The sequence below is a fragment of the Pistacia vera genome, unplaced genomic scaffold (assembly GCF_008641045.1).
Source record: "Pistacia vera cultivar Batoury unplaced genomic scaffold, PisVer_v2 Contig210, whole genome shotgun sequence".
In the NCBI taxonomy this organism is placed as follows: domain Eukaryota; kingdom Viridiplantae; phylum Streptophyta; class Magnoliopsida; order Sapindales; family Anacardiaceae; genus Pistacia; species Pistacia vera.
In genome coordinates, this window is record NW_022196014.1 from 701,023 (window position 1) to 845,201 (window position 144,179).

The 144,179-nt window shown below is 34.9% G+C and overlaps 5 protein-coding genes, 1 long non-coding RNA gene and 1 pseudogene across 15 annotated transcripts; 2 read left to right on the forward strand and 5 right to left on the reverse strand.

The window, feature by feature from the left end:
* The first annotated feature begins 7,816 nt into the window (after window positions 1–7,816).
* Window positions 7,817–14,881, forward strand: LOC116129299 (putative inactive cadmium/zinc-transporting ATPase HMA3). Of its 2 annotated transcripts, XM_031415045.1 has the most exons (11): window positions 7,817–8,008; window positions 8,132–8,352; window positions 9,978–10,238; window positions 11,223–11,320; window positions 11,552–11,807; window positions 11,905–12,042; window positions 12,374–12,701; window positions 12,783–12,985; window positions 13,074–13,276; window positions 13,365–13,941; window positions 14,011–14,881. In XM_031415045.1, exons 2-11 carry the CDS (start codon window positions 8,148–8,150, stop codon window positions 14,778–14,780), a joined length of 3,039 nt encoding a protein of 1,012 aa, XP_031270905.1. In that variant the 5' UTR covers window positions 7,817–8,008; window positions 8,132–8,147; the 3' UTR covers window positions 14,781–14,881. The 2 variants fall into 2 exon arrangements, with proteins under 2 accessions (XP_031270905.1, XP_031270904.1); XM_031415044.1 differs by having other exon boundaries at window positions 7,824–8,008; window positions 13,365–14,881.
* A 23,345-nt stretch (window positions 14,882–38,226) lies between these two features.
* On the reverse strand, window positions 38,227–43,538 carry LOC116129329 (annotated as a pseudogene).
* An 8,863-nt stretch (window positions 43,539–52,401) lies between these two features.
* LOC116129330 (O-acyltransferase WSD1-like) lies at window positions 52,402–53,606 on the forward strand. Its single transcript, XM_031415075.1, has 2 exons — window positions 52,402–52,626; window positions 53,094–53,606. The coding sequence occupies exons 1-2, from the start codon at window positions 52,402–52,404 to the stop codon at window positions 53,604–53,606; spliced, it is 738 nt and encodes a 245-aa protein (XP_031270935.1).
* Window positions 53,607–72,544: 18,938 nt separating this feature from the next.
* Window positions 72,545–73,027, reverse strand: LOC116129332 (TMV resistance protein N-like). The gene has a single exon (XM_031415076.1). The coding sequence runs from the start codon at window positions 73,025–73,027 to the stop codon at window positions 72,545–72,547; it is 483 nt and encodes a 160-aa protein (XP_031270936.1).
* A 4,163-nt stretch (window positions 73,028–77,190) lies between these two features.
* Window positions 77,191–80,160, reverse strand: LOC116129306. 5 transcript variants are annotated; one of them, XR_004127892.1, is made up of 4 exons: window positions 79,713–79,836; window positions 79,483–79,596; window positions 78,228–78,324; window positions 77,191–77,622 (listed from the first exon to the last, which is right to left on the reverse strand). XR_004127892.1 is itself a non-coding variant. In XM_031415058.1 (4 exons), the coding sequence occupies exons 1-4, from the start codon at window positions 80,061–80,063 to the stop codon at window positions 77,605–77,607; spliced, it is 315 nt and encodes a 104-aa protein (XP_031270918.1). In that variant the 5' UTR covers window positions 80,064–80,160; the 3' UTR covers window positions 77,191–77,604. The 5 variants fall into 5 exon arrangements, 2 of the variants coding, with proteins under 2 accessions (XP_031270918.1, XP_031270917.1); XM_031415058.1 differs by lacking the exon at window positions 78,228–78,324 and adding an exon at window positions 80,006–80,160 and having other exon boundaries at window positions 79,713–79,837; XR_004127890.1 differs by having other exon boundaries at window positions 79,483–79,836.
* Window positions 80,161–81,075: 915 nt separating this feature from the next.
* On the reverse strand, window positions 81,076–87,575 carry LOC116129333 (disease resistance protein RPP4-like). Its single transcript, XM_031415077.1, is given in 6 exon segments — window positions 81,076–81,349; window positions 81,720–82,324; window positions 82,431–83,681; window positions 83,774–84,070; window positions 84,259–85,327; window positions 87,054–87,575. Coding segments are annotated over 6 exon segments (3,978 nt in total). The 5' UTR covers window positions 87,536–87,575.
* A 17,691-nt stretch (window positions 87,576–105,266) lies between these two features.
* On the reverse strand, window positions 105,267–110,878 carry LOC116129341. Of its 5 annotated transcripts, XR_004127899.1 has the most exons (8): window positions 110,766–110,871; window positions 109,042–110,138; window positions 108,747–108,851; window positions 108,545–108,669; window positions 107,531–108,449; window positions 107,323–107,434; window positions 107,006–107,186; window positions 105,267–106,098 (listed from the first exon to the last, which is right to left on the reverse strand). It is a non-coding gene; the product is annotated as an uncharacterized LOC116129341 (long non-coding RNA). The 5 variants fall into 5 exon arrangements; XR_004127898.1 differs by having other exon boundaries at window positions 107,006–107,156; window positions 108,545–108,851; XR_004127895.1 differs by having other exon boundaries at window positions 108,545–108,851.
* Window positions 110,879–144,179: the final 33,301 nt, after the last annotated feature.

Here is a 144,179-nt window from a genome sequence, read left to right on the forward strand (position 1 = left end):
AACCTCTTTTTGCTTTGGTGGGGTATTGAGACCCCGAATGTGCCATGCGACGAACTTAATCATGATTGGTGATAAAGTTGGGTGGGATCCTTCCCTTTTTCGCAAGCCTCTTCTTTTGACTTCTTGTTAGTTCAACCAGCCCTTTCTCTTTCCCATCTTTTTCATCCACTTTCCTCAAGTTCACTAATGGGGCCACACGAGGAGAAATAGATTCCATCTCCCTTACCTCCAAACAATCCATAGCAATAGGGGTCCTAGGTGGTGATGGTTCAATCTGAGGCATAACACTCATAAAAACACTAAGATTCTCGTCCTTAATCACATCTCCCCCATTCTCTAAAATCTCGGCCTACCCATTTGCATCGTTATTTGGGTATGCTACAATTGGTTTCTCTCCTAAGACAATCTCTCTCAAATTCTCCTCTCCTACCTCAAGGTCTTCCTCTCTAGTCTTGGCCTCTTGGCCAAAACCGCAAAATGGTTCACACTCTCCTTTGGGGCACTCACCTCGCTTTCTCATTTTCGTTAGCACTCTCTCATTTCCCTTCTAAGGTAACAAGTTGGTTTTTCCTTAAAGAGACTTGCCTCCATTCTTTAGGTTGAGGGGTAGGATTTTTCTTAATAAACATAAGGCTAGTTTCCTTAGGAGCCATAAGACAATTCCTTTGGATATGCCCAAAGGTCTTGCACCAAGAGCAAGTGATGGGTTTCCAAGTATGCTCCGCCTTAATATAAGCAATCTCACCATTCAACAATTCTAGCTCAAATGAATCCCCAAATTCTGAGGAAGAATCCATTTCCAAGCACACCTTAGCAAATTCTAGCTTATCTCTTAGCTCGGTTATGTTGTCCATGTGAAGGACACTCTAGGAACACTGGCTATATGGCTTAACCCTTTGGAAGTCCAAAACTCAAGAGGGATACCATAAAATTTTTCCCAAATGGGAACCCTAGTCACCCCATTCATGCCTGCACTCAAGTTAGGACTCCATTTCTTCAAGAAAAAAGGGTCGGCCTCCAATGAACCAAGGACCACTTTCCAACACCTCATCTCTAGTAGCCTTATATGCGAACTTAAGAATGTATTCTCCATGCCCATAAGAAACAACCCTAACATCTGCAAACCATTTTCAATTTTTATCCACAAAGTTTTTAACCTAGAAGTAAGACATCTTCTTACCAAGGAAAAAACCCACAAAACAGTTGCTCCATTTATCTACTCCTAAGCCGAAACTTTACTAAGAGGAGATACTCTAATATTAGACCCAGCTTTAGTCTCAACTTAGGCTTAATATACTCTAGGGATGCACTAGCTCTCTTGGAATAAAGAAGGCTTTTCCATTCTCTCCTCTTCTCTTCATTCACGGCGTTAAGGACAGTGCTTCCAAGCATCCCATTTAAGCTACTTCCTTTTAAGGGAATAAAGGAACCAACCGCCATACTATCCATACCATTGGGAGTCTTCATATTAACCTCAATCTTGTCAATCTCATATTCCATTACCAACTTATTCTTTTTTACACCAATTCCCTTCAAAGGATTGATGCCTCCATCAACATCTCTTTCTACATCATTCTTATGTTTTTCCAATGAAGAATCCTCTTCCACAACTTTTTTGACTTCCTCATAAATGGCATCCCGAGCCACCCAAATGTACTCCCCCATTTCATACAATGAGCTGTTACCATTCACACTTGATCCTCTTTGATTTTCGGCTACCTTTTCCAAGACAAAATTCTTCTTATTAGCACCTTCAACCTTGACCAATTCATCCTTAGAAACACTCCTTAGACATAACTTAAGCAATAAGGAAGGGGCAGGAAAGAAATAGGATTAGATTCAATTACCAAAGTCCCCATAGAGTAAAACACTAGCAAGAATAGAGTAGAAAAAAGGAAGCAACGGTCACCATTAAAATTTTTTTCTTTCCTTTTTCCTCTCTCCTGGTGTAATGGATCCCAAGTGACGTGGCACACATGGCAAGTGATAAGGGTGATGTGGCAATGAGGTGGAGCAAGAAGTCAAGTGGAATATAAGGTGATGTGGCAGATAAGGATAAAGGAAAGTGTAATCCCAAAGAGCAATGAGGGATAGGTGATGTGGAAAGTTGTGACAACAAGATAAAGGAGCAATCCCCCAAGCCAATAGGAGAGTGCCTGATAGAGTGGAATTTATATATTTTTTATTTCTTCCATATTATGTTTTTTTGTTATGTTTTATGCCTAGTTGAGTTGATTAGAGTTTATTTTATAAGTTTGGCATATTTGGATAGACTTTAGGAAATAATTGAGAAAAGATTAGGAAATTCTAGATTTTTGTTATTCTGACCAGTGCTACGTTTTCCAGGTTTTTCATGGAGTCAGATTTTTCGATTGCAAACGTGTTCTTCAGAAAAAGCAAAGTTGACAAATCAAGCTTTCCAGGAAGGTATTATGGACGAGAATCCCAGTTTTTTTAGGTCTTCATTAGTTGTTGCAAAACCGGACCTGGAATCCTAGTCGCGGAAGGATTTACTGGCTGAGTATTGAATCTTCAAATGGGCCTAACTGGAGCTTCAGATATCGAAAGCGGGTGATTCAAAACCCCAGATTCAACTACACATCTGGGACTAAAATTTTTATGAAGTGACCAAGCCCAAAAAATATGTTTTACATTGCAAGAATCCTGGTGAAAGCTGGAGACGAATTCTGTTTTCCATATCTGATAAGATTTTGACAAATCTAGAAGTCTATCTTTTAGGAAACATCTAGGAAAGATTTTCCGTGATTCCTGGGGTAGAATTAAGAAAAAAAAATGTTATTTATTGAGGAGTGTTAGGTTAACCAAGGGGGAGACGGCAGTGAAGTTTTTTTTTTAAGTTTTTTTTTTTTTTTACTTTCTAGGTTAAGATGTGCGGCTGATCTTTCTTCTCCAGTTCAAGGGGATTTTGAAGCCCAAATTCATGTCATTGGTGTAACTTAACTTCAGTAACACTGTTCTTAATCTCATTTTTATTGGAATTGTTTATGTTATTCTGTTTTGATTGTTTATGATTTTTGTTTGGATGATTTAGTTTTGGCATGCTAAATTGTTTAATCGGAATTTTACCTGTTAGAATTAGGAATTGTGATACGTAATTGTCCTTTTTCTATTCAATGAGTAACATATGATGATAGATGATTATGGACAAGTTTTCAATATGTCATCTTGAATAACATAACCTAAGTTAAATAATCCGATCTTGCATGATTGTTGCTTAGATTGATCTATTTTCCTAATTCTTGAGGCTGCCATTGAATTAAACTTAGAGAGCTTATTCTAGGTTGTTCAAGGGTTGGGATCTACTTGGAGAGCTTATTTCAGTAGTGACAATTAAGGGAAAATTTGGGTAACAGAGCTTGTTGTTTCCTAAGGTCAATAGTTCCATAATAATGAGATAGAATAGTGTTACAGTTAGTTCATGTCCAATGCATGTTTAGGTGGATCTTGAACCAAGAACTGATTGTTTTTAACTTGATATTTCCTACCATTAGAGATTTCTTTGTTTTACTTTAGTTTGCCTTGACTACAACCCCCTTTCATTACTGTGTCATGTTCACTGTTTAGGGTTTTATTTTATTTTTCTGTTGTTTTCATTGTTTTAGAATATAGAAATCAATCAAATCATTCCCTGTGGGATCGACCCTTGCTTACCTTATATACAATTCAGTAGTTAGGTTAGGAATGTTATTAATTTGGAGCATTCGGCACGCTACCAGTGCCACGTGGCAAATAAGGAGGAAATAGAGGAAAATTCAAAAAATTGAGGATGGAGGGAGAGAGAAGTGCCATCAATGGTTATACAATATCTGGTCAACCTACGGCCAACCCAACACTGGCCAACTTCGGCCAGCCCAACTCTTGCCAATTCCAACCAACCCAGCTTTGGCCAATTCTGGCCAACCCAACACCAAAAAGGTCGACACCAAAACCAACCACTACCTTAACTCCATAAACAACAATTCAAAAGCACCCACGCAAAGGAATTCAGCCAAGAGGAAAAAGAAAATGGTGGAGGGAGATGAAAAAGGTCTGCAAAAGTAGGATGGGGAAAAAAGGGATGTGACGGGATGATGGTGGATGGATTGGTGGTGGTAGTTGGTGGGAAAATAAGGTGGTGACGGTTGTTTATGAAGGTTAAGGTGAAAAAGAAGATGTTGATGGAGTGGGAGTTAATGGTGGTAGGAAAAGGTTGTGGAGAATGGTGAAGGTGGAGGTGGATTGTGTTAATGGTGGCGAATTGGTGGAAAAGATGGTGTTTGAGATGGGTTAGGGGTTAGTTAATCCTAGAGAGAAGGTAGATAATTTTCTCTCACTAAATCCTACTAAGTTACAACGATATTAATAATAAACTTATCTTCAAACAAAAATTTATTTGATTAATAAACAATAGAAACAAAATTGGTTAGATGTTTATATGAGTGCAGGCAATTTGCAAAATAAATTATAACAATAGAAAAAAAAAAAAAACAAGTATAAGAAAAAAAATTTAATTTATTTTTGAGTGGGGTCTCCAACCCCCACTAATCACTACATAGGTATGTCTAGCGATGTAAACAAGCCGAGCCAAGCCGAGCTTTAGGTTATTGGAGCTCGACTTGGCTTCTACAGTTTTGAGCTCAAACTCGAGCCTGAGCTTGGCGAGATTGAAACATTGAGTTTGAGCTCGAGCTCAGCATAGAAAAGGTGAGCTTGAGCAGTTTTCGCTTGACTCGCTCTTGCAGACTCTTCTTACTCCACCGCTCGACACATTGAAATAAAGAAACAAAGAAACTTAAACATTATAATAAAAAGTTAGATTTCAACTACAAAAATTAAGGTTTATTACATACAATTTATAGGATACTTTCATTAACTTGGAAGCATCAAGTCCTCAACCAACCAAGCAAAAATCCTTGTTTTACAAATCTCATCAATCATCATATTCCTCACTTCCTTTTCCGTAATTGTCTCCAAACTCGAAGAATCTGAAGTTCTAGTTGGGGAAATGAAAAGGGTAGATGCCACTTCAATCCAAGAATTCAAGCATCTAATCTCCTTCGCCATCGCAACAAGTAAAACAAGCCATGTTGATATCAAGAAAATGAGAGCTTTTTTGGGATTCGCTTAAGAGGTTTTCAATAACTTTTCAAATGTTGTGGTTTGAGACAGAACCAAATGTGGTTTGAGTTTTATAAAGATTGAAGATTACAGAGGAGGAGGAGAAAAAGAAAGAAGGAGAAGTGAGTTGATGCCGCAAGAGAAGAAGTTTGGGTTTCTAATTCAATTTTTCATATTATGGTTACTTGGGTATATTGGGGTGTGTTTGTCATTTTTACAATTTTTAGGATTCAAATACACGTAAATTATTACACCCCCTATTAGTTGCAAAACTATCATTTATACCCTGGAGCTCGCGAGCTGGTTGATCCGAGTATTGGCATGTTAGAACTCGACTCAATATTGTATCAAGCCACTCAAGCTTCAGCTTTTATCGAGCCGAGCCTAAGCCACTCGTGAGCGACTTGTCTCAGCTTACACCCTTAGGTATGTCCATGCATCCAAGCCATTTAACAAAAATATGCTTCACTAAATTCATAATAAAATAAGGTTTAACCAAAATTAAGCTCAGTAACTCAAAAATTATTGGAATGAAACTAATAATGAATATCATAAGTTTCTCACATTATAAAATTTAAATCATTGAACTAACATCACATAACAAGCCTGGAGAAACATCATCACAAATATAGTTCAAATTACAAGAATATCAATCAAGTAAACAAGTCCAACTTCTAGCTTCCAACTTCAACACAATCTATCAAATTACGAAGTGTCAAATAATAAAGTCTTATTATTAATGAAGCCGCATCAATTTTTTTATTTATTTATTTATTTTTTTTAGACTTAGGTGGTGTTTATTTTTCTATCTGAAAGTTGAATGTGTTTGTTAGCTGAATGTGTCTGAATTCATAAGTTTGAAGGATATGTTTGTATTATAAATTATGAGTTGTTTGTTCTTATTAGGGGTGAACAGTTCTAGGTACACTACATTTTTTGAAGGAACGGGAAGCGGAACTGAAACCGCTCTGTTCCTAAGATTTGGAATTAGAATCGAAATTGGAACCGATCGGTTTCAGTTCCTAGAAACCTAAAAAATAGGTTTCAATTCCGGTTCCGGGTACCCAGGTTAATTTTAATTACCCCCTACTTTTAAAAAATTATAAATATACCCCCAATAGTTTACAAAAATTATAATTCAGTCATGATTCCTACCTGGAAACCCAAACCTTGGTTCCAATTCCAGTTTCGGTTGTCGGTTTCGACACTATAGGAACCAGAACCACACCCGAGAATTCTCGGTTCCAATTTTTCAGAATCAGAATCGGACCCTAACCGACAATTTTTCGAAATTCCTGGTTCCAATTTCCCGATACCTGTCGGTTCCGGTTCCACCCTTTACCCATGCTCACCCCTAGTTCTTATGTATAGTAAACTATATATTATCATTGATTAATTTGTTTTTGTATTCAAACAAAAGCCAAATATTTTGGCTTTTTACTACAAAAAAAAAAAAAAAAAAAAACATAAAATATATGTGTGTTTGGTTTATTATTTTAGATAGGATTTTGGGGATAGTATTGGATAGTTGGATAGGGTTATTTTTACGAGGTAAAATTTAAAAATTTACAAAAAAAACCCCTAAGTTTACTAATTTAACTAAATACCCCAATATATAATTTTTTTGTAAAATGACAAAAACACCCCCACCTACCCACAGTGCCAGATTCCTGCCACCATTGCCGAAATCTGGTCTGAATCTGGCGTTACGACTCAGATCAGTCGGATCTAGCCACACGTGCGTTGATCTGGCCGTCAACAGCCCAAAAAGGCCAGATCTAGCCGTCAGTGACGGCCAAAGAGCCAAAGATATGGTCATCGTTGTCGGTCAACGACAGCCAGATCGGTGACTTACTGGCCATTTTCGGTGGTTTGTAGGTCGTTGTGACAGATTCCTGCTACCACCGAGGGTGGTTGCCGGAATCTGGTAACTATGGGTGAGTTGGGGTGTTTTTGTTAATTTTTAAATTTTTTTTCCTGGGGGTATTTAATGAAATTAATAAACTTAAGGGGTCTAAAAATATTTAAAAAATATAATAATATTTCCCAAATAATTAAACAAACAAATATTTTGAGAATAGGATTGAGAATATGGATAGGAATAATAAACCAAACAAGCCCTTAATTTTTTTTAAATTTGTTGCATTTAGACTTAAGAGGAATAAACCATCGGACCCTTAGATAGACTAGTAGAACAAGTATTAATAGTATTACTAGGTGGTTTTTGTGATTATTTGATTGTAAAATCATTGATACATCATATGTATGTGTATATACATAGAGAGTGGCATAAATCAATTTTGATGTGGTTAAATTTGACCAATGAATGTATATATCCTATTCTTATCTAATATTTAAAATAAATCTTAGTCCTTTAATTTCTTACCATATATAGTAAATAAACCTGAAAATGAGAAGAGAAACATGCTATGTATGAAAATGAGGACTTATGCGTATGAGAAGCATTTATGTGGGTTCACATGTGGATTCCAATTACACTCTTTACCTGATTCCCACTATTTTTCTGTCTCATCCTTAACACAAAGTTAAACCCATTATTATTCCCACAACCAAAAATATTACAACTCTCCCTACAATTTCTTTATTTTTTGCTTTCTTATTATATTCTCCACTTTAATTTCCAAAGTGTCTTTTCAATTCTTTCACTTTCAGAGTCCTCAACTCCTTAAATCCCCCCTCCCTCCTTAAATCTCTCAACCCTCTTCTTTCAACTCCACTCTAAAACCTTCGTTCATCCTAAGGTTGTCCACCTTCTCTTCTTCTTTTTCCCTGAGTTTCCTTTTATTTTTCTTCAAAACCTTCCAATTTCTTCCAGTTTTCTGGTTTTAATTTCCTTTCCCTGTTGCAAACTTCGATCTTCATCATCTGGGTATGTGTATTGTTAGGATTACAACGGTGATATCAGAGCATATCGCTTCTGCACCCAATATATATATTGATTAATCAATATATGAAATTAGCATTAACCTCTTGTTTCCTCTAATTTGCACAGATAAATAAAATTAAAAATGAGTGCTCAAGAAAAAGACATGGCGGCCACAAAGTTTCAGAAAAGCTACTTTGATGTTTTAGGTCTTTGTTGTTCATCGGAGGTTCCTCTCATAGAGAACATCCTTAAGTCTCTTGATGGTGTTAAAGATTTTTCAGTCGTCGTCCCAACCAGAACAGTCATTGTCGTCCATGATAATCTCACCATTTCTCAGCTTGAAATCGGTAATTGGGCATTAACTTTTATTTTAAAAGTTTAATTTATCTCTTTCACTTAAATAATGTTATAATCTTCTCTTTTTGCTGCCATTTCACTTTTTTAATTTTATCAACTTTTCCTCGAAAAAATAGGACCCTCATCTTTTTTCTGTTTTGATTTTGTCTACCTTTCGTGGGATCTTATGACGGGAATATTTACGTTAAAAATTTTTATTTCCTTATATATTTGATGAAATTAACTTTTCTTAAAAAAACCATCATTTGATGGTTTAAACGGTCAATTAAGACTCTTAAATATATTATACTTAAAATATTTTGAGTTCGATTTACTTGGATTGTTAATAGAGGTGGTCACTGAAATGATTTATCCGACTATTAACTTTAGAGTCCCGAAAAATTGGACCGGACAGCCTCGATTAACAAAAAAAAAAAAAAAAAAAAACTCTTAAATTGACCCCTTTGCCCTTCTTAGAGTTATAAATTGAAAATTACATTCCTAATCTTAATCACATGAAAGTAATTAATTTAATTTCCTACAAAGTTTTTAAACTTTTCGAAAAACTCAACACAAGAGCCAATAGTGTTTTCCGTTCAGTAGTGAGTGGTGGCCATGGCCCCATGTGATATGGCACTCATTATAATATTATATGCACCACTTTTGACTGAAAACTTGCTTGAATTATTGTTATGATCTTGCACATTTCCAGCTAAACCAATTAATACTAGTCCTAGTAATAGAAAAGAAGATTGCTTTACGGCCAATAATATTTCTTAAATAAGAGACAAAGATTTTATCCACCGTCAAGTTTTGGTTAACTATGTGTAGATCTTACGTTTTAAAATATTAGAACTTACTCCCTTGAGTTTAATAAAACGAGTACATAATTGGTTAACTGAAAGAGCATAAATGATTCAAGCTGATACGTCAGTGTCATTAGGTGGGGGGGGATGTAGGCTGCATCTAGCGGGTTTTGGTGGGGAAGATCAATGAATTGGCAGAGATATATTTTATTCATTATTCAATTGGGATTAGTGGATTTGGTTTTTGAGAATTGAGATTTGTTTGTTTACATGGAATTTCTTTCGGAGATTTTGTTATATATATATATATATATTTGTTTTTGGAACTGAATTCCCTGAAACAATTTGATACACGCAAGTATGGGATCTCTTTTTTATATTGCTGTTTCTGTTTGTTTATATTCGTCACATGCATCATTGATTTTCTCGCATGGTCCTCCACTAATTATTTTTACTCCTTTCCACAGCATCAACATTCATTCTTATTTGTCAAACAAAAAGAAAGACATCAAAAATAATAGTAAAAAATACCACGTATTAATTATTAGATAGGCAGAAGGGGGTTGAATTTTAAAATTTGTAACCAATTTGTTTTGTGTAACAAATTTGCTCTGGATTATATATTTAAATAAGAATAGCAAATGGAACATATTTCGTTCTATAAGATGAGTTTTCAATATATTTAATATCAACATTATTAATGGCCTTTCAAATTGAGTAAAGTGATAGAAAAGTGTCAACTACTTTAATTAATGAAGCTACATATTTTACCCATAACAGCCCTCGTAATTAGATTGATTGTTTGTTTGATAAATTATTTATTGAAACAGTGAAGGCACTGAATCAAGCAAGATTGGAGGCAAATGTGAGAGCATATGGAGGGGAAAATTACCAGAAAAGATGGCCAAGTCCATATGCAGTTGCTTCTGGAATATTGCTTGCTCTATCATTTTTCAAATATTTGTATCATCCATTTCGTTGGTTGGCTCTTGGAGCTGTTGCAGTTGGCATTTGTCCCATTATTCTCAAAGGCTTTGTGGCTCTAAGAAATTTAAGGCTTGGGCATGTCAACATACTTATACTCATTGCAGGTATATATTATTTTTCTTTTCTTATATTCTGGTTTTTAGGAATAATATAATTATAAAATCAATTTTACGAATTAATGTGATACGATATCATTATGTTATCATCAAACCATAGCTTTTTTTTTTTTTTTTTTTTTTTAAATTGTATGCAATCAATCTGTATTCTAGTATTAAATCAAGGGATTATCTGATTGACATAGTAAAAGGTATAAAGAGTTGCTAATTAAAAAAAAAAAAAAAAGGAAGTGTTTGTGCTAATATAAGTTTTCTTTTTATCTCCTCCCCTTTCCTTCCTATGCTTCGTGCGTATTCTTTCCACTCCAGGGTTTGTTGTCGTTTTCCTTTTCCTTTTCCTTTTCCGGAAATACCTTTACAACACCTTATCTTATTGTTCAAAGCTTAATTGGCACTATTGCCTTATCGTGGGCTTCCAAAGCTAGTGACTTTGTTCAAAATTGCTTAGTAATTTCAATCTCCCAAGTCATTTTCAATTTCTTTTTTTGCTCAGTAGAGTCCTCAATGCTGACGCTATATAATCATAAGAAAATGAATTCTCATTGAACTCAGACAGTCATAATCTCATAAAAAGGTTTTTTCAGTTTTGTTTTCTTGTTATTCTTTATCCTTTTTTTCTTTATTATTATCATTGTTAAAATAGCTTTCTTTCTTTGACATAAACGCAACAAAAACCGACCACATAAATGTGAGACCCCTCTTTAAGTTGGTTGAGTGGTTCTCCTTTACAACTCAAAAGGTAGCAAAAGCTTTTCTTCATTTTCAAAATTACCTAATTAATTAATCTTTGCCTTTTGGCTGACCCAGACGCTCAAACCAATTAATTATAATTACCTTCATTTAAACTTTTTTTTTTTTTTTTTTTTTTTAAAATCTATGTTACAAAGAAAACAGTGGATTCAAAATGATCCCAATTATAAGTAAAAATGTTCAATTGGCTTGACTTACAATTCAAGTATTATTTGTGAACAGTGATAGGTACAATTGCTATGAATGATTATACAGAAGCTGGTACAATTATCTTTCTTTTCACCATTGCAGAATGGCTTGAGACTAGGGCAAGCCACAAGGTTTGCTATCACCTGCCCTACTTCTTTCTTTCATTCATATCATTACATTTTAATTTATCCGGGTTTGTGATCCGAAGATAAATTTCAAACATTTAGACACTATTTAAAATTTGTTGTATTTCAATATTTTTAATATTCGAAATATGATTGATATAATATTCATAAACCGTTTTCAAAGTCGAAAAATATGTATCAAACTAAAGTAAACATATGTTTAACAATGTCTCTCAGGCAACTGCTGTAATGTCACAACTGATGAGCATAGCTCCTCAAAGGGCTGTAATAGCCGAAACTGGAGAAGAAGTTGATGCTGGGGAGGTGAAGTTGAACACTGTGCTTGCAGTTAAAGCAGGTGAAATTATACCTATTGATGGAATTGTTATAGATGGCAGCTGTGAAGTCGATGAGAAAACCTTAACGGGGGAGTCATTTCCTGTGGCCAAGCAAAAGGATTCCACTGTTTGGGCTGGCACCATCAATCTAAATGGTACCGCACATTCTAATTAATTAGTTTCTCTTCTAACTAGATACATTAAAATAGACTAAGTTTTCAAAAATATATTAATTGGTTTGTCCCTTTTCAGGTTACATTTGTGTAAAAACTACTGCTGTAGCTGAAGATTGTGTGGTGGCTAAAATGGCAAAACTTGTGGAAGAAGCTCAGAATGGCAAAACTAAAACCCAAAGAATCATTGATAAATGTGCCCAGTATTATACTCCAGGTTTGTCAAATTTTTATTAGAAAAATAAACTTTGTTATAGAAGAATGACTTTTACATATTGATCATAATCAGAAGTTACTCATTTTGCATATTTGCAATTACAAGTTTTCTCGTCATTTTTGGGTATATTTTCAGCAAAACTTTACATATTATCTTTTGTGATTAAACCATGATTTAATAGTCCAAATGGAGAGTAACATTATCCCACTAACATAACATATTTCCATGATTTAGTTACTCATTTTGCACAATTGCACTCACAAGTTTTCTCTTAATTTTTGGTAAATGTACAGCAAAACCTTATAATATTTTTTGGTTACTTATTTTGCAGGTGTTATAATTATATCAGCGTGTCTTGCGGTGATTCCAGCTGCACTAAGAGTTCATAACCGCAGCCACTGGTTTCATTTAGCATTGGTTGTTTTAGTTAGTGCGTGCCCTTGTGCTCTAATCCTCTCAACACCAGTTGCCACTTTCTGTGCACTTACAAAAGCTGCAAGTTCTGGTCTTCTCATCAAAGGAGTAGACTATCTTGAAGTTCTTGCCAAAGTTAAGGTCATGGCCTTTGACAAAACTGGAACCATTACAAGGGGTGAATTTGTGGTCTCTGAATTTCAATCTCCCAGTGAAGAGATAAACTCAAACACCTTGATGTACTGGTAAGGAATTTCACTAACATCAATGAAACTATTCAATGTGCTAATTACAAGTTATTGATACTAAATGCCGAAAATTTCAAGGGTATCAAGCATTGAGAGTAAGTCAAGCCATCCAATGGCAGCCGCATTGATTGATTTCGGAAGGTCTCTTTCTATTGAGCCAAAGCCTGAAAGTGTTGAAGACTATCAGAATTTTCCAGGAGAAGGAATTTATGGGAAGATTGATGGGGAAGAAATTTACATTGGAAACAGAAAAATTGCACTGAGAGCAGGATGTGAAACAGGTTAAAGTTGTTCTGTTCTATGTGATTATAGCAGTTTAGAATTCTAGTTTATGGTTGGTCTAATCATGTAATTTTTTTGGGTATTTAGTGCCATCTGTGGAAGGAGTTAAGAAGGAAGGAAGCACCATTGGATACATATACTCTGGAGCAACCCTTGTTGGAGTTTTTGGTCTCTCAGATACGTGTCGAACAGGGGCTGCTGAAGCAGTCAAGGATTTGAACTCGATGGGAATTAAAACTGCTATGCTTACAGGAGATAATCAAGCATCGGCTATGCATACACAACAACAGGTAAATTAGAATTTAGAGCTATAATTTCATATGCAAAGCAATGGCTTGCTCCATACTAAATTGCATACATTTGTTGTGTTATATGCAGCTAGGAAATTCTCTGGAGGTGGTCCATTCTGAACTTTTACCAGAAGACAAGGCAAAAATCATCACAGAATTTAAGAAAGAAGGGCCAACTGCCATGGTTGGGGATGGTGTAAATGATGCACCTGCATTAGCTACAGCTAACATTGGTATATCTATGGGAATTTCAGGTTCGGCACTAGCAACTGAGACAGGGCATGTGATTCTTATGTCAAATGACATTAGAAAAGTTCCAGCGGCTATCAAACTCGCGAGGAAAGCTCATTGGAAAGTAATACAGAATATTATTTTGTCGATGTCTACCAAGGCTGCTATCCTTGTCTTGGCCATTGCCGGCCACCCACTTGTTTGGGCTGCAGTTCTTGCTGATGTTGGGACATGCCTACTGGTGATCCTTAATAGTATGCTAATATTGAAAGGAACTCATAGACATGGAGGTAAAGGCTGCAAATCTTCATCTCGATCGCATAGTCAGAAACATGGAGGGAGATGTTGTGAAACTTCAGCTACATCGCATGATCACAAACATGGAGGAAAGAATTGCAAATCTTCAGCAGCGCTGCATAGCCGCAAACATGGAGGAAAGTGTTGCCAATCTTCAGAAGAATCACAGAGTACTCATCAACATATGCATAGCCACAAACATGAAGGAAAGTGTTGCCAATCTTCAGAAGAATCACAGAGTACTCATCAACATATGCATAGCCGCAAACATGAAGGAAACTGTTGCCAATCTTCAGAAGAATCACAGAGTACTCATCAACATATGCAAAGCCACAATCATGGAGGAAAGTGTTGCCGATCTTCAGAAGAACCACAGAGTACTCATCAACATAAGCAGCAGCATTGTTGCCGCGGTAACAAATCTCAGAAGGGCTGTGAGCCTAAGCAGAGCTCTTGCTGTTCCAGTAACTCATGTGCGGCTAATCAGAAGCACAATGACTGTGTGGTTAGTGATGCAACACATGAGGCAAAGAAGCACTGTAATTCTGGGAATTGTAGCAAGGATGATCATGATCTCGAGGCGCAAAAGACTCACATTCATGGTTGTTCATCAGTAGAAACTCAAGATAAGTATGTAGAAGATCACTGTCATCATGGACATTGTGACAATGAACCTCATGAAAACAAGCATAGTCATTGCAGCAAAACCGTTGTCACGAACCATGCAGAAAATGACATAGGAAAAGCAATAGAAAGCATCTGTGCTCATCATAGCACAGAAGGGCTTCACAGAAGGGCTTGTTGCAATGTCAGTGATAATGCCCTGGGAACAGTTGCCATGAGTAGTTGCATCAGTTTGGAGAAGAGAGAAATAAGTGCTTGTTGCAAAAACTACTACATGAAGCACTGTTGTACAAAGAATGGACATTTAGGAGCTGGGTTTGGAGGAGGTTTAACTGAAATTGTCACAGAATAGATTTATCTGGCTAACTTTCAATAAACTTATGATCTTAAAAGAAAGATTTTGTAATTGCTAGCAAAATTAATGGAAATGGCTAGTCAGAAGCAATTTTATAAGTTTAATGTGTTAGAACTTAAATGATATCAACTAATGTAAAGTTGTCCATAGACTAATATATTACAAGTTATTATAGTTGAAACATATTGCCTTTGTTGCGTTGTGTGACAACTGTAGTTGTAATTAAGTTTATGAGTAAACGACCTTTTCCCACCCAAGGTTTGCCTTAACTGGACTTTTCCACCCAAAATGTTTCAAAATACATTTTCCCACCCAAAGTTTATATTCGTCAATGACAAAGAATACACTTTCCGATTCGGTGACCAACGGGGAGCAAACTCGGTCCAGGTTGCTAGGTTTTGAAGATGGGTGTCGATGAGTCTTTAGTGGTGGTAGGTTGAATTTGATAATCAAGATTGATCAGAATCTGACTTGAGAGAGGTAGTTGTGCGTTTCACAAATCACTAGATTGCCGCGATTGACAGATCGACAGGAGCAAGGTTTGAATGGGTTTAGTAAGTGATGATCAAGAAAGAGAATGGTGGTGGTGTGGGGTCCAAATATGTCAGAATCGGCCAACGATTGGTTGAATATAAAACTTTGGGTGAAAAAGTATCATTAGGCAAACCTAGGTGGGAAAAAGTCGTTTGGTTGGGGTTATCATTAGCTAGAAAATCACAAATTATTATGAGGTGATCCCAATACAAGAAAGAAGAAGAAGAAGGAGAACAAAAAATGTGTTGTGAATATAGGGATTATTATCAATTAAGAGACATTTATTTTTTAAAAAGATAGAAAAAGATGACAAGTTTTTAAACACACAAAAAAAGGACAAAATTAAGTAGATGTTAAGTTTAACTTCGTATAAAGGACAGTAAATTTATATATATCTGACTTATTACTTTTTTAAAATAAATCAAAATTAATATGAATATAAAAATTGTAAAAAAAAAATCATCAAAATTAAAAAAATAAATTAAAAAAACAAAATTAAAATTACTCTAAAGAATAAAAGAACATAAAAAATTAAAATTAAAAAAGAAAATTAAAAACAAAAGGAAGTTAAAAAAAAAAAAAAAAAAAAATCAAAAGCACATCATCACGATACAACTGGCCATGCTGGGCCAAATCATCATGCGACGATCTTGTCGTTGTGGCCAATCGTGGTCAACAACGTTGATGTCGGTGGCCTCTGCTTTTTTTTTTTTTTTTTTTTTAATGTTGTATTTTTTTAATTTAAAACCCTAAAACTAAATCTATATTAAAAAAAAAAAAGAGGAAGGGCATTTAAGTCTTTTTATTTTTCTGTTAAAACTAACACCAACTGATTGAAAATTATCCCCTTTTTGTTTATTCTGAAACTCGTATCCCTTTGCTGTCTTTTTCAAAATAAATGTTCCCTAACTTGTAATATCTCTAAATAATGTGAACAATAAATCTTCGTTATTGGCTCAAATGACCTCCATTACCCAGTCACCGTTTCTTTAGTCTATTTCCATAACACCTTCATTACCCATTCAGCATATCTTAATTTCATTTGTCCTAACTCCATTACTTTATTTATCAATAACGTATTGAAATCGAACATCCACCAAGAAACGTATACCTTAAAACTCTTAAATCTAAGAAGCCCAAATCTGCACGCGAAGATACAATCCCTAAAAATCCTAGATTTCTTACAATTTCGAATTTTTCTTTTTAAGTTTGAGATAACTTCATAAATATCTTAGTTGAAATTTTGTAAATTTTTTTTTTCTTCTAAAGGGTCCGCTTGAGAGTTTCATGGTGACGGTTATGAAGATAAATCATCATAGTGGTTTAGAGGATAAACCCTCGTAACAGTTTTGAGGGATTTTTAGTAACGGTTTTTAAAACACTCAATTTGCATTTGGAAGTTTATTTTCCCGCAGTTCTGACAGTTTTTTAAAATGATAAATTTACATAAATGCCCATAAAAATTAGGCATGACAATGGGCCGAGGCAGGGCGGGGATCTCATTCACCGTATCCATCCCCACCCTCAAAATCATTCCCCACCCCCGCCCCATCCCTGTTACGGGGATGATAGGAATTCTCCTTCCCCGCCCCAAAGGGGAATGTTGGAAGCTCGTCCCCGCCCTGTTAATTTTATATAAACATAAATTAATTTGAGCATTATCAAACACAATATATAGTTAATTCTCGTCCACATGACAAACACTTAAATTAATTGTTTAAACATAATTAATTATACATAAATATGGGTCAAGGTTTATTCTTGTTCAATTGTTTAGGGTGAGGGAAATTAGGAAAATATGGGTTTATATAGGTAGGATAATTGTGTAATTAGGTGAAATATAGGGGTATTAGTGAAAAACAAATATATATATATTTTTTTAATTTTATATATTATATACGGGGCGGGGCAGGGGAAAGGCATCACCGACCCCATCCCCGAGGACGGGGATTAAAACACCCCCCACCCCCGCCCCTATCCCCCAAAAAACCAGGGCTTCCCCGCCCCATATGGGGCGAAGCAGGACGGGTCCCCAAAATCTCGAGGAACATTGCCATGCCTAATAAAAGTCCTCAACTTCAACTAGTACTTGAGAATTTTATTTTTTCTATTATAAGGTAAGAGTTCTTTATTTGTTTTCTCCTTATTAATATTTTATAACTTCAAATGTGATAAAGTCTCATTATCGTTCTTCACCATTCTTTGCAGCATTTGGAATAACTGAAAAATTGTAGCTCCACTTCTCCAAGAAAGCATCTAGAAACAAGATTTTTATAATTTTTTTTTTTTTTTATAATTGCTTAAAATTATTTTATATTTAATATGGTTGGGGATTCGCAAAACATATTAATAAACGACTACAAAGGTGCAGGTTCATGTGATAAATCATGTTATTAGGAGGGAGTAATCTAGGTAGATGGGGCATAAGACCAGGGATTAATTATTAAGAGAGTACAAAGCATGGAGGAATATTTAATACTTAGTTTCTATCCATTGGAGATTTTTGGATGTAATTGGGATAGTTTTGTAGTGGATAGGGTATCTGTGGAATAAAATTTTAAAACCAACCAAAACACCCTGATTTGGGGAGTCAAAAATATACTACATTGGTTCTGGAGGATTTTTGAGCCAGTTAAAACCAATGCATAAAAAATCTAACAAGTAATGGTTTTAGAATACCTCAAAACCAGTCTAATTAAAAACCCTCCAAAATCACTGGGGAAAAAACTCTCAAGCACACCCTTAGGTTTTTTAGATTGATACACGCTTAGGAGTGTATATAGTGGAGAATTTCAAGCTGAAGGCAATAATGATTTATCTTTTGGTATATTATTCTGATAGGTAAGATTTTATCTATGCTGAAGTTCATTATTTTAAGAAAAAATGTAAATGCATGTATGCCATTTTTGGGAGTTTCATATATTGTCTATCTTTTGGATTTGTTGACATATTGTTTCAATTTTATATTATTCTTTTGGAGTTTTTAACCCATAAATTGATAAATAAGTGGTGATTTTACGTTTTGTCATTTAAGTGTTTGGAAAAATTAGAGAGTTTTTTTTTTTTTTGTTTTTTTGGGTTGTGCAAAAGGATATAGGTTTTTGTAATAGAGTAATTACCTACTTGAGATTTATGCTTATTGTTTTATGATATGAACATTGGTTTGCTTGAAATTTAGGTGAATCAACTTACAACTCAATCTCATAAACTTTTTCTCACAATCCCGACATAGTAATTAACTCGCAATTCGTCACTCGCAATGGGTCCCGCTTGCCCAACAATGGATCCCGCTTGCCCATTTGTGAGTTTGCCAATTACGAATTGTTACGTTGGAGTTGTAAGAGAAAATTTGTAAGAGTAAGTTGTGAGCAAATCTTTATTATACTTGGGTTGTGAGTTTTTATAGTAAATGTGTGTTTCTGTTTTAGCTTTCTTTCTTGACAAGAACTGGATCATGATTTTAGAACTAATTCTTCCTCTAAAGAGTTGAAAAAGGATACCTTGAGAGTTGAGAAACTTTGCATGTAACAATTATTTTATAGGAGGCAATTCGGTTGCATTAAGTACATTGGTAACGCTCTCTCTATACACTGGACCGCATAAGATTTCCATCACATTATGATATGCACTCCTAGTTATTTAAGTTTGGAGGTTTGATACAAAGTTTGGCTATTGGTAGATTTCTAAATTTTCTTAGGTTCATATACTGAATCTGATGTTGTAAAATGCCTATCATAAATTATTTGCATTATTATTTAGAGAAAAACAAAAGAAAATTAAAGGGATAAGTTATGTTATTGATGCAACTTAAATAACCCCTTAAAAAAAAACCTTAGTAAACATTCACTTTTTAATCCAAGTTATTTCTTACAAAATTAAAGAAAAATATATCCATTTTTTATTTCATGTTGCTGCAAAGCTTGGACAATGTTGCCCAGTGCTTTGGAGTAAAGTCAATTTTTTTTTTTTTTAATGCAGGTAGCAGTAATCACTAACTTTAAATTACTTATTAAATATATATATTCTTATTTTCTTAAACTTTATGCTTTTCTTCAAAATAAATTAGGTGTTTAGATTTATAGCTGTTGTTAAAGGTTAGCTTATGGAGATTGTAAAATTAGGTGTTTAGAATGTCATTATTCTGGTACTTTCAATGACGTTGTATCTAATATTGTAATATATTTACAGTTGATGGGAAAGAAGATGTACACAGAGGAGTTCGATGAGATATATGTATAGTGGGTTGCTTTCGCTACTCTATTTATATGAAGGGCTGTGACAATTGGCTTTTCTATTAGGTATTGTTGTTTCGTGTGGCTTTTAACTTTAGAGTTGTGGTTGTGGATAGTTTGTTTAGGTTCTTTCAAGTGTCGCAAATTTGGGGTTTTTAGTTGTTAAGGATCTCTCAAGTTTGTTTATTTACTGCTGGTACATGTTAAGTTAATGAAACTTTGTTTATAGTTAGTAAATACGGGTACGGCAAAAAAACGGTATGGGAATTTTACGGGTATAATACGGCAAATGGTGAAAAATACGTTTGTAAAAATTCGGTCATAAAATTCGGATACGGAAAAAATACGATTCGGATATATACGGGTTTAATACGACACATTGTCAATAATATGTTTTTAAAAATACGGCAATAGCAATCTTGGTTTTAGCACTTTTCAAAACATCCCAATTTAAATAATCCATTGTGGTGGACCCTACAATTTATTTTCCTTTTTATTTAAAGTATATTTGAATAATAACTAAGACTAGTATTTTTATCTGTAATTTTATAGCTACGCATACAAAATTTGGATTCCAATTAGTATAGTTGTTTTATTTTCTGAATTTTATGTTCTGAATTTAATTGAATAGTGCATTCAAAGGTCAAATAATAATTGTGTTATGAAATCTAAAAACATGACAGAGTGCACATGGGTTTACAATTTGCAGTTGGCGTTGGTTGCAAGCTGATGGTTTATTGTTTTTTTCTTCTTCTTTAAGTATCTGTCAATTCCAAATCCAAGCCCGACAATATTATTTTTATGAATTCATGCTTTTCTTTTGCAGTTTTGTCTTTACCTTTTGCTTTCATAGATGATCTTTAGTCTTTTCATTTTGATCCATACAACACAAAACAACAGAACTAAATGAAATATTATGTTAAAACAGATACCAAATATAACTCTCACAAGCATTTCATCAAACATATTTCAAACAAATCTATCAATCCACCAACATAACAAATCCATCAATCCACCAGCCCCTATTACTACTACTCACACACCAGCACAAACACAAACAAATCACCAACATACAAGATTCAAAGAATACAAGATTCAAAGAGAGTTAAAAAGAGAAGAGAAGAAGCGTGTAGCTTGAGGCTTGAAGAGTTGAAGTCTTGGACTTAACGCTTGGAGAAGAGAGTTAAAAAGAGAAGAGAAGAAGAGATCAAGACTCAAGAGATGAAGAAAAAAGAGTTGAATTGTTGAAGATTTGAAGAAGAGATGAGGACTGTGGAAGAGAGAACCGAGGAAGAGGAAGGAGATTTTCTTTAATTTTAGTCAAACCCAACCAAAATGACGTCGTTTTGCCTTATCATTTAATTATTTTTTTGTCTGAAAAATTCGGCAAAAATTCGGTAAAAATTCGCGTATAATTCGCGAATTATATGGATAGGGTATATAATTCGCGAATTATACGGCAGCCCTAATAAAATACATGAATTCGCGTTTTATACGAGAATTATACGGCTAGCCGTATAATTCGCGTATAAAACGCGTATTTACTAACTAGTTATAGCTTATGAATTCGACTTATTGATTTTTAATTTATGTGATGTTTAAGATAAATTATTTCTTTTGACACAGGGAAATTTTAATTATTAAATATTGCAATATACTTTATAATATAATAATAATAATTGTTATGCCTGAAAAATATAGGGCTGACGTAAGGTCCAGTCAGCATGTAAAGGTCAGAACATGGGTACACCCGCAACCTGCTTCTATCAGAATAGTGGGTGTGTGCCATGCCAGTCAGAAGCTGTGGTGATCCCACGTGTCAAATCCCTGCTCTAAATCTCGCAAATCACTCTGGAAGGTGGGCAATGTGACATAAAGAAGGATTTACACGGATGATCCCACCAACTCACAGATCCAGTAATCATTTCCTCAATGTATCCCACTATAAATTGAGAGCTCCTCTCTCATTCATGGGATTCGCTCATTTTTACTCTTGATTAGCTATTCTCTCCCAAGAATATATAGCATTCTCTCTCTTGTCCTATCACTTTATGAGTCATTTGTAAACCACTTGTAAGTCAGTCCGCTAACGCGACCTGACCCTTATCATTAATACAAACATCAGTGGATGTAGGACTTGCTACCTTAGCATCCGAACCACTTTAAAAGTTGTCTTCATTGCATTTACTCTTATTTTCCTTTATATTCACATGTGTCTTCTGGGTCAGCTCAATATTTCACACATACGTTTAGTTGGTGTAAAAAATTACGCATCAACAATAATAATAACATATTCACATATATAAGTTGTCATAAATTTTGTATGTACAATATATTATTAAATTATTTTATGTTTTTAACATTATTTTCAAATTTATATAAATTATTATTATTATTATTTTAAATTAAATATTGAAAATCTTAAACAGACATTGAATTGAAAGAATGTACAAAAATCAATGACATACGTTGACAGTTATAAATAATAAATAATATAATCATAGTCCAATAACTGTAATAATAATGCTAGAGGCACGGATAAATCTTATAAAGATTTATATACAAATTGATGTGACAAAAAATGAATAGAAAAGTGAATACAAAACGTCAAACTCATCATATTCACACTTCTATTCATTTTTTGTCACATCAATTTATATAAAAATCTTTGTAAAATTTGTTTGTAACGGTAAAAGAATTTCTCTTTAACGGCTTCCTTGATTCTTTTTATATGACTGAAAGTCATTTTTCACTATTTATGTTATATGACTGAAAGTCATTTTTCACTATTTATGTACGTCAAGGAAAGTCAGTTTTTTAATAGTGTACATATACTATACTCTTCATTTTTTAACTAGGTCTTAATGTAGCTTCATTTAAGGATAATTAAGTTTGAAGCCCGTTATAACATAATCTGATTGATAAATGATTCTAAAAGCTACCTAGGGTGGCTTTTCAAAATCAAGTTATTTTCGAAGTTGATTTTGTACGTGTAAACAACAAATATACATATATATTATAGTCTCGCTTACAAAGAATTTAAATAAAAATTTAATTTATTAAATATATAATTGAATATTTTTATATGAAATAAATGAAAAATGGACTAAAAAGTGACAACAACAATGGATTGACAGTGGCGGCTGCTGAATTCTAGTGATCTCCAACGAGGAGCGTCAATTCTCACAATCGGTCCTATCAGGACCATGGAGAGTGATAGACCTCTTATAACCCAGATTTACAACAAGAGGCAGGGAAGGGGCAGTTAGGGGAATTGAGAGGGGAGTTAGTTAAAAAGGAATCTGTCAGGTGGATTATAAATAGGGGCATTGAAAGTGTGACTTCATTTAGTATATAGGAGGGGAAAAACCATGTAAAAGGCATCAATAATTTCAAGATATCTTTGGGAGGTCATTAGCTCCTAGCACCCTTAATTTACTGTTTTCCTTATTATCATCTATCTTAAATTCTTGTCAATTATACTATGCTCATCAATATATCAATACATTTCAGTTAATTTTGGATATTCTTGTTTGTGTGAGGATTATTGGACTATTTTACTAGATTGTTTTTTGTTGATTCCCATCAATGAGCTAAATTTTTTGGAATCCCATAGAATCACTTAATTCCGAAAAGTCATTTGGCCTCAAAAGGCAATAGAATGTTTCATCACCCTCTGTAACAAAATGACGTTGGAATCCAGTGATTCCACTGGATACTAATAAATCAGCTAACGTTGGTCGCAATAGGACCAACTATGACGTTAACGCTCCAAACATCGATCAATGGTGTTTGACTAGCATTGATTGCCAGTCAACAGTTGTTTACTAGCATTGATCGATGGTTGACCACCGCCAACAATATCCAATTTTTTTTTTTTATTTTTTGAATTATTAATTAATAATTTACTTAACATAAAATTTTCAGTATATTTTTAATTATTTGTTAAATACTTTATAAAATAGAAATTTAGAATTATAAAAATATTTTAAGAAATAAAATATCTATTTTGGTCATTATACATACACAAAAAATTTTAAAATCTAATTTAACAGACACACAATCATAGATTTGGAAAATCATACCCACTGTAAAATTAGTATTTATCAAACACATTCCAAATTACTTCCAAAGTTGAGTTAAAACTGATTAAACTTACTTAACAACAACCCCAAACTGGTCCTTAGTGATAAAAGTGCATGTAATTCCCTCCCATTCACGAAGAAGCCATTAGTTCGAATTATTTCTTTCGGGTTGAAAACATAATTTTTAACTGAAGTCTTCAACCTTTTTTTCTTTAAAGTTTTCCATTATCACCTTACAAGATGAACTGTTAATGGATTTAACAGTAAGCCATTTGGTTCATGGATTCAGATAAAAAGATTCTCTTAATTTTGTGTAGCCTTACACTATGTGATTGGAATACATAGTAAGAAAGTTGTCCACTGGGTCTCCTTTTTATGCATACTGATACTTCTCCTTAATGCATGACATGCAGTCAGCACTTCTAAAAGAAGTCATTTTCATTATCCAATACATTATACATGCTTTGTACATATGTGTGGGGTTTTTAAGTATCATTTCCAATTAAAAGGAAACAACCAATTTGCCCACGGAGATGCCCTAAAATGAGTCAAAACCTTATCCTATTAATATGTGTCAGAATAAATTCCCATTTTAGCAATCTTTTGCTTAGTCAAAACTGTTTTGGATGACATAAGAATCCGGAATCCTTTCATGCATGAGAGCAAGTTGTTGTACAAGCGCTTTTATTTATTTATTTATTTTTTGTTTCTAGAATCAATATTGTCGTCTTGATTACTCTAAATTTACAAGTTGACATATCGTCGCCTATAAATACGTGTTCAGTATCTTATTGTTCATCAAGTTAATGAGAAAAGGGGGAAGACATGTGAGAATAAGGGAGATATATGATGAATGCGCTACTTGTCGAGGTATCTTGCATGAAGAGATAGCGAGAGTAATTGAGCCAGGAATGACTTGCCGACCCATGGCATGCTTTTGGTTTATTTCAAAATATGCTATAATTCGATCGGCCAGTGAGTCGTTCCTGCCTCAGTTTGGCTCTTTATCTTCTCATCTGAGATACTTTGACTCAACAGCAACATCAGCAAACGAAATCAATAATTGTTGTTATCTTTGCGTAAGTTCCTCGTATTACTATATGATTGTGTTCTAGTTTCTAGCAGTAATTAGTGAATAAGAGTGATTAGTTGGTAGTTTGATGAATGGCATCCTTTCTTACCAATCCATGGATTAACGATTGATTAATTTCTAGATCGATACAATGCAGTGCCTTCAATTACTTAAGGACAACAGCATATATTAGAATTGGAGATGTATGAATATAAGATGAAGATGAAGATCTAACTCTACCCTAAATGTATTGGCCTAAAAGCACTCAACTTTTATGATATATGTAATGCAATTTCTCGTTTCAATTATTATTATTATTATTATACTGATGCAATGATTTCATATGCATATTAGCAAGTGCACTAATTGCATTAATTAATAAAGTGAGTTCTTTTGTTAGTTAGCACATGTGGTAATATCCTGCAAATGTGCGCACATTACTTTGATTATGATTGAACAAAATATGTGGGCACATTTTTCTTTTGTGCAAACATTTCGTTTCCCAGTACAAGTGACATTTTTCTTTCTTGATTATCCAGTTTTATTTTTATGCATGATATTTGCATTTCTTTGTCACTCTACAGGTGTCATTCTTTCAAAAGAGTGATCCAAGACTCCTTATTGAAAAGTGGCTTGTACGTGTACTGTGGAGATGAAAAAGTGCAAGGATACATATTGTTCATCTTCTTCCTTGCGTTTCTTCAAACTTCATATATTGAACTTCCATTAAACCTCTGAATTTTTCAAAGTTCTTTTTGTTCAAGTTCTCTTTGTTTGTGGTTTATCTTTATCAATCACTTTGTTGATCTTTGAGTGTAGGAACTTGGTTCCTCCTTGTTTGTTAGCTTAAAGAGAGTTAAGCCAATGAGTCAAGGGGAAGCTTCAACCATTGAAGCTTGAGTGGAGCTTAAGTTGTCCAGAAGGATTCTTGGAGGAAGCTGATCATGACAAAACCTTGAAGCAATCGGAGATTGATGGAGTTTAGTGTATTGTAGAACAGGAGGTTGTAATCGGAGATTGATGGAGTTTAGTGTATTGTAGAACAGGAGGTTTTACTTTGTTGTATCTAAATTCAACTCTGGATTGTCTTATAATGGTTTTTGTTGTAGTGGATTAGCTTCCATTTGGACCAGGACCTATGGATGTAGGCTAAAAGTGGTTTTTAGCCAAACCATGTATCTCCTTATGTGCTTTATGTCTATGCTAATGGCTGATTGATATTTTGGTTGTTTTATGATCATCAAACAAATCAGTGCAACACCGATCCATAACCATTCCGCCATGCTTCATAAAGAGTTGACAAACTCTTTCAGATGCAATATTGACAATTAACTAAAAATTAACTAATTATAGACACTTAATAATGAATTTAAAGCAAGACCCAATATCAACACAAACTCACAAATGATTCAAAACTCTAGGGTGTTTGATTTCACCAAGATATTCTTACCCAATACATAGATTTTTCTACCTAAACTCGTAATTTCTTGATTGAAGACCGAATCCCCTATATTGTTTAGCACTCCTTCTCAAGTTATGCTCCAACCCCCAACAAACCCCCCGCCACACCCCCAACCCCCACCCACCCCACCCACCCCAACATTCCTATTAACCTTCTACACCCAAAAATTGAAGTTTAATAGTTCAAAGTCTATTGAGCTAGATGGGATTCTATACGGGTTACATAGATCGCATTTGTCTATCTCTAGTTATCACTCAACCTATGATGTTTATCACAAGATGCAAAGATCATGAATCACTTCTCAATCTCATCATGAACATCATATCATTTGCATGGTGGGCAATCATCCAAAGATGCAATAAACATAGAAATAAACATTCAATCAATGAATTAGAACAAAAGAGTATAGTAAATCCTATGTATTGAGTAATTGCATCAAGAATACATCAAAACCCTAGATAAACAATTAGTTCACCATACAAATGAAAATAAAACTATACAAACAAAGTAAAATAGAGTTCATCATGGAAAAACAAGAGTAAAAGATGAAGAAATTCTCTCTAAGATGATGAATCTTTGCTCCTTCTTCTTCTCTTCATGTTCCCTTGCCTCCTAAGTGAGTGAACTCTCCCAAAAATTCCTCTTTCATCATTTATATAGTGTTTCTTTTTGTAGTTGAAAATCCTACAGTCCAAAACGGGGCATTTTTTTTTTTTTTCCTTAGAATCGCTATTTCATCACGGCAAAAGCTAGAAGTTCGTAATATTCTCAGCGCGGCGAAATCAATCTTTTCTTTAATTTGACTTAAATGCCCTTTCTTAGACTTAATTCTTTGAATCTTCATCTCTTTAATCTTCTTTCTGAAAAAGTCTTCCAGAACACTTCCCTTCAAACTCAAAAGTTCTCAAATCTTCAAAATCTGGATCCTTTATGAGTTTAAAAGCTTAAAATCACTATTTTTGCTCCAAAACTCTCAGGGACTGCAAAGTGGACAAATACAAGGAATTACTATTCAATTAAGCTCAAAATGGATGAGAAGTACTCTAAATCCTATTGAAATATGATGCAAAAACACTACGAAAAAACAGGATTGTCATATATATATATATTGTGTGTGTGATTGATGCAAGTTCAATTTTCTCATATTTTTTTAATAAAAGTACTATTGTTGGTTTCAGGCACAAACTCTCTGGATTATTTATCTTACAAATCTAAACACAAGGATTTTGGAAATAAATCTTTTTTTTCTTTTAATTTCTAAAACTACTACAGTATTGTCATGGCAATGAAATGGCTCATCATATTCAATGTTAATTTGGTATTATTTTTGGCTTGAAAGTAATTCCATGGGAATCATTGCTTATTTAAAAAATCCTAGCTATCAACACTTATTTCTAATACAATAATGCTTAACTGTTTATCGATGCCTGAAGATTTTAAACAAGTTAATTTGTATATAAAGAATATATATATGAAAAAGAAAAAGTGCTTCTTTCTAAAACACCTTATAGAGTTACAATTTATAAATAAAAAAATAAATCCTATCTGAAAATTACTCAAAATAACTTCTAAATAAAATTACTCAAAATAATTAAGAATTTAAATATTGTGAGTAATTTTGACACTTCTTGAATGCTTGTGGAAGAACGCTTGTTCCATGGGAAGGAACGACTGTTCGATCTCAAGTCAAGATTTTGGAAAATTGAAGTGTCAGATACAAATGATCGTTCGCGATTAAAGAGCACATGTTCCAATGTATGATCAAGCCATTCTAAGTAGTAACGACATCATTCCAACAAGTCGTTCATTGTTCTAGAATTTTTGGACTTCAAGTGATCTAGGAAGGAACAACTGTTCGCAGTAAAGGAACGCCCGTTCAAATGGAATGAACACCCATTGCCAGAATATGAACGACTAGGACCAAATTCAAATTTCAAATAAATATGACCATTTGTGTTATGAACGATCGTTCACGATATAGAAATGTATGTTCCTCTGCAAATCTGTAGCAAATTTTCACTTTGTAGAAGTCTGTAGATTTTTTGTAAAATTATGCGACAACTCTTTTTGGCTTCCTAGTTGTTCAAGATATATGAAGGCAAGATTTTTCAAATAACAAGAAGAAGAGAATAGTTTTATCATATTGAATCAATCTTGCAAACCCTAGAGCTCAATCTTGAACATCATTTTATTCTCTCACTATACTCATCCTTTATATTCTTTGAGAGAAACTTGTAATCCATTATGTATATTAGCCTAACTTAGAGGCAATCATTCACAACAATATTTTTTTATATCCTTTTAGGTGAAATCCTATAAATCTAGAGGTGAAATCCTGTAAATCTATTGTATTGGCAAAATCCGAATCTAATGGAATTTCAAGGACGTTGCCTTGAAGAAATGGATGTAGAAGACTCTTGATCAAAGCTCCAAACTATTACAGTAGGTACCCTAGAGCCAATCAAATTGTTATAATATTGATTCTTTCTAAATCATGTTTATATCAATAAAATATATTTTTCTCTATATCATGTATTTCATATTATATGTCTTGATAAATATCCTTAGGATGGTAGAATCATGACGAGGGTATCGAGTGTTTTAAATCTCGATTGTGGGGACCTTATGATCACATATGGTGGCTATTCTAGAAACATCTACAACCTTAGTATTATTCTAATCAAGGGTACAAATAATACAATAAGGTTATCATAGTGTTGAACAACCTTGTTAAGAGGCAGTGACGACTTTCACATGTCAAGGTTGATTGTTAACAACTTGGTGTAACACATGGGTGTTTGCTGTAAGCAAGTTCACTAGACTGATCCACTAGAGGATTCCATATAGATGGTAACCATACTGTCTATGGAATAAATCCTCTAACGAATGGTGGTGCATGTGATTCTTAGACTTAAGATCATCAGAGCATCACATGTATCTATTGGTATAGTTTAACATTAGCCTAACATAATCCTATTTAAGATTATCAATACGGTGGTGATTGACTGTATTAAGAAGTACATCATGGCTATGGTGGATCAACAAAAGATTCATCACTCATGGGTACAAGAGATGTTATCTCATTGCTTAGTTTGGTTAAATGGCAACGAGCATGAATATATGGCCACTATTGGATTGAGTTGTCGCTTAATCAAATTTTTAGTTTGGTCGTTGATCTAGTAACCAAATACCAATATATCAAGGATAAAATATGAGATTGACACTATTTCTGTGCCTCAACCTTGTTGAGATAATAGATGATGAAAGGGATTCGATTGCACAGTAACCTTACCATTGACATGTAACACTCTTCTTTGAATCTTCATCTGTTCAGTGGTCATGATGCACTGCTAGATGTCAATCTTGGTCTGTGAATAATGAGAGGATTGATTGGTGGTCGATCATGATATTATTCACTACCAGTATAATAGGGAGCCTACGGGTCACACACATAAGAAAGTTGAAATCCCAAAATATAAAGTTTTAAAGCTTTAGGGACTTATGAAGTGAATTGTCATGATTCCAAAATTGTGTCTTTGCATAATTTTGGAATTTGGTGATGACAATTATGATATGTTTAATAAATCGAGTTAGGAATGGCAATTTATGGTTTTTCAATGAAAGGGTATTTTGGTCTTTATGATGCCAAGGGTATTTTTGTAATTTTGCTGTGTAATTAAATGAATGAAAATTTATTTAATTGTGGGGTTGTTGCTCATGCCAATTTATTTTTGAAATTGAAATAGCAAAATTACAAAATTTAGTTTAAAATAAAATACTCATTTAAAGCTAATTTATTTTTGGAATAGCTTGTGTCCTATTCCTAAATGGAATGGAGTTTAGTGTGTGTATCCAAGTAAACACACTTAAACCCTAGGAGTATATAAAGAGATGTGTCAGTGAAATAAAATAAGCTCTTTTTATTCACTCTATAGCCCTAGTCGCCCCTTCCATCTCTCTAACCATAGTTGCAAAGATTGATCTAGCAATCAATCAATTCTTGGCTATCTTGGGATTACTTTCGTGTGCACTTCGTGAGTTCGTGTCTATTCTTGACTCAGTTTGCAAAGAACTCAATCAATTAAAGGGAATGAGTCATCATCAGAGGTATAACTCATTCTAACCTTATATGGGTTTTAATTTCAAATAAATATACATGATTTAACCCTAATTTTGGGCTTGAGGAATTGGAAATTTTATTTTATTTCTGCTGTGTGATTTTCCCTAATTCCTAACACGAACCACTATAAATCACTAAGCATCTCTCTTCTCTCAACTCATTTAATTGTTCATGCACATTTAATGCTTTCATTTGTTGTTATTACTTGTTTGAAAGAATTGTGGTAATTAGAATTTTAATTCTACATTAATCCTCATGAGAGAATGTAACGATTTTAAGATTTAGAAAATCTAGATATGGCAAGCACATCAACACCTCTCTTTGGTGAGGGTCATTGCACTATTAGACCCTCATTGTTTTGTGGTGTAAACTACACACAATGGAAGATTAGAATGAGACTACACATTAGGTCCACAAATTATAATTCATGGAAGATAGTAAAGCAAAGGAACTTTGTTCCCATTGATCCTAGAATAAATCCTCTTAAAAAGGAAGATGAGTACACAGTTGATGATGAAAAGAAACTCCGTTTAAATGATAAAGCTCTTAACATTCTTTTTTGTTCTCTTGACTCTTGGTGGGTGTCGAATCCAACAAATAATAAAATTCTCACTCTAAAAAAAATACAAATTGTAACAGTGATGAGCAAGGTCGTATCCACAGAGATTTGGTAGATTTATTTTAATGAAAATTAAAGCAAAGAAAATGGGGGTTTTGAAATTTCGAAGTGAAATAAAAAGGAAGCAATTATAATCAACTAAAAATTAAGGAGAAATCAATATCAGGCAAATATCCAACCAAATGTATAATTTTAGAATTGGTTTAGAGAATTGATCACAGATACAAGAATAAAATTTTCTATTCTTCACTAAATTGGTTATGGTTATTAACAAGCTCTAACAACCTATCTCTCCTTACTTTCTTGATAACCAAAACAAGCTCTTTGATTACTTGTTAATAAACAACCCTAAATAAGCTCTTAGGATTTAATCTATCGACAGCATTAATAATTAGAGAGACTACCAATTCTACCCAACAAATACACAAGCTTCACTCATTTAGACTAGATTATATATCTTCATAACATAAGTCGAAAATCTCTCTATAATCAACTATGTTATTTTACCACTAATATTAGAACATTTAAACAATTACAGATTTAAAGTTCTAAATGGTAATTTATTAACCTGATAATTGAACAATGGGCCCCTTGCATCAATCAATCAAAACAATAATTTTTAATAAATATAGAAGATAAATAAATAGTGAAGAAATAAAAGAACACTGAAAATTATTTAGATCTCACAATTCTTGAAGAACTAAAACTTCAATTATCTTTCAACTGGAAGAAAAGTATTTAGCTACTCATAATTAAAAAAACGCCTAAAGAAAAGAAAAGAGGATTTTTTTTCTTGTGAATAATCTGTGTGTTCTATGAGAGATCCCTCCCTATTTATAATAGTTACTCCATCTAATAATAGTTACCCTATTTAGATAAGGAAGCAAATCCTACCTTAATAGGGAGTCTTGGCAAATCCTAGCGATAAGAATGGGTAACTACATCTTTCCAGCTGTCATACATATCCTTTTTCTCCAGCAAATTCGTAACCGTAGGTCAAAACCTCAGATCTAGTAAGGCGCGCCCACACTTTATCTTCTGACGGCTTCTGTGAACATTCTGGGAAAACAGGACGTGCCCACGCTTTAAGCAAAAACCGCTTCTAGAATGTATATCTTTTTGAGCTCTGATTTTTCCTCTCCAAATCTCTTGATTTTGAATTCAATTTGATTTAACTCCTCAATCTACTCCACAAAATACGAAGCATAATCGAAATCCAAGATTTAAGCATTTATAACCATTAAAACATGAGGAAATATAAAAAATATATAGATATTATGAATTCTTATCAACTCTACAGAGCTTGGAAGAATTTTGACTTGTGAAATAGCAAAAAAATCTTGGGAAATTCCTCAAACAAGTAATGAGGGAACAAGTCAAGTGACAGAATAAAAAATAGAGATGTTATTCCAAGAGTATGAATTGTTTAAGATGAAGAGTGGAGAAAGCATCACCGACATGTATAAAAGATTCTCAAACCTAGTGAATGATCTCAAAGGCCTTGGAAAGAGATTCGAGACACTTAACTTGGTGAATAAAGTACTATGATCTTTACCGGAGAGCTAAACAATAAAGGTCATAACCATTGAAGAATCCAGGAATCTAACTAAGATGCAAATGGAGGACTTGATTGAAAGCTTGTTAACCTATGAGATGAAGAGAAAACTCAAGAAGGAAGAGAACAAACTAAAGAGGGAGACTGCTAATGCGTGCTTTCACAAACATGCATATTTAGCAAGTGTACTAGTCGCAAAAAGTAATAAAGTGATGAATTGAGTATCGTTCACTCGAGAATTGGGTGCTAAGTACTGATTTTCCTAATTCTATAACTAATTGAAGAACACAAAAATTTGGATTTATGGGAGCTACTAAAAACTAAATTAGAACAAAACAAAAGAGATAACTAAAATTACACAATAAAAGCAATAACGAAAATCAATTCAATAAGAGAAGTTAGGGTTTCGATTTCACTAAGTTACTCTGATTCAACCTATTAATCCTATCATCTTCAAGTTCACATGCACGGATTACAAATCAGACTCCCTAGATTGTAAAATATACCTTCTCAGGCTATAAATTACTACTTATCCCTATTAAACCTCTACACCCAACAAAATGAAATTTAATAGTTCAAAGTCCCTTAAGCACGTCGAATCCCATAAAGATTTCATAGATCACGTTTATCTATCTCTAGTTTTCGCTCAATCTATGGTGTTTACCTCAAGAAGCTAATGCATAAATCACTTCTTAGTCTCATCATGCTCAACATTCATTTGTTCAAAAACCCAATAATCAAATGCATTAAGAACAAAGATAAACACTTAATCCATACAATAGAACTCAAAGACAACAAAATATTATAGATCAAACCATTATAAACAAAGATCCATCAAAACCCTAACCCAAAAACAAGTTAGTTCATGTTCAAAATGTAGATAAACATCAAATACATAACAAAAACAGAGTTCAACATCCTAAAAACAAGAAAGGGAAAAGAAACATCTCTAATTTTGGAGATCCAACTCTTCAAATCTTCTTCTCCTCTCCCTCTTTTCCAAAATGTCAAGTTCCCCCTCAAAATGAGCTAACTCACTCTTAAATAGTTGGCCAAAACCCTAGGAACTAATACAATAATAGAAAAATGCAGTGTTTAAACAAAACTAAAAAATGCAGTTTTCACCGGGGTGAAGAAAAAGCCTCACCGTGACATCGACTTGAATTTGGTTGACCCATGAGTCCAAAGTCTAGCTTGTCGCGGCGAACTCCTGATCTTCTTTGCTGAATTTATGGAACTGTCATCTGCTTGCTTCTTCACTTGAATCTTCGATATTCATGATCCCCAACAGGAACAAACTCCAAGGATGCTTTCAATCAGCATTAGAATTCCCCCAATCTTTTGTATTTCACTCAATTCCAAGTCTAGAAACTCATTTTTGCTCGGTTTTGCTCCAACTGCATATATTGGCCTGAAACGTAAAATATGCAAAATTAAGTAATAATTCAGGCACAAAACTCATAAGAAGTATCCGAAATCCTACAAAAATCATAAAGAAAATAGTATAATCCTAGGATTATCAATTGCCCTTAAGGCGACTAAAGAAGAGGAGGAAAGTGATTCCTCTATTGAAGAAGAAGAGATAAAGAGATTTACCAAATTCCTTGCTAAGAAAAGGAAGTTTAAAGGAAGAAATTTTCAGAAGTTTAGAGCAAGAAATGTTGGAGAAAGGGAAAAATCGGAAATCATTTGTCATGAAGGCAAGAAGTCTGGCCACATTAGACAAGAGTGTCCTCAATTAAAATGGAAGAAGAAAGATAGAAAGGACAAGATATACAAGAAGAAAGTGCTAAAGCAACATGATGTGGAAGTGATGACTCCAGCAATAAAAGCGGCTCAAATGAGGAGAAAGTCAACCTTTGTCTCATGGCAAAGGAATGCGACTTGGAAGAAGAATTTGAATCTGAAGTAAATGACTCTAAAGATCTTACCTTTGATAAATTACAATATGCATTTGAGTTTGTAATGGAAGAATTTAAAAAGGTTTCTTCAAGAAACCATGTTTTAAAGATACAAGCATGTCATTTGAAAAATGAGCATTAAAAAACCCTTGAGTGATGACGAGAAACTCAAGAAGGATTTTGATTGTGTGTCTTTGAGAAAACCTCCTTATCAAAGAAATTGATGTTTTAAAATCGTATTTTGAAAACACTCAACAAGAAAAACATTAGTTTAAAAAAGGAGCTTAAAAACACTAAAGGAATTTTAAACAAATTCACTTTGGGAAGCAAGAGATTAGATGAAATGCTTGCTTCACAAAGATATGCTTTTAAAAAGAAGGTTTGGGTTACAATAAGTTTTTTAATGAAAAACAGCATTCGAAGTGGATGCCCGAGTTATTATATATATCATGAACGATACAAAAATGAATCGAGTAATCTCTTCCTTTATTGAAGAAAGGTATTTCTAATTTGCATGGTCCATTCGTTGATGTCGAAAATTTCTACAATAAAATTTAGTGGGTCACTATTATAGTTCCCCATCCACGATTCTACTATTTACTAAAATAATTTTACTAGAATCAAATTACTGGTTTATAGGAGGAATCCTCTCGATGGGTAGAAAGAGTAAGGTAAAAGGTAAGTACGACTTTGAATGTTTTGCTTATGTACAAAGTCTGAAACATTCTAATTGGATTAGTGAATCGTTTTTCAATCATTCATTGAATGATAAATCACTACAAGTGAGGGAAATACATGATTTAAATAACAAAAAATCCAATATTTTAAAATTTTATCTAAAATGACAAGAAAAGTGGAAACACAAGACCAGCTATAATTTGATCATTATAAGCAAATCCAAAATCGTTGTAGACATAGCCACAATAAATCATATAAACCTTCCATTAACTCAAATCACTTCATAGAAAATGTGGTTATTGCAAATACCTTGGTCTTAGCACACACACAAGTCTTATTAGGAAGGGCATACCAATTGTGGTAAAAAGGGTCTGGATTCCTAAGGGAATGCTTAAGACTAACTCCCTTGAACCCAAGACTATTTGGGTACAAAAAAGTGCATAAAAAAATTTATTTTGTAGGTATCTCTAGAAGCAAAGAACAAACAAGTTGTACCTTGATAGTGGATGCTCAAGACATATGGTGGGAGATAAGAGCTTGTTCACCACATTCAAGCCAGAGGATGGAGGAAATATTAGCTTCAGTGACAACTCAAAAGGAAGAGTCATTGACATTGACTCTATTGGTAACAAGTCTCTAACTACAAATGATGTGTTTCTTGCAGATGGATTGAAGCATAATTTGTTGAGTATTAGTCAATTGTGTGACAAATGTTTTAAAATTACTTTTCAATCAATGTGTTGTGAAGTTATTGAGTCAAGCACAAATAGCATTACATTTATAGGTTATAGACAATCATATGGGTATAATAATAAAGTTTCTAATACGTTTGAGTTGCATGTAAAGATTGCATATATGTAAAAGAGCTCCTTTCTAAAACAATTTATAGTTTATGAATAAAATGAAAAAGAATCATATTTGAAAGAAAAACCTTTACCACCAAATTACCTGTAAATAAAGATTATCTTTCAAATTAAATATTCCTACATGTGACAAGAGCTCCCACAAACTTTCTTGAAGGCAATATTGCTTGTGGTCCTTCATCAACAAAACAATGGAAAAAATATGAGTTGAAATACATTATAAGATTTTATCATTGTCTTCCCCAAAATCAATCCACAAGTTAAACCTTTCAAAAGAAATGTCAAATATACATGCATTAGCGCCTGAGGGTCTACTTGGGAGTTTTTTTTTCACTGGTTTTGGGAGGTTTTTTAATTAGACTGGTTTTGGGAGGTTTTTTAATTAGACTGGTTTTGAGGTGTTCTAAAACTATTACTTGCCAGATTTTTTATGGACTGGTTTTGACTGGTTTAAAAACCCCCCAAAACCAATGTAGTGTATTTTTTAGGGGTTTATAAAACACCCCAAATCGGAGTGTTTTGGCTAGTTTAAAAATTTTATCCCAAAAAAACCCCTTTCCACTATTATTCCGGGATATACAATAATCCCTTTGCTGCTAAAAAAAAAGTCACATAATAGAGGGGCAAAGGAAAAGACTGACATTTCTTCCTTTGATTCTTCCTTCTCTAGCTTCTTCAATTCTCTCAACAAGGTCTGTTTCTCTCTCATTTTTTGTTTGGGTTTACCATGCCATGCATAAATGAGGGAAGGATCCTTTGTTTTTCTTAATTGATTTGCCCTAGATTTGCAATAGGTTATTCTTTTTAATTAGGTTTTCAGTTGGTGATAAAATTAATCACATTTGAGGTTTTGTGCTTTCAACAGTTCACTTGCAGATTTATTGAAGAGATTGTAGTTAATGGTACTATTGCCTCCATGGTTGTGTTGAAATGGTACCATCATCTCTGATTGTTACACCTACCCAGACTATTTATTTTTATCCCTCAAAATAGGCAGGCATGGGACAAGGTTTACACAATGCTAATAAGTGCAGTTTTTGCATCCTATGAATTTCTTATGAAAAAATCTACTCTATTCTAGTGAAGATAAGAAACCACGTTGTTATTGATGCTGGGCAGAGTATGTTTTGGTAGAAAATAGTCTCTTTGCTTGAGGCAGTTAAAAATGCAACTCTATCTCCTTAAACATGTGATAATTCTTGAAATTTTTGCTTCAATTTTGGTTGCTTATATTCAAATAATTTATTTTTTTGAACAGTTCTCTTTCATAGTTTTCTGTTCTTGGATATGAATTGGGTTATTCAATGAAAAACCCAAACTCATTGGTAATGTGGGAAGCTCAATTTGGCTTCTTTTGCATATATTTTCAACAAATCTTGTTGTTGAGTGGAAGTCAAATTACCAAGTATACTAATAGTGCCAACATAACGAATGTCATAAACTAAATTACATATTTTAGTGAGAACATACAAATAAATTAAATAATATACAATGAAAGAACTTACAAATAAATTGAACTTGGAAAGAACTTTGATACTAAGTGTTGGTAATTGAAAAAAAAAAACTCCCAAGTACTGGTTAAAGTTGGGGTATTTTTATGGGCATATATGTAAATTTATCATTTTGAAAAACTGCCAGAACCGCTGAAAAATAAACTCCCAAGCACAGGTTGGGTGTTTTAAAAACCGCTATTAAAAACATTTTAAAACCGCTACGGTGGTTTACCCTCATAACCGCTACAATGGTTTACCCTCATAACCGCTACCATAAAACTCCTAAGCAAACCCTAAGAGTTTGATGAAAAAAAGAAAGTTAAATAAAGCTTAAATATTGTTAAAATATAATGTTTAATCAATCTACAAATAGATTTTACTTAATGGTTGAATGCTTTTTCGTAAAACTGCCTAGGGTACATCCCAAACAAGTCCTCCCACCAAGACGCCCCTACATCTTGGGTGAATGAATCATTTTTTTTTCTTTTTTTTTTTCAAAAAAAAAAAAAAAACATTTGAAAGTGCTATAGTGCTGTTATGGCAATTGAAATGACTTGATTTTGCTTGAAAGTGATTTGTGGCAACTGTGGGTGTTTTCGTAAAAAGATAGCTATCAACACTGATGTTTAATGTGATAAACGGTTTAATTGTTTATCATTGCAAGCCTAAACATTTTGTACCGATTAATTGGCATCATTACCGATCCAATGATAGTAAAATGACCTTCTCAACATTTATAATTGACCATTTTGTAACTTATCATTTGATTTATAATAACTTGCAATTTTTCATAACAAGAGAACTAAGAAGCTAGTGAATGTACTGCAGTTTAAGCAAGGCTAGCAAATACACCAACTAAAGGTGCAGGAGTTACAGTTGTGGTTTCACTTGGTAGTCGGACCTAGAATCTGAAAGCTTATCATTTCATCCGGACCTCCCACTATTGCACCCTTCAAAACATTTGGGTTAGGCTCATTTTTATCGAACCACGAACCAAACCCACCTTGGTAACGCACAGGTGCAGGATCCTTCTTAATTGATGCAATAGAAGTTGCTCTATGATGGGGTTGAGTAGGATACTTTGACCCAAACCCAACCATGTAGCGCATCCCCATTGGGTTTTCACCTAAAATATAGTATGCCTATAAACGGGTCAGGGCCATTAAATCAGTGGGTTGGACATTGCCACTAGTACATTTGAGGGTGGAATCTGTAGCTTTTAAATAGTTGGAGTACACGGTGGCAATGAAAGTTGCGGTTGTTGAAGGCTGTTCCAAGGCATAAACCATAACAAGCCCCCTAAAGTCTTCTTTATAACGTCGTTTTGAACACATGAACATATGAATTGCTCAGCTTGGCTCTTGTACTCAGCCCATCTCCCTGAATTCGAAGCTTTGCCCTTGAAAACAAGCTTGGAAGCTAGGACTTGTGCACCAAGAAACTTGTCACCCCATGAGGAGGAGGTTCTTTTTCCACCAGTGTTAGTAAAATTTCCTATGAAATTTAGTTAATTTTTGTCCTTTGTAGCCCGTTGAAGCCATGTAGCAGCCCATAACAATTCATCCTACAAGAGTTGAGAAATTGCATGGCGTTAGTTGTTATAGTTTGATTTAGGGGTATTGTTAATGACCTCCCTAGAGGTTTTAGGTTTTGTTAGTGACACCCCATGTGTATCGAAAATCCTCAATGACCTCCCATTGGATTTCATCTTTAGTCACTCGTCTCACTTCGTCGATGATAAATTCATGAAACGTGGGGTGAGATCTCATTTATATATTCTAATACACTGACCTCCCACTGCAAAAGACCTGAAACCTCCGACGAGATCGATGATAATAGCCCTTTAATCTAAATAACGTATTACACATCTAATTAGAATTCTTACCTCAGATCCACTGCTAGAGTAAAAGTTTCCAGCCCCGGGTATGCTATTTTGGTACAAACCTAGATTATTTCGAGCCAATTCAAAGAGCTCTTTTGCATGGGTTACAAGTGTCTCAGAATATTTATGATCAAGATTCTTGAAAGCAATGGAAGCAGAAGCCAAAGCAGCAGCAATTTCAGTAGCAAGATCAGCTCCTGGATGCTAGCATCAATCTTAAATGCAGTTCTAAGCGTGGTCATGTCTCTTGGTCTTTGCCAACATGCATGATCAGAATCGCCATCGCCAACTTGACCGTAAAGCACGTCTGGTTTTGGATGTGCTTTAAGAAAATAGGTTGTGCCCCATTCGATGGCACTCAAGGCGCTTCGAAACTGGTTCTTTGCTGCAAGTTTGGCTTTAAATTCGATTGTGCTCCATGATAGCATTGTGACTGTGAATGCCATTGGAAATCCAAACTTTACGTTGTCCCCAGTGTCGTAGTAGCCACCCACAAGATCGATCTTATATTCATATGTGTTGATATTAGAAATGATATACTTGGGGAAAACAAATATGTATGATACCAGAGTGTGGTTTGTAATCCGAAAATAATTCTTTGAAAATTAAGATATAATTCAAAAGAAATTGACTTGCATCTCAATATGTTTCAAATCTTATAATATGTTTGATATAATATATAGAAACTATTTTTAGAATTAAAAATTACTGAAAATTGAGAAGAAAAATATAAATAAAAAATATTTTTGTTTTTAATTATTATATCCGAAAACTGTTTTAAAAACGTTTCAACCCATTTCAACTAAACGTTTTCAGAGAATTTATTATATCCTTTGCTTTTGATGTTGAAAAACTTTATATAAATTTTATATTAATCGGGAATCTGAATTAGTTTTTTAAATGTAAGTCATAATTCAAATTTTGAGCTAGGTTTTGAAAACCGGATTGGGCTTTGACCCAATCAAGGGCTCAATTCTCGGGTTGACCTGTTCAATCGGTCAGTTGGACCGGTGAATTCAGCAACCAAAATATTTAAAAAAATCTCAATTAGTCCCTAAAATTTTAATATATTACAAAAATAACTGTGAGAACACTTTCAAGAATGACAGAATCTCCACACCACGTCACTCTCTGGTCAGGAGGTAACTTTCCAGACCTTTGAGCCTCACAGAATAACAAAGACTTGCTCAATGCTAAACCATAATCTGTCGAAACAACGTCATGAATAAATAAAAAGATGGAAAGAGTAACAAAAATTAAGAGATTGCTAGAAGACATGGTTCTTCAACTAAGCTTTTTTCTTCTTTTTTTTCGTAAGAAAGTTATGACCAGTATATACTTAAAAACAATATTGGTGTCTCTAATTTATAGTGATGAATATTAGAGCAATTGGAAGTGAAGTAGTTACAGTTTTTATACTAAATTTTATAATAATAGACCTAATTAGTTGATTGCAATATTGCCTACCATACATAATTTTCCTTTCAATTTAATTAACTAACTAGTTGCTCATAACTTTACATATTAATTACCCATTTTTAAACTCTTGACAACTGCATCAGAAGAGAAAAGCATGATAAGTACTTTTCATTTCAAGATGAATATATTTTTGTTATAGAACAACAGTTTAATACTACATTTGTTCATATAAATGATCACTTTAAATATTAAATTCTTTTAAAATATTATAAAAATTGTATAGTACATTTTATTAAACAGTAGGGTTATTGTCACTTAGGCACTTTGAATCTACAAAAACTGCACTTGACCCATTTCTATATGATATGAAACGTTAATAAACTTATTGTGTGCTAAATGAACACCTTAATTATATACTAACCATTAATTCATAAAACTCTTTCTTATGATTCTAGTGGTGTAACACTAGTCATGGTATTAACACTTTACTTTGAATATTGCACAATCATTTTGTTTAAATTTCTAGTATGACAACCTTGTGTTAAAGTGACCACCTTCTATTATGTTGTTTATCTGTTATATTGGGTGAGCACCTCTAAGTCAAAGTGATCACAATGTATCTGGCAGATATTTTGGGTAACATGTGTTGTATTTCTAAAATTCAATGAACTGTCTTATTCTCTTATGAGATATTTGTGTGTGTCAAATTGATATACAATGTGCTAGAAAGTTTATTCTCTTTGATAGGTGGTCCCAAGAAATGGAATAGACTTTTTCATAAAGTTGAATTCATAAAGTATATTTTTGGTCATCTGTTCCCTTGCATTAGAACCTAATTTTTTTATATATTCGTCTCCTCCAATGCAATTCTTCTCAAGCCTAATTATTTCTTTGATATTACTCTGAAAATTCATTGAGGTTTCTTTTGTTTTAAATCATGTTTCATATGCCTTAGGTAGGCTTACAAATACCTTGCTTAAACTTTGTTTATTTGTTCATGGTTGGAACGTAGGTTTCCATTAGTGATGCTTGATGAGATTTCAAGCTTTTGGAGCTGAAGTACATCTGTGGTCTTGTGATCCTTGCAAGGAGCTCAAGGCTGACCAAGTGGTCTTGTGAACATGGAGCTTGCTGTGGTAGTTCGAAGTTCGACCAAAGGATTAAGTTTGAAGCATTACAAAACAAGGAATGTTGTTGCAACTGATGCTTAACTTTGGCTTTAAAATTGAACTATAAATGTTTACCATATTTGATTGACTTCATCTAAACTTGATCCTATGGATATAGGCATTTTGTCAAACCATGTAAAAACCCTTGGTGTTCTTTATTTTGTTTCATGGTTGGTTGTTTTGCAATGATGAAGAATGAACACTAAAATCATCTTAGCAACCCATTCCGCTTAAGTTTTAATTCACTTAGTAATATTAAAACTTTCACTCTTAACTCGAATATGCATGATTATATATATACTTAAACCAATATCAAAGAATTATCTAAAACCAACTTGCATTATCATTTTTATAGGCAACAAACAACTTAACTTAATTCCATAGGCTATTTTATGTCTTCTATTATGTGAGAAATGGAATATACTCTCTAAAGATCCCTAGTATGTATACTAATAAAGTTTCTAATACGTTTGAGTTCCATGTAAAGAATGTATACATGTAAAAGAGCTCATTTCTAAAACAATTTATAGTTTATAAATAAAATGAAAAAGAATCTTATTTGAAAGAAAAACCTTTACCACCAAATTACTTGTAAATAAAATTACTCGTAATAATTAAGAATTATCCTTCAAATAAAATACTACTATATGTTATAAGAGCTCCCGCAAACTTCCCTTAATGCAATATTGCTTGTGGTCTTTCTTAGGGAAAAAAAAAAGTGTGTTAAAATACGTTGTAAGATCTTATCATTGTTTTTCCCAAATCCAGCCATGTATTCAAACGCTAAAGAGAAATCTCTTATACACATACATTATTTAAGGAAGAAATTAGGTTACCTATATTTTGTAAAAAGATTTTTTTAAAGGTTTCTAAACCTTTACTGAAATTGAGCTATGTCTATGATATATACCTTTAAGAAGTTATATTTTTTATAATTCGTTTGTAATATATTTACGATCTATACTTTTGCAAAACAAAAGAAAAAAGAGTAATAAAAGATTCTGAAGATAAAATGCCAGCTTAAAGTGAGGTAATAATATATGCTTAATATATGTCTAATTTAGGATAGTTCTTTTCCAAATGAATGGTCTTAATTAGGGCCTAGAAAATCATATAAAAAACAGAGAAAGTTTGAACATTTAAAGTACTAGCAATTAAAAAGAAAAACAACCAATTTGCCCACACGGATAGATGCCATAACATTGGTCAAAACCTTATCTTATTTCTTTGTCTTGAGAATATAATAATAAGCATGTGTGACAGTGTGAGAATAANACGATGTCGTTTTACTCTTATGAATCATCTGCTTCAGCTCATCAAGTATAAAAGATGAGCTGTTGCATCTGTAACTTTTACTCAGTTTTTAAGAAATGAAAATACTATTCACTTGACTTTTCTTTGGAATTTCCGCCTCTCTTCTTTAAGGTTTTACATGGTATCAGAGCTCTTGACTTGTGTCAATGGCGAAAATTTCTAATACCTCTTCATCGATTAAAAGCGTTGAAGATATGTTGAAGGAAGCTTCTACTAGAACGACTTCAACTCTTGCTTCAAATTTACAAGTCATAAACCCAAAGCTTACAAGAAATAACTACTGTTTCTGGAGCTCCCAAGTGCTATCGACAGTAGGATCTCATGAATTGGAAGAACATCTTCTAGGTAAAGTTCCATGTCCCTCACCTCTCTTAATCTGTGATTTGGAAATTGAGGATGAGATAGCTCAAATTAGAGGTGATAATAAAGGAAAAATTGATTCGGTGCCTGAAAAAATTAATCCTGCCTATATTCAATGGAAAAGGACTGACAAATTCCTAGTGAGTTGGTTGTTGGCCTCAATTTCAAAAGAAATGTTTGGTTCCATATCTAAATGTCATTCTTCCTCTGAAATTTGGTTTGCCCTAGAACATGAATTCATTACAGACTCCAAAGCAAGAGCCTTACACCTTAAGAACTTACTTCAAACAACACCCAAAGGTAACCTTAGTATAGCAGATTATGTAAAAAAAATAAAGGAGATTGCTAAAAGTTTATCAGCCAGTGGGTTAGTTGTTTCTAGCGAAGACTTACTGCAGTATGTATTGGATGGTTTGGGACCCAAATTTGATGCAGTTGTGGTGAATTTGACATCCAGAATTGAATCCAAGTTTGATTCCATTACGCTATAGGAAGCTCAATTTATGCTGCAGAAGTACGAACTAAGACTTGAGAAATTCAATTCTCTTGACTTTCCAAATTGCTCAGTCAATATGGCTGCACTTAGTTCCAACATGAACAAGTCTCTGACTTCTAACTCTGCACCAGTTTCTACAATTTCTGCTAAAGGTTCCTCTGGAAATACTGGATCTGGAAATTTTGGGATAACAAATCAATTGATACCACTGCAAAATGCCTTGCCTATACCTTCCCAAAATTATCCCTTAACTGCTGGTGGATTATTGATGAACCAAAACAGCTTACCTGAAGCTATAAACCAGCTTAGTTAGTACAATATTCCTTCCTATAGACCTTTTGGCTATGTCGGTAATGGTAAAGGAAGGGGCAGAAACATTGGCAAAGGTAAACCAATTTGCCAAGTATGTGGTAAAATAGGACATACGGCCATTCAATGCTATCACCGTTACAATTCCAGTTATAATGGTTCTGCACCTCAGTTCAATAATTCTAGTTACTTTGGTGGTGCTCCAATGTCTGGTTATTCTGGGGGTTATTCTGGTGGTGCTCCAATTGCTGGTGGTGGTGCTCCAATTGCTGGTGGTGGTGCTCCAATGTCTGGTTACTCTGGTGGTGCTCCTGTTTCAGTCCATTTCAATGCATCATCACCACAGCAACATTTTCCTGGCCTCTCTCAAGATTTTGTGTCTAATCCTGACAGCACCTGTGCTAATCCATCTAGAAACATTTTGGGCACCAAGAATCAACTATATGGTTCTCATACACAACAACATGGGAGTCATAATTCATAGTCTCCACAGTATCAATTCATTGATCGGCAAAAGCACTCTTCATACTCAACCCAACAGCCAAGCTTCAAGGTTCCAAGTCCACAATTGCCATCCCCAAGCCAAGCCTACTTTGCTGCACATTCAGCTACACCTGTTTATCACACCACCATCACCTCAAACACACCTCCTGACCCTGCATGGTATATGGATTCTGGTGCAACAGATCATGTTGCATCAGATCCAAATCAGTTAACAAATAGCCAAAGTTATGATGGTAATGATCAACTACAAGTAGGCAACTGTGAGTCTCTCAACATCTCTCATATTGGTTTTGCTTTACTTCCTAGTTCTTTGAAATCTAAGTGTGTTTACTTAAAGAATGTGCTTTGTGTACCTAGAATTACAAAAAACTTGCTTAGTATTTCCAAACTTACCAAAGATAATAATGTAGTTGTTGAGTTTGATTCTGATTATTGTACTGTAAAAGACAAAGCTTCCAGAACAGTTTTACTGTAGGGAGGACTTAAGGCTGGCCTGTATCAGTTGCAAATACCCTCTAGCCTATCATCGCATACTTCTCCTTCCTTGCCACCATTTGTTGTTGCTCCTATTAGTCAATCTGAGTCAGTATCTCAGTCCTATGTTACTGCAGTTGCTAGTCAATCTTTAGGTTCTGTTTTACAAGAAGAAAATAGGTCGAGTTATGTCAATAAAGATTGTATCAGGACTGATATACAGTCTTCTGATAATAGTTGTAAGTCAGAAGCTGCTGTCTCAAAATTGTCCCCTCAAAATAGGTGTAAGTCAGAAGCTGATGTTTCAAATTTGTGCCAAACATCTCATTCATGTAATATACCTTATCTGAATAAAACAATATCATCATTGCCCTCTATACTGTCTGTAGACACCAATAATGCTTGTGAGCTTAATAATACAAATCAATCTTTGTTAAACAATACACCTTGTGCTTTTCAAGTTAGTAATAATAAAGAGAATCACCTATCTCTTTGGCACAATAGACTAGGGCATCCACATGTTGAGACATTGCACAAAATTTTGTCTCATTTGCAGCAAGTTCCTGCTGGCAGTATGTCCCAAATACCATTTTGTGATGCATGTAAGATAGGTAAACTTCATAAAAATAACTTCCCAACATCTCACTCTAGAGCAACACAGCCTCTTGACATTGTTCATAGTGATGTTTAGGGACCCTCCCCAGTTGCTTCCTTAGAAGGGTATAGATATTATATTCATTTTATTGATGACTATAGTCGCTTCACTTGGTTATTCCTTTTAAGAACAAAAGCTAAAGTTCAATCTGTTTTCATTAAATTCCATCACCTAGTCGAAAAGCAGTTTAATTGCAAGCTTAAATGCTTGCAATCAGACCAAGAAGGAGAATATAAAGGCTTAATTTCTTACCTCACTACTGCTGGTATACAATTTAGACATTCATGTGCATATGTTCACCAACAAAATGGGAGAAGTGAGAGAAAACATCGACACATTGCTGAAACTGGTCTTACATTGTTAGCTCATGCATCTATGCCCTTGCATTATTGGTGGTTTGGATTTGATACAGCTGTATTTCTTATAAATAGGATGCCTACTGCTATGTTGAATTTTCTGTCACCATATGAAGTCTTGTTTGGATCAAAACCAGTATACTCTTCCCTTAAAACCTTTGGTTGTACCTGTTTTCCTTATCTTAGAGACTTTAACAAACATAAACTCAGTTTTCATTCTTCCAAATGTGTGTTTGTTGGTTATAGTCTTATACACAAAGGTTATAGGTGTATTAATTCTGAAGGTAAGTTGTTTATCACTCCTAATGTCCATTTTAATGAGTCAGAGTTTCCTTTCAATAAAGGTTTTGGTTCCAACTCTCTTAAGTTAAATTCATCTGTAGCATCTTCAGAACAAGTGAGTTTAACCAGTCCTGAAGTTTCAGCCCCTAGTTTTCCGTTTGTCTTTGAACATTCTGCAACTGATCATAGCTCCAGTAAAAGAACTCCCTCGCATCATGGCTGTCCTGTAACTGCTCCTTGCAGTAATGATTTCAACAGAATAGACACCTCAAACACTGTCATCTGTCCTTCAGAAAAATTTGAGTCTCATGACTTACCTGTTTCACAAACCTCCTTACCTATTTCACAAGACTCACCCACGTTACAGACTACTAAATCTGCCTTACCTTTTTTGTCCATATCTTAACCACAAAATACACAAGAAATTTCTAGTTCTCACACATCAGAGTCCCCATCAATCAGTTCCAGTTTTCCTACATCAGATTCCCCATCAAATAGTTCTGTTTCTGAAGCTCAAAACAAGTGTTCAGTAGTTGTTGATTTCACCAGTTATAAACCAGATCATTCTTTAAAAACTCAATTAACCAGTTTAGAGACATTGCCCTCTTGTCCATTTGTGGTTAATTTAACACCATCAAACTTTCAAGTTCCATCATCAACATCATTACCTACCACATCAGGTCATAACCACCAACAACAACCAAATTCTGTATCCTTAGCAACTAATAACAGTCAACCATACCAACAAAACCAGAAACAACCTTTCAATATTCATCCCATGATAACCCGAGCTAAGTCTACTGGTCAAACAACAGCAGTTCTGATGTCAACCAAATTATCAGCCACCATACACCCAGAACCTGCCACTATACCTGAAGCTTTGGCTAATGTTGATTGGAAGAATGCTATGCAAGATGAATTTGATGCACTTATAAGGAATAACACTTGGACTCTTGTTCCTAAAACTTGTGATATGAACATTGTTGGTAACAAGTGGGTTTTTAGAACGAAGTTCAATGCTGATGGTACTTTGCAAAAATACAAAGCTAGGTTGGTGGTCAAAGGATTTCAACAAACCCCCGGGCTAGATTACTTTGAAACTTTCAGCCCGGTTATTAAACCTTGTACCATTCGTATTATCTTTACACTTGTCGTCTCTTATGGTTGGGACATACAACAAATTGATGTCAACAATGCATTCTTGAATGGTATGTTGAGTGAGACTGTTTACATGCAACAACCTGCTGGGTTTGAGAGTTCAACATGTCTTTTACATGTTTGCAAGCTTAATAAAGCATTATATGGCCTTAAACAAGCTCCAAGAGCTTGGTTTGACAGATTAAAACAAGCCTTGCTGGAAAAAGGTTTCCAAAATTCAGTTTCTGATTCTAGTTTGTTTATTCTCAAGGATGCAAGTCAAGTTTTGTATGTCCTTTATGTTGATGACATCTTGATTACCGGATCCAAGAACTCTTCTATTACCAAATTGGTTCATGATCTAAACAATCAATTTGCATTAAAAACCTTGGGATCAGTTACCTATTTCTTAGGTTTAGAGGCTACAAGGACTGATGAGGGAATTCATTTGAGGCAGTCCAAATACATCACAGATTTACTTGTTAAGACAAAGATGCAAGATGCTCATTCTTGCTCAACTCCTATGGTTGTCGGAACTAAACTGTTTGTTGGGGATAGTGAGTTGTTTAAGGAGCGATAGTGAGTTGTTTAAGGAGCCTAATCTTTATCGAAGCACCATTGGAGCATTGCAATACTTAACATTAACAAGGCCTGACATTAGTTTTACGGTTAACAAACTAAGCCAATTTCTTCAAGCCCCAACAGAACTTCAATGGCAGGCCTGTAAACATGTGTTGAGATACATCCAAGGTACAAAATTCCATGGTCTTATCTTCAAACCAGCCACCTTTCTTTGTGTTGAATGCTATGCGGATGCTGATTGGGGCAGTAACTTGGATGACAGAAGATCCACAAGTGGGTATTGTGTGTATCTTGGTCCTAATCTAGTTCAATGGAGTTCCCGCAAACAATAGGTGGTTGCACTTTCATCTACTGAAGCTGAATATAAGGCTTTAGCACAAACATCAACTGAGTTGGCATGGTTGGACAGTCTTTTCTCTGAATTAGATGTGAAAATAAGCTCCATTCCCATAATTTGGTGTGATAATGTGAGTGCAGGAGCCTTAGCAGCCAATCTAGTTTTTCATGCTAGAACAAAGCATATAGAAATAGATGCACACTATATAAGGGACCAAGTGTTAGCTAAGAAAGCTCTAGTGCAATATGTTCCATCTAAGTTGCAAATAGCTGATGTCTTAACAAAGCCTCTCTCTATTTCTCAGTTTCAGGAGTTAAAAAGTAAACTGACAGTGGTTGCAGTAGAATTGAAAACTTGCTGTTAACTGACAGTGGGTGAAATAGAATTGAAACTCAGTTGCTGTATCATTTGCTGTATCAGATGATAGTGTAGCAGTTTAGTTATGAAAATGCAGGCAGCTATGCATATGCAATTCTGAAGTTGTAAAAATGGAGGTCTGGAAGTGATCTGCTGTATGTGTTGTTTTGTGAGTGTAGTTCTGCAATTCTGGAGGTCTGGAAGTAGCAGTTTAGTTGGTTTTGTGAATGCAGTTCTGAAGGTTTTGTGAGTGCAATTCTGGAGGTCTGGAAGTAGCATTTTAGTTGGTTTTGTGAGTTCTGACAGGTTGTAAAAAATGTAGGCAGCTATTATAGTTCTAAAAGCTGTGGATTTTTTTCTGTGAAAATGAAGTTTGGTGTGTGTGCAAGAGTTCTCTATTGATGTGCAGGTCTGAAGTTGTGAAAATGCAAGTAGCTATGCAAATGCAGTTTGTTGGTTTGAGAATATAATCAGATGAGTGCTCAGTTTTTTTTTTTCTTACTGGAGATTTGCTTAGTTTGCTGATTTGAGAATATAAGCATCTGTTTAAGTTGGTTTCAGTTGCTGTGCTTAGTTGTTGGAGTTGGTATTAGTTGTTGTAGAGATCAGCTCAGTATTACTGGATTGTTCTAGTTTGCACAGTCTTTGAATTTTGTTTAAGAACTCAATCAACTCTTAATGCCAGCTATATCACAAGTGTTTTCACACTGCAACAGTGATCTATGCAGTCTGCACATTTGCAGTTTTATGAGCTTTGAATTTAGTTCAAAACAGAGGTTTTTTTTTTTTTCAGTTCAGATTAGTGCAGATCAGATCAAAGAATGTTGAAGCAAGTAAAAGAAACATGAGTAATAAACAAGTGGCTTAGTCTACGGGGGAATGTCAGTCAACCTTTGATTAAACCCGTGGCTTGGTTTATGGGGGAATGTCAATCAGTTGTAATATGAAAGTGTAGGGTCTCTTTGAAAACTGTCCCCTGTTTTCTCTGTTTCATTTACACGACACGATGTCGTTTTACTCTTATGAATCATCTGCTTCAGCTCGTCAAGTATAAAAGATGAGCTGCTGCATCTGTAACTTTTACTCATTTTTTAAGAAATGAAAATACTCTTCACTTGACTTTTCTTTGGAATTTCCGCCTCTCTTCTTTAAGGTTTTACAGCAATTAAAAAGAAAATCAACCAATTTGGCCACACGGATAGATGCCATAACATTGGTCAAAACCTTATCTTATTTCTTTGTCTTGAGAATATAATAATAAGCATGTGTGACAGTGTGAGAATAAATTCCCATTGACAATCCACTCTGCCTCGCTGAATAATAAGAAGTACATAGGGTGAGTTGATGAGCCTCAACTTCTTCAGAATCAAGTGAGAAAATTGTAAACTAACCTCTTTCATTTGGATCACTCCGAATATATGAGATGTGCAATCCTAAACATCAAAAATCATGGCCTATAAATATGTTTACATTGTGTAGAAACTTTATTATGAGGAGATTAAAGAAATGTACAACTTGTCAAAGTATCTTGTATGTAGAGATAGAAAGACGATTAGAGCCGGGAATGACTTGCCGCTCGGTGGCATTTGGTTTAGGCTAGCTGGATCTAATTACGTATGGTCAGCAAGTCATCCCTGGCTCTCTTGGCTCTCTATCTTCTCATTTGAGGTATTATGGCTCAACACCAACCACAAGATCAAATGATAAATTTTTTATTATCTAACAAATATTCGTGGATGCAGGTGAGTGGTTGGTTCAATGAATTATATGTTGCTTTATAATCTGTTCTTTTCAAAGAATTTTTTTTAATCTTGCATACATGTAGAGCCTTCATTTAATTTATCCAGCTTTATGTATATATCTTTATTGCAATATCAATTGGTATTGACTGACGCTAAAAGTAGACCAGATTTTGTAGTCTTAAACATATGGTTACAAAAAATAAACATATGAAAGTTATGCCAAAATTTTGTTTTAATGAGTTAATTGCAGCAATTAATGGTATATCACAATATATATAGTTCATCTCTCTTAAACGAATATCATAAAAAAATGAGAAAATTTATGATACTACTACAGATTATCATAAGTGATAAATACATGCATGTCATTAAGATAATGAATTTAGCAAGCACAAACACTATTAATCATAAAGATAGAGAGCAGAGTAAAGCATTAATGTGTAGTACCACGCAANTCAGAGTATCAATTGCTGTGGTGTTAGTTACTGATCAGTTTATTAATTTGAAGTTGGTGTTTCTTGCTGATCAGTCTATTGTTTTGAAGATGTTGATGATCAGTTTATTGCTTTAAAGATGGCGTTTTTCTTGTTTGAAGTTGGTGTCAGTTGCTGATTGTTGAAATTAGTATCAGTTGCTGTAGAGATAGCTCTAAGCATGAGTTTAATTGGTTTCAGTTCAGCAGTTTGCTTAGCTATGCTTGAAGCTCAGCTAAGTTTTCTTTTTGGTTGGGTTCAGTTCACTGTGATTCACTTGGCAGACTGCGTATTGGTTTCAGTTCAGCAGTTTATAATTGCAGGATCTTGAGTTTAGTTCAGATCATAACTTATGTTTCTGGGAATCAGAGAAAGATTGTTTTAGTTAAAACACAGCAAATAGCAACTACAGAGCAGTAGTTAAAATGCAGCAGGATTGTTTCAGCAGATTTTTTTTACAGAATGAGTTTTCTGCAGTAGCAACTACAGAGCAGCAGTTAAAATGCAGCAGGATTGTTTCAGTAGATTTTTTTTTTACAGAATGAGTTCTCTGCAGTAGCAACTACAAAGCAGTAGTTAAAATGCAGCATGATTGTTTAAGCTAAAATGTAGCATATTTTTTTTTGGATTGTGAAGAAATGTTGTTATGTATTCAAATAGTATGGGAAGTTAGATTCAAAGTAGTTTGGTTTGAGGGAGCATGTTGACCAAGGTTGACTTTTTCATTAAGGACAAAACTGTAAAAAGGAGAAACGGTGTCGTTTCTCTCTTTACTTTCCCTTTTGCTTTCTTCTTCCTCTCTTTCGTTTACTCACTTCTTTATATAAAAGTGAGTTGAGCTTGTTTGTAACTGTTCAGCTAATCAAGAAATACAGAGCATTCTTCTTCTCAAATTCTTCATTTTCTTTCTAATTTTACATTCTCTTTGAGTTTCACAAGTATACGTCTATACAAATCAAATCATCTTTGCAATTCTACAAGATTCTAGTTTACGTACCAAGAATGGGATGTAAGATAATGTATTGTCTTTCTATAAAAGGAGAGGCCACATGAGCTGGTAGTTCATCTAAACATCAGAAAGAAATTAACATTACCCTAAGTCTATCCTTTCTTTTCCTATAAATCAATTCAATTATAAGTCTGAGAGAGATTGTGAATGGAAGTCCTTAAATGTATCAAACTGAAAGCAGATGTTGAAGACCCGATTAGAAATGATGAGGAAGGTCTCCCCTTGAGTCCAATGGCTCGTCTGTTTCATAAACCTGATTCCAGTATCTACATCATTGTCATGGTTGGCATGAAAACAGAAATGAACCCAGAAGTTATTAAAGCAAGCTTAGTGCATACTTTTCTTCAGCAACCTCGTTTCTGTAGTTTGCACGTAAGTATATATCAAAATATCGAGTATAAGTATATATAGATAAATTCTCGTGTATATATATATATATATAAATTTTACAGTTTCCTATATAAAAAATATTTGACTTAACTTTTTATCTTTTTGTAATTATTAGTGACCGCTAATACACATTTCGGAAAATTTTCTTGCATGGACTTCCATAAATTCCAAAAATCATTTCTGATAGACGCTGTCGTAAATATGTAAAGACAAAATTTTACAATTTTGAATACAAAAAAATTCAGTGAACCTTTTGTCTTTTCGCATTTATGCGTCTGATGAACCATTTCTCAGCTTCATCTAACCAATCTTCATTAATAAACTGTCAAAATCTTCCCTATGGTTAAGGAGCAAAAAAATTTCTCTAAGAGGAAAAAAGGTTGCAATATTTTTATGAAAAGGAAATATATTCGTATGACTTTATTTTGCTAATTTGACTATAATGGCAGGTTAAGGATGAGACAGTTAAAGGGGGTCTAAAATGGGTTAATAAAAAAGAAGTGGATTTAGACAAGCATGTTATAGTTCCAATGCTGGATCCAAATAATATTGAATCACCCGATAAGTTTGTGGAAGAATATACATCTAATCTAAGTAAAACTGGAATTAAAATGTCAATGCCAATGCGGGATCTCCATCTCCTCAACCTTAGAACTTCTGATGCTGAATCCGTCGCTGTTTTTCGAGTTCACCACTCTCTTGGTGATGGAGTTTCGCTTATGTCTTATTTTCTTACTTGTACTCGTAAGACTTGTAATCCAGAGGAACCTCCCACCATTCTAATTATTCAGAAAGTAAATCCCAGCAAATCCTCTGGCCGGTTTCGAGGAAAATTCATTAAATCATGGCTGGCTATAGTGCTGTTTTGGAATACTCTTGTCGATGTTGTGATGTTTCTTGCTATGGCATTATCTATCTTACATGATACCAAAACGCCCCTCAAGGGTTCTGTTGATGCGTGATTTTACACCAACGAAACGCACGTGTGAAATGTTGTGTGGACCCAGAAGACACACATGAATGTAATAGATAAAGAGATAGTAAATGCAATGGAGACAGTTTTTAAAGTGGTTCGGATGCTAAGGTAGCAAGTCCTACGTCCACTGATGCTTATATTGATGATAAAGGTCAGGTCGCTTTTAGCTGACTGACTTTACAATAATGTTACAAGGTATCAAATGCTGAGACTTCTAGGAAAGAAAGAGTAATTAATCAAGCGTAAAATGTGCTAATCCCCCTTCAATGAGAGATGAACTTCAAATATATAGTGAGATGCCATGAGGCAATGATCACTAAATCTGTAAGTTGGTGGGATTATCCATACAAATCCTTCTTTACGTCACATTGCCCACCTTCCAGAGTGATTCGCGCGATTTAGAGCAGGGATTGGACACGTGGGAGCACCACAGCTCTTGACTAGCCTGACGCGCACCCACTATCCTGACGGACGCAGGAGGTGGTTGTTCCAATGACCTGACTTTTGCGGGCTGAAAGGACCTAACATCAGTCCTGATATTTTTTAGGCATAACAGAAGTCCCCTAGTTTTTAAGGTTTGAGGACTGAACCTTGGAAACTATAAGTTATGTCGTAGCAGGATGATTTCTGGAAATTCTGGACTATTTGGGAATAGGTCGGAGTGACATTTTTATGAGCGCGACCTTGCATGTTCAGGGACGAGCGACCTAATTTCGTCCGACATCACCTGTTTGCTCTGGTGATAAGGATGCATTTAATGAAGCGATCCCTGCATTAACAGGTGTGTCCTTTGCGTGATAAATGCCAACCAATCGCATTAAATGCATTGTATGCTGAAACAATGCACTTTTTCAGAACATTAAATGCATTATATGTTGGAACGGCGTACCTTACCAGAGCATTAAATGAAGATTTGAGACATAATTAATGCTCTGAGAGAAGGATGGCCGTCGTTTGAGCTTTTCAACTAGAAAGATGAAAGTTTGACTTTATCCAATCGTTTCGTTCACCCTTCCTCGCTGACGAGTGACACGTGGCCAAGATCAACGGTGAGAAGCCTTTACCGCCCAAACGTCGTTTCGATTACGACATTTGAAGCAGAAACAGTCGTCATACTCCGAGAGGTAAGAGCTTCCCTGCCATTATTTCATTTCTTCCATGAGTTAATGGTGTCGGTCTTCCGGTAACCCATCGGAGACTAGACGTTTGCACCGGGTTCAAGCCATGAATGGCGGTTCAAATCATGCCGCTAGGGTTTCCTTTAGGATTTAGGGAGTTTGCTTCCTCCCACATCATCGTACGAAATAGCGTACGGAGGCCAAATAACCCTTCTGCTTGTTGCTTTTGCAGACTGGCAAAATGGACCCTTCAACAGCCAGATCCGAGCAGGGAACCAGTTCGTCCCCACAAGGTGCTTCTAGCATCCCTTTCGAGGTTTTCTCGGCACTTATCGGGGAAGAACTCGAGAGGGTAATAAACCAATACAGTATCGAGGTGGATGTTTTCCACGACCTGACGCATTCATCGCGATACCCATCAAGCGGCCTGGCTGCGATCTCTGAGGAGATTATCAAGGGTGGAGGACTTATCCCCCTACACCCTTTGATTAGGTCGTTTCTGGACCACTTTGGGGTCGCACTGATGCAGCTGACCCCGAACGCGTATGTCATTGCTGTTGCAATGTACATCGTGTGCCAGGAGAACGGACTGGGCAAGCTGACCACCTTAGAGCTCGGCTGCTCGCATTTTCTGAAAAAAAGCAAGGACAAGGACTCGTATTACTTATCCAGTCGACCACCCATTGTCGACGGGATACACAGCTATCCCAGCAACGCGAGGGCCTACGAAACAAAGTTTTTCTTCTTTCGTTACGATGGTCATTGCCGCTTCAAGGAACCGAGTAGGGCTCTTTCTCTTTGTTTGCATTTCTGTTTTGCTTTGGCGAACTTATTGCGTTCGAAGCGTGTTCGCTCTAACGACCTGGTTTTTTCTTTTTGATAGTTAACAAGACGACCGAAATAGGGCTTCTCCACGATAGGAGAAGAATCATGCACTTCGGCTCCCTACCTGAGGACAAGCGCGATGCGAAGAAACTTGTGATAACCGCAAATTTGCGGAAATACAGTTTCTTTAACGCAAGTGCATCGTTAGAGCCTCCACCGAGTAAGTTCTGCTAACTGATTTTTTTCCTGGTCGTGGAATAAAATTCCTTTACTAACCTTGCCTTGCATGCAGCAACCATGCCACCGAAGGAGCCAAAGCAGCCTCGACGAAGGCCTCTCAATTTTCCTCAGTCGAAGAAAGATAAGGCGACCGAAGCTACTCAAACAATCCCCCCGGCTGAGGGCGTGACCTCGAGCCAGCTAGCGCAACCTTCTGGAACTTCTCAGCTGTAGCCGGCAGAAGGTACCAATGCGAACCACGAAGGTCTCCCAGCCATCGCCTGCTCGCCCAAAGATGAAGACGATAGCTCAGCGAAAAAAGAGGAGGCAGATTTAGGTCGAGGAATCAGAGACCGAATATGAAGGTGAGCAGCTAAGGAGGTCGCAGAGGGACGTCGGGAGAAGGTCGAGAAAGGAACCGATGGTTGACACGACCACTACTGAAGGTGCAAAGACAGATACCCCAGTGTTGGACTCACTAGGGAACCTGCTAGAGTACCTGCAGCCGGTCGTCTGCACTTTACTGGAATGTGGACTCTCAGAATCATTCGAGCAGTTCATAAATTTCAGCGACGTCGACCTGATGTCCACATCGGTCTAGCACATAAGCAAGGTGAACAAACTATCCCCGGCGGGGACTACCCTTAGCTTCTTTTTATTAGCTAACTTTATCTTTCTTTGTTCGCAGGCCCTTCTTTCCATGTGAATGTCTCTGGAGAAGGCTCAACTGGGGGCCACAAAAGGGGAGGTCGCGCTGAAGGGAGAGAACGCGATGCTCAGGTGAAGCCTGGAGGCCACCGAAACGAAGAGAAACTTATCTTCTGAATTTTCGAACCGACTCCAGAGCGAAAGGGACGCGGCTCTTCGTACGGTTGACTTCCAGAAGACGTAGCTCGAGAAACAGGGGGAAGAGATAAAGGAACTGCAAAGGACTATAGCTAGATTCTCCAAGTAGGCCGGGGAGTAGGACCAGGAACTGAAAGCGACCTCCCTGCAGGTCGCGTGAGCAGAGCAGGAGAGAGAGGCTTCTGAGAAGCTAAGGCAAGCTCTTGAAGTTGAACTTCAGGAAAGTCAAGGGAAAGTTGCTTCCTTGACAGAGGAGATGCAGAAGCAGGCTGTGGAGGTCGAGGAGTGGGCTGCCGAACATGCGATCGAGTCTATTTATGCCCTGCAGCCAAGGAATCCGCGACTCGACATGGTTGACCTCCCAGAAGACTGGCGTGAAACACTCATGACAATGGCGCGGGAGGATGATGAAGCCGCGACCTCCCAAGCGGGTGGTTCGGGACATGCTTCGGACAAACCTTCCACCAACCAGCCTTAGGATGTCGAGGTCACCTCTTTAAGAGTCAATTTAGGGTCCTCAGCCATATCTTTTTGCCTGTTGTACTTCTTATTAATAAAATTCACATCTTTGACTTATATAATTTCTGTTCGTTTCATTATACATGAGTACTTTCTGATTGCTTACATTCATTGAGTCAAAGATAACATAACTCATTCGCACGAAAAAGATCACATACAAAGATTGCTACAAACATCCAAGATAAAATTTTACAAAGAAATGACTTACAAAAATCAGAAGTTAATTTACAAGGAAAGCTGAGTTCGAGATTACTAATAGTATGGTCGAAGGTGCTCAGCATTCTAGGCTCGGGGTACCTTGGAACCGTTTAGCCTTTTGAGATGATAAGTCCCCAATCTGATTACTTTATCAATGCGGTACGGACCTTCCCAGTTTGGCCCTAAAACTCCCACACTTGGTTCCTTGGTTCCGAGCAGGACTTCTTTTAACACCAGGTCGCCGACCTGGAAGTCTCTTCGTCTGACCTTTGAATCGAAGAACTTCTTCGTGCGTTGCTAATAGGCTGTTATTCTTAGCGAAGCCTTGCTACGATGTTCTTCAACAAGGTCCAAGCTCGCCCTTATGAGCGCTTCGTTGTCGATGTTTAACGCATGGCAAATGATGTTCGAGCTGATCCCGACCATATCTACGTGTGACCAGGCAAACAAATTGATGTTTTCTATTAGGAAGCTTATCAGCCCGGACGTGAGATGGGGGTTGAGACTGCTCCCAATTTTTAACACTCGGCTCGGCTCTTTTGGGTCGACCGATACCTCGGACAAATCCCCAACCGGACCGCTTGGAAGGGTTTCCTGAATTCGAGGATCTATATTATCCTCTACTAGGCCAGGTTATGGCTCGATCTGGCTGATTGCCATAGCCTGTCGGGGCACACATCATGAAATGCCCTTTCCTTTACACGCCATCTGCACCGCTTTTATGTAGCAGTCACGAGATGCGCTTTGCGATCCGTTCACTTCCCCTATCCCTGTTGGGGCGGGCAACTTCATCTTGAGATGGTATATGGAAGTGACCGCCTTGAAGCTTCTCAATAGAGTTCGCCCCAGGATTCCATTAAAGGCCGATGGGCAATCCACGACCAAGAATTCAGTAACCTTAGTCACTTCGTCGTAGTCACCCAGCGTGACTGGGAGCTGGATCATTCCTTTGGGGATCAGGTGGTCCCCCGTAAAATCATAAAGAGGGATCGAGGCGGGCTTCAGGTCAGCCTCGTCCAAATTCATTCTCTCGAAAGCGGTCTGGAATAGAATGTTCACAGCACTTCTGTTGTCTATGAGCATTCTGCGGACATTATGGTGCCCTATAAGGGGCATGATCACAAGGGTATAGTCGTGAGGATGATGTAGGCGAGCTGCCTCATTCTCATAGAAGGTGATCGGCTCCTCCTTTTGGGCCTTTTGTGGTCGTTGTGATGTGTTCATCACACTGATCGGGTCGTGATGAGCTTCGCGAGCGTAACTTTCCTGCGCACCTCGCGTGTTTCCTATGAGGTGCGGTCCTCCAAAGATTATGTTGACACTACTATACCCTCTGTGATCACGACGCTTTTTCCCTTGTTCCCCTTGGTTCTTCTCTTTTGTGGAAGCAGAGTCATCAATATACTCTTTGAAGTGTCTTTTCTTGATGAGCTCTTCGATTACTTGTTTTAGAGCTTGACACTCATCGGTATGATGCCCGTTGTCCCGATGGTAGCGACAGTATTTTTTGTTATTTCTGGCTGTCGTAGGAGTTTTCATGGGTTCTGGCTCACCAAGCAGACTGGCCTCCTCAGATTTATCAAGAATGGTCGATACAGACACATTCAGTGAAGTATATTGAATTTTGTCGCTGTCGCGGTCACGACAATCAACAGGAGCATAGGGTTTTTTGTGCTCGTAGCGGGGTTTCTTCCCTTTCCGCTGATCGTCAGCATCCCCTCCGCAATCAGCTCTTCTACTTTTCCCCCGACCAGATATACTGCTCGATGCGCCGGGGTCGCAATGGGGGAGTGCTGCCAACGAATTTTCTATTCAGAGGTATTTCTCTGCAAGGTTGTAGAGTCCTGTGAGGGATACCTCGTCCTCAGCTTGTAATTCTTTCCACAGGTCGGTTTGAGGGCGTACCCCGGCTATGATAGAGTCCGAACAGACTCCTCGGGAGTATGAGCCACCTTATTGAGCTCTCTGTGGAAACGGTCAATGTAGGACTGGAGGGATTCATCCCTTTCTTGCCTTATATTGCTAAGGTAGCTCAAAGGCATTGAAAACTTTTGATTCGCTTGAAAATGCCTTAGGAACGTCGTGCTCATCTGAGGCCACGAATTGATCGATCCTGCTAGGAGCGACCTAAACCATCTTTTGGCGTGGGAGGTCAACGTCATTGCCAAACAGCGGCATTTTGCCAAATCTGAGACCTGGTGAAGCTCCATCAGGTCGTTAAATTCATATAGATGATCCTGCGGATCAGAATTTCCATCAAACGCCCGTATGTCGAGCATCCTGAATCCTGGTGGGAGTGGAACGGCTAACACTTCGGGAGAGAAGGGGGACGCAGATGTGACCTGCCCCTACTCATTTTGCTGAGCTCTTAGTCTGTCAAGAGCTCGCTGTAGCTCCTTAATTTGTGGCAATGGAGCCGCTTGGGGGTTACTTTCACCCATGCAAGTTCAATTCTCGCGGGTACGATTAAGCAAGGTCCGGAGGTCGGGTTCCTCTTTGCCTCGACTGACAGTTCCAGCACTCTCAACACACGCTGACTAGAGGCGTGTGATGGCGATGAAAGGTGCGGGGTATTTTCACAACCTTCGCGGTGGTAAGAACCGCCCCGCGAAGTGTAGGACCCTTTCGCACGGTAACGACCAAGATTGCTTTGCTGACGGTGATAAGAATCGCCCCGTCCAGCATTTTTATGGGTGTGTACCTGCGACGTAACATGGGACAGCTCTAGCTGCGTCTTTTCACCAAGTCTCAACGAGACTGGTATTCTGTTTGGGACGTGGTCGGTGTTTGCTGGCCCTTCGGAGCCCGTGGGCTTGCTTTTTGCCACTTGCTTACCCTTTTGTCTTCGGGCTATAGTGCTCGCGACACGGGCTATTTCCCCTTGCCACACTTTCATGCAACCTGCAGGCGTTTTTGGCGGTTGCACTGCCGCAGCTGACTTAGACGGCACACCTTGGTCCAAACGGTCTAACCTTTGGTTGACCGTCTGGAGAGTATTGTCAAACCTCTCCAAGTAGCTTCTTATAGTGGGGTTAAGCTGTGAACTTGACGGGATATCTCCCGCAGCGTTTTGCAGGGCTGAAGGTTTTTTGGAAGAAGTATCCCCCTGAACTTGGGGAGACGCCTCAGCACCCTAGTTAGTTTGCTCATGTTCTGGTTGGCGGGCCATTTGTTGCTGTAGGACCGGTAAGTCGGAGATTCTCCTGATGAAGGATGAACACTAAATCGACCCTCCTTCTAACGCCAAACTGTTGATGCGTGATTTTACACCAATGAAATGCACGTGTGAAATGCTGTGTGGACCCAAAAGACACACGTGAATGTAATGGATAAAGAGATAGTAAACGCAATGGGGACAGTTTTTAAAGTGGTTCGGATGCTAAGGTAGCAAGTCCTACGTCCACTGATGCTTATATTGATAATAAAGGTCAAGTCGCTTTTAGCTGACTGACTTTACAATAATATTACAAGGTATCAAATGCTGAGACTTCTAGGAAAGAAAGAGTAATTAATCAAGCGTAAAATGTGCTAATCCCCCTTCAATGAGAGATGAACTTCAAATATATAGTGAGATGCCATGAGGCAATGATCACTAAATCTGTAAGGTTGTGGGATTATCCATGCAAATCCTTCTAACATCACATTGCCTACCTCTAGAGTGATTCGTGCGATTTAGAGTAGGAGTGGACACGTGGGAGCACCACAGCCTTGACTAGCCTGACGCGCACCCACTATCCTGACGGCAGCAGGAGGGGGTTGTTCCATGACTGACTTTTGCGGGCTGAAACTACCTAACATCAGCCTCATATTTTTTAGGCATAACAGATTCCTGAGCCAACCTCGGCGATTTGTTCGTAGATCATTGAGTTTGGATGATGCCATGCTCGTAAAGACTGCGATGAAAACTGTAAGAATCCGTACGAAATCTGAATTTAGAGTAATTGATTTAAATTTTTCGATTTGTATATACATCTGTGAATTTTCAGAAAAAAAATTGGAACTCTCTTTCGGCGGATATTAATTGGCATAAAATAGTAATTAACCCTTTACAAATGTTTTGTATTTATTGGGCTTTTATAGACAATCAATGATGTCATGATTGGAGTCACCAATGCAGGCTTGTCTGAGTATCTCAATCGGCATACCGGTATACTTACAACGTTAAGATTAATTTCTAATTTATTAAAGCATATTCTAGCCAAATTAACATAAAAGCCAAAATCTCTGCAGGGGAGTGTAACAAGATCAACAAGGAAGCTTCAGAAGGAAGTAACAATCTTCCACACGATATTCGTCTTAGAGCAGCCTTTTTCATGAACCTTAGAAGATCTCCAGGGATCCATCATCCATGTGAGTGTAAATTTCATGCTCAATTTTAGTGATTAATATTCTATTATTTACTTGGAAATTCTCAATATTCATATGAATATTAATTCTATATTTAATAATTATAGGAGTTTGATGATATGATGAAGGAGGGTTCTAAAGCAAGGTAGGGCAACCAGATTGGTTATTTGCTTTACCCTTTCAACATCGCGTTACGAGATGATCCATTAGATTATATTCGACAAGCTATGGCAACCATGGATAGGTATAAAGCTTCTCTATAGGCTTCTTTCTCACATTTCTTGGTTAAATGTTTACACAAATTTCGGGGTATGAAGGTACTACAATTCTTTTAAACCTCTTTCTATGGAGATTTATAATAACTCTGCTCATACATTTGTGCCTTCTTTCCAGGTCATCATTAGGCCACTTCATCTCTCTTCTTTAGCTTTTATCCTCTTATTCTTGTTTCATTTAGCTTCTATCCTCTTCTTTCGAGCTTCCTGGTTTCCTCTTGCTTCCTTTTCATCTCCTAGGCTTCGGCCTTTTCTTCTTTACACTAATTAAACTTATTCTTGCAAAATATAAACAAAAGTACAAACCAAATTTGGTTCCCTGACTAATTATAAACTGTTCTTCATTAATCCTGAACAGCTTGCGAGATTGCCAACTCAAACAACATTGTATTTCTCAAATGTTTTTGGTCCCTAAGAAGAAATCAGTTTCTTTGGCTATCCAGTGGCCTATATTGTTCCAAGTTGCTATGGGCAACCTACTGTAAGTATTTCCTTTCAGCATCTTACTTTTTTCAAGTCTATTATTTTATTTCGATTAATAGAAACTAACCTTAATTAATTGCAGTGGTTATTGATTCATGTTATGAGTTACACCAATAGAATTACCTTCAGCTTATCAGTTGATGAAGGGATAATTCCCGATCCTGAGCAGTTGTGTGATGATCTTGAAGATTCTTTCAACCTCATTAAAAGTGCAGTCATTGCTAAAGGAATGGTTATGAATTAATTAAGATGTCATTGTTATATATATACGTATATTTAATATTTACATAAGCAAATCAGTGTCATGTATGGAATGTAATTATAAATAAGTGAATAAAGTTTAATTATTTAGTTATTTTAATAAATCATTTACTTGTTTGCTTATACAGAAGTTTTAAAGTCAAGACATCTTGATCATATAAATTTTCTCAGTAAGTTTATATATATATGTGTGTGTGTGTGTGTGTGTGTGTGTGTGTGTGTGTGTGTGATTTGTTCTAATAAATTGAACTATTAGACAGCTAAAAAATATATAAGGTATATTTGGTTGCGACTTTCAAAGAAAAGCTTATGAGATATAGAGCTTATGCAATAAACTAATAAAGCTTATAGAAATACAACTTTAATATAATATAATATAATATATATACACATATATATAATACTTATAAGATAAAGTAATAAACTATTATTTCTTTTTAATAGAACATATAACGAAAAAAATTATAATTCGAATAATAAATATAACGAAATTAAACGTGGAAATAATACCAAAATATTAATTGATAAAGAATTTTAGTAAGAAACAACATTAATTATATGACCTATTGTATGAGTAATAAAGCTTACAAATAAAAATAAATAAATAGATCATTTTAATTCCATTTAAATATTGGTATGCTGGTCTGCCACGTATTATCTTATTAGACCCTATTTATTATTTTTTTCTTCTTAATTACAGTTTTATTCTTTATAAAAAAAAAATTAGTAAGAAAAAAATTATTATATACACCCTATCAGAAATAAACCCTTGTATTATTATTTCTAAAATTTTATTTCAATTATAAACATAAATCCTAATTCTATTTTCAACCGATTTGTTATGTCAAAAATATACACTAATGACAGCACCATCAATTAGTGCTTAACAATCACTTAAAGACAAGGTGAAATTAGTTGTCAAAAACTCAAACCGCTTCTAAAAGATATTTTCAATCATATCCTATTTTAAGATAAGGATTAAGGAGTTCAAAGGTATAAACAAACACTTCTCTTCATGAAAGGAAAAAAAAAAAAAAGAGGTTGGACAAATGAGAGCTGAGTATAGATTTGAGCTTCATTATTTTTCTCTATAAATAAAGTTTTTCTCCATCTTTATACGTCTTACAAGCAATATCATAAAAATAGTTAGAAAATAATAAAATAACAGTAGATGCAGGATTTACTTTAAGCATCCGAACCACTATAAAAATCTCTCTTGCCAATCTTTTATTTATGTTTTTACAAACATATATAATCTCATAACCATAAACACTTCTCATGGATCATTCATGTATAATTTCTAAGACTCTCTTAGCACTTTACACGTGCAAGTCATTGGTGTCAAAATCAAGCATCAACACAATTAAAATGTAATTTTGCTAGAATACCAAATCAATTGTACAGTTGAATGTATAAAAGTTCTAGCTGAATTTTATCTTTCTTAATTGAATGTGATTTTTATATAGAGTATTATCACATAAGAAGTAAATCCCTCTTAGAAAACAAAGATTTATAATTGGGTTTGAGTATGAAGCCATCCCTGAATCAAGTGGAATTTCATTGTTGTCATTGCATATCTTAAAATATATTAAATATAGTTTAAAGTACTCCATATCTCAAAGCTTAATTAACATTGTTGATGCGTGATTTTGACACCAACGAAACGTACGTGTGAAATGTTGAGTTGGCCTAAAAGACACACGTGAATGGAAAGGAAAATGACAGTAAATGCAGTGAGAAAGGAGTTTTAAAGTGGTTCGGATGCTAAGGAAGCAAGTCCTACGTCCACTGATGGTTTTATTAATGATAAGGGTCAGGTCATTTTAGACGACTGACTTTACACTAAAGATACAAGGTAACAAAGACTGTCTATTCTAGAGAGAGAGAGATTGGTCAAGAGTAAAATGTACGAATCCCCTTAATGAGAGAGGAGCTCTCATTTTATAGTGGGATGCCTTGAGGTAATGATCACTGAATCTGTAAGTTGGTAGGATGATCCATGCAAATCCTTCTTTTAGAGTAATTCACGTGATTTGCTGCAAGGATTGGACACACGGGATCATCATAACTCCTGGCTAGCCTAACGGGCACCCATTACTCTGACGGAAGCAAACTGTAGGTGCAACCATGATAACACGACGCATTTGCGCTAGAATGGCAGTAAACTCTTCCCAAGGTCTGACCTTTCGCACTTAACTGGGTGCCACGTCAGCCCTATTCTCCTAGGCATAACAGAAGTCCCCTAGTTTTTAAAGTTTGAGAATTGAACCTTGGAAACTACAAGTCATGCCGCAATTGGATGATTCCTGGAAATTCTGGCCTGTTTGAAAGTAGGTCGGGATGGCACTTTTATGAACACGGTCTCGCATGTTCATTGTTTGCAGAGGACGAGCGACCTGATTTCGTCAGACGTCACCTGTTGTCCTTTTGATATGGGTGCATTTAATGAAGCGATCTCTACGCTGATAGATGTGCCCTATACGTGATAAGTGCCAGCCAAATGCATTAAATGCATTGTATGCTGACACGACGCACTTTATCAGAACATTAAATGCATTATATGTTGGAACGACGCCCCTTATCAGGGCATTAAATGTGGATTTGAGACGCAATTAATGCTCTGAGAGAGATATGGCCGTCATTTGAGCTTTTCAACTAAAAAGATGAAAGTTTGACTTTATCCAGTCGTACGCTCACTCTTCCCTGCTGATGAGCAACACGTGGCTGAGATCAATGGTAAGAAATCTTTGCTGCCCAAACATCGTTTCGATTCCAGGAAATCCAAACGCTGATTCACACGCTATAAAAACCTCAAATCGTTCTCAGGTAATGTCACCAGAGCCCTTTCCACAGAAAGCGAAAGATTTTTGCAAACCTGGAACCTTTGTCTTCCAAATCTGTATTTTTCTGGCATTTGAAGCAAGAGCTGTTTTCATACTCCCAGAGGTAAGAACTTCTTTGCCGTTGCTTCATTATTTTCATGGTTAAATGGTGTTAGTCTTCCAGTAACCCATCGGAGACGAGACGTTTATGTCGGGTTCGAGCCATGAACGATGGCTCGAATCGTGCTGTTAGGTTTTCTTTGGGATTTAGGGAGTCTGTTTCCTCTCCCATCATCGTATGAAATTGCGTACAGCGGCCAAGTGACCTTTCTACTTGTCGCTTTTGCAGACAAGCAAAATGGACCCCGCAACAACCAGATCCGAGCAGGGAACCGACTCGTCCCTGTAGGGTGCTTCAAGTATCCCTCTTGAGGTCTTCTTGATACTTACCGAGGACGAGCTTGAGAGGGTAATAAGTCAGTATGGTATCGAGGTGGACGTTTTCCATGGCCTGACGCACTCATCGCGATATCCGTCGAGTAGCCTGGCCGCGATCTCCGAGGAGATTATCAAGGGTGGGGGATTAATCCCCTTCCACCCTTTCATCAGGTCGTTTCTGAACCACTTCGAGGTCGCGTTGATACAGCTAACTCCGAACGTGTACGTGTACGTTATTGCTGTTGCAATGTACATCGCGTGCTACGAGAATGGGCTGGGCGAGCTGACCATGATGGAGCTCGGCTGCTCATATTTTCTTAAAAAAAAAAAAAAAAAAGCAAGGACAAGGACTCGTATTACTTGTCCAAGCGACCTACTATCGCCGATGGGATACACAGTTATCCTAGCAACGCAGGGGCCTACGAAATAAAGTTCTTCTTCTTTCGCTATGATGACCATTGCCGCTTCCAGGAACCGAGTAGGCCTCGTTCTTTTTTTTCTTTTTTTTTTTTTTTTTTTTTTGTTGCGAACTCATTACGTTCGAAGTGTGCTCTCTCTAACGACCTGATTCTCTTCTGACAGTTAACAAAATGACAGACTTAGGGCTGCTCTTTGACAGAAGAAGGATCGTGCACTTCGCTCCCTACTGGAGGACAAGCGCGACGCGAAGAAACTCGTGACAACCGCAAATTTGCGAAAATACAGGTTCTTCAACACAAACACGTCGTTAAAGCCTCCACCGAGTAAGTCCTACTAACTGATTCCTTTCTGGTCGTGAAGTAGAATATATTTGCTAACGACACTTTGTATACATCAACCATGCCTCCGAAGGAGTCAGAGCAGCCGCGACGAAGGCCGCTCAATTTTCCTTGGTCGAAAAAAGCTACGGCAACCGAAGTTGCTCCAACCATCTCCTCGGCTGAGGGCGCGACATCAAGCTAATCGGCGCGACCTTCTGAAATTTCTCAGCCACAGCCATCAGAAGACGCGCCAACGCGAACCACGAAGGTCTCCTAGCCAACGCCTGCTCGCCCAAGGATGAAGACAATGGCTCAGCGAAAGAAGAGCAGGCAGATTCAGGTCGAGGAGTCAGAGACCGAATCTGAGGGCGAGCAGCTCAAGAGGTCGCAGAAGGACATCGAAAGAAGGTTGGGTAAGGAACCGATGGTCGACACGACCACTGCTAAAGGCGCAAAAAAGGATACTCCAGTATTGGACTCGTTGGGGAACCTGCCGGAGTCTCTGCAGCCGGTGGTCTACACTTTACTGGAATGTGGACTCTCGGAATCATTTGAGCAGTTCGCAAATTCCACCGACGTGGACCTAATGTCCACATCGGTCCAACATTTAAGCAAGGTGAACGAACTGTCCTCGGCAAGGACTACCCTTAGCTTCTTTTGATTGGCTAACTCTATCTTTCTTTGTTCGCAGGCCCTTCTTTCCATGCAAATGTCCCTAGAAAATGTTCAACTGGGAGCTGCAAAGGGGGAGGTTGCTTTGAAGGAAGAGAACGCAACGCTCAAGCAAAGCCTGGAAGCCGCTGAAACAGGGAGAAACCTATTTTCTGAATTGGCGAACCGGTACTAGAATGAAAGAGACGCGACTCTTCGCACGGTGGACTTCCAAAAAGCACAGCTCGAGAAGCATGGAGAGGAGGTCAAAGAGCTGCAAAGGACCATAGTCAGACCCTCGAAGGAGGTCGGGGAGAAGGACCAGGAACTCAAAACGACCTCTCAGCAGGTCATGTGAACAGAACAGGAGAGAGAAGCTTCCAAGAAGCTAAGGCAAGCTCTTGAAGCTGAACTTCAGGCAAGTCAAGGAAAAGTTGCTTCCTTGACAGAGGAGATGCAGAATCAAGCAACGAAGGTAGAGGAGAAGGCTGCCGAATGGGCGATCGAGTCTATCTACGCCTTGCGGTTGAAGAATCCACGACTTGATATGTCCGACTTCCCGGAGGACTGGCAGGATACATTTATGTCTATGGCATGGGAGGATGATGAAGCGGCGACCTCTCGAGCAGGAGGTTTGGGACATGCCTCGGATAAACCCTCAGTCGACCAGCCCTAGGATGACGAGGTCGTTCCTTTAAGAGCCAGATTAAGGCTTTTAGTCATAACTTTTTACCTGTTGTACTCCTCATTAATGAAATACATTTTAACTTATACAATTTTTGTTCGCTTTATTATATATGAGTACTTCCTGATTGCTTACATTTATTGAACAAGTGTGATAACATAACTCATTTGCACGAAAAGGATCACATGCGAAGATTTGTTACAAAAGTGCAAGATAACACTTTACAAGGAAATGACTTACAAAAATCAGAAATTAATTTACAAGGAAAACTGAGTTCGGAATTACTGATAGTATGGCCGAAGGTGCTTAGCCTTCCAGGCTCGAGGTACTTTGGAACCGTTTAGCCTTTTGAGATGATAAGTCCCCGGGCTAATTACTTTATCGATGCGGTATGGACTTTCTCAGTTCGGTCCCAAAACTCCCGCACTTGGTTCCCTGGTACCGAGAAGAACTTCCTTTAACACAAGGTCGCCAACCTGGAAGTCTCTTCGCCCGATTTTTGAATCGAAGAACCTCTTCGCGCGTTGCTGATAGGCTGCTATCCTTAGCGAAGCCTTGCTGAGATGTTCTTCAACAAGGTCTAAGATTGCTCTCATAAGTGCTTCGTTGTCGGCCTCATTATACAAGTCCCTCCGAAGTGAACTAGTTCCCACCTCTACAGGGATCATCGCTTCGCATCCATACGCTAGCGAAAAAGGTGTTTCTGAGGTGGAGGTTCTTGGAGTTGTTATGTACACCCATAGGACTTCGGGGAGGTCATCGGCCCAATTCCCTTTGGCTGCGCCAAGTTTGGCCTTCAAAGTGTGCTTAATGGTTTTGTTGACAGCTTCAACTTGGCCATTTGCTTGTGGCCTTGCGACTGAGGCGAATTTTTTATGAATGCCCAGCTCGTCGCAAAACTGCTTGAATTCTTCGTTATCGAACTGTTTCCCATTATCCGAAATAAGGGTATGAGGAATTCTGTAGCGGCACACTATATTCTTGAAAACGAAGTCTTTGAGCTTTCTAGTCGTGATCACAGCAATCGGTTCGGCTTCCACCCATTTGGTGAAGTAATCTACAGCGACCACGACATATTTGACTCCCCCTTTCCCAACTAGAATGAGACCGATGAGATCGATCCCCCACATGGAAAAGGGTCAGGGGCTAGTCATGGTTACCAGTTCGTGAGAGGGAGCTTGCAGTATATTCATGAACCGCTGGCACTTATCACACCTTTTGACAAAGTTGTAGGCGTCATCTTGGATTCGGGCAATAGTACCCCTGACGAACAACCTTGTTCGGGAGAGATCGCGCGACGGTGTGATTACCGCAGATCCCTTCATGTATCTCCCTCATGATGTACTCTGCTTCATCGCTGGTTACATCGGAGGAGAGGGGCACTAAACCCTCGCATGTACAGCTAGTCTCCGATGAGGGTGTAGCGAGCAGATCTTGTTCGCAGAACCCTTGCCTCGACCTTATCATCAAGCAAGATCCCATCCTTGAGATACCGAGTAATGGGGGTCATCCATGAGTCTAAACCCATTACATTCACGGCCTGTTCGATTGGGCTGATACTGGGGATTTCGATGAATCGAACAGGAATGTTCTCCGGTGCATCCGAGTCTAATGATGAGGCTATCCTTACCAAGGCGTCCGCCACAAAATTGTTTTCTCTAGTGATCGTGAAGTGCTTGAACGGCTCGAATACGGCCTTAGCTTTCTTCAGATAATTGATCATGTTATCTTCCTTGGCTTGATACTCTCCCAAAATCTGGTTAACGGCCAGCATGGAGTCACTGTGGATGCTGATCGCAGTTGTGCCCATTTCCCTGGCCAACCTGAGTCCAATGAGCAGAGCTTCATACTCGGCCTCATTATTAGTTGCTTTGAAACTGAATCGAAGAATGTCATTGTTAGTGTATATTAGTGTATGCCCTAGAAACCATTCGTGTTGTCGGTTTCAGAGCATTTTGTCTTGTATCTATATATATCATAAATAATAGAAGAAAGAGTTCTTCAATTCATATATGTAAATTGCTTCCTTTATTCAGTCATGCCTTTAAAATAAAGTATGTATATGAATTGTCCAGATGATTCATTTAATAGGTAAATGAGTTATCGAAAAGGGTTCCTTACGGAAGCAATATAAATTTGGGCAACTATATTGCACAGTAGGCATACCGGATGCTTCCGAAAGATATCATGAGTTGATATAAGTACGGATGACGATGATAGTCATGTCACTGGGGCATTGGTATGGATTAACGGTTGGTGAACGTTTTTCGAACGTGACCGAATAACGACAAATCACTTGGAAAAGCAGTAGTCAAGATTTATCGTTTGGTTATATCAGTGCACAGATGTAGTCCTTTGACCTGAGACATTGTAGTCGGATCCGATATGGATGCGTATGGTTCATACGGTGTATAAGTACGAGACTAATCATGTTTCGTACAATAAAGCCTATTTGGTCATGCGTTGTATATGCGGAAACGAACGATGGTCAAGAGGGGATCATTGACTCTGAATATAGGATAGGAGTACCGGGACTCCATCCGGATTCGAGTTCCTAGACGAACATCGATAAATGTCAGAAACTAAATCTCTGGCCAGAGTCTATATTTGTCATACAAAAGTAAGTTTGTGATGACAAGTTTCGGACATATTGATCGATAATTTGGTAGAAGATCGAGTTTAGGATTTTGACGTTCTGAATCCATACTCGATTAGGATATCTCAATGGAGGGACTTTACCTGCATGGTAGTATGATCTGAAATGGGTTCGATGAAGTATTTCTTCATCGTGGTTTAGGGACTATGACACATTGCTAGATGTTTACCATAGTGTTGGGCCTCCGGATAGGTTTCCGGATTCCAGAACCGGCCCACGGCTAATCCACGGTGGACCTACATGGTCACACCAATAGCCTTGAGAAGTTAGAGAAGGATGAGAGAGAGAAATGATATTCGAAGAGGGCTAGCACCTTCCGAGGGTAATAACGGGATTTCTATGGTAATAGTTACATAGAAAACTATTTGTGACATTTTAAGGATTAAAATGGTCAAGCAATAATTAATATTAATTTATTATATCTAAATTAAGATTAAATCTTAAAGTGTTAAGATTAATGAGATGAACAAAAAATAACCTTTTAATAGTTAAAGGGTAAAAGGGTAACTTTATGGGTTGTCATTGTAAACTAGTTTAGTTACAGGGCCCTTGAATAATATTGATTATTCAAAGGGTAGCATAATAATTCATGGGGTCCCTTTATAAAATAAGATTTTATTGGGCTTTGAAGTGAAAAATAAATAATTGCAAAATTGCCCAAGTATATATAAATGCAAAAGGTTGCATTTTTGTTCATAACACACATTGTTCACTCAAAGCAAAACCAAAACTCTCTCTAAAAGCCACGACCACTCTCTAAACCTCTCAAGGTGGTGTTAAATTGTAGAGGTTTCATCCTTTTGAAGCTAATCTTCATCAATCCAAAGCAAAGGAGTAGGTATAATCTCATATCCAAGCTTTGCATGTAAACCGTTTTTTTTAATCCATGATTTCATGCTTTCATTCTCCATCTCCACCACTCTTCATGCATGCTGGATCTTTTAGTCATGAATGCGGGCCCCTTCGGGACTCAACAAGAGAAGGCCCGCTCCAGCCCTCTTTCTGTTCCAACTCAAAGCTTAATTAACATTGTTGATGCGTGATTTTGACACCAACAAAACGTACGTGTAAAATGTTGAGTTGGCCCAAAAGACACACGTGAATGGAAAGGAAAATGACAGTAAATGCAGTGAGAAAGGAGTTTTAAAGTGGTTCAGATGCTAAGGAAGCAAGTCCTACGTCCACTGATGGTTTTATTAATGATAAGGGTCAGGTCGTTTTAGACGACTGACTTTTACACTAAAGATACAAAGTAACAAAGACTGTCTATTCTAGAGAGAGAGAGAGAGAGAGATTGGTCAAGAGTAAAATGTGCGAATCTCCTTAATGAGAGAGGAGCTCTCATTTTATAGTGGGATGCCTTGAGGTAATGATCATTGAATCTGTAAGTTGGTGGGATGATCCGTGCAAATCCTTCTTTTAGAGTAATTCACGTGATTTGCTGCATGGATTGGAAATGCGGGATCATCACAACTCCTAGCTGGCCTGACGTGCACCCATTATTCTGATAGAAGCAAACTGTGGGTGCAACCATGATAACACGACGCAACTGCGCCAGAATGGCAGTAAACTCTTCCCAAGGTCTGACCTTTCGCACTTAACTGGGTGCCATGTCAGCCCTATTCTCCCAGGCATAACAAACATGAACGGTAAAAGTTGGTAAAAAATAGGACCTGTCTATGATGAATTTAAAAACTACTGTAGTATGTCTTCATCGAACTACTGAAACATATATTTATATTAAAAAAATTAAATGAAAAAACAAAAAAAAAAAAAAAAGGTCAAAAGTAAAAGTAGCTACTAAGAACTTCAATGAGAAAATAAAATCAAAGCAAAAGCAGTCACCTGATGGAATTTGAATCAAAGACAGACAGATTGGCTGCTTCCGTCAATGCATTCCTCAATCTCTGCAACATCTCTTTCCTCTCCTTATATCGTACTTCATGCTCAGCAAATGCATCTCTAAAACTTCCTGTTTGCTTCCTCGCATCTGAAGGATCTACATAATAGAAAACAGGTATCACAATCTGAACATGCATTTTCTTGCAATCTATAATCTTTACAAGTTCTTCAAGACACCATCTAGAAGAAGCGTAGCCTTTAGAGAAAATAATGATTGAAATCTTTGACCCTTCAATTGTATTCAAAAGAGACTGTGAAATCTCATCTCCTCTTCTAAGTTTATCGTCCATAAAAGTTATAATCTTTCGCCTACACAAAGATGCATTGAGGTGGCTGGTAAAACCCTCGCGAGTATCCTCACCTCTGAAACTAAGAAAAACGTCATACTTTACTTGAGGAGAAGAAGAAGTAGAAGAAGCCATCGTACTTGGCTTGAAGCAATCAGATACTATGGAGTTCTCACAAACTTTGAAATAGAAAACCATGAATCAAACTGATATAGCTAATACTAAAACTCTCTCCTGAAGAAAAGAAATGAGCATAAAGACACATACATAAATTAATTATTATCCATTATTCCTTTCGGTGTTTGAGAATGCTCTTTTTTTTTTTTTAAATTTAAAATTTAAGGACAAATCATAAGGTTTTGGCGGTGATTATAAATTTTTTTTTTCTGGTCTCTGTGGCTATCATCAGTATTGACTGGAAGCTTTTCTAGCCGTGTTGAAGGGTCATGTCCTTTTATATTTTGCAAAACGTTCATTCGAGCATCTTTTCTAGCCGTGTTGCATTCAGTTATTTGATTGTTTAGTGCAATGGCTTGTAAATTTTATTTTTTATAAGTTTATAAATTATAAGATTTATTTAATTGGCACAAAGTCATTGTTGTTACTTGCAGTCTCCTCCTTTCTCAAGCTTTGATTTTGCTTTGGTGTCAACCCCACCTTTAGTCAATTTCGTATGTCCATCAAAGCAGCTTCTCTTCTTTGTTTCAGAAGCCATCTTACTGAATTTCACAGGAAAACTCACTCTTATTATTAATATACATTGCTACATTTTTTTTACTTGTAGCAAGTTATTAAATCTGCCCAGCCAAGACTACTCATATGCCTTCTCATCAAGCTTCACAACCAAATCAAAAATGGAGAATTATAATAATTACATTTGAAACTAGACACTACAAAATGAGTGTATATTACAAGCTGTCAGCATCTAATATAAGTTAATAGACAGATTTAGGATCTATACAAAATTTTTAATTCACACATTAACCCGAATCTTTGTCTTTCCTTGCCCTCCTTTACTCCCACTGGAAGATAAAATCTCTTTGCCGTAAAATGACTCCAATTCGATCTCACTGCTAACGTAACAAACTTTGGCATCCAGAACCAATGGATGTTCGTAGGCTTCAGAATGCATTTCCAAATGTATAATCCAAATAACTATAGTATAGCTGATCAATGGACTGAATTGCCGGACTCCAGCTTTACACGCTTTGAGTAGGTTTGCTTCCCAGCCAAGGCATTCCTCTGCTGTCGCAGAGGGATGGGCAAGCTGCCATGAGTTTTTTTTGCTGTGAAGTAAAGAGTGAATTAGCATTTGGAACTTGATGCCTTTTTACTTTTTGGGTCTTAGATGCATAAAGATTGCCTTACCCACTCCCTAATAAGTGGCCATCCAGATTTAAGCTGCAAAACACTCATAATCTCTTTCCCATTAACCAAAGGTTTCACTTCCAACACTTTCTCAAGACCTGCATATCCGAAAACAAAAAGTATTATTCATCCCAAAGTTGTACCCACAAAATGATGAAACCTTTTTTCAATTCTAGCGATGAAGGGTCGTACATTGCTTTCAATCTTCCAATGGTTATTTTCAACTTCAGTTTAACCATATTCTAATACCAATCTAAAACATTTTTTGTACACCAAGCTATCTTAGCAGCTATCTAAGTTGCTAGCATGGTACTCACATCACTTCAAAAACAGTGGTCATGCTTAAGGATCAATGATTTGTATTTCTTGAACCTATGCGTTACAGAAACAACATAAAAGCATATGTAGTTAACAGTTCTATAAAGGAGAATATACTACAGTCAAGGAATCAAAACTACAATAATAGTATTTTTCAAATATATAGCTTATCAATTGCAGTAACTAAAATTGAAAAATTAGAGCAGAACTGCATCTTCCAAATGAATTCAGAATTTATATAGAATTTTATTTTTTTTATATTTTTAATAATTATCAGTTACAAAAAGGTTACTGTAAAGGTCGAGGGTTCAACTCCCCTCGCAGAAGCTAAAAGTTTCACTAGTCATAGCATTTATCAGTCTATTATGAAATGACACCATTTAATTACCATCCATCAGATCCAAAACAACTTTTGCAGGATTCAAACTCGCCTTTTCTATTTCCTCCTCAAATGCTCTCTCCAGCTAATTTGCCTTGTGTCCATCCAGAGCACTCCACAACAAACCTTATTCTTACTCTAACAATCCTTCCTTTAAAGCTTTTCAAAAAAAAAACTCTAAAACCACCTTCACAATGCTCCTATCATCTTTAATAATCTGACTATCACCAACATCCAATATGTTTAATTTTGGCTAATATAAAAAGGCTAATCCATGGTTTCAACAATATCAGCACCTCCTGCCTTTAGGATATCGTTAACTTGAATAATAAAGATCCTATCCCATTTGAATGTAAGAAGTAAGGGATATTCTTACAATTTCACAACTCAAAACAGGTCAACAATAAAACTAATAAAAATAATTTAGGCTTCCTTTGGTTCGATTTTTAAACACTATCCTATCTTACAATCATATTCATATCTTAGCCGTCAACAATGGCCAAGTCTTTGACCGTAGATTTGACCATTTTCGGCTAGATCGACGCACGATTGATCAAATTCAGTCGATCATACGCCATTCTGACAGTTTCTAACCACCGTCCAATGATGGTGGTCGATTGTCGATAATAGTTAAGTACATGAGGTGTTTTTGTTAATTTATAAACTTTAATTGTAAGAGTGTTGAGTTAAATTAAGAAATATTTTCAGAAAACATTTTTCAAAAATAATCTTATCCTATGATTAAATAGTATTCAGAATAGAATACTATTCTGAAAACTTAAACTACCGTAGCCTTAATATTAGGGGGTTTCATATTCATTAATATTAGGGGGTTCCATACAGCCGGATCCACACTTGAGAGTGAGTTTGTAAGCGAGCAGTATTAGAGTTCGAATCTGCTTTTCATTGGGAAAGTCTAAAAAGACCCCTAGGTAAATGAAATAAAGATTTAGGAAAAGAAAGATATCTATTTATCCCCAAAGATAGAATTCTAATTCTAAGTTCTTCTGGAACACTCTCTTAGCTCTTATTAGACTTAAGAAAACGAAATCTCGAGGGAAAGATAAAAATCAGTCAGATGCTAGCCTCTCAGTCTCTGCCAGTTCCACTAAGCTAGTTGGAGAGATTTACTTCTATTAAGTTGATGTTTTTTCGGGCTTTCCTTTGGGTTTCATACGAGCTGCCAGTTCCACTAAGCTAGTTGGAGAGATTTACTTCTATTTAGTTGATGTTTTTTCGGGCTTTCCTTTGGGTTTCATACGAGCCAAAAGTAGCCTTCCATAGGAAGGAATAAGGTCCAAATGATGGGCTAATAATAGGTAGTTTGATTTACCAACTTATCATATCACACTAAACTGCTATTCCTATAAGATAAGAACAAGACGGAGCACGAGTACTCGAATTACACTGTTGCGCACCTTGCACTCTCTGTAAGGGATGAATTGTGACAGGGCGACCGCTGACCCTTGACCTGGAGGAATTCTTAAACCTGGCAAGCTAACTAATTAGAAGATTCATTCTATGGATCTAAACTCAAGAGAAGGTACGATCACAGGGATTGTGGTTGTTCACGCTACCAGATGAGAAGAAGGAATTCTACCGAACTTTTCACTCAGGCACGGGCGTCAAGGTCTTTGCTTGGCATCTTGCCCACTTGATTTTCTTTTTCGTGTGGAGTGCCTTTCCATGCCACCAATGGCAAATGGTCTAGTCCCCAAGTTGGAAGATTCGTCTACAAGTTCAAACCAAAGGTTCAGTTCAAAGCTAGGACTGATCCCAAAGGCAAGGTTTGGTTAACTAGTAATTTTATAAAGAATAAAGAAACAACTAAGAGGGGTAGACCCTTAAACAAAACATCCCTTTACAAAAGCCAAAGAGACAACTCAGGCAAAAAGAACCCATAGAGAGGATAAACAATCCTTAGATCAAAGCTCACAAAAACCAGCCATTAAAGCTTGCCAAATCAGACCCCTGTGCGCCCCGAACAATCCTCGTATTCATTAATATTTTTGCAACCATAGGAATTGTTATTAATATATCAAACCACATAGATCTAGTTAATATTTTCCTTATTTCATTTTACAATTTTTTTCAAACTCAAACTTTCAATTTCAAATCTCTTATCAAAGTCAAAACCAGCAACAAAATATCTAAGATCCTCCGGTTATCAGATCGAAGTTAGATATGAAAACAAGTTGGATGTGGGTCTTGCGCTCTCAATGAATCCAAACAATTTACAAATGGTATATGGACATTCTGCAATCGACAAAAAAACATGGTCAGAGCCATCCTTCATAGCTTCAACAGACAACAGATAACTCAGTGGGGCTACAGATTCATGACCTCTCCAACCGAGCCTGGAAAATGATACATTCTACTTTATGAAAATTCTGAATAATGTTTTATATGTTCCCATAATAACTAAGAACCTCTGAAGTATCTCCAAACTGGTATTTTTAACAAACAAGAATTCCCTTATTCATCTGATCCTTTGTTCTCTTCTAGTACCACCTCGCAAAGCTCAGCTCTCTACTCTAAATTCTTTTTGTCCAACGGTATTCCTTCCACTGAATTCTGGAATTGCATTACTGTTGCAGCAGATTCTGGCCAGACAGCATATGATGTAAGTTCTTCCTCTCATCTTCTTTCAATATGATACTCTTGTCTAGAAACCAAGACAAACATTACTTAGAAAGAATCAAAAGAAAAGATAGTACCAAGTGATGCAGAGAACAAATTCAGCATTAACGCAACTACAAAGAGAAATACTGAATTAGAAGCCGGACTCAGGAACTTTTCCACTAAATTATATGCAGAGAAAAATATAATAAAACCTTGAAGCAATTGCAGTTGCCAGCATTATCCGCAAACGAAAGTCATGTAAGTTACAAAGCTTCATAAGTTTAGTTTAGTGTCAAAGATGTCTGATTAGACAACTAAAATACAACTCCAAAGAGCTGTTATTGATTAGCATACCCCATATATGCAAAAAGGAAAATCATTTTTGTTCTTTTTGTAGTCTGGATATCATGAGTAGACAGCCAGTTGACATACTTTTTAATTTGTTATTAATAATTCTTTCCAAATAATAATAAAGCAAGACATTTCATGCAATGTCATAATCGGGTTGAAGGCTCATGGCTGACAATATGGAAGCGAAGAGTTGGCCAGTGAATGTAACACCCATCTATGGAGGAAACTATGAAAAAGGACTTTTGATACAAAGCTTGCATTATTTGTAAATGTAAAAGATATATGTTGAGCATGAACCTGTTGCCACATTTTATCCATCCACTGAAAACAATCCAAGTAACCTTCAGTCTCTACGGGCTTGTTGAAGCTCTGCATCTGAAAGCGACTATACACCCTGCTAATATAGTAATAAATTAAATGGCCAGTATAACCCCAAAAATTGGAGGAATGATTATACAAAATCAACCTGCTAATGTTATCCAAAGCATGTTCATCAATGCTTAGCTTGCCAAAGCCTAAAATTTCATCATTCAATACACCAGCACTGTAAAGTGTTCAATGGCAGAACCTAAAACTAAATTGTTGCCAGCAGAAAACAGAACAGTTAAAACATAGAGTAAGCCCACTTCCCTTGTTAGGCAAAGGGGAAAAAAATTATAACCTCGTTCATAAACTCATCCAGATCGTCTGCTGTCTCCATTTCATGAGTCAATAACAAGACTGACAAATGGAAGCACATCATCAACATTTAGGAGCTACAACTGCTAAGACTCAGGATGAATACGGCTTATGCAACTGTGATAAAGCAATCAAGCATTTTTGTGACAGTAATTTCAACTATTACCTCTTCTTTCATCTTGTCATGGAAGGTTGACGGCAACATGTTAGGAATAATTTGAGAAATACTATAGCAAGAAACTGCAAATGGTACTAACTTGAAAATATCAGTTGTGGACTGTGTAAGTTGTTTCCTCTTCCTTCTATAAAGACCCTTCCCTCTGGCAAGTTTCAACAGTAACCATAAACATATCCTCACATTAGCCCAAGGTAATTTTGTAATCAACCGATAACAATGCACGGTAGACTTGAATTCATCTATCTAATGGCGGATCTTCATAGCCAGTATTCCTAGTAAACGTCTAACTCACCTAATTTTGGCCAGTATATATGATACCATCTAAGGTGGAATATTAACTTGCTGACTTCTTATGAATACCTAGAGTCCATTATCTAACTACAGTCCTAGAAAATGCAAGGACAGCCAAAAGGTTCACAAGTACTGTTGATGAAAGTTGTATTTATAAAGAATCATAAGTTGAAAGCTAAGTTAAGCAAATCATTTGCACAATGAATGCATTATAACAAATTATTTTATTGATTATTGCTTCCCTGTAATGCCTTGTTCTATTTTCACCTTTACGAATGGTAACAACCAAAATATATATACTAGCCTAGACAACAATAAGAAAAAAGAACTGCAGAGTTTCTGTGCAATAAATAAAAAATGGAGAAAAAGAAAAGCTTGTAACAAACTGATTTTTCCATTGCTCACCATCATTAGTTGTCCTTCATGATAGATGGTTGTCAAGATATGAAAAAATTGAATCTTCAATGGCAGGTGGTTTAAAATCTCCCAGAAGCAAAGGGTTTTGTTGGTCCACCCCAGCTGATACCAACATTTGGTCATCGGGGCAAAACATTGACTTAACAAAGTCAGCTGCTACATTTATTTAAGAATACAAGATACTGGGTTCCAAACCAAAGATAGTCAGATAGTCAAACCTGAGAAAGCTCACGGACTCTAAGGCGTTGCAGCTTTAACTCCCCAACTTTAGCCATTGCAGGGTGTTTCCAAAAGCTACACTCAGTATCTCTTTTTGATACCAGTTCTGCTCCAGTCCACATATCTGGATATGTTACACCAAATTGCCATACATAAGGTAAAAAACAAACACTTCACAAGTATCGATAGGCAACAAAAATGTTATCATAGATGGAAATGTCCCTTAGAAGGACACCAATAAGTTGTAGTTTCTATAGAAAACTCATAAGAAAGAGTGAATTATTTCACTTGCCTGTTCTACAGTATTGCTGATGCAGGTCCTCCATTGTAAATTCCATATCGTAATACATCCATCTTCTGTGCTTCCTCCAGAGCCAAGAACGTTAGATTGACAAGGAACCATGCAAGGACCTTAACTGCATCACAATGCGCAATAAATCAGTACAAGAATTTGGTTGAACTCAATTTAGAAGGCGCCCATATGTATTAAAGCTCATCATCACCACCGCTTGCCAGTAGATCGCCTTTAGTAAACCATTTGTAGCAGTGTGAGACCAGGCCCAAGGGACTCCAACAGCATTTATACCTCTCCAGCAAGAATGTTATTTTTCACCAATCAATGATTTTCATATTAAATTCATCCCTAGTAGTAAATGCATCCAAGAAACCAACATAAATACATGTCATTAAGTGCACAGCCAAATGCAAAGTACAAATTAAGCGTGAATTTAAATATGTTTTGTGGCTTAGTGCCAGTTTGTAGCAGTGCCTTGGCGTCTTCCATTCTCACGTAATCAATACAAAGATTGTGGATCATGAGTTTTTCTACTTAAACATAATATATAAGCAAAGCTCAAATCCAAACCATATCAAAATGTCATATTGAACAAATAAAATTGAGCTTTTCAGTTTCACTAGTAAAATTGTGATAACTTTTTCTCAGAGGCTTTGAATAATCCAAAGTATAAATGAACTGTTTGACGCAATACTTTGAATGAATTGAGATAATTTTTGCAAACAATATCTGACAATAGCAAATATGAATAAACAGTATTTTAAATATTTCTCTAACTGTAGATATAAACTAACAAATAACTATATTTATCCAAGCAGTATATCCTCATATTGATACATATTATTATTCTCATTAGAAAATATCATTCAGCCGCTGAACTTATTGAATATTTATTGAATATGAGAGCAAAATCAGATAGATATATTTGAGCTAGAAATTGAAATTCAGACTTACCAATATATTCACAAAATGAAAGTACAAGATATAGACTTTTCTCTTTCAAAAGAATTTGAATTCCTTAGGTTGTCATTCATCTTCATCATAAAGGCAGACACTTCCACTATGTTTTACCCATCATTGTCTTTATCCGAATCAGAGATAATAATAATAGGTGAACTGACAGAATCTTGGGGGAAATCATCCAAATCCAAAGAAGTAAAGGGCTGTGATTTGACAAAATCTCCATCATTGTCTTCATCCGAATCAGAAATAGAAATAGGTGATGCAATAGAATCTCCAGGGAATTCATCCAAATCGAAAAGAGTAAAGCTAATGGGTTCATTTGTAGTTGGACTGAACTCTTCCCCTTCTTTCTTGTGCGGTAGTAGATGCACCCCAGACCTTTTAACATTCAAATTGATACCATAGGAAGCAACAAAAGCATATCAAAAATATGATCGATCAATTAATATATGATGAAATAAATCCTTGCAATTCATATGGATCAGGAAAAGTTAAATCTATTTTAGTCTATATAGGTAATACAGCAACTAAGAAAAAACCACATGCACAGTAAAACATGTTTAATTGATCATACATATATAATATTTTAGTAATATTTTAGGATTGAGATGAAAATTATATACATCATATTTGAGACCAGGAGAAAATCATTCAGAAATCAATCATAAGCACGAAAATAGTGTAGAGAATGGAGAGAGCATTACTTAAATTATATGCAGCAAAGAAGATATACTTATTATTTAATTACCTGGAGCCAGATTCGCCTTTAAAGAATTTTGAAGGTTTCAATCTCTCAGACTGTACTTCCTCTTTCTCTTCCTCTTCGCCAATGACAGAACATCTGGATCTTTTCATAGGTTCCTCAAACTCCTGAGTGTACAATAAACGGATCCCACACTTCTTCAAATAGAGTTTGGCTTGGGAATTGATGTTGTCCTTCGTATCTTTAGTAATTTTACGAAGACAAAACTTATTGCAACTGAAATTGATAATGGCCTCCGTATTGCAAGGGAATTCACGGAAATCAAATTGATTGCAATTATACCCCAGGAATATGTGATCTGACTCAATATTCTTGGGTTCATTAACCGAAAATTGTTTTTTAGCAACTCTATTGTAACCATCTTCGCATTTCAAATGCAACTCATACTCAATTTGCATGTGATAATCACCTTTGTAAGAATGATTATAATTTTGGACTCCGACAAAGGCACAAAAGACTAAACCCAAAAACTTATGATTGAATGAACCTTGTGGTAGCTCTATAGAAGATCCACAACTTTGAATGTTAAACCAATCTGAAATTTCACTTCCAGGGAAACACATGACACCGTCCGGAAGGCCAACTCCACACTGTAAAATAAAAATTGTTAGTTCTAAATTTTTAGTTTAATATGATTTTTTATTTATAAGAGAGAAAGAAATTGAAATCATATGGGAACGAGAGAGACTGAAGTACCTCTCTAAATTCCAACCATAGAGAGTACATTTCCGATAAAGCATCATTCAAAACGTTTTTGAGAACATTCCAATCCAGATTTAGGCAGTTGATGAAGCTAAATCTCCGGTTGTACAATCCACGATTTGGAATTATCAAACTTGATAATGCTTTCAGCAATTTGCAACCCTCTGCCTTTAGTTGTAGTATCTTACAAGGAAGTTTTGGTAAGGATTGAAGCCTCATACAAAACCTTATGTCAAGGAGCCATAAGTTAGAGAGGTTCACGATATTTGTTGGTACGCTCTCAAAACTATTTCCAGCTAATTCTAAATCTCTAAGTAAGGACAACTGGCCAATATTATCAGGTAACTTTGTGAGATTGCAGTGATTCAAACTTAATCTCTTTAAAAATAGCAAACCTGAGAAAGCACGGGATAGTGAACACAGCAGCTCTTGACTATTACATCTCTCCAATCTCTCTAAAGATAAATCATGAAGGTTTTCCAAACGTCCAATAGACGAAGGTAATTCTCTTATAGTAACTCCATTAGCTTCTAGCACTTCCAAGCTTTTTAAGTTTCCTATGTCTTCAGGCAATCTAGCAAGTTTCGAACAACCAGAGATGCAAAGATATCTTAAAGACTTCAATTTACAAATGCCGTCTGGAAGACTCTCAAGGCTTGAACAATCTTTAAGATTCAATCTTACTAGACTGGATGCATTCTCAATTGATGAAGATAATTCTTTTATGGCAGTTCCATCTAAATGTAACTCTTTTATATTGCATGGGATCCCTAAAACAAACTTTAGATTTGACAAACCTGAAAGAGTAAGGTGATGAAGAGATTCCAAATTACAAACACTGCTGGGAAGACTTTCAAGCCTTAAACAGTCCTTAAGATTCAATTCAACTAGGCTAGAAGGACTTTCGATGGAAGAAGAAAATTCTTTTATTGCAGTTCCATCCAAACACAATCGATGCATATTACATGAGATCCTTGGAGCAGTGTTGAGCTTAGAGCAGCCAGAGAGAATTACATCTCTTAGAGACTTTGATTGAATACCAATTGGAAGGCTGGTAAGGCTTTTGCAATGTCTTAGATTCAACTTAACAAGTTTATCGAGATTCCGAGATGGAGAAGTGATCTCAAACAAGCTTGTACAACCTTCTAAAATCAGGCTCTCTAGATTTGGAGCCTCTGAGAGTTCTGGGACTTTAAGTAGATGATTTGAGTAACTCAGGTCAATGTATTTTAAATGAGAAAGATCCTATAACAGAAAAGAAAATGACCAACACAAATTAGAAAATCTAATATTTAAAATTTATAAAAAGAAATTTGTCATATGAAATCAACATATACCTTGACACCAGTCCAAAGTTGTTTAAGATTGCTCCGCTGCATCTCAAGGACAACTAGGTTCTCCGGACAAAATTTCAATGGCAATGATGTGCAAGGGTAAGCATCCCAAGAGAGGCATGTTAGCTCAGTGAAATCAAATTCTAGGCCTTCAAAACCATACACCTTATTGACCACATAGACTGGCTTATCTACTATCAATAATCTTAGATTATCCATCTTTGAAAAAGCATGAGGATTTAAGTGTACGTTTCTCATTTGAAACATATCAAAGTGCACACCTCTTATTTTATCAGTTCCCTACAATCAAAATCAAATGATAAGTTAACAGCAAAATTACATAACATACCTCCCAAACCCCAAGCCCGGTATGACATGAACTAATGTATATGGAAAAATGAAAATGATAGTCTCCTAGTTAAAAAATTTTCAAGATATGACAAACAAATATAATATAGAAATTGAAAGTTAATGTCTTGCGTACTTACCAGATTTTTTTTAAGTACATGATAGACATCATCATGATACCACAATCGACTACGTTGGCAAAGTTTATTAACGGACTCTTGTCGAACAATTTCCCAACCCATTTCTTGAATCAAATCATGCACTCTTATGGTGTTGTATGAAATGGTAATAAGAGCTTTATCAATGAGAACACTTATTCCAATATGCGAATTGAGGCTACCAACTAGATATCTATCCCATCCTTTAAAGAAGCATGCAATATCTAGAAATAAATCCTTTTCTCTAATACCTAATCCATCATAACTGATCTTAAGCACTGCTTGGATAACATCATTCGGAGACTTTTTTAATTCATCTAGTGCACTTTCCCATTCAAATTTGTCTCTACCAAGTAGAAAGCAACCTAAGACTTCAAGAGCTAAAGGCAAACCTTTTGTATAATCTATTACCCTATTTCACAACTTCATATAAACTTCATCAATTGCCTGGTTTTGTTTGAAGGCATATTGTTTAAAAAGTTGAAGAGATTCATCACTACATAATCCTTCAACCTCATATATGGTAGAATCACTCAATCCACAACTTTTAAGCACTTGTTTGTCCCTCGTTGTTATAATGATTCGACTTCTAGAACCCAGGTTTTCAAGATCTCCAATTAAATCTTTTATTTGTTTCAAATCTGTCACATCATCGAAAACAATAAGAACCCTTTTACGTCCAAGCCTTTCTTTTGTGAATGTGAGCCCTATGTTGAGGTGTCCATCCTCTAATATTGTAGAAAGAAGTTCTTTTTGCAAGTGACATAGTTGATTTTTGTTTGATGCTTCCCTAACATTTCGAATAAAATGAGAAGCTTCAAATTCACTTGAGATTTCATTGAAGATTGCATCAGCAAGAGTTGTCTTGCCTATACCACCCATACCCCATATTCCTACCTTACATACTTCATTCGACCCATTAAACAATAAAGATTTAATGTCCTGGATCTTCATTGCTACTCCAACCAAGTTCTTGTTATCACTAGATGACATATCATTCAATCTCTTCAAAATGTGTTCAATAATTGTCTCTATAAGTTTCGATTCAGGCCTACAATTGAAACAAAAGGTAAAAACAACAATAAGCTCATCAATAAATTAATGAAAAAGTAATAAAGACAAAGTCTAATTCCAATAGCCCAAAATTTTTCCATCCTTGAAAATTATTAAAAAAAAAAAAAATTAGGTGTGATTAGAATTAAATTTGTTAGAAATAATTAAATATATGATTTGATTAATTATTCAATTTATTTGTAAATAATTTAATTTAACTTAAATAATTACATTATAAGCTTAATTTATAATTTATTTGGTTAAAAAAATAAAGAATGTAGTAAAGTTACCATCTCTATTTGAATACACAACCCAAACTTTTCAATATACATCATATAATAATTAAAGTCTATATTTTGGATCTATCACATAGATATATATAAGGGCCATTGGGTTTAGCCTCCAAGAAGAGCTTATGGCATATAGAGCTTATACAATAAAAGCTTATACGAAATATAACTTTTATCAAGAAATTATTGGTTGTTTGGTATCAATTTAAAAAGGCTCTTTTCAACTACTAGATTGTTTGGTTGTTGCACTATCATAAAAATACTTATTCTATAATAAATTACCAAGAGAGTATATGATATATGTATTTGGTTTTTATTTAAAACATAAAGTAACAAAATATTGTTCTATTTTAATAAAACATAAAACGTGAAATAAAAAAATTTAATAATTTAAGCAACAAATAGATCAAGATAAGTAATGTTGGGAACTTGAACTTATATAATGAAATAAAAAGTGGAAATAATTCCACAATATTAATTGATTAAAAATTTAGTAGAGACCATTGATGACATGATCTAATGTTTAAGTAATAACTAATAAAGCTTGCAAATAAATAATACATATTAATTTAAGTTTTATTTAAATATGAGTATGCTGGTCTGACACCTATTATACCCCATTTATCATTTTTTTTTATTAATTACAGTTTCAATCTTTATAAAAATTATTAAAAAAAAAATGCTATCCTTACAAAGACCTATACAAAGAGGGCTACAAAGTGAGGTGAAAGAGAAGAAAAAACAAAGAAAAAAGGGAAAAAGAGAGAGAGAGAAATCATGAAGATCAAGTAGCAGCTGTCTTTGTATGCCCCGTTTGTATTTGTCTTTGTAAGGCTAGCACTTCTCAAATTATTAATAAGACAAAAAAGAATTATATACACACCCTACCAAAAATAAACCCTTTCCCTAATTCTATTTACAAACAATTAAAATGGAATTTTGTTAGAAGTACCAAACCTGGTTCAATTGTATAGCTGGATCTAAAAAAGTTCTAGTTGAATTTTCTTTCATATTTGAATGTGATTTTTATATAGAAGTCTTATCTCATGATTAACAACAAACACACACACACATACAAACAAACAAAAATTGAAATATTAAAATTATATAATCAAGATTTTACTTAAATATATTGAATCCCAATATTTGAGGAGATTAATGAGTTTTTTTGTATAATAATTATTATTGGGATAGTGGTTATTATAAGAAAATAAAATAATATGGTTTTATTTTGAAAGAAGGGTATATGGTAGACTTTAATTTTTACTTATTTATTGTAAATTTGGGTCATTGGGATGTGGTTTGGTTAGTCATTAGATATGAAATAATTCCAATTTAAGACCTGTAATTCTAAACTATTTTAGTATGTGTTCATCCAACTACTGAAATATTATGTTCCAAAATTAAAAATAATATCAAATCAAAAGCATTTACCTGATGGCTTTTGAATCAAAGCCAGATAGATCGGCTACTTCCGTCAAAGCATTCCTCCATCTCTGCAACATCTTTGGTCTGTCCCGAAATCGTACTTGATGCTCAACAAATGCATTTCCAAAGGTCCCAGTTTGCTTCCTTACATGGGATGGATCTATCTTATAGAAAACTGGAATCACAATCTGACCGTTCATTTTCTTGCAATCGAGAATCTTTATAAGCTCTTCGAGACACCATCTAGAATAAGCATAGCGTTTAGAGAAAACGATAATTGAAATCTTTGAACCTTCAATTGCCTTCAAAAGAGAGGGTGAAATCCCATCCCCTCTTTTAAGTTCATCATCGATGAAAGTTTCAATCTTTCCCCTACACAAAGCTGCATGCAGGTGGCTCGTAAAACCGTCACGAGTATCCTCACCTCTGAAACTAAGAAAAACATCATACTTTATTTGAGAAGAAGAAGAAGAAGAAGAAGAAGCCATCGTACTTGCTTGAAATAATCTGACTCTTTGAAGTTTGGGTCTGCTCAGAGACTTGGGAAAAGGAAAATAGGACTGCGGGAGTGAACTTGAAAGTTTTCTAGCTGTCTCGCCGCGTTGAAGTAGGCCGACACGGTGTGCCATCTGGCCCATCAGGCCATCCCCCTTCTTGCTCTGACATTTCTTGGAAAGGGCGCGTAATATTTATCTTTTATTCAATTATTTGACTACCCTTCACTGTCTTTTTTCTCTTTTTATTTAACCAGTTGAATAAAAAGAGAAAAATATTATTTCATTTTTACAGTACCTTTATTTACCGCTATTACAGTGTGTCTGGTTAGCGGTTTTATAGAATTATTAGATAATATCACCTTCTAAGATTTGAGTATTATAAGATTTTAGTAATATAAAATTATAATAATATAAGATTTTTAGTAATTTTTAAAATGATTAGTAATTATTATTAGTTATACAAGTGGTAATCTAAATACCACCATTTTATGATGTATTTTTAGATTACTTGGTAATCTAATTTTTATTATAATTTTACTATTTATTAATAAAATTTTAGGAATACCCTTATTTTGATTTTAATTTACCCCTAATTAATTAAGTTTTTGAACAGTAATATCTTTGTATTTAAAACAAATTGCAGGCCACCCAAGACTACCGTCACCCACCAACAAGCACTACCGAATAACGTAGCCGAAACGAAGCGCAATCGGTTGCATCTGGTCAATCTTGCATTGATATGGCCGTTGTTAACGGCCAGATCAGCGCATGACAAGTCGGATCTAGCCAGTCGTGTTCCGTTCTAACGATTGTCGACTGTCGTTCGGCGATGGTGGCCAACGACCGACTGTCCTCTTAGATGGTTGGGGTGCTTTACTTAATTTTTTAAACTTTTATTATGGGGATGTTTAGCTAAATTAACAAATATAGGGAGTTTAAAAATAATTGAATATAATAATAATATTAAAATAGAAGGGCAATTCAGTAATCTATATAACATACTCACCAATTTATTCCTCCTAACTACATATATCAATATAACATTCCCACTAATTTATTTTAACCTAGCCAAACACATTTTCTTAAACATTTCCAGTAATCTTCAAGGTAATCTTATTTCTATTAATACAACATTTTCAATAATACAATATTCCCTCAACTAAACTCACCCTTGTAAGAATGTTGTGTTGCTTTTGAACACTCCAAGAAAATAACAATCTATTTATCACTCTTTGTATAAGTAAAAAGCAAATATCTATTTATGATGAATTTATTATCTTACTACAAGAAAATAATAATTTATAGAAATATTATTATTTTATAAATTTAATTAACTCTAAAAATATTCAAAGAAACTCACATTTAAGAGAAATCAATTATAAGGTATCAAAAATGTCCTTGGTAAAAGATGGAGGAGTTGAAGTGGGTGAAGTTTTCAGTTATCAGCAGTGAACGTGGTGATGATCTGGTTTGGGGGTTGAGAAGGAGAGGAGGTGTTTAGATGTTAGGTAGTTCTCTAAAATATCTTTTAGACCATAACCAATGCCCCAGTTAGTACTATACATGTGACCGCTATGAGGAAAAGAATTGCAATAGCTAAATAATAGTGTACAGTATTGGTCAGTCATAGACCTCCAGTTACTGGATCTAATCCTCCACGAAAAGTAAGAAATTTCACATATTTTGACCATTCAAGGTAAAAAATGGGGTTGCTTCTTCGACAAAACTGGGATAAAGTTGAGCCAAAAAATCTCAATTCAAGGTAAATTCATGAGGAAGTGGGATCTCTTTAGGACCTACTCCAGCATTTAGAAATGGATTAATCGGCAAAGATACATGAACTTGATGCCCGCCCAATAAAGGGACCCAAGCCCTAGTAGCCCTGCTAAATGGTGATTCAACATGGATTCTACATCTTGAAACCAAGCTAGTCTTGGAGCAACTTTGTGATAATGGAACCAACAAGCAAAAATCATTAAGGCTGCACAGATCAATGCGCCGATTGCGGTATAATAGAATTGTAATTCACTAGTTATTCCAGATGCTCGCCAAATCTGAAAAAAGCCAAAGGTTATTTGTATTCCTCGGAAACCCCCACCCACATCACCGTTCAATATTTCTTGATCCACTATTGGCCAAACCACTTGGGCACTAGGTCCAATGTGAGTAGGATTGCTTAGCCAGACTTCATAATTGGAAAAACAAGCACCATGGAAATAAATGCTACTCAGCCAAAGAAAAATGATGGAGAGTTGTCCAAAATGGGCACTAAATATTTTTCGAGAGATCTCATCCAAATCACTGGTTTGGTTATCAAAGTCGTGAGCATCAACGTGTAGGTTACAAATCCAAGTGGTAGTATCAAGTTTCTTAGTTATTGTTCTTAAGAAATGACCCAATTTGGCCCATTCCTCGAAAGAAGTTTAGCTACAAAAATGATCTTACGTGTCGATCAATCACCAATAAAATTTAATCACATGGCAACTATAAATCCAACGTGTGACAAGATGGAACAATTCTACATTCACAAAATGAGTGCTAAATGTCAATCAACCGAGGGGGTGGCTTAGCTTTATATAGACATATAGATTTGGGATGGGTTAGAGTTATAGAGAAAATGAAAAATACAATCAATCACTTCTCAAGAGAAAAAGACAAAGATGTAATTACATAAAGAGAAAGTTAGTCTTAAGCTTAGTTTACTCATCTTCCAAGGATGAAAATACAATTTTATCCCCAAGGTGTAAGGGTACTTTTGTCTAACAGTTTCAATAACGTTACTGGACACAAATGTTACTTGGGTCAAACTTTAAGGACAAAATTATTACTTTTCTATTTCCATCAAATATTTGTGTGAATAAAAAGCTGGAATCATCTTCTAGTGCATTAAATTATTTAATTGTTTAGTATATTTGAAAAGGTACTTTGACAAACAGGCCAGAAAAAAAAAAACATTTATCTTTAAATGATTTGAGTAATTGATTATTTTTAATATTTGATTAATGTGGAGATAATTATTTTGGCATTAGACTAATTGATTTGAATTTAACATTCTTGAGAATGTTAATTATTATTACTCATGAAAACCGATTAAAGATGATAATCATGGAAATTAATGATACCTTATGGGAAATCTTGAAGAACCATGTTAAGTAAGAGGAAAAAATAAAGAAAAAGAAATTAAATGAACAATATTCCCAATGGTAAAAACAAACAATTCTTCCAAAAATGATTATGTAGAAACAAATTTAAAAGATTTTCTTTTTTATAAATTTGGCAAAAAATAAAATGAAAAAAACTTTCAGATTCAATAAAACTACAACTACTTTGTTATCTTTTATAATTTTCCTAATTTTTGACAAAATAAAAGGGTTATTTGATAGTTTTATGAATGAAAATGTAAAAAAATAAAAAATGCTTGATCCTGTTGACCCCGCAAAGACCTCATTGACCGGGTTAGGGCGGGCTAGGGTGGGATCGGGGGGTCAACTCATCCCCACAGGCTGGACTCGGGATCCCTTTCATCCCCGAGTCTAGGGATGGACTGGGCTCGAGGAATCTCCTAGAAGTCGGGGATGGGCCCGGGGAATGGCATCCTTGGCCCCGCCCACGCCCACCCCTAAATGGAGGGCAATTTGAAGCTAATTTATAAATTTTTTTGTAAATTGGAGTTTGAATTCCGTTCTTTCTGTGACATTTCCAGGAAATGTTTTTGCATTTATTGTATTTTTTATTTAACTAGATAATCTGCACACAGTTAAGTAATTAACATAGCACTACGCGAATCTCGAGGGAATTCATCAGAATCCAAAGGAGTAAAGGGATGTGATTCGCATCATATTTCCAAAGTTTTTTCATACGTTATGCTGATGGATAGCTACACTAATATTCTAGTGTTTTTCTACTTGCATTCATCTTCCACGAAAGAGAGCAATTTATCTTTTAACTATTCATAATCCACGTAAAGCGAACCTCAGTAACATCAAACACGTCTCTTCTTTTAATGAACCCAAATTAAATTATTCCTTACCGCGTTGGAGAATGATGATCTTTGTTTTAAATATTGAAGGAAAAATTCATAAGTTTTGGAGGAAACTATAATTTATTATCTGTTTTGTCGTTATAGTTATTTTAAGATTGTCAATTTTGACCCGAATTCTTTTTTAGGAGAGAACGATTTATACATACCCAAGATTTATCGAAACGATAAATTAATATCTAAAAGATTTTAAAACAACAAATATGTATCTTCCATCTAGACTTGACAAAATGGGTGGGTGGGCCAGGTATAGGCCGGGTTAAACAAGTACAGGTCCAAAATATTAGACCCGTGCTCTACCCTATACGGGTATGGGTGGACCCATTTTTTCTCTCTCCAGATTTTAGTTTTTATTTTCACCCATAACAGTTACACCGCCAAAATTCCTGTAGTTTTAATTTTTTACATTTATACCCCCTAAATCAAATACTCTAAATTTAATTCAATTTAAAATATAAACAAATAGGAACCAAAATAAACAAATAACACATAAACAAACAATAACATATAATACAAAACTACAAATACCAACCAAAATAAACAAATATAAAATCACTAATCAATTGAATTGAATACAAAATACAAAATAAGGTCTCAAAGCAAGTTGAATTGAATTTGCCACCTTCAGCAAGCCAGAATAATAGTAATCTTGTTGTTGTAAAACAGTTTTCAAATAAATTAGAAACGGTAGCCTCTAGGCCAAATGAGATGGTGGCAAGGAACATGAATCTGATGCAGCCTTTACCTCTAAAGTAGCTTACTAGAAGGTACAACTACAACCAAAAGGGTTGCTTGTTTCCTTCTGTATAAAAACCAATGTACTGTACAGAAATATTTACACAAGCTATGAGATGGATGTTGATAATTACATTGTGATCAACTAGGAAATGAGATTAAATGTTTACATTGGAATAGTAAATGTCAAAAGAGAAAACAAGATAAGGCAACTTCCTCTTTGGCTTTTTCTCTGCACATGTGCACAAAATTCCATCCCCACCACACCCAGATATGCCAAGCTTTTTCTACTGTTTTTCTTGTTCTTGTGGGTAGTGTACCTTATGTCATACACAAATCAAATGAAACGTATATCTACCACTAGAGATGATGACGAATATACACTCAACATAACAACAAAAATCGCCTCTACAAAATTGTCACTACTCTGCTTCAAAGGAGATTTGTCATTTGTTTTTAAACTCTCGCATTACTTCAAATTTTTGCCACCAAAAACAACTGTTGTTACATGCTTGAATCTGCAGGAAAAAAACAGCAAATCCCATGTCTATTTGTAGTTGGTCTCTAATTCTCGGCTTTAATTTTTGTCATGAAATCTGAAAAACAGCAATAAATCATACTATCTCAGCAAGTTCTTTGAGGAAATTATTTCATGATTTTACCAAAACAAGCATAATAAAATATCATGAGCTGAGAAAAAAATTGCTATCAGATAATCATTACTGCCTAAAGAAGAAATACACCAAAGAATCATAAATACAACCGCAAACATCACGGTCAGATACAATACAAGTATACTTGTTAAAAATGTAGGCCAAAAAAAGGATGTAAAAGATGGGCACATTGTTATTATTTATATTGCAAGCAAACAGTACAAGTATACTTGACAATGATGAGCAAATATGATGTTCCTGGTCTAACTTCAAATATATTCAAGAACCAATAAAAATATGGAGGAATTAAGGTCGCTTCAGAGATAACTTGCAAGCATTTATATATGGATAAACATTCAGTAAGTCAATCAATAATGTAATTTAAAAACAAATAATTTACAAATCAAGAGACTGAGCTTCAAGATAAGCAGAGCTTGGAGAAAAACCTGATGAAACGTGTACAACATACCTCATTACAGAATAATTTGCCTATTGCTTTAGGCTCATAGCATTTGCAGGCAATTTACATGCTAATGAAGAGTTTCTGGTCACAGACTAAAGCAGGACACAATCTTTCATCTGAACCTGCTACACAAGATAGCAAAGAAGTCCCGCCAATGCTGGTAGAAAAACAAATCGGATTATTGCACATTAAAAACAACTTAACAGGGAAAACGAACTTGCTAATTTTAAGTAAGAAAGCATGATATAATAATAAGCTAAGCAAACATGAAACTACCCTCTTGCTCTATACTAGCACACTGTGTTTGAAGAAAGACAAAAATGTAAGCTTTAAGTTCTTAATATAGTATTTCCACTCTAGCCAAGACTTAAAATAAGCAAACTTATATAATAAAATATCATACTATCTTAGCAAATTCTTTGAGGAAATTATTTCATGATTTTACCAAAACAGGCATAATAAAATATTATAAGCTGAGAAAAAAATTGTTATCAGACAATCATTACACAGATCTACAAGCTGAAACACATTCAAGAAACTCAACGAATGCACACCGGTATTCCACACCTGCAAATGCAACCCAACACAAACACACTCAACGAAAACAACTCTACACAGATCGATGTACAGGGAAAGCTCAACCAAACAACAATATAAGTGTAAACAATTTTAATCTCACAAACAAAAATTAAAATACAAAATCAATAAATAGAATAATTCTTCAACTTTTAGCATCCAATTCTTCAATAAATACAAAATCAAATGAGAGCAAAAATATGCAGTAACCTACATTAACCGTTCAAACAAAAAAAGAAAACACAAAATGTGTCAAAAAAACAAAAACAAACACATAAAATTTGAAAGAAAAAACGGAAAAACCATGGCAAAATACAGGAAATGTGTAGAAACACATTCTCCGTCACAAATCTACGAGCAGAATCACATTCAAGAGAAAATGAGCTTACTAAGGTAATAGGAGCTCCAAGAACTGGAGTTTAGGAGATGACGAGCCGATGCCCCAGTCCCGACGACGTGAGAGAGAGGAGATGACCAGTCGACGAGGATGAGTGAGGCCGACCGGTGACTATGGTACTGGGAATGGGAATGATAGACTGGATGAATGAATCAGGTGAGGTACTGATGACTGACGAGTGACGATTAATCGAAGAGGGAGTTGAGGTACGAAGAAGATGGCAAAGAGGGAGGTACGAAGAAGATGGCAAAGAGATTGAGATTGAGAGGATGAATTGTTATGTTGAAGATTGAGAGAGATGAGAGGCGGCATAGAGAGTTACTGCGTTAGACTTAGGGGGGTTAGGGTTAGGGATTTGAAAAACGGGTACCCGCGGGTGCCCACGGGTTCACCCATATAACCCGTCAGTATACGGGCCGGGTACGGGTATGGGTCCAAAAAACGGGTTTAATATATTGGACCCGTACCCTATATTTTTCACCGGGGTACGGTCTAAACTCGTTGGTCTAAACCCGTTTTGCCAAGTTCCATCATATTCTGTTAGTGATTTTCGTTTGATAATAGTAAAAAGACTAGAATGCCCTTGAAAGTTTATATTTTAGTTTTTTATAAATTTAAAAATGTCTAAAAAACCCTCTAGGTTTACTAATTTAACTAAATACCCCAATATATAAAAATTTTATAAAATAACAAAAACACCCCCACCGCCTGTAGTGTCAGATTCCAGCCACCACTGCCGAAATCTGGCCGAAAATTGCGTTACGACACAGACCCGTCAGATCTATGTCGTAACATGTCGATCTGGCCTTTTTCGGCCAGAACTGTGGCTGATCTAGTCAGAAAATGTCAGATCTACGGCCAGATCTAACCGTCGATGCTGCAGATGGAGTTTTGTGGCCTCGACGGCCAGATCTAGCCAGAAAAGGCCAGATCGACACGTTACGACACAAATCCGATGGGTCTGTGTCGTAACGCAATTTTCTGGTCAGATTCCGGCGATGGTGGCCGAAATTTGGCACTGCGGGTGGTGGGGGTGTTTTTGTCATTTAACAAACTTTTTATATATGGGGGTTTTTAGTTAAATTAGCAAACTTATGGGGTTTTTTTAGAATTTTTTAAATTTATAAAAAACTAAAATATCAAACTTTCAAGGGCATTTTAGTCTTTTCACTATTAATAAACAGAAATCACTAACAGAACATGACGGAAGGTACCTATTTGTTGTTTCAAAACATTTTGGGTACCAATTTGTCGTTACAGCAAACCTTGGGTATGCGCATGTCATTCGGCCTTCTTTTTAGGTGTGTTGGAGAAAGATAATGGGCGCGAACATGGAGAGGTCATTAACTGGTTGGCCTGAGTGATAAAAGGCTTGAGACTAAAGGGTTTGTTCACTGTAGTCTCAAGATCGAATCACAAAAATGATTGTTAATATTATTGGTTATAAAGTACGAATTTACCCTGTTTCGAAAAGTCAGAGATTAGTTAAAATGCGCATAAGCTAATCCAAACACTCTTGATAACAAGAAAAACATGGAGAGGTCCATGACCATAAGAAGCTAATTGAAATTTAGGCCAAATAACATGTTGATCCCCAATGTATCAAAGAAGAACAATTTTCTTTTCTTAATTTAGGAAACACATAACATTACTCTCGATTTTCAATTCCACCTGTTAACATTAACGGAATAAAGGTATTCTCATCAATTTACTTCAAATATATTTTGCGGCCTTTTAAGCATTAGCTGGTAGTAATGGGCCCCTCTTCTCCACCATTCGTAGTCTCGTACATAGACCTTGGGTTGCTTCTCCTCAATCCGACAATTTTCTTTCTTCTGTTATTGATTTGTAGATTTGTTTATTCATTCATCCGTTAGTAACGTAATTTGTTCTTTGATTTTGGATTTTTGAGTTGAAATGTTGATTTGTTGGTGATGCGGGAAGAAATTGAAATATTTTTTGACCAAGGAGGTGGTGATGCAAGAGATGGTGAGGGATGAAACTTGTTTCTTGGATTTAATGCTAAGTTGCTAGTGCACCCAGAAAGTATTTACTGATTAATATTTTCATGTGATGGTTTTCGCTATTTTCACGAATATTAATAATTAATGGTCACAACCAAAATATATACATTACTTAGCTTAGACAACAAAAATATTCGATCTGTTGGTTTAAAAATCTACCAGAAGTGAAGTGTCTCATCCGCCCCAGCTGAAACAAAAGTTAGGTCATCCGGGATCTGCAAAACATTGATTTAAAGAACCCAGCTACATTTCTTTAAGAATACTAGATACCGGGCTCTAAACTAAAATTTGTTAAGAGGGTCAAACCTGGGAAATTGCTCAAAGACTCTAGAGCTTTGTAGCTTTAACTCTCCAACTTTGGTCACAGAAGGGTACTTCCACAAGCATAGCTTGTATTCATTCCCGCTGCTACTCAAGCCATGTCCATTCAGTATCTTTTTGTTATGTCTGTTCCACTCCATCCATATATCTGTACATGTAACATCAAATTGCCATAAATAAGGTGAATACCAAACACTGAACAAAAGTTTATACAAATGTGCAACAGAAATGTTATCATAAATGGAAATGTCTCTTATGTTGTGGTTTCTATTGTAAACTCATAAGAAAGAGTGAATTACTTCACTTGCGTCTGCTCCTGTAGCACATCCATCTTCTGTGTCTCCTCCAGAGGCAAGAACATTAGATCGATAAGGGGACCATGCAAGGGCCTTGACCTCATCACAATGTGCGATAAATCGGCACAAGAACTTTTACTGAACTGAGTTTGGAAGGCTCCCATAGGTATACAAGCTTATCAACCACCACTAGCCCTTAGACTGCGCGCCTTCCGTAGACCAATTAGAAGTCCACATGCTTCTTCAGCATGCGCTTAATTTTATGCGAGAAGTGGCACACTCTAACTGCGAATAAGAGCATGGTGAAGATGAACAAGTCAGAACATGAATGATTAGCAATAGAATAGTCAAAGATTGAGAGGCCACCTCATGTTAAAATGTGACCATTCCGGCAGTTTCATGATAGAGTTGTTATTTTTCTGTGATGATCATCCAGGTTCCTAACTTTAAAATTAACACATTAAGAGTGGAGAAAGAGTATTTGATCATCTCTTGAAAGGCGCTTACCAATTTCCAAGCCTGAGAATCCCAGAGTAGAGGTTTGGAGTCCAAGAGTAAAATAATTAGATTAGAACCTTGGCATGGATCAATGTCGATATGGCATGGATCAATGTCGATATGGCATGGTGGCAGTTTTAATTTCCACTCGCAAGTGTTCTCAACGAGAAATAAGAACACCAAAAACAAAGATAGAGACAAAAACTCTATTGTATTGCTCTCAATTGAATACAATGAGTGAAATGAATTGAATTAACTAGTTAGTTTTATATAAAAGTTTACAAGTAGATCTGGTAATCTAGATCCATACATATCTATTAAGATAGATGGTTATGATTAATTGTACAAGCAATAAAATCTTAATCCTATTTTATTGTCTTTTTAGTGAAAGAATATTTTAGTTTATGCTTTTGGGTCAAGTCTCTTGATATTAAACCTCGTATAGACTCAGACTTAGGTCGGACGTGACACATCAATGAAAATTGTCTTGCTTATACCAGTAATATCCTAAATTCCTATCTTGGATACTTCCTTCAACCCATCAGACTATAAAGATTTAATCTGTGGGATCTTCATTGCTACTTCAACCGAGTTCTTATTATCACTACAAGACATATCATTCAATCTCTTACAAAAATGTTCAATAATTGTCTCAATAAGTTTCGATTCAGGCCTACAATTGAAACAAAAGGTAAAAACAACAATAAACTAATGAAAAAGAAATAAAGACGATTTTGGTTGGGACTTTCCAAGAAAAGCTTATGGCATATGTCATATATGAACTAATAGAAATACAACATTTGTCAGGAAACTGTTAATAGTTTGGTTATCAATTAAAAATGTTTTTTCCAACTTCAGATCCTTTAGTAGTTCTATAATAAATTACCAATGTGGCAAATGAAATATATAATTGATTTTACTTATAACATAAAGTAACAAAATGCTATTTCATTTTAATAAAACATATAACGTGAAAAAATAATAATAATTTAAAAAATAAATTGACTAATAAATATATCAAGATAAATAATGTTGGGAAGTTATATAATGAAATTCAATGTGGAAATAATAACAAAATATTAATTGATTAACAATTTTAGTGGAGAAAAACATTGACTATATGACCTTTTGTATGAGTAATAAAGCTTATAAATAAATAAAAAATCCGCTAAATAAATAATACATATTAGTTTAAATTGAATTTTAAATACGAGTACGCTAGTCTGTCACCTATTATTTTATTAGAATCCATTAATCATCTTTTTTTCTTAATTGCAATTTTATTCTTTATAAAAATTATTAATAAGACAAACAAGAATTATATACACACCCTACCAAAAATAAACCCTTATGTTAACTGCCCCTGGATGGACGAGTGGTTCGATAAGGACTTCTAGGTATATTACTCAAAAAGTCATAAGTTCGAGTCTCTCATCGATTGCTAATAGGGATAATCACTTGAGCTTTACCCGGCCATCAGTTCCAAGATCCTGGAAGATTAATTGAGGTGCGCATATATTGACCTAGATACCCCCATCATCAAAAAAATAAATAAATAAATAAACCCTTGTGTTATTAATTTTTAAAAATCCTATGTCCCTTATAAACATAAATCCTAATCCTATTTTCAAACAACTAAAATGGAATTTTGTTAGAAGAACCAAATCAAGTTCAATCGTATGGTTGGATTTATAGAAGTTCTATTTGAATTTTATCTTTCATAATTGAATGTGATTTTTCATTTTTATACACAAGGATAGACCCACGTTGGGCCCAATGGGGCTGCTGACCCCATTGAGCCCAACGTTGTTTGAAAACTTGCCTACTTAAAAATATTTTTAAGAAGCCCCTTCACTCAGATCAGTTTACTTTGACCCCCCAAACCATCATGGCATAGAAGTATTTATTTTCTATAAAATAACAACACAAAAGATATTATTTTGAAATATTAAAAAATATATAACTAAGATTTTACTTTAATTTATTAAATTTCAATATTAGAGGAGATTAACGAGTTTGTCTGAGTAATTATTATTATTGAGACGGTGGTTATTATTATTATTATTATTTTTGGTAATCAATTCCCCAGCAGCTCAACTAATTCCCTAGTTCATTTTGAGGTCTATTAAACATCTTACAAGTCCAAAAAATCAAGTAAGTCATGATATTATTATAGTAAATAGCCCCAAAGTTTGAACCCAGGGACTCATGTAAGAGAACAAACCTTATTGACTGCTAGACCAACCCCTTAAGGTTGAGAGGGTGGTCATTGATAAGAACTTTAATGAGAATAAAATCAAAAGAAAATTGTTGTGTTTGGTAGACTATTCCTATCATATTCTATTTAATGCAAAATATATTTTTTAACCCTCTACGTTTTTTAATTTAACTAAACACACCAATAATAAAAGTTTATAAATTGAAAAAAATATGACCAGTTGGATGTAGCGGTCGTGTGCCGATCTAACCTTTTCCAGCCAAATCTTGATGGATCTGATTGGAAAATGTCAGATCTACGGCCAAAGATCTGGCTATTTGTTGGGATTCATGCATTTTGGACATGGAAATTGTGTAAAATGTAGAGCTGGGCATTTGGGACCGGGCCCAAAAGCTCAGCCCCAAAACCTGGTCCTAGGACCGATCCTTGAGAGGACTGGACCTAGGAGGTCTGGTCCCAAAATGGGACCAGGCCTAAGAAGGAGGGCCCGGGCCCTCCACTGGGCCCAGGCCTAGGACCGATCCCAAGCGTGGGCCCAAAAATTTTTATATTTTTTCAATATAGCCCCCTGACAAATTACACAAAACCCCCTGTTAATTTAAAATAAATATAAATTACAAGGGCTAAAAAAAATTTTACAAAATTTATAAAAAAAAAAAAATTGGTTATAACCGTTGGAGCAGCCAATGGTTATATTTTTTTTTTTAACCGTTGGCTGGCAACGATCACATGCAGCCAACGGTTATAATATTAATTTTAACTTCTTTTTTCAATTCTCTCTCTCCTCCCCCCCCCAAAAAAAAACACTATAAATAACCCTAAAATCTTTCATTTTTTTCACACCAATTAATCTCTCATTCTTTCATTCTCTCAATCTCTCTACTCCAAATCTCCAATCAATTTTTCATTCAATTTATATTTTTATTTATAATTTATTCATATTATTTATTTATATTATTCAATTTTTTTCTATTTTTCAATATCATCATAATTTCATATTATTATTTAATTTCTTTTCGTTTTAATTATTTATTATTTTATCATAAATTTATAATGTCTTCCCCAAATTATTTTTACGTTCCATCCACCGAAAAAATGGAAGGCTTCAATCCATTTTCACCATTTCCTCTAGAGGAAGTAGTTGCAATTCCACAACCACATTCGGTCGGGATGAGGTGTAGCCAAACACATGCAAGCTGCGAGTCAACGGGCACTGGCATAACCCAACCCCCTTGACCGTCAAAGAGAGTCGTGTCCGATGTATGGCGATACTTCACCAAATCAAAACGGCTAAAGACAAATGGGGAGGGGGAAGAATCGTGTGAGATATGTAATTTCTGTGGAACCATTACTGGCGCTGAGAATGAGACTTTGACGATGCGACAACACGTGGAGAAGAAGCATCCCCAAATAGATGCATCTTCAAGCGGATCAGGTAGACAAATTCAAACTCAACTTAATTTTAATCTACAATCCTCAACTCTCTCAACATGGCAATACAATACACATGTTGCACAAGAGGAAATAGCAAGATATATAGTTGCTACGGACTCTCCCATTTGTTTATCTGAAAATCCTTTTTTTATTTATATGGTTAAAACTGTATTTTGTCCAGCATATACCCCTGTTAGTAGAATTACAATTAGAAGAGATATACTAAAACTTTATAACAAAATAAATAATAAACTTAAAAACGAATTTCAAAATTTTAGGAATATATCTATTGCACTTACATCAGACATATGGGCTTGTAGATTAAAAACCGATTTGTTAACTGTCACAGTACATTTCTTAGATCATAATTGGAGTTTACAACAAAAATTGATAAGTTTTAAACCATTATATGAAAAACATAGTGCTAAAACTATTTATTTTACAATTCTTGAAATTTTGCAAGAATATTTATTAACTGATAGAGTTGTAGCACTAACGCTTGATAATGTAGCTGGTGAAGGCAAATTTTTTCACTAGAGATGTGCTTGCCACATCATCAATTTGATAGTTAAAGCAGGTTTAGATGCTATACATTCAAAGATGGAGAGGGTGCACAAAACTATCAGATTTATCGTCGACGGTAGCAATAAAAGATGGCAGAAGTACGTCAAATATTGTAAACAAAAGGAGCCACCGGTTCAACCTTTAAAGTTATGTACAAACATGCCTATCCATTGGAACTGTACATACTTGATGTCGGAAAAAGCTTTGCCAACCGTGAAACAAATTACAGATTTCGTCAACTGGAAAAATCCACAGGAAGTTGTTAGCTATGATGATTGGACGGTTTGTGAACTTTTTTATTCATTTCTTAAAATTTTTTATGATGCTACTAATACATTAAGTGGTATTTATTATTCAACTATTAATTTAGTGTTAGATATTTTACTTCAAATTGCTAAAACTTTTGCTCAATATAGATATAATAACATTTTACGTGAAATTGTTTTAAATATGGAAGAAAAATATAAGAGATATTGGTTAGATATTCCATTCTTATATGGATTAGGCCTTTTTCTAGATCCTAGGTTTAAATTACCCGTAGTTGACGGTGTAATTACTGAGATAGGCCAGCATTTAGGATATGATTATACGTCTTATTTGATTGACTTTAAACAAAAATTGGATATATTTTTTTCTTTATATGAGAACAAGTACAGTGGAAGTGGAAGTGGAACGTCTAGGAGAGACGATCATGACTGTGATGTAGCCCTCCCTCAATGATCGAGCAAGTGGACGTATATAGAACATGGCGGAAGCTCCAGCTCATACATACATGGACCAAATGAGCTGACTCGCTACCTACAGGTGGACCTAACCTTTATGACGATGAAGGAGCAACTTGACATGGATATTCTTCAATAGTGGAACCAACATGAAAGTCGATTCCCCATTGTATCCCAAATGGCACGTGACATTTTATTTGTGTCGGTTTCCACAATTGCATCCGAGTCAGCATTTTCAACGAGTGGTCGGATTGTTAAAGACAAAAGATGTTTTTTAACCGATGAGATGATTGAAGTGATAACATATTTACGGGATTGGACTCATGCAGAAAGAAGACTACAACAGCACCTTGAAGATCCCGAACTATTTGATCTCTTTAGGAATACAGATTTGAATGATGTAACTAGTGTTGACGATGAAATTGAAGATGAATAATATAATATAAAAAAATTATGTAATTGTTTATTTGTGAAGTGTGAATGTGTGAAATGTGAATATTACATTTATGTTAAAAATTAAAATTAACTATTAATTTATTATTTTTTCAAATTAATTAAATTTTTAGAAACTTACTAATCAACCCATGAAAAATATTAAAAACCCCCTATAAAATTTTATTTCGCCCCTAAAATACAAAAAAAAAAGATCGGGGGGGAAAAATGATCAAGCCTATAGGACCGGTCCCTACCAGGCCTTGGGCCTGGTCTGGGTCCTAATTTTTCTCATGGGCCTGGGACTGACTGATCCAATTTGGGACTAGTCCCAAAGGGACCAGTCTCAAACGGGCTCAGGCATGGGCCTGCTTGGGACCGGTCCCTGCCCATCTCTAGTAAAATGGATGAACAAGATGATAGATACAAGGTAGAAAACAAACATAACATCAATGACAATTTTTAAAGAAAAAGAATAGTATATTACCTACTCCTTTGCTATTAAATGCTGGATGTTGAAACTTGAAGTCTAGATTCTTCAAAAGAGAATAACGAAACTCAAAATGTAATCCACTCAAGCCAAAGATAAGAGAGAGCCGAAAGAGTGAGAGAGTGCCTTTTGTTTTCAATTGTTGCAAATTGAATGAAAATGGTATAACACTTGGTTTATATACCATGGGCACAAAGTGTAATTTTAAATTGTCTTGGGAGGTTCTCAAACAATTTAAAATTAATCTTGGGAAAGAGCATTTATGTCAAGTCCTTGGTTTTATGGTTAATTCATAATTAGCCTAATTTTAATCCTATTAATTATTCTAATTCTTTGGAATAAAACTAATACACTTTTGCACTCATCATTAAATCCAATTCAATAATAATATTTAATAAATCTTTATTACCCTTGGTTAGTGCTAACTATCCATAGATAATCATTTCTCACCAATACACTATTTCGGATGCAACTGTTTACGTCCAAACATCATTAATCCGATAAATGTTATTATTACTCTCTCTTCTTGAGCTTAGTTTTATGTGTAACCATTTTGGTTCACTGTAATCTAGCCGTGGGCCCAATATCAAATTTTGATATGTTTTATTATAACTCTTTATAATTGAAATTCCCACTGATTATGGTAGACGTCTAATAATGTTCCATAATCCTTAAACTACAATGAAGTGTAAACTCCAATGAACCTATTCTGATCGTACGTACCGTGTAGTAAAATCTCTTCGTTATCTAATCCCGATTAAGAATGGTTCATGGTATATCAAAACCCTTAACTTAATCTTTAATTAAATTGTCAATCGATACAATGGAACGCGTCAACATGAAACTACTTTTCATCTGACATTCATTATACTTTGGCCAAAGATTTCATTTTTCCAATGTTTATGGACATTCGTCTGGGAACTCGAGATTGAACTATTTTGAGTTAACGAATCTCATCTTGACCATCACTTGTCCTAGTACATGAATAACATATGACCAAACCGGCTTATTACACAAGACATGACTAGTCTCGTGCTTATACACCATATGAACCATATGCATTCTATGTTGAATTCAATCGTAATGTCTCAGGTCTAAGAATCAATGGTACACTAGCACGATCCGACGATAAATCATTGACCACGTCCATGTGATTCATCGTAATCGATCATTTTTAATAAATAGTTCACTAACCGTTTATCCATGCTAATGTCTTAGTGACATACCTCTTATAATCACCTACACTAATACCATCACATGATATTCGATGGAGACATTCGGCACGCTTACTATGCAATGTTATTGCCCAATTAACATTACTTGCGTAGGGAATTCTTCGATGATCTGATCTTCTGAAGATTTGTGTCATCTAAACATTTCACATGCAATATTAATTATAATATAAATGAAGAAATAAATCAAAATGTGAAATAAGAACACTTCTTTTATTTATAATACATTTACAAGATATAATGTCCTTAAACCGACAAAACGATTGATTTCTAGAGCATACACTAACACTATTGACAGCCAAACCTTTAGCCACATCTGGCCGTTAACAACCACATCTTTGGCCATAGATATGGCAGGAAAAGACCAGATCGACGTATGATCGACCAAATCTAGCAAATCATGTTCCATTTTGGCGACTTCCGGCCACCCTCTGATAATGATGGCCAACTACCAACATTTAATGAGTGAGTGGAAATATTTTTGTTAATTTTCAATGTTTTATTATAAAATGTGTTTAGCTAAATTAACAAATATAGAAGTTTTTTGTTAATTTTCAAATCTTATTCTTGTAATAATAACCCACTCAACTTTTTCAAAAATACTATTCAAATTACTATAAAAAAACACATGAAAGCATTCATATGATGGAATTTGAATGAAAGCCAAATAGATTGGCAGCTTCCGTCAAAGCATTCCTCCATCTCTACAACTTCTCTTTCCTCTCCGTAAATCGTACTTGATGCACAGCAACTGAATTTCTAAAAGTTCCGACTTGCTTCCTTACATCAGATGGATCTACATGATAGAAAACAGGGATCACAATCTGACCGTACATTCTATTGCAATTGAGAATCTCCACGAGTTCTTCCAGGCACCATGTAGGAGAAGCATAACCCTTAGAGAAGATGATGTTTGAAATCTTTGATCCTTCAAATTACATTCAAAAGAGAGGCTGAAATCTCATCTCTTCTAATTTCATCATCGATGAAAGTAATAATCTTTCTCCGACACAAAGCTGCATTGAGGTGGCTAATAAAATTATCTCTAGTGTCCTCACCTCGGAAACTCAAGAAAACATCATACTTCACCTGAGAAGAAGAAGAAGAAGAAGCCATCGCAGTTGGCTTGAAGCAATCGGACTCTTTGTCCTCTCACAGACTTCGAAGCATGAAGGGGAATTTGAAGCTAATTTATCATTTAATTTGGATTTTATATCTTGGTTTTTCCGCAGCCATTTCTTGGAAGTTGGACCGGCTTCCAAATTTTAACTTCTTGTTTGACTAAACAGATAATGTAATTAGCCGAAATTACAGAGTACACAACAAAAATAAACATTAATTACTTGTTTGCTAGCTTATTTTCATTCCACAAGCATAGCTTATTTTCATTCCTGCTGCTATTCAAGCCATGTCCAACGAATAATCTCTTTGGGGATGCTTGTCCACTCCAGTCCACATATCTGCACATGTAACATTAAATTGCCATAAATAAGGTGAAAACCAAACACTGTACAAGAATGGATGGGCAATTCAACATGAAACTGTTGTCTAAGGAAAGGAATAAAGCAGATTAGTTTAGACATTCTTTAAATGTATAACACTATAGTTTTTGCTAGTGGATGAAAACTGTGGCAGCCAACAAAAATGTTATCATAAATGGAAATGTCTCTTAGTAGACACAAATAAGTTGTAATTCTGGTCTATGGAAAACTCATAAGAAAGAGGAAAAAGGTAGATCAGTTTAGAAAACAGCAAATACACAATAACATTTTTTTATATCATTATACAAATGATATTTTGCATTGAAAAGAATATTAGATAAATCATCGACATATTTATCATTGACCAGATCAGTTTATTCTCAAAATTTCAAAACTGTAAATTATAAAAAAATAAAATCAAAATCCAATCTCTATTCTCTAGACGAGTACATTTGATGATCATCTTTCTGGAAAAAGTATAGCAAATCTCAAAAGCTGAGATGATTAATTTAGAAACAAAGAATTAATGGAACCATAATGATACGTTTCAATTGAACTTCATTAAATTCTAAGAAAAATTAATATATCATCGGGTTGAGATTATATAATACATGTACAACATTTGTTCTGTGCAGTATTGTTAGATGGTATTTTTTTGGCTATTTGTACTTTAATTTTATTTTTAACACACTTGAATTAGTTATAATTTTTTTTTTTTTTAAATTAACTGCAAATTTGAATTTTACTCAACCAGAGGAAAATCATTCAGATATTAGTCATAAGGATGAAAGAAATAACAAAATAGTATAGAGATGGAAAGAGCATTACTTAATTGTATCCTGTAAAGAAGGTATATATAATATTTATTATCTTGAGCTGCATTCACCTGATTTCAATCTCTTGGAGTGTGCATCCTCTTGCTCTCCCTCTTCATCAAAGATGGAACATCTGGATCTTTTCATAGGTACCTCAAAACTCTAGAGCGAACAAAAAAAGAATCCCACACTTTTGGGCTGAAATTGATAATGACCTCTGTACTGGAAGAGAATTCACAAAAATCACATGTTCTGCAATTATACCCCAAGAATACATGATCCTTTCCATTTCAGACGAAATCACACTCAATCTCCATGCTACAGAAAAAATTATGAACTTCGACAAATACACAAAAGACAAAACCTACACACTTACGATTGAACGAACCTTGTGGTAGCTCCATAGAAGATCCAAAACTTTGAATGTCAAACCACTCTGGAATTTCACTTCCAGAGAAACACATACAACCTTGATGACCGTCCATAAAGTCAGATGATGTCTGCACCATAAAAAAAGTTAATTTAATATCAAGCATTTTACTTATTAAAGAAAAAGAAAGTGAAATCATATGGGAATGAGAGAGACTGAAATAAACCTTCGTAACTTTCCACCATACAGTTGTATCTGAGTACATTTTCAGTACAGAATCAATCCAAATCTTTCTGAGTGCATACCAGTCAGAATTGGAGCAAGTGGTGAAGTTAAATGTCCTGTTGTAAAATCCATGGCTTCTAATTGTCAAACCTGATAATGCTTTCAGCAATTCACAACACTCTGCATTTAGCTTTTCTGTACTAAACTGCAGCTTTCGTAAGGATGGAAGCATGCCAAGGAACCACAACCTAAAAAGCTTGACAATGCTTGTTGGTATGGTCTCAAAATTGTTTCCAGTTAATTCTAAAATTCTGAGTAAGGACAACTGGCCAAGATTACTAGGTAACTTTGTAAGACTGCAGTGATTCAAATTTAACCAACCTAAAAATTGCAAACTTGCAGACATATGTGATAGCTAACACCCCCATTCTACATTGCATGAGATCTCCGCAACCAATTTTAGATTTCAGCAACCACAGAGATTAAGATATCAAAGAGATTTCAATTTATAAATGCTTCTTGGAAGACTTTCAGGCCTTGAACAGCCCATAAGATTCCATTCAACTTGTTTGAAAGGACATTCAATGGAAGAAAATAATTCTTTTATTGCAGTTCCATCGAAATACAGTTGTTCCATATCATATGAGATACTTCCAGCTGTCTTGAGATTCCAGCAGGTAGAGAGAATAATATCCATATTTTAATTGAATACCAATTGAAAGACTGATGAGGCTTTTGCAATTTATGAGATTCAAATTAAAAAGTTTATTGGGATGTTGAATAGATGGAAGAGCGATCTCAACCAAACTTATCCAGTCTTCTAGAATCGAGCTCTCTATATTTGGAGCGTGTGTGAGGATTGGGATTTTAAACAGATGTTTTGAGCAACTTAGGTCAACATATTTTAAATTGCCGAGATTCTGTAATAGAAGAAGAAATGACAAACATGAATTAGAAAATCTAATATTTAAAATTTGTAAAAAAAAAAAAAATTATCATATAGAATCAAATATACCTTAATACCAGTCCATAGTTGCTCAAGATTGTTGTTGCGCATCTTCAGTACAACAAGGTTCTCATGATAAAATTTCAAAGGCAACTATGTGCAGGGGTAATCATTTCAATGAAGGCATCTAAGCTCTGCAAAATCAAATTTACGGCCTTCAAAACCATGCTTCTTAGTGTTATTGTCTCTATATTTTGAGTTATATACATACTATCAAGAATCTTAGATTATCCATCCCCAAGAAAGCAAAAGGATTTAAATATATCTCTCTTATTTCAGGCATTTCAAAGCATGTGCCTCATATTGTATCACTTCCCTACAAACAAAACAAGACGATAAGTTAACAGCACAATTATACAAATATATATACCTCTCAAACCCCAGCCCATTACCACATAAACTGATGCGTACGGAAAAATGAAAATGATAATCTCCTGGATAAAACTTTTCAAGATTTCAATATTAATATAAAATAGAAATTGAAAGCTAAAGTCTTTTGTACTTACCATATTTTTTCTCAATACATGATAAACATCATTATGATGCCACAATCGACTATGGTTGCCGGGTTTATTAATCGATTCTTGTCGAACAATTTCTCTTCCCATCTCTTGAAGCAAATCATGCATTCTTATGGTGTTGTATGAAATAGTTAAGAGCAATGAGAACACTCATTCCAATATGTGCAGAGCAATGGAGTTTAAAATTTATCTCACAAGACTTTCATCCCATCCTTTAAAGGAGAATGCAATATCTAGAAATAAATATTTATCTTCATCATCCAGTCCATCATGACTTATCTTCAGTATTGTTTGGATATCCTTATGTGGAACCAAGTAGAAAGGAACCCAAGACTATAAGAGCTAATGGCACACCTTTGGTATAACTTATTACTCTATTTGATAGCTCAATGTAATCTTCAAAGATGAGATGGTTTTGTTTGAAGGCATATTGTTGAAAAAGTAGAAGAGATTCATTACTACTTAATCCTTTGACTTCATATATGGTAGCATCATTCGGACCACAATTTTTAAGCAATTGTTTATCCCTTGTTGTTATAAGTTTGTAATAATTCGACTTCCTGAACCCAAGTATTCAAGACCCACAATTAATTTTATATGTTTTAAATGTGTTACATCATCAAAAACAATTAATTTTATTTGTTTTGAATGTGTCACATCATCAAAAATAATTAATTTTACTTGTTTTGAATGTGTCACATCATCAAAAACGATTAATTTTATTTGTTTTCAATGTGTCACATCATCAAAAACAATAAGAACGTTTTTATATCAAAACCTTTCGCAGGTGACTTAACCCGCCGTTCTTCGATTCTTCTCTAGCATTTTCAATGAAATAAGAACCTTCAAACTCACTTGAGATTTCATTGAAAATAGCATTAGCAATAGTTATCTTCCCTACACCACCCATACCCCCAAATTCCTACAATACATACTTCATTCGACAATTAGACAATAAAGATCTAATTTTTTGGATCTTCAGTACTACTATTCCAACCAAGTCCTTATTATCACTCGACGACATATTATTCAATCTCTTCAAAATATCTTTAATGATTTCCTCTATAAGCTCTGAATCAGGCCTACAGTAATAAGAAGAGGTAAAAAGAACAATAAGCAGAATCAAATGAAATAGAAATAAAAACAAAGTACAATTCCAATAGCCCACTTTCGTCCATACTTAAACATGACAATTTTCTTTCAATACGATAAATATCCATATATCTCTTTTATCAATGTTACCGATTACGAATATATAATTAAAAAAAAAAAAATTGACATGATACAAAATTGCCTCCTGAAATTAAATAGATAATAATTAATCTTAAATTTCTCTCTCGAAATTATAGATTAGCACACAAACAGATACAGAAATGAACTATAAAGTAATCATAAATTGGATTATTTTCTCTGTTTATTCACTGTACTTACTCTTAAATTAACAATGTTGACTTGACTGTAAATTTTCTAACCGTCTTGGAAAAAAATTGCCCTAGAACTTTTTTCTTTTCATTTGACCTAACAGATAATATGCGAACAATTAAATAATTAACAAACATTAAATCCTCCATAGCCACATCAACAACCCACCAGAGACTTGCAACATTAAATGCAATTCAAGAGAACTTCTAAATCCACTAAACTTCCAGGAAAATCATAAACAGAAAAAAATAAAATAAAATACAAAAACAAAGGAGCAGCCACCACACCTTAACACAGCCGTGCAGTGCCTCTCGGATGCTTCTGAAGAGAAGTTCCAAATCCACAAAACTTCCAGGAAAATTAAAAACAGAAAAAGAGAGATTCAAAAACAAGAAAGAGTGGCTGCTTGACCCGTTATCCTCTAAACATATCTTAAAGCCAAGGAAAGCATATTAAATGACTTTAATGACCCCTTAGGCTTTGTTAAATGACCAATGCTTCCCTAAAGATTTGAAAATAACAAATAACCCCCTGCTATAGCACTATTAGTGAGCCGTTGCCCGTTAAGCATTTAAGCCATTTTTTTGTTATTTAATCAAATCTCAGAAGATTTTTGTTCTTAAATCTTAATCATAACTCCTTAAATACATTTTTACTGTTATTTTAAGTTTTTAACACACAAAACTTAACAACCTTATAATAATAATTTTTTTGTTATTTAATAAAACCCTGGAGCAATAATGTCATTAACTCGTATTAAAATACAAAACCCATACATACATAATCTCATAATATTTTTATTTCCATAACTTATATGTGAAACCATTTACTTTAAAGAATGATATTCGCTTGAAACTCAATGAGAGTTTGATTGGGCACTAAGTTTTGAGTGCTGTCTTTTTTCTTTTTTTTCTTTTTTCACTCTAAAAGACTGAATTTTTAGTGCTAGAGTATTGATTATAAAAGGTCAAAAAGTTTCACTTTTTGTTTCAATATGGAAGGAATTATATTACAAAATCTCTTTTAACTTTATTTTTATTGAACCAAAAGCATAATCTATTGTGATTATAATGAATAATAAATAACAATCATGGATGATAATTTTCAATGAAAAATGGAGAAACCATTATAAAGGTTGAAAACACATTTCCTATAGGGTTTCAAAATTGTTTCTCCCGTTTATAAGCACTTCCTTTTATGTGCAATTACTTTTTGTAACTTTTGTAAATGTATAAAGGTTGTTTAATTGGTACCTGTGGCCAAATGAGCTTATTTAAAACAGTAATGCTACATGTACAAACAACTCTTACAAATATTTATATACAAACTCATGTGGTAGAAAATGAATATTTATGTACAAACTCATGTGGTAGAAAATGAATGGAAGAGTTGATACAAAAAGTCAAACTCATTATGTTCACTCTTCTATTCATTTTCTACCACATCAATTTATATACAAATTTTTGTAAGATTTGTTTGTACATTTACCATTATTGTATTTAAAACTATAAATACTATTGAAATATTTTTAGTCTATTTGGTTGTATTTCACAAATGCTTATACGAATTAAAATAAATTATTTTATGATTTACGAGAGAAGTTCAAAATTTTGAGCTTTTCTTATGAACTTTCTTTAAGCTTGTTTAAAATTATTATGCTTGGAAAAGTAGGGTTGATGCAGAGTCTTGTCAGCATGGGGTGGTCAGATCTTAAGAAGGTTCCACGACCACTCAAATGTGGCCACGTCGCGTGATGACATGAGTGGCATGCTCTTGCCAGTACAGTGGGTGAACGTCAGGTTGGCGAATAGTTGAAAATGGTCCATGTGTCCAATCCCTGCACGAGTCAAGGAAATCACTCAGACAGGTGAGCAAGAGGACGCAGAGAAATATTTGCACAACATCTAGCCCATTTGTAGATTTAGTAATCATTACCTTGATTCATCTCACTATAAATAGAGATATTCTCTCTCATTTGCGGGATTGACTAATTTCACTCTAGAATAGCATACCCTCTCTCTCTCTCTCTCTTGTATTCTCTAAGTTGTAGCTCAGCTCGCTGAACGCGATCTAACCTTACTCTCATTAATACAATATTAGTAGATATAGGATTCGTCTTTGAGCATCTGAACCATTTTAAACATTGTCCTTCACTCTTTACTAAGTTAAATATCTCCATATCACGTGTGATCTCTAAGCCTGCTTAGCATTTCCCATGTGCGAGTAGTTGGTGTCAAAATCGTGTATCAACAAAAATGTTAAACTTTCATAAATACTATTATTTTATTTTATAAATTTGAGTTGATTTATTATTTTTGGTAAATTTAAACTAGAAAGCCCTTTTATATTTTTCTACCTAAACAGCTATCGATTTTTTCACTAAAGTTTTACTCTTATAAGCTTTATTATGTTAAGCTCTTATTTTATTTTTTATAATTTTTATTCAAAGAAACCGTATCAAACATATCCAAAATCTAATTGGCACCTTAGAAGCCAATTGAGAAACTTATAGTGGCCTCTTGAAGTGATTTGATCCCCCATGCATCAAAGAAGAACAATTTTCTTTTCTTAATTTAGGAAACACATAACATTACTCTCGATTTTCAATTTCAGCTGTTAACTTTAGCGGAATAAGGGTATTCTCATCAATTTACTTCAAATATATTTTGCGGCCACGTATGACGTAACCATTCTTCTCCACCCACTCGCACATCTCCTCTACCCTGGGCTCCTCCTTCTCAACCCGACAATTTTTTTTTTTCTTCTATTATTGATTTGTAGATTTGTTCATTCATTCATCCGTTGGTAATGTAATTTGTGAATTTACTTTAAAATTAACACATTAAGAGTCTAGAAAGAGTAATTGATCATCATCATCAAAGGCGCTTACCAATTTCCAAGCCTAAGCATCCCAGAGTAGATGTTTGGAGTACAAGAGCAAAATGACTAAGATTAGAACCTTGGCATGAATCAATGTCGACATGGCATAGTGGCAGTTTTAATTTCCACTCGCAAGTGCCTAGGGTCATGACTATTTGTGTCCAAGCCTTGTGTCACAATCCTATTATTTGGACACAAAGGATTATTAATAAGCCTAAATAAACTCACGAAAAGAAATAAGAACATGAAGAACAAAGTAGAGAGAAAAATTCTATTGTATTGCTCTCAATTGAATACAATGATTGTAATTAATTTAAATAATTATATAATTTTATATAGGAGTTTACAAGTAGATCTGACGATCCAAATTCGTATATATCTATTAAAATGGATGGCTAAGATTAATTATACAAACAAAATAGAACCCTAGTCTTATTTTGTTGTCTTTTTTATGAAGGAATGTTCTAATTTATACTTTTGGGTCAAGTCTAAGTCGAGCCTTTTAATATTGGATCTCGTACGGATTTAGGATTGAGCCAGACGTGACACATCGGCAAGACTTGTCTTACCTATACCAGTCATATCCCAAATTCCTACCTTGGTACTTCCCTCACCCCATCAAACAATAAAGATTTAATTTGTGAGTTATTATTATCACTATAAGACATATCATTCAATCTCTTCAAAATATGTTCAATAATTGTCTCAATAAGTTTCGATTCATGCCTACAATTGAAACAAAACGTAAAAAACAACAATAAATTAATGAAAAAGAAATAAAGACAATTTTGGTTGGGACTTTCCAAGAAAAGCTTATGGCATATATGCACTTATAGAGATAAGAAACTATTAAATTAAAAATGTTTTTTCCAACCTCAGATCGTGTAGTTTTGTTATTATAAAAGGGGAGAACAACATGTTCCAACCCAAGGTTTGGCGAAACGGTACTTTTCCATCTTTTAAGTTTCAAAATGACACTTTCTTACCCTTCGTTAGGTTCTATTATATTTTTCATTGTTATTTTACTGAAAATATAAAAATACCTTTAAATATTTGACTTTATAAATTTTTATTATTTTTTAACTAGCCAAAATGTCAAAAAAAAAAAAAAATTGTTAATCTCACCTAAAAAGTTAAGAGTAATGTTATGGAATTGTTTAAAGTTAAATGACTTTAATATTTATTTATTTATTTATAATGTCATCAATATCTCATCACTATTATTCAATAATCTATTAAATTTATAATGTTTTCATTTTTACTAATTAATATAAAAAATCAATATTTCTAATTAATTAAATAAACAAAGGAAAAAATTGTATCTTTACACTTGAACTAATAAATAATTGAGTAAAGACTTTGACTTAATAAAATTTTAATTTATAATAAACTAATTAAGAAATAAACTATTTAAGGGTATTTTTGTCTTTTCAATCAAATGTTAACAGAAAACACTAACCGAACCTGACGAATGGTGAAAAAATGTTATTTTGAAACTTGACAAGGGGAAAAGCGTCGTTTCACCAAACCCTGGGTGGGAAAACGTAGCTCTCCCTTATAAAAGTAGTTGTTCTGTAATAAATTACCAATATGGCAAATGAAATATATAATTGATTTTACTTAATTATAACATAAAGTAACAAAATGCTATTTCATTTTAATAAAACATATAACGTGAAAAAATAAGAATAATTTAAAAATAATTTGACTAATAAATATATCAAGATAAATGATGTTGGGAAGTTATATAATGAAATTCAATGTGGAAATAATAACAAAATATTAATTGATTAACAGTTTTAGTAGAGAAAAACATTGATTATATGACCTTCTATGTGAGTAATAAAGCTTATAAATAAAAAATCCACTAAATAAATAATACATATCAATTTAAATTGAATTTAAATATGAGTATGCTGGTCTTCACCTATTATCTTATTATAATCCATAAATCCTTTTTTTTTTTTCTTAATTACAGTTTCATTCTTTACAAAAATTATTAATAAGACAAAAAAGAATTATATACACACCCAACCAAAAATAAACTCATGTTAACTATCTCTAGGTAACCTAGTGATTTGATATGGATTCTTGGGTATATTATTCAAGAGGTCCTAAGTTTGAGTCCCTCCTCGGTTACTAGTAGAGGTAGCCACTGAAGTTTTACCCAACTAATAGTTATAGGACCCCGAAAGATTAGTTGAGGTGCACGTACACTGGCTCAGACATTCGTGATCATCAAAATAAAATTTTAAAAAAAAAATCCTCGTGTTATTATTTTAAAAATCCTATGTCCCTTATAAACATAAATCCTAATCCTATTTTCAAACAACTAAAATGGAATTTTGTAAGAAGAACCAGATCAAGTGCAATAGGCACCCCCCCCCTAGATCAAGTGCAATTGTATTAGGGGTGGGATAAAAAATCGAAAACCGAACCGAACCGGTAACCGAACCGAAACCGACGAAAATTAGGTTTTTTACAAACCGGTTCGGTTTTCGGTTAGTAAAATTCAAAAAACCGAAAAACCGGTTCGGTTTGAAAAATTGCAAACCGGTTAACGAAAACCGGTTTAAAAACCGGTTTTACCCTCATATAAAAGCAAAAATTTTTTTTTCACTCAGACACTCACGCTCACGCATCACGCTACAACTTCACTCTCTCAGCCTCCAGTCACCAAATCTGAAATTTTCCAGATTCAAATCGCTTATCTCTGCACTTCGTCCGTCGATCGTCGTTCGCCATCACCCATCCACACTGTGAGCTCTTTCGTCGTTCGCCAGCACCCAGCACTCCAACAGAGTCACGCCATTGTCCCACCGTGAACAGAGTCTTCTCTCCAAGCTTCGATCTGTCGAGCTTCAGTCAAGTCAAGCCTCAAGCCACCGTGAACAGATCATCTCCAGTCAAGCCACCGTGAGGCGTGAGTAGACTCCATCGTGAGGCTTGAGCAGACGCTGCAGACCCACCCTGAAGAGACGCCACCATGAACAGCTCACTCTCAGTCAAGCCACCGTGAGGCGTGAGCAGACTCCATCGTCAGGCTTGAGCAGAAGCTGCAGACCCACCCTGAAGAGACGCCACGTGAACAGATCACTCTCCAGTCAAGCCACCGTGAGGGGTGAGCAGACTCCATCGTGAGGCTTGAGCAGACGCTGCAGACCCACCCTGAAGAGACGCCACCGTGAGCACTGAGCCACTGAGCAGACCCACTGTGAGCATACTTTCTTCTCGGTTTTCACCTGGGCCTCTCAAAGTGAAAACTGCTTTTACATAAAAGATTAGTCTTAATTAATTATTGAATTATTTCATTTTATTTGCTTTAATATATACTTCCATTTGGTTTTTCTAAGTCAGAATTGACTCCTTAGACTGTGTACGTCAATACAAATGAAAAATTAATAGCAAGTCAACTATAATTTTATATATAAATAGTATCTTTTCAACATAATATAAATGTAATATTAAGACTACAATAAATTCTACAGAAGATGCAAGTTTAGTTATGTACAGTCTCTTTCTCTTCATATGAATTATGATGTCTTTGATTTTACAATATTATTCTAATCTTGCTTGTTTAAACAAAAAATTGAATGCTGCCTTGAAAGCTATTTGGTTCGTTTACTTCTGCAATTTAGTTTATTTGGACTGCACTCGCCTTGAAAGTTGCCTTGAAAGCTTATTTGGTTCGTTTACATTAGAGAACGACATAACATTCAAGTTTCAAGCGAAAGTCTAATTTTAATTTTGATTGAAGCTAAAATTACCATTGTGGTTTGGTCTTGCACATGGATGTGGTTTATGAGAAATGCTTGTTGTAAAAATACATTATTTATAGAAATTGGAAATGAAATTTATCTCCATTGTTCCTTAATTATAATAACCGGAATTGCAAAATGAGTGATAGAGATTAGCTTTGTTTGAACTTTCAAGAATTTATGGGCTGTGGACTTGTGGTTAAGGGTAATCCACCGTTGGGCCCTTCCTCCCAAAACAATCAAATTTAAAACATAAGAAAGAATACAACAAAATATTATTACATATAATAAATAATAAATAAAAAGAGCAAGTGTAGGATTCAAAAATGAAGGAAAAATTAAGGGTAATTTTTATTTTATTTTTTTGATTGAAATATTGAAAAAATATGCATCACAATATGGAGGTTGGAAAATGACATAACAAATATGAGAAGTGATTTTTTGCCCACATTTTAATATAAGTAATATTACACTTACAAAGAATATGATGTATATGAAATTGCCTAAATTTTCTCTTTTTTTTACTTTTTAGTTACTGTCAATAATAAAAGAATATGATTTATATGGATGTCTTATTTACTTACTGTATATTTACTTAATGAATTGTAGATGTCATCGGCCGCGGACAATACTGGTGAGACAACGACAAGTTAACTCAACTCCAGCTCCAACTCCAACTCCAACTCCAAATTCCATGGCACCCCCAGCTCCTTTAGCCCCCAAACGTGCAGGGCAACAAGTTCTAGGAAGAATAGTTCTCAAGTGTGGGATCACTTTGTTAAGAGTGATTGTGAGCATAAGGTGATTTGACTGCGACATGTAGTTATTGTGGGAGTGTTCTAGCATGTCCGACTAAGAGTGGTACGAGTTGTCTACGTAACCACTTAAATAGATGCAAAAAGTATCCTCCAAATGTGGTAGACAAGAAACAGAAGACCCTAATTTTTCAGCAAGGAAGTGGATTACGTGATCTCTCAAGCGGCATTGCTCCCTCCACACAATCTTCATTGGTGTCATGGAAATATGATCCAGATTTGATTAGAGAAGCTATAGCAAAAAAGTCATGTTGATGAGCTACCTTTTAGTTTTGTGGGAGTGAGGGGTTCCCCAACTTTATGAAGGTGACACAACCTAGATTTCAAGTACCTTGTCGGAGAACTGTGACTAAAGATTGCTTGAAAATATATATTGCAGAGTGCAAAAGTTGAAGAAGTTTTTCAGCAAGTTTTCGCACAGAGTTTGTCTGACAACTGATACATGGACAAGCATTCAGAACCTTAATTATATGTGCCTTACTGCGCATTTCATTGATGATCATGGCAACTACAAAAAAGAATTTTAAATTTCTGTCCAATCACTAGTCATAAAGGTATAATGATTGGCAAGGCAGTTGAGAGATGTTTGCTTGATTGGGGTATTTTATAGGTATTCACAATACAGTAGAAATGCTAGTTCGAATGTGTTGGGGAAGCTACTGAGAACTAGACTAGCAAGTTGGAAGGGAAGTGTTATGGGCGGTGATTTTCTACACATGGAGTTGTGCACATATTTTGAGTTTAATTGTGAAAGAGGGATTAAAGGAAATGGATGATCCATATTTAGAATACGTTCAGCAGTGAAGTATGTAAGGTCTTCTCCAGCAAGGTTACAGAGATTTAAGGCGGTGTGTGGAGAAAGAAAAATTGCAAGTAAAAGTCATTTGGTTCTTAATGTAGAAACCCGGTGGAACTCTACATACTTGATGTGGAAGCGGCATTAAAATTTCAGAAAGCTTTTGAGTTGTTGGCATTGGAAGATAGCAAGTATGCAGATGAACTTACTAGTGGTGAAGGTCTCGAGGTTTGCCTACGAGTACGATTGGGAGTATGCTCATTATTTGTTACCGTTCTTGCAAGTATTTTACGATGCTACTCTACGTGTCTCTGGGTCTCTTTATGTTACTGGTAATGCATATATGCGAGAGATTTTTGGCGTTGGGTTGAAGATTTCATCATGGTGTAAAAGTTCTGATCTTGGCTACAGAATATGGCTACCCGGATGAAAGTGAAATTTGATAAGTATTGGTCAATGTTGATAATATCAACATTAGTTATTCATGCAGAGGTACTGGATCCTAGGCACAAATTGGATTATGTGGACTGGATTATTAATGGCCTATGATGTTGTTGTAGCTGACAAGATGATGAAAAAAGTGAAAGAAACTTTGTTGTCTTATTTGAGCAATATAGTTTGCTTATAGTGGTGACAATGAGCAGTAAAAGAGATCTCAAGTCCAATTAACATTGGTGTGCATAATGTAAATGTTGCTAATGAAGACTTCATAAGGGTTATGTATAAGGAGAAAAAGGCTGCAAAGAAGCTGTTCAACATAGAACGGAGTTGGATAAGTATTTAGCAGATGATTGTGAGGAGACAACGGCAACACTTTTGATATCTTGAATTGGTGGAAGACGAATTCAACAAAATATGTTGTACTCTCTATGAAGCACGAGAGTGTGTGGCTATGCCTGTTTCAACGGTTGCATCTGAATCGGTTTTAGTACAGGGGGTCGTGTATTAGATCCATTTCGTAGCTCCTTACTACTAAGACGGTAGAGACTCTTATTGACACGATTGGATTAGGAATACACGTGGTCCATTGACCATTGAGGAAAGCATGGAGGATTATCTCGACTTGAGTAGGTGACATTTTTGTTAATTTTCAATTATAATTATATATTTATTCATTATTTATGATTCTAGCTAATTTGTTTGTCAATTGTGCAGAGGTATTCTTTCGGGAGTGGAAAGTAGTATACCCATCTTGATGATTGAAGGGTATTCCAAATTTCCAATATATGAGGTATATTATCATTAAAGTTATCACAGCATATGTTTTATTTTAAATTTTTGGAGAGTTGAACTATAAGCTTATTAATGAATTTTGACATTGAGTAATTGATTATACATTAGTTGCTATTTTTAGTTTTTATCTTAAATTTTATTTTTTGATGGTGAAATTTGTGTTTCTTTGTTTCCGGTTGCTTTAAGGTAGTTTATGGGTTTATTAGAATCAATTGTTGGTGATTTCTTTATTTATTTTGGGTTTGTTTGTGGAGTATTGGAGTGTAAGTGTATTTGGATGGAGTGCATAGAAAGCGTTTGTTTGGTTTTGTTTGTGGAGTATTGGAGTGTTTGAGTGTTATGATTTTAGACTTTCGGTGGAGCATTTTGGATGGTTAAATGTTCATGTTATTATTTCATTTATAGCTGTTAATTGCAGATGATGATCTTCTTCGTGTGCCATTAACAAATCGGGGAGTGCGGAATCAAGAAACTTCATTAACACCAACATTGTGGGATGCAGATGATTTATGTTATATTAAGTTTTTTTACTTTGTAATTTATGTTATGTATTGAGTTTATTAATGAATATTGACTATTCAATGATGTGTAATTGAATTCTTTATGTTTTTATTTATATTCTGGATTTAGTATCTGCAAATAAGTAATTTAATATGTTAATGTATTTTTCATACAAAGAATACAAAATAAAAGAGAACATAATATGACATTATATATAAAATAATAAATATTTAAATTTAGGGCTTGAATAAAACATTGAAGAATTTTATGGATTAAAAGTTAATTTGAAAACGGTTGAAAACGGTTAACCGGAAACCGAACCGAAAATTCGGTTCGGTTTTATTCGGTTTTTAACCGAAACCGGTCCGGTTTGGTTTGGATTTTCTCCAAAACGAAAACCGGTTCGGTTTTCGGTTTGGAACCGGTTCGGTAACCGTTTATCCACCCCTAAATTGTATAGTGGATTATAAAAGTTCTATTTGAATTTTATCTTTCATAATTGAATGTGATTTTTCATTTTTATACACAAGGATAGACCCACGTTGGGCCCAATGGGGGCTGCAGAGCCCACGCTCGTGCCTATTTAAAAATACGGAGGAGCCTATCACTTAGATGAGTTTACTTTGACCCCCAAACCATCATACATAGAAGTGTTTTTTCTATAAATAACAACACAAAGACATTATTTTGAAATATTAAAATAATAATTAAGATTTTACTTTAATTTATTAAATTTCAATATTAGAGGAGATTAACGAGTTTATTTGTGTAATTATTTTATTGAGATGGTGGTTATTTTAATTTTTTCGTAATCGGGATCCTAGGTAGTTTACACGTACTTCAACTAATTTTTAAGTTCATTTTAGGGTTAACTGAACATTTTATAAGCTCAATGAACCAAATAAGCCCCAAATTATTGTAGTTCAGAAACTCAAATAAGAAAGCAAACCCAACCCCATGGGGTTGAAGGGTGGTTATGTAAAGAACTTTAATGAGCAGGGATGTAGCAGGATTCGAGATAGTGAGTTCAAAACATAAAGTTGATAAATTTATAATAAAATATATACTAAAGAATAAGCATAAAAAATATACTTTAGAAGTTATGTATATCAAATTATCAATTCTACAAATGTCCTTAACGATTTAATATTTTGAAAACGTTGCATAATTTCTTCATTGACAATTTCATCAAATATCTCTCTCTCGATATATGTAATAAGACAATCATTTAATAATTGATCTCTTATTCGATTCGTAATCGATTTTTCACAATCTTTATCACAGAAAATGCTCTTTCAACATTTGCCGTTGCAACATGTAATATTATGCTAATTTCATATCTAAAAAAAATAACAACAGAAACAAAAACACCCTCATTTTTTACACTATATCAACCAATTTGCATATTCTCTAAACCAAATGGGATTAAAACGCACATTAAATTCTCAATTGCTCGCTTTTTAAATATGATGTGTGATTGGCAATGTCATTTTTTCAAGTATGTCTTTCTCACTTCGTCTCTATCATTAGGATAATATTTAAAATTTTAATTCAATCCAGGATCTGCATGAAGACTATTTAAGTTAAGTTAATATATGTTTGTCTTGAACTAGATTTCATAGGCTCATTGAAAACTATCATGACACCTTATGTTTTGTTAATTGATGGTTCCTCACTAGAAAACTTTCTTTTGATAAAAAACATGTCCATAGCTAAAAAAAATAAAAGAATTTTATTATCAGAAATATAATTTATTGTAATTACAATTAAAAAACAACACAAATTTATATAAATTCAACTCATAACTTAGGTTTTTCAACAATTTCTACTAACCCAATAAGATTTAACTCATAAACCTATGAAAACTCATCAAATCTAACTCTAAATATCAAGCAACTAACAATATATACGAAATAAACCAAATCTCTAAATCCCTACAACTTAGGGTTTCATCAATTCTTTAAAGCATATTTAAAATTAACTTAATAACTAATCACAATTTATCAAACCCAACTTAATAGCAATTAATTAACTCACACCTCAACATCAACAAGATTAAATCAAAATCTACACCAAAATTTAAGAATTATTTTAAACTCATTCATTAAACTCAATAAAAACTATAACTCATGATCTTTCATCAATTAAGAAAGCTAAAAGAAAAGAATTAATTTAAGTAAAAAAATAAAAATAAAATTATTATCATCTTACCTTATAATATAAGATTAGCTTTCTTGACTATCCAATCGAATGAAAAAGTAAAGAGAGGAAATAAGAAAAAAATAAAAGTTAAAAAAATATTAATTAATAATTTATTTTGTAAAGTAACATAAATTATAAAATCTATAACTATTTTGGATTCAATTTACCCGCAGACTACTTTGTGGCTACGTGGCTGTTAATGAGAATATAAAATCAAAAGCAAAAGCATTCACTGATGGAATTTGAATGAAAGCCAGATAGATTGGCGGCTTCCGTCAGCATTCCTTATTTCTGCAACTTTTCTTTCCTCTCCCTAAATCGTACTTATGTTATGCACAGCAAATGAATTTCTAAAAGTTCCGGCTTCCTTCCTTACATCAGATGGATCTACATGAAAGAAAACGGGATCACAAATGACGTACATTCTCTTGCAATTGAGAAACTCCACGAGTTCTCCAGCACCATGTAGAAGAAGCATAACCTTAGAGAAAATGATGACTGAAATCTTTGATCCTTCAATTACATTCAAAAGAGAGGCTGAAATCTATTCTTCTAATTTCATCATCGATGAAAGTAATAATCTTTCTCCGACACAAAGCTGCTTTTAGGTGGCTAATAAAATTATCACTAGTATCTCACCTCGGAAACTCAAGAAAACATCATACTTCACCTGAGAGAAGAAAAAAGAAGAAAAGCCATCGCAGTTGGCTGAAGCATCGGACTCTTTGTCTCACAGACTTCGAAGCATGGAGGGGAATTTGAAGCTAATTTAAAATTCATTTGGATTCTATATCTGGTTTTTCCGCAGCCACTTCTGGCACTCGGGAAACGGCTTGCAAAATTTAACCTCTTGTTTGACTAAACAGAAATGTGATTAACCGAAATTACGGAATACACAACAAAAATACTCATAATTACTTATTTGCCCCTTCATTAGAAAAATTTACTATAACAAAATAAATTTAATAGAAAAATCATTTAAATGACTTCTTTTTTTTTAACAAATCACAATTGGATCTTTTTTAATTGCGATGTGTTTGTATAAATCATTATCCATTAACTAGTATAATTCTTTTTTCAAAAAATTAAAAAGAACCAACAATTATATAATTAATTTAATAAAAAATTAAATTAGATTGACAAGGGGGAGCATTTTAGTTCCCCTATTTCTTCTAACTAGTATTAATTCTTTTTTCAAAAAATTTATAAAAGAACCAACAATTATATAATTAATTTAATAAAAAATTAAATTAGATTGACAAGGGGGAGCCATTTTAGTTCCCCTATTTCTTCCTGGTGTGCTTAAAAGTGTGACATGTTTGCACTCTTACACCAAATTAAGACCAACCCTTCAAATACATGTGTTAATAGAGCTGGATAATAATAGAATAATTTCAATAATGACGTTATTATGTAAATTTTGTAAGAATCACGCTTGAATACCATTAGATTCATTTGTAAAATATTACTTCACTCCAATGATGATAAATCCAATCAAATTTAAACATGATTCCCAATATTTAAATAAGGATGCCCTATTAAAGAATTACGCATCATTAATATGATTATAAATATATCATCGTGTGAGGTTGAAGCCATCTGTCCTACTGAATTTCTAACAAATCAGAAATGCAGAACGATAATAATGCGCATTTCAAACTAGACACACAAAATCTATGGTATTAAATCAAGTTAATAGACAGATTTGAGGATCTATACAAAATTGTTACTCACACATTAACGAATCTCTGTCTTTCGTTCCCCCCTTACCGCCGTCAGGAAGATAAAATCTCCTTGCTGTAGAATGACCCCCACCACTCGCTGCAAAGATAATAAGCTTTGGCATCCAGGACCGATGGATGTTTACGTGCATCAGAGTGGTTACAGCCTCAGTATCTCATAAATAAGAAAGAAAAAAAAATGTATAATCCGAAGAACGAACGCTAACTATAGCTTAGATCAATCAACTGAGTTGCCGGACTGCAGCTTTACACGAAGTATGTCTGCTTCATCCAGTCAAGGCCCTCCTTGCAGTCCCAGAGGGATGGGAAAGCTGCCATGCAAGCAGTTTTTGTTACTGCACAGTAAAGAGTGAATTAGCATTGAAACCTCAAAAATTTTCTTTTTTTTGCTTAGTTAGATGCATATAGGTAGCCTTACCCACTCCTAAGAGGTGGCCCTCCATATTTAAGCTGCAAAATATTCATAATTCTTTCCCTTGACCAAAAGGTTTCACATTCCACACTTTCTCAAGACTGCATTCCGACAAATAATCTGAACATCAGACAAAGCATGTTGAAATTTGTTTCATGTACAATATCAAGAACAAGTCGTATGCTAGTACTCACCCAAAGTTGTACCACAAAAGATGAAAAGAACTTTTTTCATTTCTAACAATGAAGGGTCATCCATTGGTTTCAATCTTCCAATGGATACTTTCAACTTCAAATTTTAGCATATTCTAAAACCAATTTAAAACATTTTTTTTTAACACAAGCCATATCATACTTTCCAATGGTGGATTTTCACAGCCCAGTATTCTGATGAAGTGCTATATACCTAATTTTGGCAGTATGACACTATCCAAGTTGAAATATTTAGTATGATTAATATTTCTGTCTAATGGCTTTTGCTATTTTCAATTACACTATGGTGACAACAAAAATATTACACCAGCCTAGACGTAAAAAAAAACAACTGTTTACCATCTTTAGTTGTCCTCGAGATAGATGTGCTGCAATATATGAAACATTGAATCTTCGTTGGAAGATGGTTTGAAAATCTCCCAGAAGTGAAGGGATCTCATCCACCCCAGCTGGCCATCCGCTATGCAAAAAACTGATACAAAGAGTCAGCTGGCAACATTTATTTAAGAATACAATACTGGTTTTGAAACTAAAGTTTGTCAGTCAAACCTGGGAAAGCTCAAGGATCTAAAGCTTTGCACTTTAACACCCAACTCTAGTATGAAGGGTACTTCCACAAGCATAGCTTATTTTCATTCCTGCTGCTTTCAAGCCATGTCCAATGAATAATCTCTTTGGGGATGCTTGTCCACTCCAGTCCACATATCTGCACATGTAAAATTAAATTGCCATAAATAAGGTGAAAACCAAACACTGTACAAGAATGTAGGGCAATTCAACCTGAAACTGTTGCTAAGGAAAGGAATAAAGCAGATTAGTTTAGACATTCTTTAAATGTATAACACTATAGCTTTTGCTAGTGGATGAAACTTTGGCAGCCAACAAAAATGTTATCAAAATGGAAATGTCTCTTAGTAGACACAAATAAGTTGTATTCTGGTCTATGGAAAACTCATAAGAAAGAGGAAAAAGGTAGATCAGTTTAGAAAACAGCATACAACAATAACATTTTTTTTATATCATTATATAAATAATATTTTGCATTGAAAAGAAAATTAGAAAATCATCGACATATTTATGATTGACAGATCAGTTTATTCTCAAAATTTCAAAACTGTAAATTATAAAAAAATAAATCAAAATCCAATCTCTATTCACTAGACGAGTACATTTGATGATCATCTTCTGGAAAAAGTATAGTAAATCTCAAAAGCTGAGATGATTAATTTAGAACAAAGAATTAAGGAACCAAATGATACCTTTCAATTGAACTTCATTAAATTCTAAGAAAATTAAATATCATCGGGTGATGAGTATAAATACATGTACAACATTTGTTCTGTGCAGTATTGTTAGAGGGTATTTTTTTGGCTATTTGCACTTTAATTTTATTTTAACACACTTGAATTAGTTATAATTTTTTTTTTTTTAAATTAACTGCAAATTTGAATTTTACTCAACCAGAGGAAAATCTCAGATATTAGTCATAGGATGAAAGAAATAACAAAATAGTATAGAGATGGAAAGAGCATTACTTAATTATATCTGTAAAGAAGGTGTATATATATTATTAATTATCTTGAGCTGCATTCACCGATTTCAATCTTTGGAGTGTGCATCCCCTTGCTCCCCCTCTTCATCAAAGATGGAACATCTGGATCTTTTCATAGGTACCTCAAACCTCTTGAGGAACAAAAAAGAATCCACACTTTGGGCGAAATGATAATGACCTCTGTAATGGAAGAAATTCACGAAAATCACATGTTCTGCAACTATACCCCAAGAATACATGACTGATTTCATATCTCAAGTTGAATATTGAAAAACTTTTTCAGAGCGTTGTATCCAGATCCTTTGCATTTCAGACGAAATCACACTCAACCTCCATACTACAGCACAAATTATGAACTTTGACAAAGACAAAAACCTACACACTTACGATTGAACGAACCTTGTGGTAGCTCTATAGAAGATCCAATACTTTGAATGTCAAACCACTCTGGAAGTTACTTCCAGAGAAACACATACAACCTTGAGGACTGTCCATAAAGTCAGATGATGTCTGCACCATAAAAAAGTTAATTTAATATAGCATTTTACTATAAAAGAAAAAGAAAGTAAATCATATGGGAATGAGAGAGACTGAAATAAACCTTCATATCTTTCTGAGTGCATACCAGCAGAATTGGAGCAAGTGGTGAAGTAAATGTCCTGTCGTAAAATCCATGGCTTCTAATTGTAAACCTGATAAGCTTTCAGCAATTCACAACACTCTGCATTTAGCTTTTCTGTACTAAATGGCAGCTTTCGTAAGGATGGAAGCTTATTACAAAACCCTATGCCAAGAACCACAACTTAAAAAGCTTGACAATGCTTGTTGATATGCTCTCAAAATTGTTTCAAGCTAATTCTAAAATTCTGAGTAAGGACAACTGGCCAAGATCTTTAGGTAACTCTGCAAACTTGCAAACATATGTGATAGCTAACACCCCCATTCTATTGCATGAGATCTCCAGAACCAATTTTAGATTTCAGCAACCAGATAGATTAAGATATCAAAGAGATTTCAATATATAAATGCTTCTTGGAAGACTTTCAAGCCTTGAACAGCCCATAAGATTCCATTCGACTTGTTTGAAAGGACATCAATGGAAGAAAATAATCTTTTATTGCAGTTCCATCGAAATACAGTTGTTCCATATTATATGAGATACTTGAGCTGTCTTGAGATTCAGCAGGTAGAGAGAATAAAATCTCTAGATTTAATTGAATACCATTTGAAGAATGATGAGACTTTTGCAATTTCTGAGATTCAAATTAAAAGTTTATTGGGATGTTGAATAGCTGGAAGAGTGATCTCAACCAAACTTGTCAGTCTATAGAATCGAGCTCTCTATATTTGGCGCGTGTGAGGTTTGGGATTTTAAATAGATGTTTTGAGAAACTTAGGTCAACATATTTTAAATTGTCGAGATTCTGTAATAGAAGAAGAAATGACAAACAGAATTAGAAAATCTAATATTTAAAATTTGTAAAAGAAAATGTATATGGAATCAAATATACCTTATAACTAGTCCATAGTTGCTAAAGATTGTCGTTGCGCATTTCAGTAAACAAGGTTTCATGATAAAATTTCAAAGGCAACTATGTGCAGGGGTAATCATTCCAATAAAGGCATCTAAGCTCTGCAAAATCAAATTTAAGGCCTTCAAAACCATGCTTCTTAGTGTTATGTCTCTATATTTTGAGTTATACACTATCAAGAATCTTAGATTATCCATCCCCAAGAAAGCAAAAAGTTTTAAATATATCTCTCTTATTTCAGACATTTCAAAGATATGCCTTGTACTGTATCACTTCCCTGCAAACAAAACAAAACGATAAGTTAACAGCACAATTATACAAATATATATACCTATCAAACCCCAGCCCATTACCACATGAACTGAGTAAGGAAAAATGAAAATGATAATCTCCTGGATAAAACTTTTCAAGATTTCACAATTAATATAAAATAGAAATTGAAAGCTAAAGTCTTTTGTACTTACCATTTTCTCTCAATACATGATAAACATCATTATGATGCACAATCGACTATGTTTGCGGGTTTATTAATCGATCTTGTCGAACAATTTATCTTCCCATCTCTTGAAGCAAATCATGCATTCTTATGGTGTTGTATGAATAGTTAAGAGCAATGAGAACACTCATTCCAACATGTGCAGAGCAATGGAGTTTAAAATTTCTCTCACAAGACTTTCATCCCATCCTTTAAAGAAGAATGCAATATCTAGAAATAAATATTTCTCTTCATCATCCAGTCCATCATACTTATCTTCAGTATTGTTTGGATATCCTTATGTGGAACCAAATAGAAAGGAACCCACGACTATAAGAGTAATGGCACACCTTTGGTATAACTTATTACTCTATTTGATAGCTCAATGTAATCTTCAAAGATGGAGGCTTTGTTTGAAGGCATATTTGAAAAAGTAGAAGAGATTCATTCCTACTTAATCCTTTGACTTCTATATGGTAGCATCATTCGGACCACAATTTTTAAGCACTTGTTTCCCTTGTTGTTATAAGTTTGTAAGATTCGACTTCCTGAACCCAAGTTCAAGCCCCGATTAATTTTATTTGTTTAAATGTGTCACATCATCAAAAACAATTAATTTTATTTGTTTTGAATGTGTCACATCATCAAAAACAAGTAATTTTATTGTTTTTGAAGTGTCACATCATCAAAAACAATTAATTATATTGTTTTGAATCTGTCACATCAAAAACAAAAGAACGTTTTATATCGAAACCTTTGCAGGTGACTTAACCGCCGTTCTTCGATTCTTCTCTAATATTTTCAATGAAATAAGAACCTTCAAACTCACTGAGATTTCATTGAAAATAGCATTAAATAGTTGTCTTCCCTACACCACCCATACCCCCAATTCCTAAACACATACTTCATTCGACAATTAGACAATAAAGATCTAATTTTTTGGATCTTCAGTACTATTCCAACCAAGTCCTATTATCACTCGACGACATATTATTCAATCTCTTCAAAATATCTTTAATGATTTCCTCTATAAGCTCTGAATCAGGCCTACAGTAATAAGAAAAGGTAAAAAGAACAATAAGCAGAATCAAATGAAATAGAAATAAAAACAAGTAACAATTCCAATAGCCCATTTCGTCCATCCTCAAACATAAAATTTTCCTTTCAATACGATAAATATACATATATCTCTTTTATCAATGTTACGATTACGAATATATAATTAAAAAAAAAAAATTGACATGATATAAAATTGCCTCCTGAAATTAATAGATAATAATTAATCTTAAAATTCTCTCTGAAATAAAGATTAGCACACAAACAGATACAGAAATGAACTATAAAGTAATCATAAATTGGATTATTTTCTCTGTATACACTGTACTTACTCTAAATTAACAATGTTGACTTGACTGTAAATTTTCTAGCCGTCTTGGAAAAAAAATTGCCCTAGAATTTTTTATTTTGTTTGACCTAATAGATAATATGCAAACAATTAAATAATTAAAAACATTAAATCCTCCATAGCCAAATCAAAACCTACCAGAGACTTGCAACATTAAATGCAACTCAAGAGAACTTCTAAATCCCACTAAACTTCCAGGAAAATCATAAACAGAGAAAAAGAAAATTTCAAAAACAAAAGAGTAGCCGCCCACACCTTAACGCAGCGTGCCGTGCCTCTCGAATGCTTCTGAGAGAGAAGTTCCAAATCCACAAAACTTCCAGGAAATAATAAAAACAGAAAAAGAGAGATTCAAAACAAGAATGAGTGGTGCTAGACCCGTGCCTCCCAAACCTACTTATCCTCTAACATCTCTTATAGCCAACGATATTAAATGACTTTAATGACCCCTTAGGCTTTATTAAATGACAAAGTTTCCCTAAAGATTTGAAAATAACAAAAAACCCTGCTATAGTGGGCCGTTGGACATTAAGCCCTTTTTTTGTTATTTAATCAAATCTCAGAAGATTTTTGTTCTTAAATCGAATCATAATTCTTAAATACATTTTTACTGTTATTTAAGTTTTAAACACAAAAACTTAACAACCTTAAAATAATAATTTTTTGTTATTTAATAAAACCCTGGAGCATAATGTCATTAACTCGTTTAAAATACAAAACCCATACATAACATATCTCATAATATTTTATTTCCAAACTTATATGTGAAACCATTTACTTTAAAGAATGATATTCACTTGAAACTCAATGAAGTTTGATTTCGCATAAAATCGAAGTTTTGAGTGCCTTTTTTTTTTTTTTTTTTTTTTTTTTATTTTCACTCTAAAAGAACTGAATTTTTAGTGCTAGAGCATTGATTCTAAAAGGTCAAAGTTTCACTTTTTGCTTCAATCTGAATAGAATTATATTACAAATCTCTTTTAACTTTATTTTTATTGAACCAAAAGCATAATCTATTCTGATTATAATGGATAATAATAACAATCATGGATGATAATTTTGATGAAATCAATGAAAAATGGAGAAACTATTATAAAGGTTGAAAACACATTTCCTATAGGTTTCAAAATTGTTTCTCTCGATATAAACACTATTGAAATAAATTGGTACTCGTGGCCAAATGAGCTATTAAAACTATAAACACTATTGAAATATTTTAGTCTATTTGGTTGTAATGTTGACCGTTCTCCCGGAGGCCGTTCGTAAGAACGGTCTCCAGCTCCCTTCATTTAGGAGCACCTGAAGTGGTCAACTCGGGTATTCATCACGTTCGTAAAACATGGAACTGCCCCATGATAAATGAACAAGTGGGACACGTAGCCGCCGAAGCTTGATGGAAGCTTGACTATAAATACAACAGTTTGGTCCCTAGACTTGATCACTCAATCCCTTCAGTCTTACACCATTAAATAGAGTGAGTAGAGTTTGGAAGTACCAACATGAGTGAGAGATTGTAGCAAAACCGTGAGGAACATCAATGGCTGGAGGTACTGTTTCTTTGACATTAAGCTTTTAGATTCTGTTTTAAAGTATTTATTCCGCATTATAGAATCGTATTTATGCTTACATTTGGTATCAGAGTCAGGTTTTATCTCTGCCTTGACGTGGAATGATTTCTATTTTGACTCTATTTTTGACCGAAAGTTTTAAAAAAATTAAAGTTTTGATTCTAGACCTTTTTATTCAAAAGAAGATTGAAATCATGTGGAAATAGTTTTTATAAGCTTTCTATGATTAAAAAACATGTTTTTTTTTTCTTGACGTCAAAAGTGCCAAATAAAAAAAAATAATAAATAAAAAAGGTGACCTGCAACCCGTCTGGAGGTTGAAGATGACCAAAACGACATGTAGTTTTGGTTTGGGATGAAACGACATGTAGTTAGTTAAGGCAGCCTCATTTCGTATAGGGAAAAACGATATGTCGTTTATATAGCCTGTTTTTAAACAAGGAGAAAAACGACACGTTGTTTTCATTTTGGGAAAAACAACATGTCGTTTATATGGGTCAGTTTTAAAAAAAAAAAAAAAAAAATCTGAAAATAGACAAACAACGACATTATATTTTCTCTTTTATACTTAGTTTGTGAAGTGGGTTTTTTGGGCCTTGCCCTTTTGTGCTTATAATGTGTGCTATTTTGTTGTGCTATAATTTTATTTGATTTATATATGCAATTTGGATATTGTTGTGAAATTTATTATATATATGCTCTATTTAGTTTGCATGAATTGATTATTTCTGCTCTATATTAATACATGCTATTTTTGGATGAGTACATATTAGTCAAAGGCTAATATTAAATGTTATGCATAATATTATAGTTTAATTATGCTATATTTATGCTTTTTATGCATAATAATAACATATTAGTATTTGTTAAAATTATGTAATTCGTAATATTAAGCTAGTCTTTATGAGATTTAATGTGTAGTGATCTATATAATTTTAATTAATTAGAGAATAGCCACAACATCTTTAATTAAATAAAAGTATATATTATGATTGATTAGGATCACATAAAGAATATTAGACATTAATTGTAATTAATTATACTCAATATGATAATTTTTTTCCCACAGGAATTTTTGTTATATTTATATTATTAATTAGGATAAAATATCAAGTTATTCATAATTTATCCACAGGAATTATGAATTTAGTAAATAATTTGATATTTTTATCATAAAGAATAAATGAATATGCTTGAATTAGAAATTTAGCCCACAGGCAATTTTTATGTCATTAGACTCAATTTTTAAGCATGATTTACATTGATAAAGCATGATATTTTGTTTAGGCCTCAGTTTTAACATTAGCATGTAATTTATAATTTTATTCAATCGTACAACCTAAAAATTTCTCTGATATAAGTTATGATACCCCTGAACTTAAGGCAGATAACTATAAGGTCTGGAAGGAGAGAGTTCTTCTTCATTTGGGATGGATGGATATAGACTATACTATTAGGAAAGATGAATCACCAGCACTCACTGATACCAGCACTGCAGTGGACATCGCGCTTTATGAACAATGGGACGATCTAATCGTCTCAACGTGATGTTCATTAAGACTAGAATCTCAGCTAGTATCTACGGTTTTGTTAATCAGCATGAAAATGTCAAAGACTTGCTAAAAGCCATTGATGATCAATTTGTCACTTCAGACAAGGCACTAGCAAGCACCCTGATTATGAAGCTCTCATCCCTAAGGCCCACCGATGTGAGAGATGTGCGTGAGGACATCATGCAAATGAGGGATATTGTGGCTCAATTGAAGAATCTCGAGGTTGAACTGTCGGATTCCTTTATGGTGCACTACATCTTGAATACCCTTCCACACTAATATGGACCCTTCAAAATCTCATACAAGACACATAAGGATAAATGGTCAATTAATGAACTTATGACCATGTGTGTTCAAGAGGAAGGGAGACTAGTGATGGAACATGGAGAAAGTGCAATGCTGGCAACGCATGGAAAGGGAAAATATCAAGCCAATTAGAAAGGGAAAGGTAAAATGCCTTCCCAAGGTGGTATCAAAAAAGATTCCAAGTGTTTCTTCTATAAAAAGAAGGGATATATGAAGAATGAATGCATCAAATTTTGGAAATAGCTTGCGGACTATGGTAATCCAACCTCATTTGTATGTTATGAATCTAATATGGTTAATTTCAATATTAACACATGGTGGATTGATTCTAGATCAACAATCCACATTTCAAATTCCTTGCAAGGTTTGTAAAACCTACGGAAGTCAGTGGGAAGTGAGCGAAACATCTTATTAGTAAATAAGATGGGCTCGCATGTGAAAGCTGTAAGAACTTGCTATTTAATTTTAAGTAATGACTTTGTTTTAAAGTTAGAAAAGACCTTTTATGTTCAAAGTTTTTCTAGAAACTTGATTTCAGTTTCAAGGCTTGTACCTTTCGCATATTCCTTTAATTTTTCAGATTCATCTTTCAGCTTGCTTTATAAATCTGATTGTGTTAGGAATGGTACTTTGTCAGATGGTCTTTACTGCATTAATTTACAAAACAATGCCACTTTTGATTCAATGCATGTTCACATTATCGCTAAAAGATGTGTTATTAATGAGGACTCCTCTAAATTATGGCACCGAAGATTAGGTCATATCTCCATAGATAGAATTAAAAGATTAGTAAATGAAGGAGTACTTAATACTCTGGATTTTACTGATTTTGAGACTTGTGTGAACTGCATAAATGGAAAGCAGACCAACAAGTCAAAGAAAGGCGCCAATAGGAGTTCGGACATATTAGAGATCATACATACTGATATATGTAGTCTAAACATGGACTCACATGGTCAAAAATATTTCATCTTCTTTATAGATGATTACTCATGATATATGTATCTCTACATGCTTCATAACAAGTATGAAGCATTAGATGTCATTTGAATTATGGAAAGGTTGGAAACCGAGTTTGTGACATATGCGCATTTGGGGATGCCCGTCTGAGATGAGAATTTATAATCCACAAGAGAAGAAGCTGGACCCAAGGACCATTACTGGGTATTTCATTGGATATGCTGAAAGGTATAAACGTTACAGATTTTATTGTCTATCTCATAGCACTAGGATTATGGAATCAAGAAATGCAAAGTTTCTTGAAAATGACTTGATCAGTGGGAACGATCAAACCAGGAACATAGATTCTGAGAATGATCATTCAGAATCTCAACCTTCCACCTCAAATGATAAATTGGTTATTATTTACAGCACCCCTCAAGTACAAACTGGTGCTGAACAACCAATTATTAAAGTTTCACAAGCTGCTGACAATATTCCAGTAATCAGGTAGTTCGAGAGTTGCCAAGAACTTTTGAACAACGAGTTGAACCACATACTTCTCCGGAATATGATGGTACAACATTAAGAAGATCTACTAGACCAAGGAGATCAACAATTCCTAATGATTATGTTGTGTATCCACAAGAATCTACCAATAACATTGGAGCCGAAAATGATCACGAGTTCTTTTCACAAGCCATGAGTTGCAAAGAATATGAATTATGGTACAGTGCCATGAAGAAAGAGATGAATTCTATGAAGAGTAATGAAGTTTGGGATCTTGTTGAATTGCCTAATGATGTAAAAGTCATTGGATGTAAATGGGTCTTTAAGACAAAAAATGACTCATTGAGAAACATTGAGAGATACAAGGTAAGACTTGTTGCTAAGGGATTCACTTAGAAAAAAGGAATAGATTACACGGAGACTTTCTCTCTGTATCTAAGAAAGATTCTTTGTGTGTGATTTTGGCATTAGTAGCCCATTTTGACTTAAAGTTGTAATAATGATGTGAAAACGACGTTTCTCAATGGAGATCTAGAAGAGGAGGTTTATATGAAACAACTCGAAAGATTCCCCTCTAGTGATGGTGAGCAATTGGTTTGCAAGCTCAAGAAATCCATATACGGTTTAAAACAAGCATCCCGCCAATGGTATTTGAAATTCCATAATGTAATTTCTTCATTCGGATTTGTAGAAAACGTTATGGATCAATGTATATACCAAACGGTCAGTAGGAGTAAAATATGTTTTCTTGTTTTATATGTGGATGACATTTTGCTAGCAACCAATGATAAGGGTTTGCTGTATGAGATGAAACAATTCCTCTCTAAGAATTTTGATATGAAGGATATGGGTGACGCATCTAATGTCATTGGCATTAAGATCCATAGAGACAAATTTCGAGGTATTTTGGGTTTGTCTCAGGAAACCTATATTAATAAAGTGTTAGAGAGATTTTGGATGAAGGATTGTTCACCAAGTGTAGCTCCCATTGTGAAGAGTGATAGGTTCAATTTGAACCAATGCCCAAATAACAACCTTGAAAGGGAACAAATGAAGAACATTCCATATGCTTTTGCTGTCGGAAGCCTAATGTATGCTCAAGTCTGTACAAGACCTGACATTGCATTTGCTATGGTATGTTGGGACGATATCAAAGTAATCCAGGTTTAGACCACTGGAGAGCTGCAAAGAAAGTAATGAGGTGCCTTTAAGGAACCAAAGACTACATGCTTATGTATAGACGGACAAACAATCTAGAAGTAATTGGCTACTCAGATTCTGACTTTGCTGGTTATATTGATTCACGCAAATCAACATCAGGATACATTTTTTTGATGGCCAATGGAGTTGTATCATGGTGGAGTGCCAAGCAGACTTTGACTGCCACTTCCACTATGGAAGATGAGTTCATCTCTTGTTTTGAGGCTAGTTCACTTGGTGTTGGCTTAAGAGTTTCATTTTTGGGCTTAGAATTATGGATTCTATCTCTAGGCCTTTCAGAATGTACTGCGACAATTCAGCTGCTGTTTTTATGGCTAAGAACAACAAAAGTAGGAGTCGAAGTAAACACATTGACATTAAGTATTTAGTCATAAGGGAATGTGTTAAAGAAAAGAAAGTTGTCATTGAGCACGTCAGCACTGAGCTAATGATCGTTGATCATTTGACAAAGGGTATGCCACTGTTGAAATTCAACGATCATGTAGTGAATATGGGACTTGGTTCCATTATGTAATTTTTCATTGTATGAACAATGTTATTTTAATGAAATTCTTAATTATTTTGATGTTTTTCTCATATTGATGTGCACCTTAATTTAATTTTGAGAAAATTCATCTATGTTGGACCAAGAATAAACATAGGGTTTATTCATTAAGAAATTGCTGCCACATAAATTATAATGTTTAAGAAATAAATACATAGTAATACATGGAAGGTAATACTCGTCATTAGAGGACTTATCGCCATGATTCATGTATTTATTACTTAAATAAAGATTATCGATGGGTTTAAGATGAAACATAAGATTAGAAGTGTGGACCAAGTGGGAGAATGTTGACAGTTTCTCACGGAGGCCGTTCGTAAGAACGAGTCTCCAGCTCCCCTTCATTTTAGGAGCACCTGAGTGGGCCACTCAGGTATTCATCACGTTCGTAGAACGTGGAATTGCCCCATGATAAACTAAACAAGTGGGACACGTGGCCATCGAATCTTGATAGAAGCTTTGTATATATATACAACAGTTTGGTCCCCAGACTCGATCACTCAATGCCCTTCAGTCTTACACCATCTAAATAGAGTGAGTAGAGTTTGGAAGTACCAAACATGAGTGAGAGATCATAGCAAAACCGTGAGGAACATCAATGGCTGGAGGTATTGTTTCTTTGGCATTAAGCTTTTCGATTCTGTTTTAAAGTATTTATTCCGCATTATAGAATCATATTTATGCTTACGTGTATTTCACAAATGTTTATAAGAATTAAAATAAATTATTTTATGATTTACGAGAGAAGTTCGAAATTTTGAGCTTTTCTTATGAACTCTTTTTAAGCTTGTTTAAAACGTTAAACTTTCATAAACACTATTATTTTATTTTATAAATTTGAATTGATTTATTATTTTATATTAAAGTTATTTTCGGTGAATTTAAACTAGAAAACCCTTTTATATTTTTCAACCTAAACANTCACAGTCAATCTACACCACTCAAAACCATCTATTTGCTCCTAAGTTCTTGCTCCCAAGAACCTGACGCCTCCGCCGTAGTTCTAGCCTCCGACAAGACTCCTAGTAATTCTTCTTCTCCTTAATTCTTATTAAATCTCTTTCAGCCTTGCTGACTTGAGCGTCGGAGTGTCTACGGCAAACACCACCTCGGTGTTTTCTGAAAGCTTCACGCTTGCCCTTTCATGTGTACAGGTCTAATGGATTATCAGTGACTTCAACCTCACGGGATTACACCCTATTTTCATGACAGTAGATTTTTTGTATCTACACATTGTAATCGTCAACGTGAGAGTTTGAGTTAACCCAAGGGTTATCTTACCACAACCACAACCATGATAGGCAATCTTAACAACTAAAGTACATGTTATTGTTTTAATAGGCGGTTTTACCACGCCTATAAAGCGAGACAACGACATGNTTTAGTTTTTAACTTGCTTGTCTTCGGGACATATGAATTCCCCATGCGCATATGACTGTATATTAAGAAAATTCAAATTTAAATTTACACCATCTAAGTGCTCTTTTAATTACATCTTCATGGATACCTATAAACATGAAATTGATGTGCTAATGGCTTCGACCCTGCAAAGTGTATGGTCTTTCTAATAAAGCTGAAACAATAGAACCTTTAACTATAGTGTAAGTTTAACAAACATTCATAGATAGATGCCCACTGAATTATCTTGTTCCTTCAGCAGGCTTCAGAATTGATAAATTATATTACGCTGGGTAATTCACTTAGAAAACCAACATAAAATTGTACAACATGTAAAACTTACGTTTCATTACGTTACATGAGTAACGTAAATAACCTTTTGATTTTCATTAGTTTTAAACCTTGATGGTCCACATTAGTTGTTCAGTTTTCAAACGCTTCAGTTTTCAAACGTTTGGGATTTATGGCAGCCATTAAGCATGCCATTAAAAGCTTGATGGAAGCTTGGTTATATATATTATTTTGGTCCCTAAGCTCAAGAACTTGAATATACAGAAAAATACACCATCAATAGAGTGTCTTGAGAGCTTAGAAGATTCAAAATACTGCTCGTGAGTTTGTTTCAATGGCTGGAGGTAATTCTTGATTCCTGGTTATAGTTTAAGAATATTATATTCTTTGTATTTCTGTTTAGATTACAAATGAAATGTCTTACACAACAATGAACTCTCATTAATATGAAAAACCATTTAACATATAGAAAGCAACATACAAATTCTCAATCTATAAAGCAGCAACTAAAATGAAAATTGTCATTTAACATATAGAAAGTAGCATACAAATTTCCATTTAACAGTGGCATTCATAACCATATGTTCAAGAAAAGACTCATCCGCGTGGTTGTCATCAAAACCAGATCGCATTCCTCCATATGCGACTTTTCTCCATCTAGGTGGAGTTGGAGGAGAGCTATTTCTATCCATTGCAATTCCATCGCTCTATAGCAATCGTAAACTACTCTAAATTGTCAGCATTTAAAGATACATCTTTCACAACGCAACCCCTGCTTCATACAAGCCTATTCCACCACATATCAAATCTAGAAGAAACAAAATAAATGCCGGACGAATGTTTTACTGCTACAACATCCACTTCAAAATCAAATAAACCTTCCACACAAGACAACAATTAGGTCCATAATCTCTAACCACAATAATAACTTGATGAGGAAATTGCACCAGACAAACACAACTTTTAACATTCCTCTCTTCTAAAATTTCTTTAATTAGTTATGATAGAAACTATAATTGTCCAAGTACAGCAACAACTAAAATGACTAAGAACATTAACAACTTAATGAGAAAACTCATTTAATTTCTGTTTATATCATAAGATCTCCTTAATAGTTTCGACAACTATCCACAAACGTATTAAAAAGCTAGTCAAAGTCCCAAAATAACAGAACTAGTAATGATGAATATCTCACTTCAGAAACCAGAAAAACTTATGTGAAACTGGAAATTATAGTCAGCTTATAACTGTTAGAGTAGATGTCCTAGAGCCAATCAATTATTGTAAAATTGACTCTTTGTAATAATGTTTGTTAATCAATAAAAAAGCAATTTTCTTCTATATCATGTAAATCATAATTGCGTGTATTGATATATGTCTTTAGGATGGTAAAACCGTGACGAGGGTATCAAATGTTTCAAATCTTGATAGTGAAAACCATATGATCACATATGGTGGCCATTCTAGAAATGCCTGTAGCCCCAATATTATTTTGACCAAAGACACAGATAATACGGTAAGACTATCATAGTGTTGAACACCCTGTCAAAAGGCAGTGACTGATCTCACTTGTCAAGGTTGTTTGCCGACAACCTAGTGTAACACATGGGTGCTTACTGTAGGCAAGTTCACTGGACTGACCCACTAGAGGATTCCATATAAATGGTAACCCCAGTGTCTATGGAACAAATCATCTAACGAATGGTGGTACATGTGATCCTTAGACTTGAGATCATCGGAGCGTCTTGTGCACCGATTGGTGTAGTTTGACACTAGTCTAACGTAGTTCTATTCATAACTATCAATACGGTAGTGATTGGCTACATTGAGGAGTGTATCAAGACTATGGTGGATCGACAAAGGATTTATCACTCCCAGGTATGGGAGAAGTTATCTCACGACGCAATTCAGTGAATGGAAATGACATTAAAGTTGTGGCCACAGTGAGATTGAGTTGTTGTTCAATCGAATTTATTGTTCTGGTCATTAGTCCAGTAACTGAATACAAAGATATAGAGGATAACTGAAGTTGACACTATTTATGTATCTCAGCCTCGATGAGATAACGGATAATAAAAGGATTTGATTGCACGGTAACCATATCGTTGATAGGTAGTGATTTCGCTGAATCTGAATCTATTGGGTGGCCATGATGCCTGGCTAGGGGCCAATCTTGGTCTACGTATAGTAAGACGATTAATTGGTGTTAATCACAATACTACTCACCGCCGATATGATAAGGAGCCTACGGGTCATACACTTAGAAGATAATTTAAGAATCGTTTTGTGAAAGGGTTATTTTCGTCTTTTATGATGAAAATAGTATTTTGGTAATCCCACAATACAATTAAATTTGCTAAGGTTGCTGTCTGTATTTAATTTTAATATTAAAATTAAAATTAGTGAGATTATATTTAAATATATGTGCGCATATATTTAATATTTAAATGGATTATTATTATTAATTAAATGTTAATATATTATTATATATATTAATTGATTTTAATTATAATAATAATTAATTAAAATTTAAAATACCAATTAAAGGGTGTTTGGTTGCAAGGGTGAATTAGGGTTGGAGCCCATGGCTATTTCTTATTAGAATAGGGTTTTAATTGTTGCAAACATTAGATCATTATTCAATAATCAAAGACCTTAGCCATCCTTTTACTCTCTCTCTCTCTCTCTCGTTTTCAAAGTCTGTGTATATCAAAAATTTCATTTTTTGATTCACTTGATTCTTGAAGCCTTCTATTTGTTCTAGCAAAACAATAATAGGTTCTACAGATTATTTTTGTGCGGACAACGTTTGTACGATTCTATTCTTGAATCGATAAGCGAAATTAAAGTATTGAAGGAGCCTCCAAACGTTGGTAACATATTCCTGATCTTTGTATAGATTATTTGTTTTGATTTATACAGATTTTTGTTTCACTGTTTTTTATTATAATATGCGAAGACGTTATAATCTTTGCCCAGATTTTGGGGTTTAGTGTGATGAATAGATTTGTCTTTTGAATGTTGTGTTTTTATTGTTGTTTTTTTGTTGCGCGAATCTGTTCACTCACTTACAATAACAGCTCAAACTATAACAACAAAACCCCATTAAAATTTTGCTGCTCAACACACATTCACAATCGTCGACACCATGAACTATTAGAATCAAAGTCAATATAAATTCAATTGAAAGAGGATCGGTATAAAGAGACTCAGTTTTTCTAGGGAAGCCACACTGCTTCTCTCTCCCCTGCTATCTATCTTTCACCAAACACAAAAAACATCCAAATAAAGAGTAAGAAAAAAAAGAAAACAGAAGAAAACACAAAAATGGTAGGAAGAGGAAAGGGAGGCAAGGGATTGGGAAAGGGGGGAGCAAAAAAGAGATAACATTCAGGGGATCACGAAGCTAGCGATTCGGCGTCTGGCAAGGCATGAAGGCGTCAAGCCAATGAAGATTCGATATGGCAACATGTCGGACTTTGTATGGTTTCATTGGTTAGTGTTAGGGTTTGGTTTGTTGACGTTTTAATAAATTTTGTAATGAAATCTCATCAATTAATATAGATTTCAGAACGGCGGAGAAGAAGGAAAAAGAAAAAGAGCGATTTCGTCAATTTATTTCATGAAACAGAGAGCAATGGAGAAGAAAAAAATAAGAAGCAAAGAAAGAACGATGGAGAAGAAGAAATATAAAACCAGAATGACAGAGAAGGAAATGGCAAACTTTTAAGGGTATTCTAGTCTTTTTAGCAGTGTTACCTTTTAGCAAACGGAAATCCCTAACAAAGAAGGACAGAAAGTACCCATTTGTCCTTTTTAAACTATTTGGGTACTACTTTGTCTTTACTTCAAACCTTAGGTGGGTGCATGAATGCAGAAGAGAGCAAATGTACTGACTATTGAGAAAGATAAAATTGATTTTAAAGCAAATCAAGAGTGAGAATTATATATACCCAATGTCAGAATATTGCATTTACATGTGATCCAATATAACTTCATTTACAATAACTAAAAGATATTAAAAGATACAATACTAGACCTGTATATGTAAAATATGGTCAAGATTTAAATTAAAAGAGGAATAATTAAATTCATTTACGCTTTGAATTTGGGCAGGAACTCAGGCCCATCTTCCCCTACTCACGAGTCACGAGTGCGGTTTAAGATATTAAAAGAGAATATTGGGACCTATACAATATTGTACAAGACAAATTAAATCGTGGAGCAGCATAAAATTAAGGAAAATAATTACCTAGACCTGTATATGTTAAATATGGTCAAGATTTAAATCAATTTTTCCGCAAACAATAATACTAGATTCATAACCCAATTTCACAACCCTTGACATAGCACCTCGACATTAATCAGTTTGTAAAATGGGCCTCGTCAACCCATTTATAACATGATCAATGACAAACTATCACATCGAAAGTTATGAGAGAATGTTGTGAGATTGAATTATGAACCTAACATGCAGCTTGGCCCATAACCCAGAATTTGCGTTTAATTGAGAAGGGTTGGAGCATCCAAAACAAGAAATGGTCAAGATTTACTTTGTTGAAATTGCTGTATTTATCTTTGCCAAGGTTTCAATATCAATAAATTTGTAAGAAATATGAATAAATCAGAAAGCAAAAAAACAGAAGAAATATTTACATACAATTTGTTTTGTATTGATTTCTTTAGCCCCTGAATATATGCATCATACAGGTCAGTATCCCGTACAACCAATTTTTCCCATTGGTTTGGATTCAATGAGTCTCCAACAAACACAAGTCTTTTGTTTCTCAGCTTCTCTAGCAGTAATCTTTGACTTGAACCCGGTCGAAGAAATAAATTAGAAACTTTAAACTGAAGAGGTGTTTAATTAATAGGTGAAGTCGCTTCAGAGCATCTTGGCTGTTCTGACTGCTATTGTTGTTGTTGTGTTGGTGGCTGTTCGATGAGGAGTCGTCGGAGGAGTCAACGGACAGGGTTTGGACACGTGGTGGAGTAGAGTGGGCGAAGAAGGGAGGAGGAGGTGGAGGTCGAGGTCGAGGTCGAGGTCGAGGTCGGAAGCGATATGAGAGGTCATACTGGGCCCCACGGTGACGTGATGATTGCGAGATCTGTTTAAACTTCGTAATTTGCGACAAAACCTTTTCGTTATTGTGAGAAAAGTCCCGATTAATATCCAAAATCGCCAACTCCTTAATAACAATATATAATTAATCAAACCTCAAAGCACCAGGCGGACAACAGGACACACTCAAACCTCAAAACAGTAAAACACCAGGCGCAGAAACGACACACTCAAATCCCAAATCTCCAGGAAAGATACAATGTACCTCCGCAAGGAAGACCTTGATCTGGTACTTGTGCCCCCTGGGTTGCTCATGATGTTAACATACCATTTCTTCCTCCTCTACAGATACCTTAATCTTCCTCAAACCACCGCTCTCGGCTTCAAGAACCACAACAGGAGAGCTTGGGTTGGAAGAATTGTGCTGAATCGCAACAAGGATACGACCGGTGCAGCAGTTTCTGTGATATCAAGCCACACAACAGCAGCAACTGTCTTATCTACAATCTCAATTTTACTCAGCTCTCTTTGGAGCGTGGCTTGGAAGTTCTTCCAATAACGTATTTCAGAGCAACTTCATTCTTGGGGACACCAGGCCAACCACCATGTCAATCAAATACATAAGCCTTCCCGTTTGTTTTCTTCTGGCCTTTTCATGTTTTGTCATATCAATAAGCTATTCTGTGCATGCAAACTATCTGATTAGCATGCCAGAGAGTAACATACCTCTGGAATTTGTTGAGACTGCAGTTATAAAGGGAAGTGAGTTTTGGTCACTGGGACATAGAGCTTTT

Excerpts from the sequence above, each read along its gene's own strand:
- LOC116129330 (XM_031415075.1), top strand. The coding sequence starts at position 52,402 with ATGGAAGTCCTTAAATGTATCAAACTGAAAGCAGATGTTGAAGACCCG. Across the intron at positions 52,627-53,093 it reads CTCGTTTCTGTAGTTTGCAC|GTTAAGGATGAGACAGTTAA; the intron begins GTAAGTATATAT and ends CTATAATGGCAG.
- LOC116129306 (XM_031415057.1), bottom strand. The coding sequence starts at position 80,063 with ATGTATTACGATATGGAATTTACAATGGAGGACCTGCATCAGCAATAC. Across the intron at positions 79,838-80,005 it reads TCAGCAATACTGTAGAACAG|ATATGTGGACTGGAGCAGAA; the intron begins GCAAGTGAAATA and ends TAACATATCCAG. Across the intron at positions 79,597-79,712 it reads GAGTCCGTGAGCTTTCTCAG|CTGGGGTGGACCAACAAAAC; the intron begins GTTTGACTATCT and ends TGTTGGTATCAG.
- LOC116129332 (XM_031415076.1), bottom strand. The coding sequence starts at position 73,027 with ATGGCTTCTTCTACTTCTTCTTCTCCTCAAGTAAAGTATGACGTTTTT.
- LOC116129299 (XM_031415044.1), top strand. The coding sequence starts at position 8,148 with ATGAGTGCTCAAGAAAAAGACATGGCGGCCACAAAGTTTCAGAAAAGC. Across the intron at positions 11,808-11,904 it reads TGGCACCATCAATCTAAATG|GTTACATTTGTGTAAAAACT; the intron begins GTACCGCACATT and ends GTCCCTTTTCAG. Across the intron at positions 12,043-12,373 it reads TGCCCAGTATTATACTCCAG|GTGTTATAATTATATCAGCG; the intron begins GTTTGTCAAATT and ends CTTATTTTGCAG.